The sequence below is a fragment of the Passer montanus genome, unplaced genomic scaffold, assembly GCF_014805655.1.
Source record: "Passer montanus isolate IOZ18808 unplaced genomic scaffold, ASM1480565v1 scaffold7, whole genome shotgun sequence".
Taxonomy (NCBI): domain Eukaryota; kingdom Metazoa; phylum Chordata; class Aves; order Passeriformes; family Passeridae; genus Passer; species Passer montanus.
The window spans coordinates 8,396,911-8,514,095 of record NW_024372147.1 but is presented as its reverse complement, the minus strand read 5'-3'; the positions used below and the strand labels follow the sequence as shown (position 1 = coordinate 8,514,095).

Below are 117,185 nucleotides of genomic sequence, written 5' to 3'. Positions count from 1 at the left end.
ATAAGGCATCAGGCAACTATAGGGATAAAAACAAAACAACACATACAAAATACTTTCCACCATTTCTGATAAATGCAGTTCATTTCAATACTACTCAGTGCACACATGACTGGAAAATAGCAGACAACCCCAAAGTCTAAGAAAAATTCAACAGAAATAAAGAAGACAAAATAATATAGAAAATAAATTACACAAATTCTCATGCACCTAATTACAGTGAATCTTCATCTTTCATGTTTATAACCTCATAAGAAAATATTTTTTTTCTGGAATTAAACAGGCACTATTGAAATCCTTTTAAAAGTCTAATTTCTACAATCCTCCAAAGTAACTGAAGTTACAGCCCAAAGAATAGGAAGTGATATTGATTTAATTAAATTTGAGAAGATCATAAGAATTCCAAGACAGTAAAGTGTCAACTCTAGTTTTTGTAAATTTTTAACGCCCTGACTAATTATTTGCCACAACCTTACAACCAACAGTGAAGTTTCCTGGAAGTGAATTTAAAAAAAAATCCCTGTATGTCTTTATTTTCTATGTTGTTGTTAATAGGTAAGTGTTCACTCCACTGTTTCTGGTAGAATGGCTTTCTGAGCAGCCTGTAACTGAATGCACATATCCACCCAGACTAAAACTTCACTGAAAAACAACTGGCAGTTCAGAAGTTCTGTAAAATTATTCACTTCCAAAAGTTAAATAAGACAGATCCACTCACTTCATCACATGTTTAAGACTAAAGATGAGTCTCACATACATGTAAAGTAAGATGATGTTGACTATGTCGTCTGGAATGCAAATTTTTACTCTAGTTTTCTAGGTATTTATCTGAAAGTCTTTCCATTTTGGTTTAAAATATTGAAACCATACCAGTATGAAGAAAATCTGACAGAAAATGTAGAATTCTAGCCAGTAGAAAAGGAATTAAATCCATGGTAGAAAATTCAGATAAGAAAATAATTAGAAATTTTAGTTTCAGACTAGGACCTGGCAAAGTGCTAAGAGGCAGTTAATGACTCTGACACATAGACCTGGTGGTTTACATTTCATGAGAATGCCACTAACTCTCTGCTCCATAATAGCAGGCTGAGGCATAGAAATATGGTGCAAAATAGCTTTAGTCACAGGCATTTTCTTACATGGCACTTCATAAGAAATTTTTAAATTAAACCCTGGGTAGTTTTGACTTTCTCCATTCCAGTGTGGATAGCTATCATTCAACAATGTCAAAGTTGAGAGATAGGTTCATCACCAGTTTGAAAATTATACTCATGCAGAGACATCTCCATCTTGGCTCTGCTACACCTGTTTCTGGTGCCTGCCCCATAAATCCCAGCATGGAATACAGCTGTAACACTTGGGTGCAGGCAGTAGTTTCTATGCTGCCCTTTCCTGCATCAAAAACAGAACAGAAAGTGTACAAGAGGAATCAGGAGCATTTTGATCAATTTCATGGTGGATGTATGAGACATTCTCTGCTACAAATTTGATCCTATTGTCACTGTGTATTACAATCTTGCTTTGACTACTTTAAGGTGCAGATAGAGCTCCTGTATCACTATGTGTTTGCCCCATATGTTGCAGCCACTGGCCTTTACTTGGATGCTGTAGGACTGTCTCCTGAGGTGGCCAAGTGAAGACTTTGGGAAGTACAACCTCACTTTCTCAATTAATTACACAATCATAGCAAGATGAATGGCAAGAGATTCTTTCAGCACATAATCACAATAAAAATGAGAATGTTTTGGGGTGAGTGTCAAGGTATTAACATCCTCCCTATCTGTGAAGAAGGTCACTGGTCCAATGAAATCAAGTGTGTGCTACATGGTATTTATACTGATTGACAGTGTTCTGCTCTTCAGCAGATATACAACTGCTAGTGATGCCACTGTCACATTTTGTGGCTGCTTTGAACTTCCTTACAATCTCCTTACTCCTCTGCCCTTAATATCACAGCTGAACCTGATTCTCCTCTGCTACTCATTGCCACATCTCCTGTGTCTCCAGAATGGACATACAAGTAAGGGACTGTTTAATTCCAAATGCACCAAAATATTTCAGATGTACTTAGTGGCCTAATGAAATAATGGTATTCACGAAAAACAGAGAAGGAAATTAATCTGTTTTCTCATCAACTTTCTAAGGGTCTGCCTATGTGCCAAAACAACTGAAACAACTGAACAACTCCAGGTGCACAAGCTCACAGAAAGCTACCAGCTTTGGTCCCAGAAGCAAAACAGTCATCTGAGTTCCATGATACATCATATAACTAGTTGTTATTCCTCAGAGGGGATGGAGCTTATGGTTTATGAGGAAGGGCTGACACAGCTGGATTTGTTCAGTCTGAAGAAGAGAATCCTTGTTGCTTATTTTTGGACTTCTAACAGAAGAGTGCCTGGAGCACAAGGAAGAGACATACAAACCACTAAAATAGCAAGGTTTATATAATAAACAACTGATCAAGGGCCAAGATGCTTGATGTAACTTTGAAGCCAAATTTGCCATGAAAGTAGCTTTTCCTGGAAAAACAGGTAGGCACAGTTACCTGCAGAATTCCTTTCCACCCTAAATCATGTGCTGACTCTAAGCTGAAAAGGCAGAGCCATCTGACTGCTAAGATCTAAATTAATAACCTGGTGTATTTTTGCAAAACACAGCGCTATACTCTGCCACCTGTCCAATAATTCCCCTGAGATCCAACATAAAGCCATACTGGTATAAAAAATGTGGCAACAAGCAAGGAGATCTCCTTTCCCATAATTAGAGGCAGTTGGCCAAGCCGGCTCTGAGATTTGGAAGCCTAGAAGATAAGTCCCAAAGATGAGCCCAAGGCATTGAACAAAGGGAGCTCCAAGGAGTGACTCCTCTGCTGGCAGCTCCTGCCCACTCAGCAGATGAGCCTGGGGGCAGGCAGAGGGAGAAGGGGCCTCTGAAGAGGCAGCGAATGTGAGTCTCTAGAGCTGACAGAGAGCTACCAAACCAGGGACAATGTAGAGCATGGTTTCTGTTAAAAATTGCCTCCAAGTGCCAGAACTGGTTTTCCCTCAGGGCTGCTGATGCACATGTGAGAAACGATGCAATGGTTAATTACAAACATAACAACTAGTGAGTCTGCCTGTGAGCAGAGCTACATGGGTGTAAGGAAAAGATTAATACAAATTATTTAGATAGGTATCTACCAACATAAAACAACTGAAAGTAAAATCTGAAACAGCACCAGTAAGTCTCAGCTTTAATAACTAAAACTTCACTAAAATAACTGTAATCACAAGTGACTTTGAATCATGTCTCAATGACACCCAACACCTTCATTGGGATTTGGATGAGACTTCAAGAGTTTATCTGTGTGTGACAAAATCTCTGGTTACTTGGGATATTTCCCTGAGCAGATGGCTCAAAATTGCCCTAAACTTTTGCAAAGCTGGAAGGGGATAATGGAGAATGATTGTTGTGGGTTGGAAGCTGGATTGATTTGTTTTAATGAATACCAGAAAAAGTTTGGAAGAAACAGAAAAAACATAAAAAAAAATTGAGGACAGATTTAAAGAAAACAAGTAAGGGCTTTCCATGATTTCTATGAAACAAGATGAATATTATTACAGAAATTAAAATCTAGCCCAGGGCAATGAAAGGATCATGAGCTATTAAATCAGGGGGTTGTAATTTCAGAATGTGGACCTGGATTGTTTGCTATTGGACACGTACCCCTTGGACTGTTTGCTATTTAGTGGTTTTGTTCCATGCACTACAAACAAGAATCACAGGTCACGAAGAAGCTAAGTATTTGGCAAGGTATTTGCTGAGTTAAGGAATGGCAGATAACACCCTGTAAGTAGTTACACTTTGGACCCATGCCAACAGCAGAGATGCATTTTGCCTAAGGTAATGTGCAATCCTGAGTTAGCTGAGATTATGACTAGTAGAGTTCTCTGACTAGAAAATATGTAACTTGAAAAATCCCCTTTTAATAATCATCTAAAGAAACAATGTATAATTATCTGCAGAATTTGTTGGAAAATCTCAGCAAACCATAGTAAAGCAACTTATTTTTAAAAGGTGATGATTCCAGACAAATACATAGAAATCAGCAGGAAATGTAAAACCTTTGCAAGCACACATGTGTTAAGGGACAACATAAACTTTTATGCATGCATATGACTAATAAACCTCTGCCTAGTTCAGTTGAATCAGCTCTCTGAATGAACATGAAAATGTAAAAATGCTGACAGATCCCTATTGCAAAATAAGTGCACAATTTTAAAATATGCATTTAAAAAATAAGTTATCCTAACTAAATGAAATATATCCTTTTTTAATGACTTACAAGTATCAAAAGTTTTCAGCATATGTTTCAGTGCTTTTTATCACATTTCTTCTAGTGTGTCTTATTAATAAGACAACTCTAAGCAAATAATTCTTTTTAGCTCTTCCAAGCTTTTAAAGCCACAAAGTTTTATTATATCTGATGAAAAAAAGCCAGCATAGTTGAGAAATTTATATCAACTTGAATATTAGGATAAAGTAAGCTGTTTGGAATCCAAACTTTCAAGTTAACTTCTACTGAACCACTGGCAAAACCCAGTGCCTGCTTTCCTCCAAGTTAGAACTGAGCATTCATCCATCTCCAGCTCAAAAATTACTGTCTGGCTGCTCTGCTGCAGCATTCAGCAGCAAACTGAACTCTGCAAGCTGTTAAGCACTACTACAACCACAAACACCACAGCATTTGTACAACAAACTTGAATAAGATACTTACAGGTAGCAGTGTTTCTGCTGGAGGCTGAACATGAGATCATACTAGAAAAAGAGGAAAAATGTATGTCACTGACCCAGTAATTTCTGTTTTAAAAGGCTGGCAGAGAAAGAAATCCAATGAGTGAGCGACAGAGAGAAAGCAGAGAGGGGGAGGGGAGAGAGATAGATGAAATTCCAGTCTTTCTGGTCAGCTTGGCTGTAGTTTTCTCTGCGCTGAAAATCCACAATAAACACTCCTTGCTTGCAAGACTGCTCCTGACTGTAGAGTCACAAATTACAAATACTTTCAGGCTCCGTATGATAAAAGCACTCAGAGATGCCTTGTAGTGTTTACATTCAGCAATGTTTCTGTGCTAGCCAGCCCCAGATCTTCTTTTCCCCTTCTGCTAGTTAAGTCTGTTGGGACCAGAAACTGAGCTGCTGTTACTAATGTTTGCTCTTTTTTTTTATTTTACCCTCTTTTTTTGTTGTTGTTTTCTTTGTTTTCTTCTTTTTTTTTTGGTCCCCACTTTTGCCAGTTTCTTTCCTTTGAAATGCACACAAGCACACCACCACAGTAGTATTTAAATTATAATTTTTTTTCCCATTCAGAACAGGAAGAAAGACAAAGAGTATACGCAAAATCATAGCAATTATTAAATATCTCATAGGATTCAAGATAACTCTCTAGCTTTCTGTCATGAGATTCACATCAGATTTAACTGGCTGATGAGATTCTAAGTAAAATTTGCTATCATACAGTGAGTCATAGATGCAACCTGAGGAGTAAACCTGACAGCCCTAATTTTCAGAGCACAGAGACTGTATTGCAAAGTCCCAATACACGGACAGGCTACCCTACATCCACCTCAGCACAGGGACCTAAGGAGTTTTTTAAGTATACAGGACAGAAACGTTTTCAGCCCAAGACAGGGCATTGTGGCAAGGGCAAGAGGGACACCACGGGGAAGAGCTACTGACTTCCAGGTTGTTTGTGCAAACAGGAGCCAAACCCAGCACAACTGTAGTGCAGTAACGTTGTCTCTCCTTGTCCTTTGAATAAGCACGCTGACTTTGGCCCTTATATGGAAACAAAACCACAACACAAAAATGCAAAACTGAAGTCAATAGGAAGAATAAAAAGAACCAGCAGATGTTCCTGTGGCATGACTTATGTACAGATCAAGAAAACAGATGACTGTTAAAAATTAAAACTAACTCAAAGCTACACAATGTGTAATGTGATACAATCTGGCCTATATTTCCCTAGGAAAAAAACACCATGCAAAAAAATTTTCCTCGAGGCACACAGCTTGTATTAGAGTAAAGTACTGTCCTGGATTTCAGACCACACGTTTTATCAGGTTTCAGAAAAACTTGCAATTAATATTTGTCTCCTCTGAGTTGTGTAGGTGGCTGTGGGTTAGCCTGTGTGTTTTTGGTTTTGCTTGCTGAAACTTAGCTTCTAATTCAGTGTGATGAATGGCCTGTCTGTATTGTACAGGGGTCTGATTAGGAGCATCAGCACAACTGTCCTCACAGGCTGATTAAAACAGTGGCAGCTTATTTTAAAGTCTGTGACACATTAATCAACAATATCATTGCAGAAGCTGTCTTCAAACAGGTTTTATTACTGCAGCAATTAGCATCCCATTTCTTATTGTAACAAGACAAAGTCAGGATCAACCACTTTTTTACAGGCTTTTATTTGAAAAATATATAAAAAGACCATACTTGAGGCACAAAGCAGGCAAGAGCACACACACACACAGACATCTCACACACAGCCCCACATCTGGTCTTTCATTTTGACTTACATTGATAAGCAAAGGCTGAAAGCATTGTCTGATATCTGCACATTCAGGCAACACTCCTGTAAGGAAGATGAAGTTCTCATAGGAACAAGAGAATTGTTGCTGTCCTAATCTGAAGGCTGTACAAGAAGATCTGCTGCATTGTGAGGGGAAAAATACTATTATTTTCCAGGTATTCACTACATGACATAAACTTTATTGTGTGAGCAACAATACCTGATAGCAGCAGAAGAACAACTTTTAAAGAAAATGTCTAATGAATCAATGTCTTACATGGAGCACAGCTGTCAAAAGATCAAATGTACTGGGTCATTGCAAGCTGCTTCACTGGCAAATACATGCAGAGAATAAATAATGGAAAAGTTCTTGACCAAAGACAAATTATTCAAAATTTTGACTGCAGAAGGGCATTAGGCATAGAGAAATGCATTATGGAAAATACAACAGGGCAGCACAAAAATATTTGGTTTGTGTTGAGCAGATCAAAATATCATAATGTTGCCTTTCTGAGACAAATATGAGTGGCATTTCCAGTATAATGAATAGCTTCTTTGAGAAATCCATATTTAGTTCTATTATCTCTAATTTTAAAGACTTTGATATTTTCCCAGAAGATTTTGCACCTTGGGCTAGACCCTCAGATGTTGCAGAGGACAGTGAAGGGACATCTTCAAAAACTTTGGCATCTTGGCAACCCCTGCAGGTCTTTGCCTGAATGTATCTGGAGCACATCACCACTAGTAAGGTTTCTTCAAATTATACATCCATAGGGATTAGCATGCATGCTGTCAATCATAAAAACACCTCTTCATGGCTATGGTGTTCTTTTCAGAGAAGTAAGAGGGGCGAGGCATAGCTGGATAGAAAGCAGCAAAATCTTCCCTCCAAGCCCTCCAGGCCAGCCTCACTGCAGCATGCATGGCCACTGAGGCTGTGGGACTGTGTGACCAGAGAGACATGTCCCACAGCGGACCAGGATAGTAGAGACACATCACAATTTCACAGGAAAAGAAACTCAGCTACCACCATTCTGCAGCACACTTTCTGCAGCATTAAAAGACATGTCTGTGTGTGTAAACTTCATCACAGAATTTCAATTCTAGAAATCATGAGTATTTCTAATTGTGATTCCAGTGCCTATAAAGATATTAATTCTTTGTCTTCAGAGCCACTGCCATATCCTTCTCATCTGCAGTAAAAAGGTTAAGGTTAGGCTTTTCAAACCTTCAGGTAACATGGTATGAAATAGGTGGCAGCAGCTAAGATGATCATCAGCATTTCTAGTTTTTGAGTGTGGTTGGGGTCTGGTCTGTCACACAAATGTGACACATGAGGTCACAATAAACCCTTTCTACCCCTTCCTGGTCACAGAGTTCGTAGACAGGTTGAGCACCACAAAAATATTTAATTTGGCACCATTGGAGAACAGCACTTAATGAAAAACTTGGAGGAACGGCAATGTCCCTGTGGTAGAGGAAATAATTATATTCCACTTGCAAAGAGCTGGCCTGTTCTTTAATGTACCTAACAAGGGATAGAAAAAGCAAATTTTCACACATCAAGAAGCATAGGAGGGAAAGGGTAAACACTATGTGTTCAGGCTCAAAAAAGGCTAAAAATAATTCCAAAATACATGAAGAACCGGCTCATGCTGGCAGTCTGCCCACTCCTTGCAACAGTGCTCAGAACTGGGCTTCAAAATGCATGTTAAAAATGTCCGTGTTTTCCCTCTTTTTCTTTTAAGTCTGTTGTTACATGTCCAATCATTCCACCAAAACCCACAGACCATGTGTCCTCATTAATGCAAAGGGGGAATTGTTTCAATTGCAATTTACTTCAAACTGAAAGACTTTTAGGAATATTACCTTATTGCCATTAAAGTAATTTGTGCTCAGGAAAGGTTCCTTAGTTATTTTAATTAAGATCAATCAAAGTGAATTTAATGAGACTCTGGAGATTTTTATCCAGTCTTTGAAAACTGAGCCTTTTGTGGGGCAGGGCCTTTATTTTGGCTTGAGATGACATATGGATTTAGACCACAGCTGGTACAAATGGATTTTCATCTCAGTTCATGTTTCTAAAGTTTCACTGACTTTCCTTATTTAGCTCACTCTACCACTGACTATGAAAGATCTGAGAAAAGGGTTTTTCAAACAATGTCACAAATTTTATTTTTGTATTCTATAGAAGGGTGTAAGTTCTGCAAAGGCAGAATACATCTCAGAAGCATAATATGGTAGGTGTAACACATAGCAGATACTGCCTCTGACCTTAAGCAGTAGTTCCAGAAAACCCATACTTTTTAGAATATTGAAATCATTCTATGCTTATCCTTGCACATCCTATGCAGAGCATGCAGGCTAAAAATCAGGAAAGCTGATCCTCCTAAAGAACCTCCCTCTGAAGTTTTTACCTCTTAGTGTGATAACATATTCCTGAAACCATTTCAATCCCCAAACATTCAGAACCGTTAGTGGTTTAAGCTGCTATAATCCTCTAAAAAGATTACTTCTGAAGAATTTTTTATTTCTTGGCAATCAGGTAAGGTATTATTAAAATGAAAGGTTAATTTAAAAAAAATTGAAGGAGCCTTCTGAGATAGTAAAAGAAGAAAAGAAACCACACTAGTTTGCACCTGCTGAGAACAACTTAGGGAATTCTAGGAAGTTGTGTTATTTTAATTCTAACAGCATCAGATCAGATTCTTGTTTGTAATGAATAAAACATAGCAATGGGGAAAATGGAGAGTCCTCCAGAATATCCCCACTGTACATGTGGGTATTCCTGTGATCTTTCTACTTTATTACCAAACCCAGCTGTGGCACAAGCAGTACCCGCTGTTATCTGGGCAGAGGCAGACCTAAGGAAGGTAGAACAGAATGGGCAACATGAGAGGTTTGAGAGACAAAGCCCAAAAGAAAAGAGGAGGGCAGAGCAAAGACTGGAAAGGAGGGCCTGAAACCCAGATGCCAGCTATGGCCAACAGCTTCAGCTCACGCAGCCCAAGGCACACCTTGGTTTCAACACTCTCAACAGCACATTAGTGTTAAGACATGATCCTTTGAGGCCAAAGAAACACTTCCCCATCCTGACATAGATCTGTGTCTTTATGCGTGCAGGCAGATACAGCTCAACAAAAATTTTATAAAAAATTATGCAAGTATTGCAATTAATTTGATCACTGGAAGCAACTAATCCTATTTTCCTTTTCTTTTCAAGAACTCAGGATTACAGTAGATTATACAAAGAAAAGGAGAAAATTCTTAAGTAAGAACCTTTAAATGTCTGAGAAAGAATCTTGAATAGCTGTTTTGATGCGTGTTAATTACATGAGCTTCCATATCTGAAAAAGGAAATGGCAAAAGACATCACAAAACACCTAGACATCCTATGAAGAACAGAGACTTTCTAAAAGTTCAGCACCTAGTGACTGTAGCCGGTAGATTCTTTTTTTTAAAAAAAAAAGTCAGTTCTACCTTCTCTTTTTCTTTCACTATTTGCATTATTTTTTTGCAGTCTTTCTTTTCTAAATCTTCAAATGACCAAATGTAGCTCCATTTCAGTTACAAAAAATAAACAAACAAACAAAAAAAGAAAAAAAAAAAAAAAAAAAAAAAAACAGGGGAAGTAAATATAGTTCATCTAAAACCTCTTTCCAACTGAGGTTCTTTCCAGAGTAACAGTGAATGATAATGTGAGGTGTCTTTTCCCTTGGTAGTTTGTCCAAACAGAATTTTAAATTAGCCAGCCTAGGTTTGAGTGAAAAAGCAAAAAGCCTCTTGAGGAGTGTAGGGTGTTGGCCAGAAAAACAGATGCTTGCAGAAAGAGCTGGGATATTGTGAAAGAATTGAAATATGAATGAGGGACAAAGAAAGTTGTGCTGTTTTCTGACTTTCCCAAGACAAAGGTACCTAAGGCTAGATACAGACTTTGAGAGCACTAAATCACATATACTCAATCAGAATTTCCAGGCCACCAACAAACCTCATGGAATTTCAGAATGACAGAATGTTCTGGTTTGGAAGGGACCTTAAAGATCATCTATCCTAACGCCCCTGCCATGGACAGAAGTGTCTTTTACAAGATCAGGTTTCTCAAAGTCTCGTTAAACCTCATCTCATAGGATAGATTGGGGCACATCTCAAGTGTTGTTAGACTGAAATATACAATAACTTTATTAGTGCAGACAGAAGAGAAAGTCTAAGAGAGCCTGGGCAGAGTGATTAGAAACCTACTCGGCCTTAACAGCATTACAGTGTACATGGCTGTAATTAGGAAAATAAGAGATAGATATTTGGATTGTGTGTCTCAGTTGCTCACAACTTTGGAAAATGGCATTTTCCAGACTGAATTAGATGCCACATTGAATGATCTGAAAAAAATAATCTACCTTAAATTCAAAAATGCAAAGTTCTTTGAAGACATGTGTGACTACAAGCCCAAAGGAAGCTTATCCTGTGGGATACCACCATGCTGAGCAAACACTGCCTGGCTGGTGCAGGAGGGGTTCACTTTACACCCACTGATTTGTGGCCACATCAACGTGGACCTTTGTCCTGGAGGATGTAGCAGTACTGAACTAAGGCACTACACTAACACTCAGGAGAGCTTCAGGGGCATCTGTTTGACCCCAGCTCCAGTAGATTGTAATTATATTTGTCCAGAGCTCACTGGCCCTGAAGCAGGGTCACCAGAGGACATGGCATCAGAGCTCCTCAGCAACTTCAGCACAAGAACTGAGAGAGCCACCAGACTGCTTTGAGCAACCATCTGAAACAGCTGAGGGTTTAGAACTGTAAACCAATAGGAATTAAGCTTTTATTCAAAGCAGGTAACTCTACTTGAATCTAAAAAACCCAGTGTTTTGATCTGACTCTGATTTAACCTCTACCAAAAAAAAAGTAGTATTTTGATTATATACAGAGTTTTTCAGTGAGTGAATCTTGATTCATTTTCCAGTGAGATGGAACTTCTGAACTGAATTTTTTTATAGCTTTTTAGGAGAGATAATCCTTTCCTCTGCAGATGTAAGAACTGACAGGATGTACTTCCTAGCAGTTTAGCCCATTGCTACCTGCGGCAATATTACTGCATACTTAATGAGACTTCAAAACCTGAAAAAGACATTTTTTAAAATACAACTCAGTTAAAAAAAGAAGTCACAAATGTATAGACTGCACTTCAAATTGCCTGGGACAATTACACAATTTTAAATTGTAAACAGACATATTTAAATGTGCATCATAAGGTCACCATTTAAAAGTGTACCAAACTCCTCTTCAGTAATGTTCACAGTTTGAACAAGGACAAGCCAAAAGACTCACCAGCACTTACTGAGCTTACTGCAAAACTGTAAGTTTTGCAGCAAATAGCTTTATTATAACAAGCCAGTACACACATCAACAAAAACCCTGTTAAGAACCTAGCCAAAAACTGCAGCTTGATCCTTTTAAGTTGTGTATTCAGGTCCCATCTGCAACCACACAGAAGGGAATTATACAAGCAGCATGAAAGGCCTCTTACCTGTGGAGACAGACATGATCTTTACTTATGGTCTTTACATTGTAATGAATTTCACGATGTTGAGGCTATTGAATTCTGCTAATTGCTCCTTCATCCTAAGAGAAGGTAGAAAGAATGGTTTCAAAAAGACTTATTGATGTAAAAGAGTTTGAAAGCATAACACCCTATTTTTAAAATAAACAAACATGCTCTTATCTCTCTTCCATGCATGTAACATGAGAAATTTGTGCCTTGTTGCTATGTTGAGGAGAAGAGCAAGATGTTCCTAAGTGAGGGGATTCCTCAGTTGAAGCCATTTGGATGGCCATGCAAACACTGTTAAAGTTTACAGGAAAAAGTCATGCAAACACCATTCAGGAATCCTTCTCCTGCTGACTGTTCAGACCACAGGTGTGCATCCATAGTGTATATCCTCCAACACTGACTTCACAGGGAAGTAGCACTGTTGGGTCCCACCACTGGAAGATATTTTGAGCAGTGTTTACATCCTGGGAAAGCCCAGAACATGGCTGCTAGGGCAACACTTCAAAGAAACCAGACAGAGCTACTCTTCCCACATGTGCTGCATTGGCTACAGACCAAAGTGGGAAAATCACAACCTCTGTGTTCACCAGCTTGGGCACAGAGAGAGCTGGAGCCATGTGGTGAATACAGACATGGTGCCAGCTAGGTAGGGCCTGGGGGAGCTCAAGATGGAGGAGAAGGATGCCAGCAGAAATCCCAGCTGTGGCAGACCTAGCTCCTGTGAATGACTGCAAACAGCATTCCTTCCTCAGGCACGGCTTGGGCTGCTCTGACTCCACAGCATGACAGGAAACCATTCTCTTGAGAACTGGCAGGTCCAACTGGGATGAGACTGGAGCATAAGGAAACAACTAAAAGTGCACATTTCTTCCCTTTTCCCAAGCCTATTCCCTCCATTCAGGAGGTGTCAGAGAGGGAATAGGCTTTTCCCAAGCCTATTCTGCCAGAATACAGCATGACAGGAAACCATTCTCTTGAGAACTGGCAGGTCCAACTGGGATGAGACTGGAGCATAAGGAAACAACTAAAAGTGCACATTTCTTCCCTTTTCCCAAGCCTATTCCCTCCATTCACAATACTGCCAGAAAACTGAGGTGTCAGAGAGACCTCATCCTACAGACATTTAGCTCAGATGTACAAGCCATGAAATGATATTTTGCTTGTGGCCAAAGGCAATGACTTACATATGCTGTTAACTAGCTTGTGCTATGGTCTGAAAAAAATATTGTAGAACAGTATGCCAAATACCAAAACTACTGGATGGAAAGAAGGGTCATTTGTACAACTGAGGGATGCATTGATAAACTGATAATTACTGTACATTAGCAAATTCTGGAGAATTTCCATATTTTTAACAAAATTTTATTCTTTCCACCTTTGACCTCTCTCTACTACTGCATCTTCCTAATATAGTTGAGTTCCTCCCCAAAAGAGGCACTTGCAGAAGCAGGGAATTGCTTAGTCAAGCTTTTCTAGCCTTCAGGGAAGTATAACCAATTACATTTATAAGCAATGTTTAAGAGCAGTTCTTGAAGTTTAAGGGCAAGTTCTTGACCAGACCTCAGTGTTTAATGTAAAATATATGTTGACTTCAATATTCAAAGTAAATTGGTGTTGGACAGCAGATACCCTTCACTTCACTCACATGCTTTTCCCTTTTTCCTGGCTTCCCTTTTCATTCCAGCACAATGCATGATACTGACCAACAAAACAACTGACAAAAGCCTGTCTGAGAGAAAACATTTATCTTGTCTCTAATACTGTGCCTTTATTCCCAAAGCTGACCTTATCAGGAGTGTTATAAACAGGGGTACAGAAAAGCTACAAAACCACAGAATTCTGGTCTGATTTGAGATGGAAGACCATCTCTGCTAAAATCAGTAAGACCTGTGACAATTATATGAGTTATTTTTACCTTTAGGATCAAGCTTTATGCCTTAGGATCCACATATTTTTACTGAACACTGAGAAGATAATCTTGCGAATAGAAAAAAACCTTTTAACCTTAACCAAGGTTTTTAAAGTCTCTATACAAGAAACAGTCTCAGCCAAAACACATTTCAGACCTCTATTTTTAAAGTATTTATTTAAGTAGACCAAACATGTTGTACCAATAAACGAAAGTCAGTGTGTTTCAAACCAAAAAGACAAGGGGAAGATCTTACTGAAGTTATAATTTTAAAAATTAAAAATTCTTAATCCAAATTAATGACCTGTTTCTTCTGTATTAATGTGTTCAGCACATGTTTTCTCCTTCCCAATCTTCATTCAAGTCATGGACGAAATCCTCTGGTGCCTCATTCCTCTCAATCCTGAACCTATGTCCTGACAATTTTTAACATCTTCCTCTTTGCGGGGTTCTGTCACAGTGAATCCCGCTCAGTTGTGTCAGTACCAGACAGGGCCAGGAAATTGCCATGTATATGGCAATTGGCTGCCCTGTGTTTGGATGTCCTCCTGCAATACACTGATCTGCAGAGGTGCTGAGCATCTGGCATCCTCCCCTTGCTGGTGCCAGCTGTTAAGGATTTCAGGTGACAACAGCACACCATCAGAGGCCAGACAGTAAGATCAGATGGAGCATTTTTAACAGTATATTAATTTCAACTATATTCTATCAATGTGCTTCAAAACCAGGAAACCAGGAAATTTCAGTTCTCTTGATTTTAAACACTAAGTTATAATTTTAAAAATTAAAAATTCTTAATCCAAATTAATGACCTGTTTCTTCTGTATTAATGTGTTCAGCACATGTTTTCTCCTTCCCAATCTTCATTCAAGTCATGGACTTGAATTTTTTTTGTCAAAAAGCTACTTACCCTGCAGGCCAAGTATCCAACCAGTAATCCTGCAATGAATTATCATTCTCTAGGTGGATCTTTGAGCTCCCATAGAGCCTCACTAAAATAAATCTTGTTCTCCCTATTCAAGAGTTTATCAGGGATCCAAATTCATAATTTATCAACAATTCAGTAGAAGTACTATTATCAAACAAAGCAGAAATACTGCCAGTGCCAAAACCCCTGACAAATGGATTGTTGATTGCATTTAAAAATTGGATGCAACAACACAGCACTGTAAAACAGAAATGTCTACTTTCATTTTCACAGAGTGTTGAAGGATCCCCTCTATCCTAGCTAGCACTCAGCCAGGTCCCAGCAATGCAACAGTGTATTCACTGCTCTCTCATTTTTCTAGGCTTAGCTCAGGCAGGCAGGAACTTGAAACTGGAAAGGTTATCCCTTTCTGAGTTTCTTTCACAACAGATGGCTACAATCAGCTTTTCCCAGTAAGCACAAATGAAGAATGATGTTTAAATTCTTAGTATCCTCTAGATAACATCTCATGTAAACAGAAGTAAATTGCATATAAGAAACGTCTTTAAATGTATTTAAAGGGACTACCGCTATTTCAGCATTCCTCTCCAAAACCAAGACCATGAGTTCTTGAATATCCACAGTCCAAGGGGCCCCAAGTTTTGTGTTCTGCTGTATTAGCCAAACCAGTTCTTGCTACAAACACTGCCAAATACTGGAGACAACAGGATATGGAGCAAATATATCACCCTTCACAAACAAAGTAAATGCCAGAGTTACTATTCATACTGGCTTTGCACTACAGAATTTCATTCTGTAATGAGAACACTCTCTCTTCACTACCTATACCAAATATTGTTTAAATCAGGAGGCCTGTGTTACCTCCATATGACTACTTAGCATGCCATTCTCAGCCTTGCTAAAACAGGATACAAGGATAATGAAAAGCATACTTCTGAAAGACAGGAGGTGGGAGGAGCTGGAAAGGAATGTTCTCAAAAATAACAGACTGTTAATAATGGCAAGAGTCAACATAGTTGACACCTGTTACATCATTTACAGTTTAACAGCAAAACTGTTTGTTTAGGAAATTAAACATAATGCTACTCACTGCAAACACATTTCTTTGCTAATGCTGCTTTATAACCTCCTGCTGGATACATTGCTGAAGCATTTGCTTACTTGGGAAGAAATTTGCTCCTTCCCCATGAGAAAAGTATTTCCTATAATTTTTGCCATGAGCAGAGGGAGCTCAGGGGTCAGGGGCCCAGCCAGAATATTTTTGTAGGAAAAGCCAAGTAGTATTTTGCCTGCTAGCTTACAACCTTATTTTCCCTGTTTCTTTGTTCTCGTCTTTTCGCTCAAATTTCCTTCAGGGGAATGTGGGAAAAAAAATAGGAAGTTAAAAAAAATGGAGTATTTGGATATCCTTTAACTAATACTGCAAAGATACAGTGTATGAGGGAGAAGTAAATCTGTTCCAGCAGAAACTCTTTTTTACTTAGGTCAGAACATTAAATCTTGGTCACTTCAAATAAAAGATATAGGGGAAACTGGGAAAATTGCTTTCTCACTGGTGTGAAGAAATGAAAGGCAAAAGGTATGGAGAGCCTAGGGAAATTCTAAGGCTGGGGTTTTCTAAGCTTTTTTTCACAGATTTTTATCCTGATTTTAATAATGGTTTGGCTAACATTTTGAAATGTCTTTCCATCCAAAGAACACACTCAGAAAACACATATGTGAGCCTTCTTCTGTGTTAGGACATCTTTCACCAGAACCAGCATTGAGCAGAGCAGCTATTTCTGGTGCTTATCAGGAAAGAAAACAAGAAAAGAGACTATTCTTAAAATCAGAGATTTTAAGGTTGAGTGGAAAAGACCAGCTATTTCTAACAGCCAGAAAAGTCAAAAAAGCAGATTTGAAAACTCTTTTATGGGTTATATTTTGGTCCACCACAAAATAATGTAATAATTGTAGTGTCAAATCTTTTGTTTCCTATTCAAACCACAAACTGTATTCTCATCTAGACATTAATCAGGTAGAATTAGTTTGAACCTTAATCCTATATTAATGAAGTACTGAAAGAAATAAAAAGCCAACAGTCAATAAAATAATTACAAATTAACATTTGTCAGACTTACAGAAGACAATTAGAGACATGTGTACACTAATATAGAACACATACCTGTGTAAACAATTATCTATAAAAAGTAATCCGCAGGTAACACAGAGACAATGCTGCAACCTTAAAGTTGCCAGAATCTTCCAATACAAGTACTCTTTAATACATGGTGTGGTCATATCAGTGCTTGACATGCTCAGCAAGAGGATCCTTCATGATCCTTCATTAGCCTACACGAGCAATTGTCTCTCTTCCCAAACCTCTCTTGTGGCTAAACACAAGTATGACACAATGGTTGGTGGCTGTTCTACAAAATTATTGCTGTTTTCTTTCTGAAACAGTAGAATTTTTAGTATGTTGGATCATTTTTGAGCTTGTAGGACTTTGCTTCCATGGAAGTGGCAGAGGCTACTGGAAATGGCAGGTTCAAATAAAGGAATTTGGATCTGAGTCTAGTCTTGGAACAGTGCAAAGCTCGTAGAGAGATACAAAGTTCCTGTGGTCTCCAGCAGTCTTTGACTTACAGGGCAGAACTTCAGAAAGGAATTTGAACAGGGAAGTAACTGTCTGCTGTTCTGTCTGTGAGAGCTTCATATCAGTTCCAGAAGAGACAGCTGCTTTCCATGCCAACAGAGAAATCTATTCACATGCAAAGATTTGCTATTTACCTCCATACATGACACTTTTAGTCCATTAAAGCTTTAAAGGGGAGGAAAGAAATACAACAGAAGCCACTTAGTGATCACTGGGGAATGTGTTTGAAAAATATGGCTACACCAGTACCTGAGCTGTGTTTTTAAGGAGCTGATATGTTCCTGCCCTGAGGAGATCACCACACAGGGACAAACACAAGGGCTATATTCTGCCACCAAAAGCTGGTAATCTACTATGCTCACATGGAATCTCAGTGTCTTCATTGGATCTCCCATTCAAGTGTTTTATGTAGTACTACATAGATTTCTTACTGAGTTTATGCTTGTACAGAAATTCAACTTTTCTTTAAAGAAATTAGATGGCATGTTGCCAGTTTTAGTAGCCCAGTTCATTATGACCCAAAATTACTTTCTTCTACAATGGATGAGAAGAAATACTATCCATTCTAATGCTAAAATGCAAAATGCAGCTCTGCTACCAAAAAAAAAAAAAAAAAAAGGGTTGACACAGGTTTCTCATTAATAACAAAAAATCCAGAGTAAGCGTCCTATGACATTCTATGTTTAATGATCCTGAAGGCCACTAAATAAATCCTGTGAACTGATGGATTTGCTTATCTTCTGCTCAAATTTACAATTAAAGAAACCCTTAGGAATACAAGAGTGAACCAAAGCTAATAGTCATAAATTGTCTATGGCAGTTATATTTTCATCCCCTTTCACATGAATCTACATACATACATGAGATTTTTAAAACATGGACTGTACAAAAGCATGTCAGGTTCTGCCCATAACTTGTCTGGTGCAGTGGTAAAGCAATTTGTTCTGTGTCAGTAACAGCATTCATGGCTGATAAGGGAGCCTAGGATGTGATTTATTCCTAGAGCAGCTGAAGATGAAACTCCAGCTGTGTTACATTCTCTTAGTTAAACCAGCTGTAAATTACAGCCAAATCCCTGCAAAAGGCAGAGAGGTACTGAAAAGATGAAAAAGGAAAGCATCTCCAGAGATAGTACCTCACAGGCTCCAGGGCACTTGGCAAAAGGTTTGGCCTGGTTAATGATCTTCTCTGTGATAAGGAACATATGGCTTTCACACTTAAAAAAACTTTTTTAAACAGCATCTCAGAGAAAGGAATATTGAACCTCAAGCAGCTACATTTGGTGGAGGGCAAAGGAAGAGAAGTGCAGTATCTTAGCTGGCAAGAGCTAAAACAACACCAAAAATGCTTACTAGATCTGGAAACTGAAAACTGCAGATAATGGAAATAAAATGTTATCGCAGTGGGCCATACGTTCCCACTCAGAGAAAAATTCTTCCAAGAGTCATAGAGTTGGCAGAAAAAAACCCTCTAACCCTGTGGTGGGTTTTCACACCTTCGCAACCTGATGAACCCAGGCATAAAATGATCATCTGTTTATCAAAAGTATATGGCCACACTGCCTTTGGGAGCTGCTAAATAGAAGACAGAATTTGAAGTTGTCAATTATCCATGGAAAGCTTGGACACAACAGAGGGCAGGAAGAGGAACAAAAAAGGCTGAAATGTATAATTGCCTCTCTTTTCTACCCTTTTTCCTCAGCACCCACTTTTGGCACTGTGGGAAGTACAGCTGAGGATGGAGCCCTTCACAGACCCAGTGCAGATTCATTGTATTTCTGCAATCTTTTGGAAAATACACATTTGAGATTAGAATGAGAATAAAAATAGCTCCCAATAACGGTGTTAATAACAACAATTCTGTTCCTTTTTTATTAGGGTCAGAGTTTGTCCTGTTGTAGAAAGAGGAACTTCAGCCTGTGTCTTTTCTGAATGAGTCTTGTCATTTTTATGGAGATATTTTACATCTGGAGATGTAGCTGCAAAGTCACATAAACTTTGTCCAGTTGCAGTAGTTATCCAATACAGAACTTCAGAAATTTTTTACTCTCTGAAACAAAAATAATTAAAACAAACAAACAAATTAAACAAAACAAAAGCCAACCAACAAACAAACAAGACCAAACAAACAAACAATTAAAAACCAAACAAAAAAACTGAAAAAACCAACACCACCAAAAAACCCCTCACAACTCAAGTAAAATTACAACTGATTATTTTAAACACTGCTCTTGGCAGTGTTTAACTGATTATGCCCATTTTAAAGATTCTTTTAGAAAAAAACCAACAATTTTTCTCTCGCTTTCTTGCTAATCTACTTGCCTCCATTCTCCAATCCCTATTTCATTTCAAAAATTATCTACTGAGGTTAATCACAAGCAAAATCAAACTGACAGAAAATTACTAAACTGGAACTACAGAAAGATGTGCTTTTATATGCAAACCTAGTACCATTTCTTGTCTCTCACAATTATCTGACCACTATCAGGACATGTACATTTGCCAGAGCTAGCTACATTTGACTAAAACTGCTCCTAAACATGAAGGATGCAGGAAGCAAATGCAAGAGAAGATTCTTGGAATCTTCTTGGAATCAATCCCACCCCACCACTCTTGTTCTCTGTTTTGTGGACACAGCCAGACACAGTGGTAAATAAATTCCAATATTGCTTAAGGGTAATATTTTTACTGTAATGGGTTCAAATAATCCCAATGTATGTTATAAAATTTAATGCTAATGCCTTAAATATTTCTCAGCTTTTCCATATGGGTATCATTGGCCAAGCCCTGAATAACAGGTACTATGCAAATACCTTGAAAACTCGAATCTCAAGCTTGCTCAGAGACAGCTAAGAAATTGCCACTGAAAACTCTTGTTGTCCTGAAAATTTCTACATGAAAACTCCAGTTGCCGCTTTATCTCCTGAAGTCATAAGTGAACAGTGAAATATCTGCCATTAAAAAAAGCAACCATCGGTGGCAGACCTTGGAATGAATGTGTTTTACTTGATACTATGAATTTTGGTAGGCCCAACAACAACTTCTGTAAAAGCACTCATTGGAGGGCTAAGCTCACTATATAGCAAAGATTTCATCAACTGCTGAACAGATCCAAACAAAATTACAGTGCAGTTGCAGCACTTCCTAGGGGCATGCAGTGAACAAAGCAAGAACTCCCACAGACAGGGCAGTGATTCCCACCTTACCCTGGAATTGGGAAAATGTGTGAGATAATAACACCTCCAGGTTGTAATGAAAGAACAATACCAAGACTTCCCCCTCCTCCACTCTAATTTAGCAGACCAGAAATTATCTAATCAGCAAGACCTCAGTGGGAGCTGAGGGAGTAAAAGCTGCAAAATTGCATTGCCAGTCTTCCTGGATGCCTGAGTTTGACTCCTTAATAGCAAATGGAATTCTGATTAAAAGGAATGAAAGACTTATGACTTATGGGTAAACAAGTTGAACCCTGGCAAACACAAGGCTTGTTGGCTATAAATTTTGTTTTCATATCTGTGTTAAGGCATACACAACAGCAGGAGGTCAGAAAACTATGAGCAGTCAAATCTTACAAAGTCATTATCCTGCATTTTACTATGGCAAACTGGGTGCGTGTTTTTCCTTCATAGCAAATATCAAGCAAAATATACTGGTAAAAATTGGAAGGATGAATAACACTGAAATGCTTTATCTCACTGAGGCGCACAGGTTAAAAGCTCAAAAAAAAGTGTTCATATATCAACTGCCAATTTGTGAAACTGTGATTGTGAAGTTATTTCTTGCAGTAACTTCCCAAACTGAAAATGCAGCTAGGCCAATCAAATTAATACCATAATGCACCAACACTAGTTTAGCATTTTGTCCCTAAAAAGCACCTGTACAAGCCTGCCTTTTGAGTAGTGATCCCTGATATACTTCACCTGATACACCTCTAGTTATAAATGTAACATTGACTCTATTCCCCAGGTCTTTCCATTCAAACCTGCATATATTTTAAATAATTATCAATTTAAATAGCTACTAATTATAATTTTTTAAATTTAATTTTCTAAATAATCTAGGAAGGGTCACAAGAACTGATGCAGAGAATTCACACAAAGGTTAACAGCAAAGAGTGCAACACATGGAGAACTATAGCTTTTTACAGAATGTGTGCTGAACAAAGCCATTCCAGAGAAATTAAGTTGCTAGAACTCCTCTTCCCAGTGAAGAAATTACTGGTATGCATGAAAAGACATTTAATTATGTTCTTTCTGAATTTATATGTACTTCCTAAATTCCTTTACAGATTTTCCACAAAGTGACTTTTTCTGGTCTTTGTATGAGCAAATGAAATAATTAAATCCCACAGGCAGCTAAGAATGTTGCTTACGAGTCTTCTATCTAATAAATGACCAGCCAGGTGCCTTGTGAATGGTTTCATTACTTGAATGATGCATCTTTTTCACTAATGGATGAAGAGCAGTCAGTTGAGCCATGGATAATAACTACAACTCACAGGAGAAAATACGACCAGACTAGCAATAAGTTACTTGCAATTGTGCTTTCATGCTTTAAATTCCAACACTGTAGCCAGATCAGATTTCCAAGTGGGAGAGGAAACAGGATCATGAAATCCCAAGAATGCCAGAGCAAAGAACAGGAGGCTTGCTTGATATTCACAGGGAAAATTTGCAATCAGTTACTTGCTGAATTTGCAGATACTGCACAGCTAATAGATAAACCGAAGGATGAGAATTATTTATTAAAAACAAACAAATAACACCAAACACAATAAGCCAGACAAAATATATCAGAACTTCTGAAAGTCATATAAATTAAAAATACTACTTTGAAATATATTTGAACAAACACTATAGATGGTAAAAGGCAGACACAGGTATATGAACTTATTCATTTCCACTGTTTCTCCCATACAGTAACACACAGAGTGTGGAAAAGAAGACTTAAATCCCTGGGATACCACTGCGACATACATGAAGAGACTATTTGCATCAGAGTCAACAGAGTCATTCAGCTGTGTGTGGCATTACACACTGTCAATCACATGGCCACAATAAGGCAGAAAAATTCCTCCCTGTGCTGCTAGTTGCATTTTCTGTGTTCAACCGCCATGGAGCCAGGGCTAGCACTCCCTTTCTCCAGCATGGACCCTGTCGGATGGCACAGGATGTCAGTAAACACCCATCAACATTTCGCAAACATTCTTTCCTTCAGTAAACACGGCTTCACCAGGACAGCATGCAGAAGAAGGAGACCCTGGCCTTTGGGAGCAGTGCATATTGCTTCAATTTCTTCCACCAACAGGCACAGGTTGAATGGGCAGGAACCACACTGTTGATGTCAGCTGTAACAATCAGCCCAAAGCCTGTACCAGGGTAAAGGGAGACCCAGTCAAGCCAGCCCTTTGTGAAGCTTTGGCTGTCTTGACCAGTAGAGCAGATCATGGTCAGTGTGACAGAAGATATACCTGGACTCTTGAAGCCTGGTATGGCTTCTCATACAGCAGGAAACATGGGACTTCAACTCTGGAGCAGTCTGGGTGGGCTGATGGCTCCTATACCCATCAGAACTATGCCATGAGGAGCTGGGGCTGCAGCCTTGGCACTGTGCACCTCCCTTGCTCCCACCACTGCCCCACAGCTGGCCTGTGTGCAGCTCAGTGTAGGCACATGTGGTGATGATGGCTGAGCTGGGGCAAACCTCTAGTCAGCCCAGCCCTCTGAGGGACCTTGGGCTGTGCCTGCAGGGACCAGAAAAGCAGAGAAACCAATTACTTTTGGTTGGATATCAATGGGCAGATAAGTATACTTCAGCTGAGTCCTCAGGAAAATGTTCTCTACCTCCAATGGTCACCATCATCTCCTTTCACCCTATAAATCATATTGTCTTGTCCCAAGACAATCCACATCTGGGCTTCCAGCTCTTCCAATCAGAGCTGAGGACATGGCTCTCTTCAGCATGAGCTCCACAACGGATGTGCCTTCTCACCACCATCCTTCTCAGCATTCAATTTGACACATGTACCTCAATATTCTTCCACCCTTCCCTGAAATTTACCCCAAATATTTTTCCAAATCTTTGGCTTTGATGTCCATTTGCCTCATCCTCTAAACATCCGCTTCGTTTTGTCTCACAAACTGACTGAATGTGCTAAATTGGAGCCAGGTGGCCCTCCTTTCTTCTTCTAGAGCTGGCTGCAAGGGATTGCTCTGAAAGGACACAGTCTCCCTTCTGGCTTGGTGTCCCAGAAGCTTGCGGATATGTCAAGCCTTGATATCCAGGCATCATCTCTGCTTTCCACTTTTTCCCCAGGTGGTGAGTTATAAAGTTCAAGCTTTCTCATTCTTATAACAACAGTCAGAGGCAGACCTTAAGGACCATGATTGCAGAACCTTACCCCATTTCTGTGCTTTGAGTCTCTCTAATTGATTAGGAGAGGAACATCTTCTTTGCAGTAGTATCCTGCACTTGTATTTCACACACAATACTGTTTATTCCTTATCAGAATGCATCTTAGTCTTCCATTTTAGCCCCAGTAGAGCTAGTGTGCAAGCACACCCCTGTGCCTCCTCAGGAAGGCTATGAACTTCTATTATTTTGCTTTGCTTTGTGAGGGGCTGGTTTTCCCCCAGGACATATAACTGCCTATATAACATCCTAAACTGAGGGCATAAGTGAAAATATGGGGAGTTGGTTGCATGCAGAAAGTACATGGGGAAAAAGAGGAAACAATAGGGCCAGAATATGGAGATAAAATCTTACCTTAAACCTTGGGAGATAACATGATTAAGATGAACACAAATTCAGACAGGACCAAGAGGTTTTATGGGGAATATGCATCATATAGAGAGAGCACAAATGAGGAGACAGAAAACAGGGTATTGTATTGTGAATATGATCACACCAGGTGATTATGTTAATAGATCTACTGAGCCTGCTGGTTAAAGGATGAAGAAATACATGGTGGTGGAGAAGGAGGGGGCAGACAAGGGCTGCAAAGGAGAGTAAAGACTTGATCCAAGGATGAGAAAAGTATTAACAGAGTTATCCCACAGCAAGCCAATATGCTTTCCTCAGTTTAAATGGATCCTGTAAGTTTGGGTCATCCAGTCCAAAAAGCAGATGTTAGGTTTTAAAACAACTCCCATCATTGCTTCAGGATCTCATGGTTGGAAACGCAAATAAATATGCACAGAGTAATGAAATTATCTGCCACTGGATGCATGGCTTGTCATCATTACCACTCAGAAGAGCAAATTCCAGCTCAGACCACAGTTCTTTTCCAATCTGACTGTTTCAGTTTTCCCCCCCCCAACACACTTCATTCTTGCTAATGAGGAAGCAATCTCTTTTCACAGACCCAGAAACATTCCCACAGAGGACTTGCTTGCAGTGGAATAGAGGGCCTTTGTTCTTTGTCTAAATTCAATGTCGTTAAAAACAAGCTGAACAGCTGCAACAACAGTTTCAACCAAACAGTCATCCCAGGGACAGAACCTCCCCGGCTCTTTTCAGATCTTCATTAAAATCTCTTTATTGCTTCTTGTTTCTTTCCACAGTTTTCTTCACTGCCTCTTCCTAGTGAAGAAACACCAGTTAAAAATTATCCACAGAAAAAGTATGTGCATTACATGCACAATGTCTTATACTGTGAATGTGATCACAAATATTTCCAGGGTGTTTGAAAAGAGCCAGGTCACAGCCCTTTATGCTTTCAGCTCTTTTATTGGTGTCCCTGTGCATCAGATATCCACTTTTTTCCTTCCAGCTGCTCCTGAGACGCAAGTTCCTCTGCAAAGCCCATAGATGGTCAGCAGAAATGTCACTGGTCCGTCCCAAGGCATACCCTGCTCTCTATTTCACCTTCCTACTTACTCTGTGTCACTGCTTAAATTGGATTCCAAGGTTCCTGAGACACAGGAGTCATTTTTGTTATATGCCAGAGGGACCTCTTAAGTTTCTTGAAGATTATCCTGGTTTCTGTAATATGAAGAATTTCATGTGCTCCCTCACACTTAATGATATTTTAAAAAAAATGGTAGCAACAGAAGATACTTATTATTTAAAAAAAAAAGGCAGCGCTTTTTTCTTATTTTAACTAATGCTTGATCTGTCATATCAACAAACCAACAAACCAGCCCTGTATTTCATATGGATATATTGTTTTTCCTTTTAAATAACAAAAAGGGGAAGTTTTTCCAGTTTCTTATTCACTAATCTCAAAAAGCAGTACAAAAAGAGAGTAAATATTCCATTTCAGCAGCTATACACTTTTTCACAGATCAGTTCAGAAAAGAAAGTGTTTGAATTAGGAGCAATAATGGCTCCTTTTTGGCAAGTGAAACAAGGCAAATATTATTTGGATGAAGTCCAAGCAAAGCTTTCCCAGTACATGTTATTTTATCTGAGGTTAAAGGCCTGGAAAAAAAAAATTCCACCCAGCTACAGCTTGTGAAGTTTGCCACCTACTGAGGAAAGCACAGCACAGCAATACCAGAAAAAACAAGGTGAAAAAAAAATTAAGCTGTTAGATATTATAGACATATTTGCTCTCATAGACTATTCATAAAGGCTTCATGATACCTCTATACAGATTCCAAAGGATCAAATAAACAACGGAAATACTTCTCCTCCTCTCCTCCTTGATACATAAAGTTTTAAAGGTAGTGTTTTACCCTGAATCAGCCCTAGATTTTGCCTTACAAACCTAGAAATTACTGAAAAAAATTACTCCCGGGTTCAGCAAGTAACATAATTTCTCAGCAATATGAGGTGCTGGCTTAGATGTCTTAAGTCACAAACTGCTAGGTAATAAAAAGTCATGCTGTAGCCATTTCTAGAACCACATTGGTAATTTATATTTACCTCACAGGCCTATTAGAAGTACTGTTAAGGAACTAAGAGCCTGCCTTTACAGGAGGAGCATTGAGAAATACTACCTGTTAACAAGTCCAGAAAGATCTGTTGTGGTTTGGAAAGATCTCTCAGTCTGCTTTAGTGTGAAGTGCATAGAATATAACAGAGCCCTGGAACAAGGCAGAGAGTGCTCATACAGGATGTGGACACATCACTGAGCATGACAGGGTTGCTTTCATTTCACATTCACTTAGGTAAAATATGTATAAACACAAAAATGCTATTAATAACCTTTACAGAGCCATGGAAAAAAATCAGAACGTAAAAGGTGCAGAAGACTCAAAGTCCCTCTTAGTTTTCCTTAGCACATGGTCATGAGGGTATAAACAAAGCCTCATCAAAATATTACTTCCCTGCTAACAGATGAGTTTGCTGCCTGGCCAGCAGAGAGCAAAATCTCCACAGCAGATTTCATCTGCCTCCTGTTGGCACAAATCATCAGCCCTGGCTGCTCACAGGTGGATGTTGTGGGTGAAGTGGGAGTTTTTGGCAAAGTCTATTAAAGAAGCCCTGCCACTGAGTCACAAGGTGCCAAGAAAACCCCCTTGCTTTCTTAACTCCACCTCAGAGAGAGGAGTCTTGAGGCACTGGATCTCATTTTAGCCTCAGACTGGCAACAGGGTTTTTTGTAACTATGTCTCCCAAGTTTTAAAGGTGGCAAATCAGATATATTTATAAAAGATGAATTATTTATTGACAGGAATTAACAGACAGAATATCAGAATTACTTACAGTACAAAAAGCTTGGCAACAGGGTTTTTTGTAACTATGTCTCCCAAGTTTTAAAGGTGGCAAATCAGATATATTTATAAAAGATGAATTATTTATTGACAGGAATTAACAGACAGAATATCTGTATCAGAATTACATACAGTACAAAAAGCTAAAAAAACTAGTACAAAAGCTAAAAAAACTAGTTATCTATGTCATAACATGGAAAAATGCACTATATTAAAGCAACTATTTATTAAAGCTAGCAAAAGAAACTTTAAGTAGAAGTTTTAATGTATCTCACCACAGCTCTTTTCATGGAATACTTCTTCCTCTTTATATAAATCTCTGGGAAGCAACCATGAAGAGGCATCCCAATCCATGGAAGAAACTTCATATACTTCACATGGAAGAATCTAAGTGAATGAAAGTATGCTGGACTTTTATAACATAAAGCATTTGGCTATGAGATATATGACTTCAGGTCAGTTTAGCATTTTATCTGCCAAAGCTTACTTCAAAGCATTTGAAGACAGTAAGCCAAGTAGGGTTTTTAGGACATCCAACACCAAAAATTACTGGCACCTCCAGTAGCTCACCACAAATAGTTTGCATTGTTTGTATCTTCTGACCAGATTCCAGGCCAAGAAGGAATCTTGGCTTTGTCAGGGTGAAGTATCCTGCCCCAGATGGGCACCTGTTTGAATCTAGAAATCAGAGCTACCAGGATCATCCTGCACCAGAAGCAATCACACCTCCTCTGTAGCAAATGAGTCCCTCTGCCTTAGCATGCGACAGTGACCCCACTGCCCTCTGAATGCAGGGAGTCAGCTGGGCTCACCTCCCACAATAAACCTCTCTGTGCTAGTGCCTGTGCTGCAGCTGCAGAGCAAGCATTAATGCAGGAGAAGGTTAAGGTTGACACTGCTATGTGAAACTATGTCTAAGTGGAATAATTATTAATTATTAATTAATTATTAATTAATTTAAAATGCATGTTTAAATAACACATATATTTATGCAAACATTTTCATATGTATGTATCTATCTGCAAGAATGCGTACATATACACCATGGCAACCAATGCCAAACAAATAAATTTTAATAGAGATGTACATGAAATACATGTACAATAAAACAAAGATGCTGAACAAAGTCCCAGGCTCTGGTAAATGCGTAACATCAATCAAAGCCTTCACCTCTGACAGAAATGATTCTGCAGAATAATATCGACATGGATAAATATGGAGATATATTTCATCATACACAGACAGAAAATCTGTGTTTGGCTGGTACAACTTAAAACCCAGAAATATTTCTTGACAAAAAAAGTGTTACTACTGCAAGGCTCCAGGAATGGCATATGCAACTCTACCAATTACTGTACACTCAGTGTGCTTCTAGCCCCACACAAAGGCTAGCTCACTGCACACTGAGCTGGTGTCCACTGCTGTCACCTCCTGTGTCAGCGCTCTCAGAGCCCTGCAGTCATCAGGGCACTCATCAGGGCTGCACAGAGCCTACGGGGCTCTGACACATGCATAGCAGGAGCACTCTGCTTGCCAGAAAAGGGTAATTGCTGGTCCTCCAGCATCTAGGGTTGAGAAAGTGACTGGTTGAGTGAATGCCTTACTTTTTCAGGAGGCAAACTGAATCCCCTGCTAAGATGTTCCTAGTCAATCAGATTGTAATGCCATAGCAAAGCTGACATACCCAGTTCTCTCATACTCATCTCTCACACTCATCTCTTCAGTGATGAAGAGAGCAGTGGTTTCTGGAAAACATGCTCCAAGAAAATCGTATAACATTGGTCCTTAATATAAAAGTAATTAATTTTAAAATTATTGTTGTCAGTGCAAGATTATGATATAGATTTGTACATGCTATATTTCTTTGGGTTTCTTTCTGGTGGGATAATTAAGTTAGTGGAGAATGTTTTGGTTTTCAAATGCATTAAACCTTTATGTACAATTGAAAGTAATTTACCACAGAACGTCTCATAAAATCAGCTACATGCCCATCTGGTTGTGGTGCTTTATTAACTAATATTTCTTGTAGGTCTTCTTTATTTCTTCAAAGTCATACAGCTTGGTTCTCATAGCAAGAGCAGCAAGGAGCAGTCAGGAGATACCACCTCTCTGGTTACTGCTATGCTGCCCTCCATGTTCACAGCACACACAGCTCTTTTCTCAGTAGCCCGTTTTACATTCCTTTCTCATTTTCAACATCTATGTGCAATGCCCTAGCAGGAAAATTGCGGATTTGAAACTTTGCAATACTTGCTTTCTCTTCAGTGGGTGAAGCAAGACATCAGTGCATCAGGAACCTTAAGCCCAGTGACAGCCCCAGGCTCAGTCTCTGTGTGTCCACCACAGTTGCACTCCTGCTTTTCTCCAAAATGGGAAGACCCCAGGTGTGAAGCATGAGATCCAAACAGGCAATGCACAAGATTCAGAGAGGCCTGATAACAATTAACATCCATCTGTCTCAACAGCCCCCTCCAGTGTTATTTCAGATACTGCTTTATCCTTCCACCCTAAATGTCCAAAGGATGTCCAGCCCCCCACAGCAGCTCCATGCTTTGGATTTGTCATGTACTGTACCTACGGACCTCCATTCCAAAGTGTCCTCTCAGCTGGTATTTTGGCTGTCTGTCATGCAGCCAAAAAGGCAACGATCAATTTACCAGTTTCTGGAACCCCAAAGCCATAACACCAGTTTTTAAAGAAATTTTACCTTGATGATACCAATAGCATGTTTTCAGCCTCCAAATCTTGCTTTCTGCCTTAAGACTACTGTTTCCTCTGTGAATAACCTTTCTCTATAACCTTCAGATGTCTGTATTCAGTCCTCCAACTGATTCTCCAGCAATTAGCAGTAACATTGCACACATTTCTCCGTTTCTGCTAATCTTATTACAGCTACAGCTATTTCTTTCATATCCTGGAAAATAACTCCCACGGCATTTTGTATTCCCAATTTCAATTAGCTCCTGTAAAGAACAAACCCTTTTTTTTTGGGTAATTTCAGAATCCTGTCTTGCTTGCGTTGTCATGAGCGAGGTTAGCTTCTGGCAGCCAATGCCCTCCCTGACAAATTGAGTCTGTCCCTTCCAAGAAGAGTAGATCTGCTCATTGAAGTTATTTTTCTGGAACAATATAAAGATTGTAGAGGGGAAGAAAAATCAAGAGGTTGAAAGATCCCGTTATTATTTATTCCAGAGTCCCTGCCCAGTCACTGCAATTCTGGAGCAGCACAATAAGCCTGCAGTTTTTGCTGTACTCATATTGAGCAGCATGTGAAGAGGTCTGGAACATCTTAAGCTCAAGGCTCTCTTTTTACACATATGAATGTGCTTATTACTATCACATAACCATCAGTAAATATTCTGGTTACAACCAGCTCCACCTGCAAATTGTGAGCAGGGATCAGCAAGGATCAATATTTTCTCATTGAGAATGCTGAAACTGGACTCTGCTGCTGTGTCTTACTGTCCTGGACACAGAGTTGGGGGACTATTACTAGGTTATTGTCACCAATGGTGGCTTGTCTCACATTCATCAGGAAAACTGGTTTTCTCTGCTGACCTGTGGTTCTGGCCATCCTGTATATCATGCTCTGCAGTTGAGCAAGCTCACAGTGTCATTTTTTGCTACTGCATTCTCATTTTAAATGCCGACTGTGAGAAATGGCTTATGTGATGCACCCCACCTCCAGGCAGCTGCCAAAGCAGCAGTCCAAGACTGGAGAGACCGCTAGCCTGGGGTGCTCTGATTAGAGGAAAGTTTCCCCATAGAAAGCACTTAGCCCAGTTCCCAAAGTGCACTTTCTAGCCAGCAGAGGTGACTGTGATCCTCCAGGTGCTAGAAGGTTCACTCCCTATTAAGGTTTACAGCAACCTCCCTGACAGATCAGCCTAAAGTCCAGTCTTGCACGTGTTGCTGCCAAAACCAGGTCTGTGATGGAGAATACAGGGTTCTGGTTTGTTGGTTTTTGTTTGTTTTGTTGTTTTTTTTTTCTTTTACAAGGACACCTTGCAGGGTTTGGCAACTTCTTTATCTGTCTACCTGCTCATTTTCACCATGTACGGCTGCCATTAACCAGGGTCACTTCCACACATAGCCAAGCCAGAGGCAATGTGGGCCAATAGCAGGCAAAGCCAGGTGCCCAGGACATGGGCTGCTCCCCTGGCTCTACATGGTACCCCTGGGGCACCTATCTTCAATACACAGCACCATTTCCCTGCTCAGCGAGCTCCTGGACTGTGCCGCTCTGTCTGCTCCCCACATTTACCTGGCAAAGAGGAGGGAGAGCTAGGTAGAAACCAGCTGATGAAGCCTTGAGTTTTCATGGAGTTGGGAGAAGAGAGTGAAGATAAACTAGGTCCTGCTAAGGGTGGGCAAAGACAGTGGAGGAGGGGAGCAGGAAATTGTCTTTGAGCAAGACCACCACCCCTCCCAGCTTCTCTTTTCCAGATCTGAACCCTGGAAGATCCATAAAAGGTCAAAAAAGGAGGGTGAAATCTACAAGCGATGAGGGGCCTGTTGTCTGCTACAGAAGATGGACAAGATACCTACAAAATAAGATTGAGTAAACAAAATTTTGTTCTATAACAATTATTTTCCTGCCAAATACTTGTATCCTCTGTGCAGTCTTGTTGGATTGAATTGCATAGTGCCCAAACTTCTGCCTCAAGTCTCAAAAAGAAGGATTTTATGTGGCATGTGTTCCTGGTCAGCTACCATTAAGGTAGTTTCACAGTATAAATAACAAGCAATGAACACTATTTCCACTGCTGTTTTATCCTACTTCATTTAGATCGTACGTGCCTTTCTCACATCTATGAGAGCCAATTTTAGTGGTTTTGAAGGAATCAAAATGCATATAGCTGAGACTTGAATTTGGTCCTTAAAACAGTCCTAATTTGGCCCCTAAAAAACTCAGACACAGTATCACGATAATTAATAAACAGCTGTTTCAACAAACACTGTTGGAATCAATCCAATATACACAAGCTTTTGCTGATGGTATACTGTTTCTAGGGCCTGACTGCCAGCAGGGTACTAAGGGAGGAGGAAAAAAATGCTACACCAAGAAACTGCTAAATGGCACATAAGGGCACTCTGGAACTCCATATGATGCCACCACTGCAATGGAAGCTCCTGGTTTCTTCACAAGACATTGCAATATGTCCCAGCCCTCTTTAGTAACCAGAACCACGTGTGTTTTGCAGTGGTATAGTACAGCTGACCACAGAAGACCAGTTAACAGGATCAGATAGTCAGGCTTCACCAAGCTCACTGTCCATACAGACACACTGGGTAGACAATGGTGGATTGTTTGGCACATACAGACTAGGAGTTACAACGCAAAGTCTTTTCTGTGAGATCTGACAGGGCTACTGACCCAGGTCACCACCATGTAATTTGGGCAGCAGCTGCCAATGTTTAGTTAGGAAAGTTTAAGTGTTCCCTAAAAGTTCCCTAAGAAATAGCTGGGAGACAGGAGACAGACCCTACAGCTACACTGATCTATTGTCTCATAAGCAATGCTTTTGACTATAATAGTTATCAATACAATTGCTATAAATTTTCATCTATTGTCAGAGCCATGCTACAAAAACAACATTGTAACTTAAGAACTTCCAGATGGAGGAGCTATTTCTGAAATTGTGTAACACCCCTGCAGGTTCTCCCTATTGCAAAGTGAGCAGTTTGGGGCTTTTTGGTTGGTTTGGTTTTCTTTTTGGTTTTTGTTTGCAGATTTTTGATTTTTGTTTGTTTAGGACACCACCACCTCTGGATTACAGTGCCTCCATTTAGTTAGCAAGTAAGTACTCTGCACTATAATTTCTCTTCCTAGACACCTTTCTGTCAATCCTTGTGATAGAAGTCATTATAATTTCATACTATTCTATTTGGTCCTACAGTCTAAGGTGACATCAACTGTTCATGTGCCACAGAAATTCCTACCCAACATATTCTTACTTATCCTTCACACATCCTTGCATTTTCTCCCTTTCCTAGAGGCTCTCCTCTTTCCCATGTGAGTGGGGGCAATTGCCACAGCCAGCAAAGACAAGCAGGTATGTCAGCTGCACATTATTGCAGGGAAGCATGGAGCTAGACACTCATGAAAAACAAAAGGTTTTTCTTTGAAGACTTTTACCAATTTCAGACAGTCTAGCAAAGAGGTGAGAATAGGAATCCAACTTTGCTGTCCTAGGAAGGCAGTAAAAAATTCAAGCAAAAAAAATTAAAGGAAAGTTCCCTTTTCAGCTGCAGAATTCTCCAGAAGGAAAAGAGATGCCGACAAATTCTCACTGGGGTTTCATACACCAGAAACACTGGGCATGTAACAGTTTCCAAAGTCCACCAAGACAAAATTTCCAGATGACACATTAGAGGATATTCAGATTGGTAGACCTAATCTCATTTAGCTGCATAGGTAAGATTCCCGAAGTTAAGGAAACTTGCTTGTTTCGGAAACCAGAATTCTGTTTTTTCTCCTGCCAATGTCAATCAGTAAAATTTTAATTCAATTCTGCAGTGAACTCAGTACCAAAACTGGTATCTTTATTGCAACATGTTCTTTGGGTAACATATCAAATACACAGAGAAGCTTTAATGAAAATTAACAACAAAAAGGAAAAAATATAGAAAACAGAACATTCATAATGTAAGGCCCACCAATTTACCAAGCAGCACTGAAAACCGGAAGTGTTTCGACAAGAAAATATGTAACTTGATTTTAAATAGATTGCTTGACTCCAAACTCCCAAAGGTATCAGTGGAGAGAGAGATCTCCTAGGGAGAAAGACGTGAGGGGATGGTTGACAATAACTTAGCATGAACTGGCATTGTGCACTTGTAGCCCAGAAAGCAAACCAACCCTGGGCTGCATCAAAAAAAGCTGCCTGGCCAGCAGGGCAAGGGAGGGGATTCAGGACCTGTAGTGACAGAACAAGGAGGAATGAGTACAAACTGAAGGAGGGGAAATTTAGGTTAGAGATTAGGAGAAATTCTTCACTGTGATGGTGGCGAGGTACTGGAACAGGTTGCCCAGAGAAGCTGTGCCCATCCCAGGCTGAAGGCCTGGCTAGACAAAGCTTTGAGCAACGCGGTTTAGGGTGAGGTGCCCCTGCCCGTGGCAGGGGGTGGGGCTGGGACCAGATGATCTTTAAGGTCCCTTCCAACATGTAACCTTCTACAAGTAACTTTTCATACACAGCACATATGCAACATCTTAAATTAGCTTATCTGGATCTTCCACAGATTTCCTTAAAAGACTGACTTGTTCAGTAAGAAGAACTGTTATTACTCAATGGCATACAGCATTTTGGGTTGCAGGTTTTGTTTTTCAGGCAAGCCTTATTTATTTTAGTTTTCTGCCTAAACTGTTAAAAGCTTAGCTTGTAGAAAAACAGCCTGTAATTTGATATTCATTGGATGTATTCTCATAGGCCTTTAGAGTACACTGCATTTAAAGTAACGTCTTGATGAAACTGTTCATCTTCTAAGGCCACTTTGAAATCCCCATAACACATTTCACTTTCACCTTTTTTCCTTTACTTTCAACTCACAAAAATCTTATTTAAAGCAGCTTCTACTCCAAAGATGCATTATGAAGCACAATGATTACAATACTATTATTGCTTGCCATAAATGAAGTAAATTGCTTCCACAGCATATGAATAGTCTAATAAAATTAATATAAACTACAGGAGGAGTACTTTCCATTTGGGATGTGAAAAGAAACCGATCTTGAATTTTATGCATATTATGGAAAAAAATCTAAATTTTCTTCAAAGTGTAAGAACAATTAATAGTAGGTGAAGGAACAGCTGACATTCTTTCATTGTCAACAACAAGTTTTCAAAGTTCCTATGTAAAAAGTAATACAGATGGATTCAAAGTGACTTTACTGGTATGACCAGAATTTGGAGATTTGAGCCATACATCTTTTCCAAGTAAAGCTTAAGCATCCATATTCTACAACACAAGAAATTTGTAACTACAGCTAGATCCCTCTGTAGAATACTGCTTACATAAATTCATCAATGCATGTAATACAGAACCTCTCTAAAAAGAGAAACAATCTAATCAATGTGGGTGGGGTGTTACAAATCAAAGATTGATATCTGTACCTGAATACATGTAGGCAATGTGTTTTGCCTAGATGCAAGTTCCATGATCTTGAGCAAATCTGTAATGAAAATAAATTCGTACTTAAATTCACATTGCTCTTTTCTACAACCAAGTTTAATTCTGAAGATCAACTAATGCTCTGGAACAAGTTAAGCCCAACATCAGCTATAAAAGTAGCATTAACCTACTTTTACATATCCTTCCACCCTGACTAAATACTGAGGTAATATGCCATTTAAGCATATCAATAAAATTATCCTAATATACTCTTATATCCACGGTACAGTAAGAATATTGAGTTTTGAGGTCCACATTTACCTGCTCAAGTAGGTAAGACCATTAACTTCTCAGGCAGAGAAGTTAATGGTCTTAACTTTTCCCAGAGTCAAATGACACATACACTAAGTATTTTCCATGCTTCAATGGCACAGATATTGAATCACAACCACTGTAATTTTCATGGAACAGAAGACCTGACAGAAAACAGAAACATCTCCTACAGCTTATGTGTTTGAAGAAGTTCTCTCTTTAGATAAGTTTCTAAATCCAGGAAAGTGTTCCTGCCTGGGATTACTAGTTGACATGTGCTTCTCTACAGACTGGAAGTACATGCTTAAATTATGACTAAAAAATGAAAGTATTTAATCTTGCCATCACTAAGCATTAAATTTGTTATGTTAACCATGAACTCTCAACTTTTTTTTTCCAGAAAGTACTCTCTACCAATTGCAAAGTTAAGAGCCACACTGTTTCTTTATGAAGCTGTCCTACAGCATTTATTACCAGATTACGGAAAAAAACCAAACCAAAACCCAAAACACAATATTTAAAAAGTCCCAAGACACAAGTAGCACCACAAAAACCCCACAGCTTATTTTATATTTGCTATCTACATTCAAAAGTCTCTTAATTCACTCAACAGACCTCAACAGCTTTGTACAACCTCTCAGTCTGGACAGGTTTATAAGAGCGCTACGCTTAAGGTAGGATTTATAAACTACAGATCAGGCCTTTTTTGATGATAATGCTTTGGAAAACCTCAGCTGGAGGTTCCTGATGTACAACTAGAACACAGTGCCAAATTCAGCACTTGGTAGCACAAGCACATGTGATTTATTCCTCTGAAGTGTAAATCCATTCCAGTCCATCATAATGAATATTTCTACATGCTCTTTAAATCAGAACATACTTCATTCCTCATTTTCTGTTTTTCTGCCCTCACTGTTTACTCATCAAGTACCAGATAAGAACATGTGCAAACCTCAGTAGATTAGAAACAGAGACCGCAGCACCAGGGCAAATACAAACATTCTTTGTTGCACTAAGCAGTGTAAGAATATACAGAAAAAAAAAGACATGAAACATTAGGATTAGTAATAAAATAACTGCAAAGTCTAAGTTGAATTTGTTACAAGAAATTACTTGTTTTACACATTACTTTGCAAGGTGTTTTAGAAACATAACAAGATCTGATTATTATACATTTTTCTGGCCATAAAGTGCTACATACAGCTGCTACCCCATGTGTATCAGAACAGATATATAACAATCTTGCATCAGCTTTCTTTTAACATATATTTGCTTTCAATTTCTGTTAAAAACAGAAATTTATTCTTTATTCTGATTAATAAAGACTTACAAACTGCAGTACAATGATCTTTCAACAGATTAAACATTTGATTGATATGCACAGACATGAGGTTTATTGTAATAGTTTCTAAGTAGGCAATTCTTAATCAAAAAGAAGCTTTGTCCTATAACCAGGCTAACTGATTATTGCTTACCTTAAAAAAATCCACATCTATTATCAGAAATAACTAAATGACCTTTTGTCACAATGTAACTGTAAGCTCAGCCTTTCTTGCTTAAACTAGTAAGTTAAATTTGTTCTTGTATATATTATAATTCCTACTATTATCAAGAGAGGCTATAGCATTATAGGTAAATGATCAGCTTTGCTTAGTGAAGTCTCAGCACAATATTCAAAATTCCCGTGGAGGATGAGCATGTGCAGTGAATATTATAAACAGCAGTTAAGACTAAATCAGAGCTGTATTTAAGGCCCAGTACAGAATACAGCAGATTTAAAAAAAAAAATTTAAAAAGCCACAGACCCTTTGTCTGAACTCTCAGACAGAAATGACTCAACTTGGGCATAATGTCCTAACTAATACCGCATCACAAATGCATTGTGTCACGGAGACATGCACTTTTCTGCACCATTTGGAAAACTAAGCATCTCTTGCAGCATTGTGGAGACCTTCCTTAACTGAAGAAGGGTTACAAATCACTCTCACACATTTATATGTCCACTGTTAACAACTTGGAAAAAAAATGTTCAGAATAAAGCTTAAAGTAAGAATTCTGATCAGTCAATCTTTCTAGCAAAGTCTGGCTAGCAGCACAGAAAAGAGGCAAGTTCTAAATAGCACTTAATATTGGGTCCTCAAAATACTACAGAGGGTGCTGGAAATTTGTGTGGATGAGCCTGTCCTCTGTAGGAGTGCAAAAAGGCTGACCCCAAAAGAAACACAGTATAACAACACAGGGAACTAATATTACCTTTGGAAGGCTGAACTGAAGAAAATATTTCTTTTTACTCTCTCTTCAGTCAGTAACATCACCCATGGAAAAAAGTACACTGCTTCTTGAAGCTTTGTACTAAACTTTGAAAAAATCAGTTTCTAAGGAACATCATTGTTCATTTTTTGTTAATTTTGATTTCTATCTCAAATCACCCCTAAAATATTAGCTGTAAGACACTCCCCACAAAAACAAGAGATCAGAGACTAGATCATGCTCTGCCCTGAGAGTCTGTAGCCCCAGTTGCAACTCTTCTAAAGAGACGTACTGCTTGGAACACAAATTACAGAAGCTTTACCGGCAGTTGTTCCCATCACCTTCTACAAAAAAAATGAAGCAGACCCCAGTCCAATAATCAGATTAAACCAAAATAATCCTAAACTGAACATATAATGCCCACAGAATGCATCAAAAGTATTTTCTGAAAATATATGAGTTTATGCTTATACAGTTTACAATCAGATATATATAAATGGGTAAATCCTTAGAGAAGTCATTTGACAGCATATGCCAATCTGTTTTGAGGTTTAGCTACAGTCAACTGAATATATTTGAAAATAAACATGCATATTTTATCAGTAATTCAGTGTCTCAGGTATTTAAGCTTCAAAGTTATGTGTGTATAATTTTACACAATAACTTAAGTTACACATTTACAACAGGCACAAATTCAAACCAACAAAGAAAGACTTTGGATCAGGTTTCCATTTTGGAAGACCCATTATGTTTATTTAGCTAATATTTTTAAACTCTTACTTCTCCTGTAAATATGCCACTCTATTACGGAATTATAGGCAATTAAATGACCCTGTTACTTATAAGTCATAGAAGAAAGCTGTGTTCTCAGTAACCTGAGAAGAACTGCTATAGCATTTAGATCATATTGGCTGTTTAATTAGAAACTTCAGTTACTCATTTACTAAGTAAATAAATAATTTTTCACCTATTTCTTTCATCCTGATTTTGCTTGGGTGGTAGTTAAGGGCAGTAAATCATATATATGAGCATAGGTACTATGAATTTACTGTGCAGAAGTAAACATACTGGACATGGATAAAATATTGAAATGGCAAGTTTTGCAATAGCTAGTGAAAGAAGAGTTATTGGGTGTATATCTAAATTAAAATAAAATATATTTTTATTTTTAGAACAGACAGCTAGAATCCGTGAATCTAAATAAATGCGAAACTCAATTTGATACTGCTGTTTGCACAGAAGCATGAAAAGAAAAATGCACTTGTAAGTATCTCAATTTTACTGCACATTTTTGGTAGAAATTAGACTAGAATACGCACATTTTCTTAACAGCAAGTTTAAAAGTGGATTCACTTTTTGATGCACAATCAACTTCTGTTAATACAAATTGTAATTGTAACTCATTATTAGGGAAATACATAAATCCATCAATATTTTATTTACTTTGTTTGGGATCCAAGAACAGAGAATACCAAATAGGGTGCTAGTCTACAAATGCTAAACGACCACTTAAAAAAGGGGAAAAACAATCTTTTCTCCAGATCCATGACAGGGAAGATGGGAAACAATCCATTTCAGTTGTGCCAAGAACTATTTGGGGTAGACATCAGGCAAAATTTCCCAGTCTTTTCTCCCTGGGAAAGACATCCTGTGTAAGTTCCAAAATTACTGTTCTTAGTGTTTTTTTTTTTTTTTTTTTTTTTTTTTTTTTTTTTTTGTTAAGCAGGTGAAATAAATCTGTCAGGATCAACTTAAGACTGCTGATTCTACTTTAGAACAACGACATAATGTCCTTTGTAGCTCTGCTTTTCTGTTTTTCTATTTTTTCTGTTTTTCAAGTGAAAAATATCCCCCATATGCACTTCTTTTTACTGAAGCAGTCCTGCAAAGACATTTTAATTGTAGCTCTGCTTAGCTTCATCTGAAGCCCTCCTTAGCTTTGTCTGACAGTAAAAATACTGCACTTCAGACAGGTTAATTTTGTTCCCAAAATTAAGTCAATAATTACTAATTCTTTACTCTGGAACACAAATTTCAGAAAATATGGTACGCCAAAAAATCTGGTAAGGTTATCTACAGATATTGCATTTTTGTTCCAGAGGGAAAAAAAGTCTCAAGTGCACTGCAGAAAATAAAACTTTCCAAAAACGCAAAAATTATTACCAGTTTCACTGCATAACCTCCATCTGTTCTTATATTAAAAAAAATAAAGTATTTTCATTAAACTTTATTGCACCATCACCTTTTTTTTAAAAATATCCCCCATTCAAGTCAAATATTAAATTATTTTTATCAACAAAATATAAGGTCTTCTTTAACAGCATGTAGATACAGTATAGGCGCTATACAGAAAAGTCTAGAAGAATGACATCAAATCAAAAGTGACAGATAACAATCATTATGTTCTCTTCTATGATTAAAAAAAGATTGAAAAAAGATTGTGTAGGCTATTTATTGTATGCATGAAAAGCATCCCTCCTCATTCAAGGTGTTGAAGCAGGTGACACCTTCAAGCTGTCAAGTGCTGCATGAATTCTGAAGTGCAACCTGGACTCCATAGAGTATTCCTTATAGTTGTTTCTGCAAAACAGACAACTTATTATAAGAAAAAGATGTTTGGATTGAATTGTTTATACTTCATATGTTTGTAAGTTAACAGTCTTTATTCCTTCAACAGGAAGTGGAGACTGACACACAGTTGAGTTATGAGACATTTAAAACTTCATCCACAAATTGAGTGAAGAAAACTAAACCAGTACTAAAATTAAATGTCCTGATAAAAATGAACCCATGTCTTAGCATTTCTTTCACCTATTTTGATCCTTTTAACAGCCCTCCCAGTTACCAAAATTTGCTGTGAAAAGACAAGCCAAAATACTACAGAAAAGGGTGTTGGTAGAAAATGTATGCTTCAACTCAGAACACAATTTAGCCAGAGTAATAATAAACATCATATGTACAGAAATCATTCTGTAAATCCCATCCCCCCAAACAAACAAGCAAAACCCCATGAGGGGACACTATTACAAGACTGGGCTACTTCTCTCTAAACACAAGGGACATTCTATCTTACACTACAATCTACAGATGATGCAAATATGCTGCTCTACAGTAAATTAAACTCTCAACTGGTCTTCTGCAACACCATGTGAAAAGAAAAAGGGGTGCAGTCAGACAGGTGCACTGGCTTTTGACCTCTTATGAACACCTTTAGTGGAACTGAATTAATTCCCACAGCTGCCCTGCGGGACAGAATGGTACAGATCCAGTCCCTGGACTCTCCAGCTTCATCCATGCATGCAGTGGACCCTCAGCACCTCTGAAGCCCATATAAAAAGGAAATATTTTCCCTTCATACTGTGTCTTATTTGAAGTTGAATTTTCCTTCATACTGTGTCTTATTTGAGTCTACTCCACTGCGTCTGAAGGACAGTTTCATGAAACTGCAAAATTCAACTATACTGGACAAGTCCTGCATATCAAGAACAGAGATTTAGAATTACTTGGATTTTGCAAGAAAGCTGTCAGGAAGTAAAAATAAGTGTCCTAAATGCTACAGAGTTATTCTTAATTTACAAGGTGATAAAAAAATCCACTTACTTTGCGATTTCTATGTATCTTATTGCTTTTTCTCTCTCATCCTGTTGTTTGTACAGAAGACCCATTTCATACAGCGTGAATGGCACCAAGTAACTGTCGTATTTTATTTGCTTCTCACTAGAAAACCAGAAAAATACAGAAATGGTTACTTAAAACCCTGTCCTGAGTGACCACTTAACTTTAAAAGCAATCACTGCCTGTAACAGCACATAGCCAGAAAAAAACATTCTGAAGCCTTTTTCACAGGTTAATTCTGTACACATTGAGAAAGAGTCTTTAAGCAGCATAGCAAACCTAACCATGTAGAAAATAAAGTTGAACAAAATGTATGTACTCCATGCACCAAAAAACTTTTAGTCTCATCCATGCAAAACATACACTTTATGAAGAACTGTTGTCTTTAGATTTTTTAAAATACCTCAGCTATAAAAGCCTGCTCGTTGCCAACTACCTTTGGAAAGAGATGTTCCAGAAATAATGTTCCTTTAACCTGCAATCCACCAAACCCCTCTGCCCTGTAACTTGCACTGTACTTGACTAAACTCACATAGGATCTTAGAAAGGTAAGGGAAAACAAGATGGCAAGAGAACTAAAGCACACATAATTCTCAGTAACAAATTCTATTACTTATTTTTCTAAACCACTTGTTAGAAACATTGCACATGTAAATATGCTTCATCAGCCCAAATAACTAAAAACTTTCAAGAAGTTTTCAACTACAACCAGTACCTGACTCATGTTTTATACCAAAAAGCTATTACAGCTGGTATGGAGCTGACACCTGAAAATCTGTTAACACAGGAGAAACCAGTCTTCAACTGAAACATGTAACAACAGCTTCTCATCTACACGGGGAAGCATTAACTACTGAAGTACTAAATACTGAATAAAAAAAATAAACCAAACAAACAGTAAACCTATCTGTATTGTCCTTACTTACAGGTAGCTCTGCAAATACAATTCCTAATGTATTTGGGTATGTTACCTGGCAGGTTGATTTATTTATCCTGAAACAACACGTATATAAAGCTACTGTAAGTGTTCAATTGCTACATAAAAATACGAGCAAAGTTTTCTGATTTTCTAACTACTTTCAGAGGTATTTGAAAACCCGGTCCTTAACATGATGTTTAATCATACAAAATTCTAACATGACAGCTGCAACAGGAGTATCAGAAATGTCACCAAAAGCTAGAAAATTTATTTGTTATTTTTTACCTTTGAATTACTTTACTGAAACATAATTCAGCTTGCATGAGTCTTCCCAAGTGCTTCAGACAGAGGCCTTTCAGTAGCTGCAACATGCACACATCATCCACGTAGTATTCACTGTGATCTAACAGTAAAAGTGAGATATGTCAAACAATTTGAAGACATCATGAAAAGGAAAATTGGATTTTCAATACGGAATATGTATTCAGATGCAGGATGCTGTTTCTCATGTTCTATACCTCAAAATGTACAAAAACCTTCAGCCATGATTTAAAATACTGTTTACTAAAGAAGAAGTGTCCACCCATACCTTTCTCTTAAAAGACAGGCAAAGAAATAAGAAATTGAAACATCCAACAAATAGGCATAAACTTCATTAACTGAAAATTAAACAGTCATTACTTAAATACATTACATTACATAAACAGTCATTAAAGATTTCTTACTTGCAAGAGCTTAAAGTACAGTGAGACGGAAACCATCATATTATCCTAACAACTTCCCCTGTTACAGAGCACTGGCAGACCTCCAGTACTATCAGTAGCAAAAAAAAAACTGTAAAACCACACCATGACTCTCTTACAGAACTCTTCAGAAGCATCATTTTGCAGTACAAATTCAAGAAACCATGTTTACTAGTATTTTTATAATCTCTAATGTTTGAGAAGCCTCAGTAGCAGTGTATAATATTTGAAAAATATTTGAAAATAAGTAATAGTGTATAATATTTGAAAAACTTCATTGAAAGTCTTAAGTTCAATATGACTAAAAATACCAGATGAAGGAGGGTGTTTGAATCAATTCAAAATTTACTTAACAAGCATGATCCTTTTTAGTTCCCTTAGTTTGTAGCATTTGCTGAGTACAAGGAAGGAAAAGAAAGGAAAGAAAACACATATGGATAGACAGATGGCACCACATACATTAACAATTCAGGAAGCAAAACACTCTCCCTTCAGATCATGTTGTTTACAACTAATTACCAGCTCTCTAAGGTCACATTAATTTTTTCCTTAATAGTCTGCCAAAGAAATCCTACATAAACAGTTCTGAAACATGCAAGACTAATGCATTTCAGGATTCTGCAAAGTGCTTCGCCACCATATTCAGTCTTATTTCTGTCTGTGTTTAAACCCAGAAAGTCTTGATAGATTGTAACTGACAGACTGCGCTTTTAGTGACAGTAGAAGTGTAGCGCATGAGTACTTTACAGTCTCTCTAGCCTGTTTAGCTAGGCTAAAGTGTTGGATTCTGTGACTGTCTCCTGAAGGACTCATTCATTGAAATTACTGGGGGCATGCACTGATGTCAGTAGGGGCTTGCCATACTCTTATTTCCCAAAAGAATAAAAGCTAAAACATTAAAACATTAACACTAAATGCACAAACAACAAATGCACAGGCCAATTTAACACAGATAACCTTGCAATAAATATCGGAGAACCATCTCTGCAGCTGCAGTGGTCTACATCAAAGGAAGTATCATTACCAGGACAAAAAAAAAAAAAGGCAAAAAATTATTTTTTTTCTTGACGTTAAATATTCTTTTTTAATATATTGGAAATGAAAAAAAAAGGATTCCCAGAGATTCTGTGGAAAAAAATAAAACCCCATCTCTAATGTCTTCCATTTGTTCCTTCTACCATCTCTATTTTCAGCTCTATACAACATAAAATTACTTTCAGTCCTTGAGAGATTCCATGCTGTGCCTGTTCATGTAAAGCAAATGAAGTAAAAACCATTCTACGAAGTCTCAATCCCGAAGTGACCTTTGTGTATAATCAACACCCTTTTTTCACAGCACCTTAGCAATCCTTTGATATTACTACCACTAAAAACTGTCTCTTAAAATTATACCATAACCCTGTCATACTCTGCTAGCAGCCTTAATCTCTTTTTTTTAGGGATTCAGCAGCAACTCTGGTAATCATAGTCTTTATTTGCACTGATTCTGTATCTTTAAAAGCAGATCAAGATCACATATGTGAAGTCCAGAATAAAATGACATCTAACTGAAGTTATTACTTAAAAAAACAACACAAAGTATATACACTTCCAGACTATATCCTATTTGCAAACAGTGAATTTACATAAGAAAAACACAGTGGTTTTACCTCCATTGCTTTAGTTCTGGTACCTTGTATGCTTTTACTCAGGGATTCAATAGGAAATTTACCTCACTGTTACAACTTATGAGCACTTCTAGTACAAATCTTGGCACAGATTTCCAACAGGTTCTGCCAGAACCCTCCATGTGGAGCTCATGGGATATCACTACACTTTTATTTTAATATTACAACAAGAAAAAAGGAAAACGCTTGACATTTAAGAAGCACACTACTGATTGTAGAGAAAAGTGAAGGGCAACACAGAAATAAAGGAACCCTATTCAAACATGGTCATGCAGTTACTCTCACTTGATTTATTATATCATCCAGATTTAACCATTATACATTTCTTGCACCTCCCTGTATGATTTCTTATGCATGACCTCAATTTACACTGTAAATCATACTTATATATATATTATGTTTCAGAATTGCTGTTTTAACCACTGCTAAATTGTTCATAAGTGTGACTAGAATCTGGGTTCAATACAAATTATTTTAGTGAATTATCATTTAAAAAGTTTCACACGCTAAATGGTAATATTTATTCCAGAAAAACTCAAGAGAATTCTCCCCAAAAATTCACATGACAGGTAAAAGAACCACCCTGATAAAATCTGAGAAAAATCAAGTACTTACGCAGTAAACCAGTTGTAATAAATGAATTTAAATTCTTTTAGGAGTAAATTATGGGCTGAGTCTCTAAACATTAATCCAAGATGTAAAATCATGGTGAAAGTTTATTTGTTAAGTAAGTTTCATTTACAACTGGCAAACGTGTTTTATTTTGCCAGAAAGTAAAACAAAAAACCAGACTCATTCATGCACAGCACTTCATTGTATCTTTTATACTTTCTTATATTCTATGCAGCATGTGTCCTATGTAATAAATTGTGATATAAATTGATTCAGAAAAATTATTTTTGAGACATTTAAGACATCAGCAGATTATGGTCCAAGAACACTTCTCAAAGACAAGAAAAAATAAGCTAGACCAGTCATGTTTTGTAACTAATAACCTCATGTCCCTGAGTTTTCTATATTTGTCTGCAGCATCAATCACTTATTGAAGAACCACACCTAACTTTAACCAGGCTCCAAAACCACCACACTAGGACTTAATTAGAAAATTGTCAAAGCCAACACTTCGCAGAATATCAGAAGACAAAAGCATAGAAAAATGCAAAAACACAGAAAAATGTCAGCATTTCTTATAAGATTATTAATTCCACCTTAATTGATCACTTACTAGTTTCATTTTGTAGAGCAGTTTCTTCTTTTTCAATTGTTACCAGTAAGTTTTCAGTGAGGTCTGCTCTTTTGCCCACAATTGCAAATCCATTCCAGACATACATCATTTCCTAATTAAAAAAAAAAACAAAACCAACCAACCAAAACAAAAAGGAGAGAAAAACTCATGAAATTGCATCAATATTTAACAAAAGAGTGCCTCTGAAAAGGCTGTTGGGGAACATTTTTGAGCACATAAAAATACTACCAAAGCTTGTTTTGGTACAACATATCTATGAATAGGAAAGGAAAAATTACACTGAACGTGTGTTGACAAAGTTAATGTGGGTTTATCAGACTTGAGTGCTTTGATGCCTTTTTAATGGATTCTACTATCATGTATTTTCACAGATCTTCAGAAATTAAACTGAACAGATTTTATCAGGACAGTTTACCATCATCCACATAACACATTGGCAAAACTGGATGCTTTAGGTTCAACTTGTGGCCCCTGCTGCCTAAACTAAAAAAGGAGCTAAAAGTAGTTTCTTTCTAAAGGATGACAGGTAAATTTGGAGTGCATTTGAGTGTGTGCTTATATATACAGTATACTTATGTACGTAGGCACCCAAAACATTTACATATATATACACACATATATACACACATATATATATGCTCTAATCAACAGACAATTACCTTCCATTCAGAGCAAAACTGGAGGTAGATACAACTTTCTGGATAAAAATGTGATTCCAGTAGGCAGATCCAACATATGATTTTACTAAAATTTCTACAAAATTTTGTTGGAAAAAAAACAAAAGCAAATCCTGGAAACATATCTTCCCAGAGCCTCAGTACAACAGTAAGCAATAAGCTTGTTTTGATGCACTATCACATTGTAAAACTTGAGAAGAATGCTAACCAACAATGAGCTTTGCCAAGATCCTTACTCAGTCATTACAACTAGAGTATCATTTGTTCTACCGTAAATTACACCTCTGAAATATGAAACCTAATGTCATTCTGAAGCTGATACAATACATTGGTGAAATATTTCCACTTGCATTTGTACTCTAAACATTTACATTTTCAGACAGAGAAAATATCTGGTTGTATCAAAGTCTGAAATAGTGTTATTGACATAATCAACTACATCATGCCAGATTTGTTTCAATTCTGTAGTCCTGTCAACTTACACTAACTGAAATAAACCATACGCTATGTTTGGTTATGCTTAGTCCTTGATGAAAAAATTCCTAAATTAGAACAGAAGATACTGGATTTGCCAGAAAGACCAAACATATATACTCACAACATACAAGCACTCTGCTGTATAAGCCCAAGACAAATTTTACTTAGTCCTCTACATGTAATTTAATATAGAATGAATTTTAGAACCAGTGGATTAATTTTCTTTGGACTCCTCTTTCTATATCAATGAGCTTTAACATCAGAAATTTCTTCTTGAATTAGGTTTTACACGTACAGTTGGTAAATTATGCATGTACAAGGATTTTAGCATACACATATGAAAAGTATCACCGCTGTGCACATAGAAACAGACTGTGCAATACTAACGACTCTGATGTTAAAATATCGGAAATTAGAATAGCATTCATAAAGTTACTTTAACTTCTGTTTGTTTTAATCCGGCTCAATACAAGGGGAATAAAATAACCACAATAAAAACCACCACCACTCTTCATTTTTATCAGGAAAACAAAGTACCAAAGTACTCTTTAACTTCCTAGTGAGTCAAAAAGACAAGGATTAAAATCCTGTCAACCTAAAGAACATGAATGCAATTTCCTGTATGGTGAACTTTTCACTTGAAAAATATGGTGCTTGTTTCAGACTGCTGCTTTGCTGGTAGCATGATCCAGTCCCTAACACTTTTCACGAAAATCACATTGCATTAATGCAGTACTTCTTTAAAAAATTTAAAATGCAGACATATAATACCTGACAATATTCTTCCTTCCCTGCATAATGAACTATTCTGATTTATTTTCTCTTTGAAAACGATGAAAACAAAGCAAGAACAAATACCAAGGCAGGTAATATCAGCTTCACTGGTTGAGGACATGCATAGCGTCGAGCTTTCCTTACTGCAAACTTCTCAGTCGGGATAGATTTTCCTGCAATTCTCTGTTTTAGACCATCCACTTGTCTACGAGAAGGGAAAATGGAAAAAAAAAAAGTGGTTTATTGGAATTTGTTTTCATGTCATTTCAGTTAGAAAGATTTACTGTTTTCCTCTGAAATATAACATCTTGAAATTGTTTTGCACCATGGAGACCAGAGCTGTAGGATGTATCTTTGCTGATAAAAGCAATTCTAATGCTAAAGGCAAAGAGAAAAAATGGAAAGTTTATGGTTATAAGAAGCAATTCCCACAAGATAAGGACATGGGGGGAGAAAGAGTGCACATTCAGCTGCTTTATAAAAGTTTACCTGAATAAAGACACTATGTCCTCACCAGTCTTCTTCAAATCATCCTCTGGAAGCATACACAGAATTGCTGCCTTCTGGAATACATATATTGCCTATTTCAAAAAGAAACAGCAACAGATTACCACATCTAAGTTTCTGTGTTTAATCAATACATTAAAGACTCAAATCTCTCACCCAACTGCTGTAGCAAAGTATTCCCATAATTCTCATGCAGATATAACTATAAAACTTTAGTATTCCCTTTGTCACACAGTCTATGCTGTAACTTTATTTTTCATGTATTTGTATTTTTATATTAGTCAGAAAGTTCAAGGTATCTCCTGCAAAGAACAGGAGAATTTATTATGCAAACCACTGTCAAAGAGATGAGGTTAAATGTTCTAAAGTCCATTACTGTTATTATATGATCTATTACATGTAGAGACATGCTTGGAAAAAATAGAAGGAAATATTTGAGTACTGATTCAAGGAATGTTTAATAACTTGGTTTTGCAGGAAAAAAAATCCACAATTCTATTAAAGACACTTGTACTTCATGTTGAATATACTATTCTCTTCCTCTTTTGCCAAGAATTAGATGTATACCCTTTTTCATTAAGATTATAAAACAGTAATCTATAGAGGAACAGATGATAACAATAATAATGCATAAAAGGTTACTGGCACATTGCACTTGGTTCATACTCTGAAAACGTTTTTACAAGGAAAAGGTTATCTGATAGCCCAGCTTTTATTGTGAGATCCTGTCCCCAGCAACCTTTCTCATTCTGTGCCACAAAGCATCTGTTGAGTAGGTGTGTGTGTTTATAAACACCAAACATAGCTTCTGCAGCCAAGTTTTACTAGTGAATGTTAGAACTTGACTTGAGAGACAAGTTTACAATTTTACTATCCTTCTTTCTCCCAACCCAGATAAGTACCTCCATTTTTGGAGGGGCCAAAGCATTGCTGCTTACAGTTCTGCTGCTTCAAAACATGAAATAAAATGTCATCCTTAAGCACCCAGTTAAAATATTTTGGTTCCATTGTGTCTTTGTTTATGAATTTCTCAGGAAGGCAAATATTACACTTATTGTGCAAAATGAAAAGTAACTTCAACTGTAGAGACCACTGGTATGTCACAACAACGTCCACCTGCCCATTTACCTTAGACCACCTGCTCTCTTTGCTGAGCAGGTCTGCATACCGATATGCTTGAAGCCAGTCCTGCTGGAAGGTGTAGCACCACATCAGTTCCCAGTAACAGAGATGATGAATCTGTTTCCACTCTTGCTGGGCTGCTATGCAGTCTTGGAACCTCAATTGTGCCTATGAATGAGTAGTCAAGGAAGAATGATGAGAACTGGCTAAATTACAGCTCCATGTAGAGCAGTGTCTAATTACAGGACAAGCTCTTAGCTAGCACCCAGGTGGAAAACACCTGACAAGTAAAATGATATAAACTTTCCTTTCAGTCTCACTTAGAGAGGGCTGGAGTGACAGTGAATGTGAACATGGATAACAGCATACTTATCAGTCCAACTGATATGTAGATGAATTAATTATTTTTCCTTCTCAGGCTAAACACTAAACAAAAATCTTAAAAAGAAAACATGATTTACCTTTTCAAAATTTCCTTTCAGTATATCTATTCTGGCAGCATAAAACAGAATAATGGAACCCTTGAAAAGAGATTAGAAAAATAACAGTTACAAGATTGAGCATAAGAAAATACATTTCTGTTACAAAATTTACTAGAAATACGCACATTTGGAAATTTCTGGAGGTAGGGTTCAAGGAGACTGTCTGCTTCCTGAAGGTTGGCTTCCCCTGTACCTAGAAAACATAACAAACCAACCTCAATGTACTTAAAAGAATCCAAGTTTCATAGACTAAGACTTTGTTTTCACATCATTTTTGATAGATCTACAAATGACTGCTTTATGTGAAAGCAGAATTATTTAATCATATTGTGTTTTTATAAAATTTAATTCTTGTCCCAAAGATACTAAGTGATTTAATAATACTAAATGTCTCTAAGTAGAAATAAATTGGAATTATAGGAATATTTTTAGACTGTTCCATTACTGACCCTAGTTATATTTTTAAATCCCTTTAATTGCTTTAGTAAGATAGGAAAACATTCCTCAGCTGCCTCTTCTTATTTTGAACTCGGTAATGAAATACAAGTGATACTGGAAAAATGAAGTTCTCCTTAATTTCCTGATGAGCCTGAGGGACAAGTACTAAAATACTTAAATATTAAAGAATGTGAAAATATATGGTAAAGAAGAATATAGAATTAATTATGACTTCCAACTCTAAATGGCAAAAGCAATTAATTCTGATTGTATAGGTTTTTTCTGGAGATAGTTTTCACAACATCTGATGTTAATTTACAGATAATGACTTTCTGAACTTAATAATGTTTTGCAATATTTTGCTGTTGAGACAGCCCTGCAAATGGAGCAAGATGTTGGTATAATGCTATCTACCCTCACTGTTTCTGCAGACACAGCTTTGTCATTGATGTTAATTTTAGATCATAACTAAGTATACAGCAAAGTCCTACTTGGCCACAATTTTGAAACTCAGTTATAAAAATAAATCACAGTATCTATTAGAAGGTGTAGCATGACTGAAAAGCTACACAGTGGGTCTCACCAAGGATTAAGGAGACGTAAGTATGATAAACCAACAGGGTGAAAGTACACAGAATGGCCCTCAAACTGCTGCCAGATGCGCCTTCCCGTAGTTGGCAGAGGCCCAACTCCTAAGAAATATCACAAACACATGCAGGATTAACTATGAGTATACAGAGTTACTACCAATTTCTTCTGGCTAACGAAAATTCAGTTTTCCTTTCGGATGTAAGTATTTCACAATTCAGTACTTATCTCAAATCCAACACAAACCTCTACCAAAACATTTCTGCCACAGCTAATAGCACTCAGGAAGGAGAAGACTAATCTAACCCGTAATAAAATCACGCTTTTCAGTGCTCTGGTGAAATGGGAACACCACATGAACCATGCAGACACACAGGTCTACAAGCCTTCCCCATTATGTTCTGACTATGAACCTTTCAGAATAACATCCTTCAACCTACGTTCAGTGGGCAACTCTCCCAGTTCTCCCAGTGCTACTTGTTGGTGTGAGTCTTCCTTCACAAAATACCCTGGTTTATCCTCAACTCTCTTCCATCAAGTCAGCCACTACTTTGAGGCTCTGACCAAAGAGCCTGCTGATACATCAATGTCTAAAGACAGATACAGATTCATGGAGCCTTACACAGATCTTAATGCAAGGCTTCCCTTATGTTTCTGTTTAGCCCCATTACATAACAGCTCAACTCTTTGAGGGGTATTGAGCTCACAGCTTCCCTGATCAAAAGCAGTGACTCCCCAGAAACATAATTCTGCCTCAAAATAAATATTAACAGATTGGTTTTATTGCATAGGAACTTGGTGAATTATAGGAGAATTCAAGCACCACACAAAAAAATTGTGATGATACTTCAAAACAGTTCTTTTTCTTTCAGCCTTTACTGCATTTTTAGTCAGGGAAAAATGTGTGTTTTGGAAGAGCTTCAGGAAGAACCAGGTTTTTCAAAGGAAGAAACGGAATGAAGAGGTCTCTACGGAAGGCTAATTTTACAGCATGAGAACCATATTGTGGACAATCTAACAGCAATAAGAACATATGGTGACTGCAGCAGTAATAATTTGAAGTTCAATCGTGTACAGTTCTGTGGGTTACTTTATTACAATTTTTTGCTTGAGTTTTGTTTGGATTTTTCATTTCTTATGGGCATCAAAAAGAGTTTTGAAGAGCTGTAAAATACTTACAAAACAAGTTACAAATATTTTTCTCATCCATGAGAGAAAGATCTAGATTCCAGAGTGACACATGATATTCAGAATTATTTTTTTCCAAAGAAATGGGCTAGGATTTTGGGTGGAAAAATGTAGAAATATGATTCTTCCCTCAGTTACTGGTGAAGAACGTCAATTTCTAACTACTTCAACTAGAAAAGAAAGCTGATATCCTCTACATAAGGATCAGCAAAAGGAAAGGAAATTGCATTGACTAAATATCCACTTAAATAAACTGGTCATTTCCCATGGATGTTAAAGAGTGGAGTACCACCATATGTGCTTTTATGCCTGTATCATCTAACCCATTTATCTTTTTAACAACACTAAAATTCTGACAAACATCAATATTATACTTCTAGTGTGGAATATATGGCAATAAATCCATCCAGTCTTTTATCTGAGAAAAAATTAATTTGAAAACGCAAGTATCAAATCGAATACCCTATTGCCAGAAAATCCAATAAATTCTAAAAGTCGGAGGATCCTTCCTGGCAAAAGTGACAGCATCTGAAATACATTTAAAAATAAAAAGATAATTAAAAACATGTACACTTAAAAAAAAGTTACAGTGTTATAAATGTAAATCAAAAAGGCCAGCTACTATGTTAAATGACATTACACATTAGGAAAAAATTAAACCATGAAAGAACTTGAAAGTATACATGCATGTTCAGAATTCTGATGACCATCCAGCATGAAAACAGAGTCCAGCTGTACTTCTTTAGATAATGACAGATGGTCATATTTTCAGCTGGTCAGAATTACTTGAAAATTGTGAGTCTTTTGGAATGAAAGTCTTATCTATTTTAGTATTACTTACAACCTACAACTCTCATTTTCCTATACCATTATTCCATTTTATTGGGAGTCTCACAGAGGCTCTACTTGTTCCTCCTGTGGGAGCACTGAATCAGCAGATCAGTGAGAATAATGAGAAATACTAGCTGTTGCTATCATCCTTTAGCCCTCTATTACAGGCGTTTTTGTTCCCTCTGTAACTGCATCCTCCATATCCTACACAACAGAAAATGTACAAACATCATAACCACCTTTTCAATGAGCATTAAGAAGCAGGTCAAGTTGAGGGTCAGTTTTTAGATTTTGCCCATTAGACACTTTTCCTGTTAAACCTCCTACTGAGAAGACTCCATGAAGAATAGGAGAGGCAAGAACACTTATGAACACAGTTGCTTGAATTTTAAAGGCTGGTGCAGATAAACCTGAGTTCTGACCATTCTTAAAATTGGCCATTTCCAATCTAGAATGATACAGAAATTAACATACTGGCAGATATCAACTTTCACCATTGCATGACAGATGTGAAAAGGTAATTGTAGCAAACTGTAGTAAACTGTAGTCTTCTTTATTGTAGTAAAGAAAAGGCAATTTTCTTTTGCACAAACTCAGTATACTGTTTATTCTTCTAACTATAATTATCTATGTAAATCTAGAGTATGTCACTGAAGCAAAAGAATGTGATACACAGAGGAGTTCAAATTAAGTCACTCCAGGCATTCTGTAACCACAGCGTAAGCATCTTTAAAAATTCTGCTACACACAGGTAGATGCAGCTGCTTTTTCACTTCAGAAATGCATGTATTAGTTATTCCTACAGAATGAAACAGTTCACAATAAACTAATAGAAACATCCCAGAAAGCCTGCATGCCAGAAGTTAATGCTGGTTTTGCATTGCATAAATCCTCTAAACCCTATATCTCTATTTTACAAATGTGTAAATATTAAATCACTTACAGTACCATATATACAAAGAAAGACAGTCCTACAGAATAACTCAATGACCTTCCTGTAGAGGAAGAAGTCATACCAAGTTGAATGCTCCAATTCCAAGTTTTACTCCTCCTTCAAACTGGTAGTACGTTTCATTTCTGCTTTTGTTCCCCTGAGTCGTCTGTAGCACCTGATGACATTCCCTTGTGACGGAGAAAATAGGAGGGAAGGGGAAACACAACACAGAAATTACTGTGATTGATGACTATGATAGATCCAAAAAATATTCCTTTGTATTTGGGGGCGTTAAATGCCACTCCAACTGCTTATATTCATGTTGAAGTGTTTTCTAATCACTTACTTGTATATTTGGTAACTTGTCCTAATTTTCAGGCCACCTTTGATAAAGTTGATCATATTTTCATCCTGGAAGAAAAAGACCTAACTGTAAAATATTGTGCATTCATATTACACATAACACATTCATAAAAATCCTCCAGCTACATTTACATTTATTTACATGTTAATGTCATAGGAAACACTGAAAATGCTTTTCAGTCACTAGATATGTCTCCAAGACTTGTTGTTAACACTTGCTCTAAGTTGTCAGGGAAACATTTATTTGGTGCACATTACAAACTTTAAAACTGAAGAGAGAGGCGAAAAAGAAAGTCAAAGTGTTACTTATAGCAGAATTTGCAATGTAGCTAAATGAACCAAGAAAGCTCTCCACCAGATGGTGCTGCAGGAACTGTTTCAAATATTTGGAAATGGCGATTCTGACATACAAAACGAAACCTACAGAAACTGGCAAAAGACAAATTGAAGAATCCCCTGAACAGATGAAATTCCATTGCTGATCAAAAGTAACTAACTGTATTCCTCAATTTATATGCTTACTAACCTCTAGAAAAACCAAAATAAAGCCACAATGTACTTGCTATCAAATCTAAATTCCTGAAAAGCAAGACATCACTTCAACAGGATGAATTTTTTTCTCCTAGAATTCACATATAAGGGGAACACGCTGGCATTTCAGAAATGCAAATTTAAATACTTAGGAACAGTATATACAACGTGGAAAATGAAAAAGCAACCAAAAATGGCCTCAGAACAATCAACCAAAGGCTTCCATAAAAAGATTACCATTTTAAAAGACCTCATTTCTCTTGTGCGCAAGTTTGAACACCCAAATGCAAGTTTTTCAGTACAAGAATTCTATTTCCCTCTGAGTGTTTACATTTTTGTTATCATCATCATCCTAACATGAATCATCGTCAGCCAAAGATGAAAACTATGGGGCAGCACAGCAATCAGTAGAGTGGGGTATTACAGCCATAAGTAATACAGATGGTGGTGTTTCAGAGAAAATAAACATCTACAGGGTTTTTTATTATTTTATACAGTCTTAATTCACCTCCTTCAACAACTGTTTCAAAATTCATTTCATGGTTAAAACAGATCCCACCCACCTAATAAAGAGGGTTGCTTCTACACAGTTAGTAAAGAAGCAAGCCATTTACAGGAAAGACTAGCATTCCATTAATAGTACTTCCTGACACCTCTAGCCAAATCAAGTAATTCATAAGTATTTGCCAAAGGAACTTAATCCGACCTTAGTATCCTATGTGCCTCACTTCTTTCTCATAATTCATACTGGAAGAGATTATCTAAAATATATTCAATAAACACTTGTTTATTGAATAAAAGTATGATGAACAACACCTGTTTTCAAGAATCAAACTTCAAATTAAATTTGAAAACTCTGTAGCATGAAATGCCTGAACCACAACCTAAATCACTAGCACCACACACTATGAAAGTCCAGATCTTTCTGTGAGCTGAATGGTTACCTCAGCAATGCTAAGCATGCTCATTTTATAAGCATTCATTACTGTATTATTCCTAACACCGTGTGCATAGAGAGCAAGGCTGAATTGGAAATTACATATGTGTATCAGCTGAAGTTTTGTTAGTTGGAAAACCATTCTACCTATTCATGCAAAAAATCACTTTCACTTTCAAACAACATACTTCCTCATACTTGCAAATATTTTTATGCAGGCACTGGACACTGTCCAATGTGATGCAAATTATTTAAACATACCACCTTGTATAATACAGGAGGTATGTTTAAAAGGTGGTATGTTTATACCTTAGGGTAATACTTTGGTATCTGAATATCATCTTCGGTTATTCATACAAAGAAAGAGAGAACTTTGCTGAGCAGCACAAGATTTACCATACTTTCAATCACTGCCATGAAATAACATTCACTAGCAAAAAATTTTGGTTTAAACATCACATCTATTGTTGGAATGATGTTTTCTAAGTACTAATATCTTTCCATTACACTGTCACACAAAATGAGAAATTGATTTTACCTGTACGAAGGTGAGAGCTGCTTTCTGTAATAAGCATTCAGCATAGCAGATTTCAGCATGCATTTCCTCTATAGAAGAAAGAAAAGTTATTTACTATCAGCAAAGCCATTGTCAATACTGTCTTCTTGGGGTCAATGGAACAAAGAAAATGTTGCCAATACAAGAAAGAAAAAGAAAGAAAAAAAAAAAAAAAAAGCAAAAATCTACTGTTGCCATTTCAATAACTGCTGAGTAATAGCTGTAACACACAAATCCCAAGAGAATTCTTCTATTTCCCTTCTTCTCAGACAAAATATTGTCAGAGCTGACCTCAGTCTGTGGCAAAAGCTACCTGACATTCTGGTAGATGGTCTCCTGCACTTTTCATTGATTCTAAGCTTAACAGCCCACAGCACCCTTTCAGGCCTCCTTCCATGTCTTACAAGAAATTTCTGTAAATTAACCTCTGGAGGTTCAGGCTCTTCCTACATCTACTGAGACATTATGAACAGGTTTTCACCAAGTCATGCTTAACAAACTGAAAGCCCCAGGCAGACTTTCTGTCTTCATGCAGCACTAAAATACATTTGATTTAACACACATGACACAAGTTGCTCTGCACCCATGCTGCAAGACCAGCCACATGCACAAGGCTGCCGTATGTACAGTGCATACGTGGTGAGTTTGATGTGTCCAAGTATTAAAGAGGATTCTTGTGCCAGGTTAGAAAAAAATGCATACTTGACTCTGCCTGAATCAGAAATAGGAGATCAGCATTTTCAGAGCCATGAACAATGTACTGATACCATTTCCCAAAACACCTTAAGGCAAAACAGACAAGCACAAAACTTGTTAATATATTCAGATTCCAATGCAACTAATGACAAGGGTGTACTCCTCCACATCAATGGTTCTTAAACTTTTGGGAACTCTCTTAAGTCAAAAAAAGGAAATTTCCCTTCAGTCCTATAATGTGTTGTGAAAGGCATTCCTTTCTTAATTCATGCATGCTTAGAGACAAAAAAAAATTAGACTGAAGTCTCCACTGAAGCTCAGCATTCAAATTAGAAAATATTACATATATGGTGTGTATGTTTATTTACTGTAAGACACTAGTAAAGTCACAGAGTTAAGCATATTTATACACATTGGTAGGGGTAGTTTTGTGCTTTTTTCACTTTTTCATTTTAACTGTATTATTTAACTACTTACCTTCACTCAACGGATCCACTGCCTGTTTAGAAACTAGATTGGACAAGGATTCCACCACTGTGCTTCTTTTCCTGAATCTAAATAGATTATGCATGGAAGAAAAGAAAGCCATAGATTTCAACACAAACCTGAATTTAATAACTGGAATTCTTAAAAATTTCCAACCAAAATTTACAGAGATTCTTAGCAAAATGATCATTTATCAACAGTTTCAATTCCTTCAGTAGTCTAAAGACTTGTATGCCTCTATGCTAAAGAGCCTATCCAACATTAAATGCATGCTTGCAACTTAAATTAATCTACATTAAATGCATGACAGCTTCAACCCCACGCCACTCACCAGCTACAGAGCTGTCTCTGATACTGGGCAAAACACTTCAACTGGACTTCGAAATTTTTTCTGTTTCTTAAACTTGCTTTTTTCTGTTTTTTAAACTTGCACTTAGAATTAGAATGAAAAAATGAAAAGGAGCTCTGTTTTCAACAAGATTACTTGAGTATTTTATGGTGGTTTATGTCAGATGAAATACCAAAACAAGCACATACTTTACTTCCAAGATATCTCAACTGCACATTTTAATTCCAAAAATTAGTTTTTGACCAAAACTTACAAACAACTCAGCTTTATGAAGAAGCTAGAGAAACAATTCTATATTCAGAAAATGAAGGCACTCTGTAAGCCAGGGAGTCACTGATTATAATACCAAGCATTACCTTATCATTTTTGTTTACACTACACATTGACAACTGTGGGATCCTGAGAACAAGATTATGACACTATATATTACCATAATGCATACAAGAAAATAGTTAATTAAGATACATGTAGTTATGGTAATTCTTCAACTTTGAACATTTAATTGCCTTTCTCTTGCATTTTTATGAGTTTTGCGACACACTAGACCAGAGTACTCATGAATTAAAGTTTATATTCTGCAGAGATTAAATCCTGTATTGCAGCTGTCTAGACTAGAGGAACATCTAATCTTCAGACATACTAAACAATGAAATTGCAGATTGACAGCACACCCAAAAATGATGCAGAACCTGCTGACCCCTTCTCTTCTTCAGATAGCATCTCATAATGTTTTCTCATTTCTTTTCTTTTCTGCCATGGCTAAGATGATGATGTTAAATGTCTAAACTAATATCTGGCAGTCATTTCTTGGGATATCATTGTGATAAAATACAGAATAACCAATATGATAAAGAACCAGCAAAGCAGAAGTAACTTCTATTTTTGTCAGAGGTTTGTTAAAACTTTGGCTTTCACAACCCATTTTCTAAGGTTTTTTTTGCTGTTCAAAGAAAGAGCAGAAGCAAAATGTTCAGTCCAGATAATTTCTAATGTAAGCAACAGAAATTGCTCTTTAAATTTTAAGGTAAGGTAAATGCATTTGTAACAACAACAACAACAAAAACTTATTTGGTTTTCAGTAGAAACCTTAGTACAAGCTTAATTGTATTAGACTTGCTTCAACCTTTGGAAACAACTTTTTAAAGAAGACTGTTTTCATGCTGAGAGGGAAAAATTCAAAATATATGCCTTTAAACTTTTGGAAAAACAAGAAGTCACAGCTGTCAATCGCTCAGACAGTTCAATCGTGTAATGTCAGTTTCACACAGTGAAACAACCATTTAACTAACTGTAGTGGCTATTAACACCCACACAGGACAAGTCTGTTGTTACCATAATACCATGTAGAAAAATATCCTCACCATCAATAATCGTGCAGTGGGACTTACTCCACTTTTACAAATTTAGGTAACTCTCATACAGACAAGAGTCTGCTTTAAAAGCATCCAGAGAAGTGGGGTATTTCACAATGAATGCTTTTTGGATTTAGTATCTCATAACAGTTGGGCTTGCTTAGGCTTACCTTTGGCAGGTTTGCAAAGCATCCTTCATTGTAGAAATTCCCATTTGTATATCCTGCTGTTCAAATGTCATTGCAGCTTGCATAACTAGAATAGTGCTGTATCCAAGTGCATGGTACATACTATCTTTGGACCTAGTGAAAACATGAATCTTGTGCATTTAAGCAACACTTTACATTGCAATACAAAATTAAATGCAGAGGCACTTGTATTAACTTGTGAAAAGCTAGAAGGATTAAGCAGGAAAGTAGCAGATCTGAGAATATAACCTATAGCTGTTTATTGGATAATTGGGACTTAAATAGCCTTGAATAGACACCATTTTACCTCACTTTCTCTACTTGTTAGAGAGAGCTGATCTCGTGTGTCTGTAATAGATAAGGATAATAAACTTCAGAGTGAGACTTCAAAAACAATGTCTCCTGAGTTTTATTCACCGTACCCTTGCAGCAAGAAAGATCCTGGTATTCCAACAGTAATATCATCTTCCAATGAGCCTAACTACAACTAATTCTAAGAGATAATATCCCTGGCCTACTGCCTTCCTCACATGAGCTCTCCAGAGCACTAAAGGCAAACACCTGACAGCTGTGTCATCCTTCTGATGTTTCATTTAAAGCTGTCCTTGAACTTGTTCATACAACATCAACCAACATATCACTCCTAATCCCTTCTTACTAGCACTAAACTGCAGAGCAAGAACATTACTCCACTCTATTCATATGGGCTACATATCCCTCTTGCCAACACATCCCTCAATACCACATGCTCCTTTCAGACACAGACAAGAGAAGAATGGTGGATGGGATTCAGATCCCAGTCCTAAAGATCAGCCACTCGGACTGCCTCCCCAGGAAGTCACAGATAAGACAGGTTTCGCCTGTGAACTTCTCCATATTCTTTAATTCCCTAGATCTGCACTGCCATGCTTTTCTTCTCAGTGAGGAAAAGGCAGGAAAATAGTCAGAACATAGCAAGATGAGCTTAAAGATAAGCAAAGACTCAAACATAATATAAAACATAACAAAAAGACTATTCTGGAGCTTTGTTCCAGCTTTTCTGTATTGTCAAAAGCAGTTTCATTGTACAAATTATTTGATCAAAGATGCATTGAATAAGGTCTTGCTCCCCAGCCTCTCCCCTCTGCATGAGGAAAGACACCTTGAGTGATCAATTCTAACATAACAATTCAGTGCTTCATTAACAGTTTTTGAGATGGTTTTAATGACCCCCAAAAAAAATTAAAAAACACAAATACAGAAAAATGCTTTCAGAAAAAAAGAGAATAAATTAAAACTACTATCTTCAGAGGCTTTAAATTAATCTTCAGGTACTAAATACTATCTGTTTACAACAATTTCAGGAAATAACAGAATCTCACCATGGACGAAGTAGTTCCAGCGCTTCAGAAAACTTATTGTTTAGAAATAAGTTCAGTGCCATTGAACATTCTTCCAGAGCACACTTGAGATCCATCTTGGATGCCCTAAAAAACAGATTCTTAGTTTATTCAAATGGTAAATATAAACAAAAATTTTTGAAATGTATTTTCCTTATGTAACACAGAAGGTCTTTTGCAGCGATTTTGTTTTCAAAATTTAACTTTTCAAAACCAAAGCATATGCTTAACACTTTATCTAGGTTACACAGGTGCACCCTCTGCTTATTTAGGCAATGTTTATAGCTTTGTCCTCCTAATCTTACCAGAGAAAATCTCAAAATTTATCATCATGTCCAAGCTCTCAATTTTTCCCATCAGTACAAATGCTGTTTCAGACTCCGTGTTCCTATCAGAATCTCAAAAGAGGTCACAAGATAATATTTCATCAAAAAAGCAGTAAACAGACTCTTATTCAGCAAACAGGTATACTACAAATAGTCCTGTCAGAAACCTGTAACTATGCCAATAGCTTTTGTTTGTCCTAATTCACTTCAAGTAAAAGCACTTGCACTTGCTTAAGCAGAAGCCATCTCAGCAAAGCCATTCTTTGGCCAGTTCTGCCTGAAATACTCAGGAGCTCTCACGAATTATTCATCCAAACAATTCATGCAAATTATTGGACAAATTGACAATCATGGTAGTGACATACAGCTAGAGGCTATACAGCCATCAATGTGCACAGATGGATCTGGGAAAGATAATCTCTCTACAGCTTTAAAACAACAGGTTTAAACTAGATAATGGGCTTTCTCCAAGTACGGTTAAGCAGTGGTAAGCAACAGATCATGTCAACGAGATAAATATTTAAGTACTGACCAGAAGTGAAGAACTCTAAAGGAGGAATTTAAAAAGAGAACAACAGAGGAGTACAGCTGTTCTAAATCTAACAGTAACACACACACAAAACAAACAAAGAGTGGGTGGACATGAAAATATGACTGGACAGGGGGCTTTTTTGCCCTCCAAAGAACAGTGTTAAAACGGCTTACAAAGACTGCTATTTTTGCTTATAAAGATCAAAAATTTTTTTAAACAATTCAACTTTATTAACTAATTCCAGGAATACCATCTGCTAGCAAAAACATTCCAAACAAGTATTTTTGGCTAGATTTAAAGGCTGATTTTTTTTCCTAGTACACAAGCAAGGACGTGAGTTAGTCCCTTAATAACATATCATCCTTACCGCCTGTGTGTTACCATGCTTTTATATCTTCTTTTGATATTTGTGTCTAAGGAAACTCTTTCACTTGGTCCATGCCTTTTGCTCTGCCTTTCCTGATAGGAAGAATGGGTTAGTTGCTTTCAAAAGTTTTTCAAGAAGGTAAAAAAAAAAACAGGTGGGAGGAGAGTGGGGGAGGGAATTTTTCCTTCCTTTAAATACCAAATTGGCACTAGCTGTCTCTAGTGGCAAAATAAAAAAAAAACACCACCACATCAGTAACTGAAGTTCACATCTACTAGACACCAAGAATGAGGTTGTATTTTTTTCATACTTGCACACTACAATTGTTTTGTGACTAGCACTGAAGCAGTGGCCTCTTCCAGGTCTCCTCCCAAACAAATGCCAGGGTCAGTACTAAGGTGTGTAGAATCTTCAAAATTACAGAGGACAAATGGCCCTTTTGGTTCTCTCCCCCTTGCAGACATGGTTACTAACTTTGTGGTGGGCCAAAAGCTCTCAACTATGGGAACAGAAAAACCCCATGAGAGGCAATTTTCTGCTTCACAGACTATGGAGAATATGAACAGTGATATGTAGTCAAGAGAGGGAAGAGAACGGCAAGCAAGACATGTATAACCGTACAGTTATAAAACAATCTGAGGAAAGGCAGACCACTGGTAACTACAGGTAATTTAACAACTGATGACTGTCTTAAACATTGAATTTCAAAATATTGGTGTTTGGCTTCAGTATGCTTCTCACATGAGAAGCAATAACAGCAAAATAACATCACAGTACTCCGCCACTGCAGCACTTCTCTGAAGGCAAGGACCAAGGTGTAAGGGCAATGTTTTGTTTTCAACTGCTATAATAAGCCTCATCTCAGTGAACAGAAATATGTTTTCTGTACTTGTATGCTGCAAACCTGCACACTTCCAACTCTGCAATCAGAAACTGCTAGAACTTCCCCTGGACAGAAAATCTAATCTTTATTTCATTTAACACACCCATGGACATGACAGCATTTTAGCTGCAGGTGTGGATGGTTTGCCATCAGGCTCCCAAATCCCATCACACTACCAGCTCAAGCATCACCACAATATATATCAGTATTTGCACACTGATCCCATAAACCAGGGTCCTTACACAACCTGGCATCATGACAAAACTGTATTTTCCCAGTTAAATGGGTAAGTAGCATGTCTCTCCAGCACCTGACTATCATGTTTTTCCCTCTGTTACAGACTAGTTCCCCTGATGCTGTCTATATGTGACTAAAGTCTGCAGACAATGCAAACAGTATTCCTTAAATTGATGTATTTACTGTTCTCTGCACCAAGCATGCTTATGAAGTTACTCTGCCACTTCAGACTTAAAACTTGGGAAGCCAGTTTTCTCAAACTGTTATTTCTGGTAAATGAATCATATTTTCTACCAGAAAATTCCTCATTCCTATTTCATTACTCTTGACATATATTTCCTATTGTTTTCCTACATCCTACAGCAGAAGAACATAACCAGAAGGATTTGTTTCAACTCATATTCATAACTTGATAGCAGAATACTCAGAAGAAAGGAGCACACTGACTCAGAAGCAACTTGGTTATCTTTGCTGGTATTTCTATGCAGAGGCTCAGAATAAGCACATTTCCTCTTCTACTCTCAAAACATCACAAACCAATTTCTAAGCAAGTTACCAGACTGGTGAACACTCTGGTGAACAGTTCAGTCAGTAATGCTGACTCACACTCTCTTTCTGACTCACGCTGTTTTCCTTCAATCTTATTTTTTTCCCTATCTCCACATAGTTTTTCTGTAATGGACAGGAACTTTATACATTTTAGCACATTAGATGAACATATTCTTTACTTTAGCCCAGAGCAGATTAAGTTAACACTACTTCAGTGATATTGTTATGAATTTCACACCTGGTGCCATGATTTAACTCCAGCTGACAGCCAAGCCCCGTGCAGCAGCTCACTCACTCCCCCACCAGTGGGATCAGGGAGAGAACTGGAAGGGTAAAAGCTAGAAAACTCATGGGCTGATATAAAGACAGTTTAATAGGGAAAGCAAAAGCCACACACACAAGCAAAGCAAAACAAGGAACTAATTCACTGCTTTCCACGGGCAGGCAGGTGTTCAGCCATCTCCAGGACAGCAGGGGGCCTTATCACAGGAAACAGTGACTTGAGAAGACAAACACCATGACTACAAATGTCCACCCTTTCCTTCTTCCCCCGACTTTATATACTGACCATAATGTCATATGGTACAGAATATCCCTTTGGGGCCCTGTTTGGGTCACCTGCCCCTGTTGTGTCTCTTTCCAATCTCCCACATACATGCAGCCTCCTTGCCAGTGTGACTACATGAAAATCAGAAAATGCCTCAGCTGTGGGTAAGCCCTGATCAGCAATAACCAAAACAATTCCGTATTATCAACCCCACGTTCAGCACAAATCCAAACCACAGGCCCATACCAGCCACTGTGAAAAAGGTTAACTCTACCCTAGCCAAAACTGACACTTATCCACCCCTTATTCCACAACCCTTTATGCCACATGAAGTGTCACGCTTCCCAATATCCCATAACCTTCCCTACTTATTTGTTTTGATAGATATACAGACAGACATCATTCCCCTAGTCTGTGGAACACCTTTGTCAAATGTTCTTTAAATGTCCACAAAAAAAAATTCTGTTGAATCCATGCAAAGTCTATGACTTTGTCCTTCACCCTTGGCAATAGCTTTTGTCTTAAGTTGCAAATACCAGATGTGGCCGGGAGTGTGTACTCTATTACCACCTGTTAAGAGGTGGAGCAGTTATCTCCTGTTAATTGGGCCACTTGCTAAAACTAGGTGGGGCAGTTTTCTTTATCTCTTCCACAACTCATCCTCTCTCCAGGAAGTTATCTCCTGTTAATGGACCATTGATTCTCACTGCATGACTGATAAAATTACATCATCCCACTGTGAGATGCTCTGCCCAAGGGGAGGAGTCAAGCATTCCTACCTGGATATAATGTGAGATTTGGAACACAACAGGCAGCCTTTTCCCACTGGATTCCTAGAGGAAGACCAGGCCATCTGGTCTGCCACTGGACCTTCAGAGGAAACCTACACCCTTCTACAGGATCATAGTTTCAACAGAACCACATCTGTCACTCCAGGAAGACTGCAGCCACCATTTAATCAGACTGCTACCAACACCCTGACTCTGTCAGTGTTGTTTTATATTACTGCATTTTTATTTTTGTGGTTTTTTTTATTTTTCCTAATGTTATTTTATTTTTCCAACTGTTATTCCTATTCCCATATCTTCACCTGAGAGCCCCTTAATTTCAAAATGATAAAAATTCAGAAGGAGGAGGTTTACATTTTCCATTTCAAGAGAGGCTCCTGCCTTCCTTAGCAGACATCTGTCTTTTCAAACCAAGACACCTTTCAATCAGGCAGCAATGTTTTGCCACAACTTAGCAGCCCAGATGGATTTACTCCTAGATTGCCAGTTACTCTTATTCTGCTTCCATTGCTGCCACCACCCCATAGGGCTACCATCAATGAATCAGTGGAGGTAAAAAAACAAAACAAACAAACAAAAAAAAAAAAAAAACCAAAAAAAACAACAGACAAACAAACAAAAAAACAAACCAAAACCAAAGGAAAAAACCCACCAATGGCCACAAACAAACAAAAAAAAAAAAAAAACCAAAACAAAAACCCACAAAAAACAAACAAACAAAAAAAAAACCAAACCAAAACCAAAGGAAAAAAACCCACCAATGGCTATTTCTCTCCTTCAGCAATGTCTAAGGCCAGCTGCATGGCTTTCATCTCTGTTTATTTACTCAATTCATGTTCTTGTTCTCCTCCAGCAATCTCTGTGACTTGTCATAGGGGACTCCACACAGCTGCTTTCCCACAAGACAGAAGGATTCATCAGTAAACAAGGCATATTGCTTCTCAGTTTCTGGGAATTTATTATATACTGGGGCCTCTTCAGCACAAGCCTGGTGACATTCCAAAAATCTTTGCCTTCTAGCCAGTCCATGATTAATTCCAAGTTTCCTGGATGACAAGGGTTTCCTATCCAAACTCTTCAGGTGATTAATGCAACTCCCTTTACTCCTCTTGAGCATCCAACTCAACACAGGTAACTGTGGTGTCAGAAGCTGTGTGTCAGCACCAATCATCTTTGAAAGCTGCCAGTATCTCCTTTTCAGTTAGAGTATAGTGGGCTTCAGATCCTCTGTATGCTCAGCTCCATAAACCTAGAGGTCAGACTCAAAACTCCCCTGGAACTTTCTGCCAGAGGCTCCAGGTAGGTCTGGAAGTAGCCTTTATTCTCTCCTGCTGTAATAAAAAGCATATTTTTTACATCCTCCCATGTTCAGACTGACCTGAGGATGAACTATTTCCTACTTAATTTGTTCAGTGGCTTTTTGCTGCTCAGAGGGTTATTTGAAATCATTGTTCTTCAAGGTCACTTGATACAGAGGGCTACAATGAGACTGCAAGTTGGAATGTGCATTCTCTAAAATCCCTCAACACCTAAAAAGTCTTGTGTCTTTTTCTTGCTAGTTGCTGGAGACAACACTGTTACCTTAATAAAAACCACTGGGATCTGACACTGTCCATCTTGACATTTGATTCCTAAAAGGTGGATCTCTGTGTAGGTCCCTTTACCTTATTCTGTTTTACAGCAAAACCAGCTTTTAAAAGAACTGGATTATTTGCTTCCTTTTCTCAAAAACTTGTTCTGCTGTATTTTCTCACAAAACAGTATCACTAATACACTGCAGGTGTTCCAGAGCTTCACCTTGTTCCAGTATTCATCAGCCTGTGGCAGCTGTGTTTCCTTCTGACCGGCAGCCAATTCCAGGTACTATCAACACAGCTCCAAACAAAAGCAAACAGTGGCCTGCACTCTACCCCCAAAGGGATTGAGAAAACCACAATAGCAGTATCAATTGTGGCACCACATGGCTTCCTCTGACTTCAGCTCGTATGGAAGTTCCAATATATCCAGTACATCAGGACTCAGAGGCGGTACCACTCCATTCAAGCCACAGTTTACTGTCAGCCTCCACTCTCCATTGGACTTTTATACTGGCATACAGGGCTGTTAAAGGTAAGCAGGTCTTGCTGATCACTCCTTGGCTCTCCAGATGACAAACCAGTTTATAAATGGGAATTACAGAGTCTAGACTGTGAGACACTGCTTCTGGCAGTGGCAACTGGTACCTGCAGCTCTTCAACCCCTGAACAAAAGGGATGTCTGAAATTTCCTCAATCTGTTGATGGGCAAGTATACCAAAAGCCCATCAACAGCCTTTTGAATCCTTGACATATCCTCTCCTGAGATAGTCTATGCCAAGGATGAATGGAGCCTCTGCTCCTGTCAAGACAGGGTACTTCTGCCACTCATGCCAGTCAGGCTAGTCTCAGCTTCCAACACAGTCAGCTGTTTGGATCCCTCTGTCACCCCAGAAATCCAAATTAATTCCATCCCTATGCAGCTTGATGATATTAGGGTACATTGGGCACCAGTGTCTACTGAAGCCTTGTACTCCTGTGGGGCTCCTGTGCCAGGCCATCTAACCCACAAGGTCCAATAAACCTGGTTATTTCTCTCCTCCCCTCAGGTGGAGGCAGGGCACCTCCAATACTGGTCACCATGTTCCCCACTAACATCTTGCAGAAATGGACTTGTACTTCTCTCCATATGTCGTACTGCATTAAATAGTTTATTTAGTTGTTTTGCACTGGGTTTGGTATTTTGCACTGAATAGTATGTTTGTATCACATGGTTTGTTCTGTTTTACCCCTCTCCCTCAAAGCCCCTGTGGTGGTGGTCTCTCCCCAGGTTATTCCTCCCTTCACCCCTCCCATCACTCGTATCCCATTGGCTGTGGCCCCTCTCCTCCACCCTGCTTTCCCTGGGTTTAAAGTCTCCTGCAACAAGACCCTTGATCTCTTTTTCTCTCTCCTGGACCTCCTGGAATGGTTCCACAATAAATATGGAACCTTCATCCTGAGGAGAAAGAGCGCCTCCATTCTTTTACTTTTGTCCTTGTGAGATTGTGAAGGGCCCAAGGGTCCAGAGCTAGCTGGAGTGGACCCCCCAAAGGCCCTGGGTCAAGCTTACATCCACAGAGTCAGTAGTATGATTGGACCTTTCAATCTGCCTGAAAAACTGTTCACTGTGGACTGGAGCAGCAACTTCCAAGTTATGGTGATTTTCCCTGCAATTCCCACACCAGTGCATCTACAATCAAGGTATTCCCATCCATCCCACTTCCTTGTATCATCTCCATGATTCTGCAGGTAAAACCATAGGGTACCCCATGGTGTCTATCTTCTCTCAAAGGAAGAAGATCAATTATGAAATACAGGCTCACTCACATAGGGAGTATGACATATTCCCTCTGAATCGCTGGAGCTCCAGAATCAGTTCATTGGTTAGCTTCTCCACAGACGCTATGATGGAGGAAGGAATACTGTCTTCATATTACCCGAGTTGCCAAATTGCATCAATTGCTGTTGGTGGTGCATCATCTTTCCAAACTACTGTTGTCAAGGGGTTTCATTTGCTGCACTCCGTAAAAATTTCTGCAACATGGGTAATTGACACAAGATGTGGTCTGGCTTTGTGGGGACCTGGACATTGTCCACATCAAAATACTTAATTTCTTGTATAGCTAATTCCCTTAGGAAGTGAGTCACTTTCTGTACTGCAGTCCATCTGCCTAAATTACATGGAATATCATCTTTCCCCCTCATACTTTATAAGAATCGACCCCAGAGGGCAAAAACTTGTCTTTTCCCCATTGCTTTGTCAATGTCTCAGTCCTTAGCAAGTGATCTCAGCCTGGCTCCTTACTCTCTCATTCCACACTGTTGGCTCTATTGTGCCACCAGCAGACTAGCCAGGCAGCAATACACTCATGGATGAGTGCTGAAATCATTTTGTGTCTCCCATAGCTCACTCAGGGATAGGGATCAAGCCATGTCTCTTCTGTCTCCTCTTCTGGTTACTGTAATGGCCTTGAAAATGGCTCTGAAAAATCTCCCCTGTGATGTCTCTGCTTCATCATCTTCACTCTCCTTGTCACTGACTGGTTTTTGCTAGAGCTTTTTGACTGGGTGATTTTCACATACATTTCTTCTGTTTCTGTGCAGGGTCCACTGACACCAGCCCAAGCTGATTCTCTGTTTCAGTGGTTTCAGGGGCATTGCCACAGTCGGTGGGAGTGGAGTAGTCACAGTTTCAGGTGGCTGAAGCAGCTGCAGGGCCTGTTGTCATCTCACTGTCATATTTAGAGACCTTCTTTTCCTCCTGCAGGTACTAAGAAGTGTTGAACATTGTGAAAGAACAACTTTTTTCAGTATTTTACTAGTTTTTCTGGATTCTGCACTTGTTCGGGAGTAAGGTGCAAGCACACTGAAGGTGCTCACTGCTCTAGGTACTGGCCCATACAGCCCCAAACACCCTGCCATTCTGAATTATCCACCTTTTGGGCAGATCTCATGTTATTATTCTGACCTTACACAAGACCTGAACCATATGCAACAACATGCCGGCTCCTAGCAAAAAAACCCAGGCTGTTTTCAAGGTCAGTCAAAGCATATTCAAAAACATCTTTAAAATCTTGACTAGCAGCCTGGAAGACAAGGAAGGAAAAAAAATGGAGGAGAAAAATATATAGGAAGATGTCTCCCTCATAGGCTGTTCCTCTGAGGAACAAAAAAAAAGATGATGTGATTATTAATTGCTCCCAGTAGGTGACTCCCAAAGCACAAAGGTGCCTGCAATCTTGAATAGAGACATACCAGATTGGTGACCAGCAACACTACTATGTGATAAGCCCTTAAAATACACCACACAGAACATATACTGCAAGTAAGGAATTATTTCTATAATACAGACAAAATACTACAAGTATGAGAGCAAATAAATCCACATTGTAACCAGCAACTATTAAACCAATACAATGAATATTTATAATAATTTTATTTTAACACACTCTAGTCAGGTATCTCCTGATCTCAACCTTTTGAGCCCCACACTGGGTACCAAAAGAGACTCTTGTGGTTTAACCCCAGCTGACAGCCAAGCCCCATGCAGCCGCTCACCCACTCTCACACTGGCAGGACCAGGGAAGGAATTGGAAGGGTAAAAGCTAGAAAATTTGTAGGTTGATATAAAGGGAATTCAATTGGGAAAACAAAAGCTGTACGAACAAGGAATCAGCTCACTGCTTCCCATGGGCAGGCAGGGATTCAGCCATCTCCAGGAAAGGAGGGCCCCATCACACATAATGGTAACATGGAAAAACAAATGCTGTCACTCCGAATGTCCTCCCCTTCTTCCTTCTTCTCCCCCACTTTATATACTGAGCATGATGTCATATGGTCTGGAATACCCCTTTGGTCAGTTTGGGTAACCTGAACTGCACAATCACACAGAATTAATAACTAGGTTGGAAAAGGCCTTTGAGATCAAGTCCAAACACCACTGTGTCAGCTAGACCATGGCACCAAATGCCACACCCAGTCTTGATTCATAAACACCTCCAGGGTTGGTGACTCCACCATCTTCCTGGGCAGCCCACTCCAATGCCGAGTAACTCTTTCTGTGAAGAAATTCTTCCTAATGTCCAGCCTGGCCCTCCGCTGGTGCAGCTTAAGACTATGTCCTCTTGTCAAGTTGCTGGCTGCCTCTGAAAAGAGACTGATCCCTACCTTGTTACACCCTCCTTTCAGGCAGTTGTAGAGAATGATAAGGTCACCCTTGAGCCTTCTCTTTTTCAGCTAAAAAACCCTCAGCCACGCCTGACAGCATTTGTGCTCCAGACTCTTCATCAACTCCACTGCCCTGCTCCTAACACACTCCAGCATTTCAACATTCTTTATAAATTGAGGGCACCAGCACTGCACACAGAACTCAAGGTGTGGCCTCACCAGTGCCTAGTACAAGGGGACAATCTCTGCCCTGCTCCTGCTGGCCACACTATTGCTGGTACAGGCCAGGATGCCATTGGCCTTCTCAGCCACCTGGACACTGCTGACTCATGTTCAGCTGCTGTCAGTCACTACCCAAGGTCCATTTCTGCCTGGCCACTGTCCAGCCACTCTGTCCCAGCCTGTAGGGCTGCATGGGGCACTGGCTATTGAGGCCAAAGTAGAGGACCTGACACTTGACCTTGTTAAACCTCATTTTGTTGCACTCGGCCCATCAATCCAGCCCGTCCAGGTCCCTCTGCAGAGCTCTCCTATCCTCCCTACAGCTGATTGATACTTGCACCCAATTTGGTAGCATCTGTGAATTTACTGCAGACATACTCAATCTCCCCATCCAGACCATCAATGAAGATATTTAACGGGACTGGGCCCAACACTGGTGCCTGCGGGACACCACTAGTGAGCAGCCACCAGCTGGATGCAGCACCATTCCCCTCCACTCTCTGGGCCTGACATCCAGCCAGTTCTCAACCCAGTGAAGCGTGCTCCTGTCCAAGCTGTGGGCTGCCAGCTTTTCCAGGAGAGTGCTGTGGGAGACAGTGCCAAAGGCCTTGCTGAAGTACAGGTACACAACATCCACAGCCTTTCCTGCATTCACCAGTCAGTTCACCTGGTGATAAAAGAGACCAGGTTGGTCAGGCAGGACCTGCACCTCTGAAATACATGCTGGCTGTCCCTCTTGTGTGCCCTCCCAACATCCTATGCACTCCCAGCCTCCTCACCAATGTAGCATTACAGAAAGTGGAAAAGGCCTTGGCAGTGTGTAAACCCTGCTCACCAGCTACAAAAGCATTCCTGTATTATCAATCCCATGTTCAGCACAAACCCAAAACACAGCCCCATACCAGTGACTGTGAAGAAAGTTAATGCTACCCCAGAGAAAACCAGTAAAATCAAATTCACTTCAAAATGAAATAAAGAACAGAAAAATGTGCTATACTGAATGTTACACCAAGATAATAATGTTACATTACAGGGAGAATAAAATGCCACTATGTGACAATCCTGACATTTTAGGGATATTTTTCCCCAACACATAGCATTTTTTCAGTTTTCCTCTCATTACTATTTCAAACTTCTTTTAGGAAAAAGAGGAAATGTTGTGAATTCCAGCAACAGTTTGTGTACCTTGAGCTTGGTGCTAAACTAATGAAATTATTCCAATTCAGTGGGGATATACAGTCCATAAGCAAGTTAATTATTAGCCATTTTAAGGAGGTTCATCAACAAACAACTTGGAACCACAACAGAAACAAGGCATAAGAATACAATCTGAAAACCCCCATACATATTGGAATACTCACTTATTAGGATGACAGTCCTCAAGATGTACACAGAACAAGAATATTATTAATTTAAAACGTCAAAACAGTTTATAGCTGAAGTTCCTTTCCTTTTTCCCCCTCTATAGATTAAAATAAAAAGGTAGCATAACTACCAGCCTAAAACAAAGGAAAAGTCACTGTGGTAGTATTTAAAAATTAGGTAAACACAAGTAATGAGTTAGACAATGACGTCTATCTCTCTACATCAGGGCTTAGTGTAAGAATATTTCTGAAAACCCATTATATAGCTAAAGTTAAATATTAATTTGATATATGTGGCTGTCTTTGTATTTGCAGAAGATTTAGTAAGCTTTAAACAATCACACGAGATCAGTGATTTATCAACTGTTCTCTTGGAAGGGGATTCAGGAACTAGTAATGGGAAAACTGCAGAAAAAAAATTACCTGTAATCTATCAATGCTTTCCACCTTTTATATTAAATATTTAGGACTGAGTCACCTTATTAATCATCACCTTATTAATATCAGCTAGACTCAAATGTTCAAGCAACACTTAGTGTGAATAGGGATTGAAGAATTTAGTTCTTAAACTTCTAAAACATTTTGTTGGCTCTTTTTACAACCCAGCCAAAATAATTAGTGTTATCTGATAAACAACATTGAATTGCCAGCAAATTGGTTTCGTTCAGCTGTTCTTATCAAAGGAAGTCTCACTACAGTTACTGAAAATGTTTGTAATGATTAGTTGGAATAAAGCAAAATTTTAAGTAATAAAAACCACACAAAAGTGAAACTAGCAATAACTGTTTTAAGATAATCATACTGAGAGGCAAGTCTGACACAAACTAAAGGAGGAAAAATAAGGCCTTCTAAAAATGCAGGGAATAAGGATAAAGTGCTCTCTTGAGTACAAGTATCAAGAAAACAAGATATATTACAATTAAGAAAAATATTCCCAGAACATAAATGCTTTAGCAAGTAAGTGACCCTTAACATTTAGAGAAGCTTAATCAGAAGGAAACTATTTTAGAGGCATTTACTTCCATAAACTTAAATAAATATCACCTCATATGTGAACTACATAGTTCACATGTGAGCTACAGTATCGACAGGTAAGGCAGCAAGAAGCTACCATATGCAGTACTCTTCTTGAACAACACTTATGCAAGCATCTGCTGGAGTATTTACTGCCAGTCTAACGATGACAAAACAGCTTTAAAATGGATTGCTCTCAGTTGGTTCTTGTCTTCTGCAGGAAGATTGTTAAGTCAAATAGTCCTAATATGCTGTCAAAATCTGATACTGTCACTATACAGAATGTTTATATGCTTCCTGAAGTAGATCCTTCTCTTTGCAGCAATGAATTGGTTCAAGAAAATTCAATATTGAACAGTTTATGTTTTACCGTATCAAAAAGTGTAACTATCTCATCAGTCTTAAACAGCCACAACATGACTTAATGGGAAATAGCAGTTGATCCTTGATAGAATCTATCCCATAGTTCCATTTTCCTGGCTAGAAGGCTCTGATTATTTTTGTACACTGCTCTACTTCAACTTTACTGATCCCTTGGAATGTCCAAGAACAGTGGTCATTTTATAGCTTTTTACTTGACAGGATCCCTCTTCCCTTTTCTCCACATACCAAGGGAAATATGTGCAGACCACACGGTGTTTTTACCACACACCTGACCCTGTGCTGTGTACTTCTGTGCCTACTTAGCATAAAATAAACTAAAATCCAGCCCTCCCATGTAGAGGTCCAAGGCCCACTAGGGCTGTAATGTCTCAGCCCTAGAGAGGCCGAAGAAGGCAAGGAGAAACACCCCTCTAGTTTTAGGGTGAGAAGTGCTTCCCTCCCCTAGGCCTTTGTAGGCACGTGTTAACTTCTTAAGTTCTATTGGTTTGTGCAGTTGTTCCTTCCATCCCAGTTCAGCCCTTGTTCACCATACTAGTATATTCCCAAGAATGTTCTCCCCTCTCCTGATCCCCACTGGTCCCAGTCTGCAGCAGTGTTCCACTCCTGTTACCCTTTTGATTCCCCTGGTTGATTGTCCCTCCTCTGCACCACTTTCACCTGTTCCCACTGGTCCTTGACCCTCAGATCTACCTCTTTTTCCCCCGTATAAAACTCTGTGCCCAAGTTCGTCTTTATCCCTGGACCACCTTCAAAACAATAAACAGCTTTTGGATCTCCAAACAAAGACCTATCCTTTAACTCTTTTGTCAGCCATTGTAGAAAGCGTGCTCTGGACCCTGAAAGCGCTGGTCACTCTCAGAAGAATCCGCTGAGGCGCACCGCTTCACTCCCAGTCTCCTTGAAAGACCTCCCCCAGACAACATCAAAAGCTGTACTAGAACTACAGTATCAAAGGTCACAGTTTACATATCACAGATATATTAAATCATCACTTCATGTTAATGTCTTCCATAACTTTACATTGCCAAAATGCACTTGATGTCTTCTCGCCTGGTTTTACTATATAACAAGGATCTAAAACATTTGAAAAACTGTCACCACCATATTGCTACTCTTTTTTTAGACTGAAATGACCCAAACACCTTGTATTACAGCAGTGAAAGTCTGTTCCCGACATAATTCTTTTTGCTGTGTTTTAATTTTAAACTATGCTTCAGATTACCTGTGTGTCACTAGGACAAGAATACTAACATCCTTAATTCTGCAACATTTAAAAATCATTCATTAAGCAAAAAGGAAATTGTTAATGAGCAGGTCCTTTGTTGTTGATTTCTCTTAGTCCTCAAGCATTCAAACACTGGAGGTCCTGTCATAGTCTACTGTTGCTTCAGTCTCAGTGAAGTGGAAAGAGTCATCTTTTACTGTGGCAGAGACACTTTCTGCCTAGCTCTGTAAAATACCAGTACAAACCCCATACCTTTTATTTTCTTTGACTATTTTATCTTTCACTAACATGTGTCAATTCCTCTTATGATTCAACACCTTTCCTCTGTAAGGTTTCATATTCTTTCAACAAACTGTAAGTAGAAAATGCAAACTATGTGTCTATGAGTAAGAGGAAACATCTCTACCATGTTTATTTAAAGAAACACCAGTGAAGTATGGTTCTAAGTACCTATTTAATGTCCATCCAAATACAGGACAGTCTCCTATGTCTGAAACGTTTGCAGGATTGCTTATCTCCTTGTGAACATTTTTCCTGATGTTTTGTCCTTGAAATAACTATTTTAAGGCTGCATTAGATGTTTTTATATGCACAGCTAGCAACTGCAAAGATTTCAAAGGATTTTCACATAAAGACTAGCACACATTTATGTGTATTCACTGTATCTGACCAATCATACAGACAACTCAAATATTACTTCTGCTATATGGAAATATTTCTTCAAATAACTTTCTTCATGTTTTGAAAGCATTGGACTTCTCACCACTAAGGTCGTAATTTGAAAAGAAAAATGGCTTTTGCGCCTTATCCCTCTTATGCATCACTCATATACAAGACAACAGTAATATTGCAGTTTTCTGTCTAGTGCTGTGCCAAAATTTAGTTTCAATCCTTTCTTAAAGGACAGTATTAGCTGCTATCACTTTTATTAGTCAACTGCATAGCTATAAAGTTGCAACACAAGTAACCAAACAGAAGGTGAGATACTTGTAGGAGTAATAGCTACCTACCACAGAGCAGTGGGCTGCACTAGTTCTCATGGCAAATGCCCACCAAGAGCATCATGAAATGAAGCAAAATAACCTGTTGCAAAATCCTACTGAGATATTCTGTTAGCTCTACATTTTATGTTCTAGATTGTTTAGTAAAGGATGGCTGAAAGTAATGCAATCCACTGACACATACAGGAAATGTTCAAAAAAAGCAAACAGCTTTTTAGTTGTGTTGGATTTTCTTATACAAGGGATTACTCTTGCATCTCACAAGTGAGAGACTTCCATATGACTTGGTTTTAAACAAATACAAGCATGCACAAACTTTAGGAACAATTCCTGTATCAAGTCTCAAACTAAGGAATTCTCATGAACATGCATTATTCTGAGGGACTACTGACATGTGGAAGAAACTGCACACATACCTCAATCCCACACTATGCTAGAGCTGGCATATATCTTTCAGTATCTTGTTGGGACAGGTACAGGACTCAGCCTCTGAAGGGGCCATTAGGCAAAACTCATGAAGGTGAAATTCTATTATTTTGCCTATAGGCATACCTTTCACCCGGAGAATAATTCAGAAATGCAGAACCAAATTGAGTAACCTGTCTCACAGTTAAACATTTCTTGCTGGAAAGATATTAAAGCATATTACATCCTTGACATTAAAGGGATCACAATATTTTTAAATGGTCAATCGCATCCAGTTTACGAACAAAAAGGATTCTTAAACCTTTCGCATTAGTTTAAAATAATCCTGGAGAAATATAAGATCACGTGATCAATATTTTTTTTAACAAAACCAGAAAAATTGTTGCAAACTTTTACCATTTAATCTAAAACTCAGTGTTCAACACCACTTATGATCACACAATGAAAAAATGTCTAAATGCCATAAGAAAATGGCCTTAAGGCACACCGCTAGGCATATGAAATTATTTGCAACTTATATAAAGCATTTCCTGTCCTAGGCTATTACTATTAATACAGAAAATCTGAAAACTTCAGTCAACTGGTCAGCATAATAAATAGTAACTTATTTTACCCAGGTATTAAATCTACTAGTCACACCTCCACAGCAAATTCTGCATTCATGATGCATATACCCCTTCTTATGAGAAGCATGAATTTTAGGTAAATAAAATAGTTATGGCAAGCACTGAAAAATAATTTCTTGCCGATGCAAGGCAGACTTTATTCCTTTGAAGGCTCACTGTCTTCACTGTTCCAGAACTTCACCAATGCGTGCAATATTGTGTATGCTGAACATTCATTTAAAAAACCCAACTGGCAAGCAAAACTATGCAAAACTCTGCTAGCCAAATTTGCAAACAGGCAGAAATAACTTTAAAAGCTCACCATAATAAAATGTATCCAACATCACGCAAATTCAAAAATAAAGAAACAAACAAACAAATAAAAGCCCTACCAGAAAACACACAACTGACAAACAAAACACCCCCCAAACGGTCATTTAGTTTAAATTACATTAGGTTATGTAGCTTGGTGTTCAGGCAAAATCATCAGGGTAACACACATATTTTCACTTATTCCTCCCTTAGGACTTCCTTACACTGTATTTGAAATCTTATTCTGTAGCAGCGAGAGACAAACAGCATTGTTATTACCCAAGCCCTTCCTTGGTACTATCTTCCATTTGAAATTTTGCGGACAACTATCTACCCACTGAGCTGGTAATATGCACATGATGCAAACACCATGGTAGAAAGCAATTCAGATCAGTGTTGTTGCACCTCCCTCCTAAACACTACCTGCCTATGAGATAGCAGCACTTAGCCAGCTAGTTGTATCTTCTCAGTGAACTTCTGGATCATTGCCGCAATACCAATGGACTTGCCTATAAAATCCTTTGAATGATCAAGCCAACTAACCACTAGGGCATTTACCTTTCCTTTAATAGCACTGGGGGTTTTGTTTCATTGTTTTGGGGTTTTGTTTATTGTTGGGTTAGGATTTGTAAAATGATTTCTTCTCCCTCACCTTACAGCTGTGGCAGAAAAGATGATTCAGAGCAAAATGAAACAGTAGCTAGCTGATATTACACATTTGTATACATTAAAAGACAGCATCAAAAACTATTTTTCAAAACAAAGAGCTGTGGAAAAGGAGTTGGAGCTCTCAGAAAAACAGATAAGGGAAAAGGTAACTGAGGGAGAAAAAAGGAGATAGCTGCTCCTATTAAAAACCCACTGTTATTAAAATAATATGCTCAGCTGAGAATGACTTAACGATTTTTATGTATACCTTAGCATTGTCAAAAAAAGGTGAGGCTGATAGCTTTCCATAGAGTACTGGAATTTCACTAGAGAAGACTTGAATTGATCCATTGCTATACATTAACAGGTATAATGTTACATGTAATGTAACAACAAGACAAGGGCAAGGATGGCAGATACAGCTCTGTCTTACAGACAAGAAGCTCGGTCTAGGGGAAACCTGCTAGTATTTTAGGAAGAGAGGGCAAACACTTTTTCTTTTTAGAACTATAAGTCTCAGTCTTAACTCTTCTAAACTAAACAGATTTACCTACAAGTGACAATGTTCTATTTTAGGAATTATTACTGCTCACAGCAGCAGTAATGCTGCTGCATTTGTAATGCTGTCTTACAAATGAAATGCATTAAAAGACCACCAAACAAACAAAACCTTTCTATACAAACAAAAATTCCTTCCTAGATGTCTCATCTGACCTTGAAATTTAAATGTTAGATCCCCATGTGTCAGGAGATGAATGTTTATTTGCTTTACATTCTGCAAGTAAGATTTGTTTGCAATCTCCAGCTTTAAGAGGGCATGTACTGGACTGCCTTCCAGTCAGAAAGCAGCCCAGCACCCACAGTGCTGCCTCATGAGAATCTAACAATTGACTACAAGAAAGTGATCAAGAGGTTTAGCTGCCAAATATTTCAGTGACTGAGGGGGCGGGGATGGATGATGAGACAAGGAAATTTCCTGGTCGTCTGTCTTATTAAAAACACATTTTTTTAATTTGCTTATCTACGTATCTCTACCCAGCATCTGAACGCCACAAGAAAATACTGATTGGTGTATCCTCACATATTACTCTACGGGTGCAACAAAGCAACAGAATAAGCACAAAGGAGGAAAATCTAGGCAAAGTTGACCATCTGCTTGAATCTCAGGTGTCACAGGATATAGCGCCAAGACAAAGCTCATCTTGCTGGCTCACCATTGCCAACAGAGTCTACTACTCTGAAAATAACAGAGGCTACATTTCAAGCCACTTTATTATCTTATTTGTATTTTTAAAAAGAAACATGAGCATAGCCAAATGTTCCAGTTTTTGACTGATCATTATCCAGATTCAGTAAGCCAATAATCAATTTATTTCAAGTCAGGTGGTTTTTTATCATCTAAGAAACATCAGCAGCTTTATATGACAAGTTCTTAAGTTCAACAGCAAGACTGCACTGCAGAAGGACAAAAAGCAAAACCCAAATTTCCAATAAGCCATATTGTGAATGCAAGACATGTCAACTCCTTAGGTTACTATTTTCCCACCTGAATAGGTATACACAGTTCATCTGATCACTAAAATGATTAAAAAAGAATCCTATTTAAGTCTATCAAGCCACTCCAGCAAGAATTTAACCCTAAATATATGTAAACTTAAAAACTGCCAACAAAACAACCAGATCACAGGCATTTAGAATTGACCACAGTCTGCCTGAGAAGGCAGAAAAATCAAGTAAGTTTCAGTATTGGTTTGTAGGTAGAAGGAAAATCCAATTTACTATTTCTATTCTAAATTCCTATTCTGTTTAACACTAATGGGAATACACAGCAGTGTAAAAGATTATCAGATTTATTTATTGGAACTCAGTGGTTAGGCAATATTTTTAGATGTAAGTTTTAACATGAGATCTTTGCAGGTAAACTGACAATTTGCTATGTTGCATACTCCTTATCAGATTAATTAGTATCACATAATCAAGCTGAGGTCAATGCATGCAATACTGTGTACAAAAATATGAATATAGCAGAGAGTTATACTGCCAAAACTTAATATATAGCATGTAGATACCGACAAGTAGATGTTCACCATAAAAAATATATAATTTTGATTTGTTCAACATTTCTGCTAGAAAGTAGGTCCAGATAAGGCATGCTGACAAGAAAATAGGTTGAGAAAGAACCTCCTTGAAGAGCTAGCATATATGAATAATAATAACAGCTCACCAGCAGTTTTACATTAAATGAAGAAAAATATCACTTATCTTGCTATGGGAAAAAAATAAAGATCGTGCTGCAAGTAGGACACCAGATCAGGCCAGATGTTTATGGGACTAACACTGCGTCACACAAATACTGGCCCAGATCCAAAGAGACAATTAGGACACCATGATCCTAGCAAGACACTCGTCCTAAACTTCAAACCAAATTATTTGAATTTATTACATAGTGAACTTACAGCCTATGCTGGAAGTATTCTGAAATAACTAAAGTCTCGAAAATCACACTGCATTATACTTAACATGCAATACTTTGAAAGCACTGCACTGCATCCCATGGAATAAATTATTTATGTTTAAGTAAAAATTATATAACCTCAAATGGTTAAACGAGCACAGCGACCAGGAGCAGAAGACATAGTCTATAAATGGGAAAAAGTAGCTTTAAGTCTGATACCGTCCTTAAATTACCACATTTTAAAGAATGGTATCCCAAAATACACACCTTGCAGTGTTCTACAACCTACAGTATCTGAGCTGATTAAGCACTGACATCAGCAGAGAAGCTTCTGCTCTCTAAAAGCATTGTTCACCACTGCAAAGTGCAGAGGAGAAACAATTATTTCATAATCACACTGTGAATATATACTTTTTCCTTCATCTTCAAGAAAATCTATATTAAAAAAACAATGTTGTATTTTGACATACATTCTAAAGCAAATTTTCACACACAAAATACCATAAATCTTACTACCACATAAATGATTTCAAGAACTATTAGGCAGAGATAATATACTTACAGGATTAATTCAGTTAACCTCAGGTATATAAATACAGTCCTTGTGTGAAAATAAGTGCTGCTTCTTTCACTCTTTTCTACCGTGTGCACACACACACAAAAAAAAAAAGGCAAAAAGACAAAGAAAAGCATAAAGAGAAAAGTGATTCTGTTTTATTTCTCAATATCCATGAGGTTTCATTAACGAGTTATCAAGCAAAAAGAATAAAAGTTTCCATGCCAGCACCTGGCAACAGAGGCACTCTCCATAGCCGAATTCAAAAGAAATGTCAGTGAGAGTGGCAGCAGCTACAGTCAATGCTGGAAGCTGATGCCTCTGCAGGAAGTGGATGCTGGGAGATTCTACCAATCTGTGCTGCAGCCTAATTCTAATCCATCACTCCTAACTGCAACGGGAAAATGGAGACATAAGGAAAGCAAAGTAATTTATATTTAAAGACAAAAAAGGAGTCACCTTTGTATTTCTTGAGCACAAAAAAAAAAAAAAAGACACAATCAAAGTCAGACAGAAAAGGAAAAGTATGCTAATGAAACTGCAGTAAAGTATGTTAAAGCAACTGCAGGAAAACCAGATCAAATATATGAGAGTTCATAGCAAGGAACACTGAAGAAAACTAATTAGCTCATGCTTGATTTTCTTTATTTGACAGTACTCAAACATCACTTTTTTTAAAAATTAACCCTTCAACATTCTTTCCCCCAGAAATCCAAATTTTTATCTAGAGTTCTATAACCAAAACAAATCACTAACACAGAGAGCTGTTAAAAAACAGTTCTCTTCATGAATATCATCTGCAACAGAGGAAAGCAGGAGTTCAAAAGCAAAAAGCTACAACACAGATAGTTTTATCCCCTTCAGTCTAATCTCTCGAGATGAGATATGATGCAAGCTAAGAACATGGGAGCTAAGAAGTAGAAAATTAAACTATGTCCTCCACTATTACCTTCAAAAGGTATTCTCTAAAGCTGTATTAACTGAACTAATAGTACCTAGTTCTAGCTGTGTTTAGTTATGAACTGAGATTTACTACAAAAATGGCTCAAACAAATCTTCTAAAGCAAAACGCAGGAAACCACAGGTTTCCATTTACTTATTTCAGGTGCATGTGAAATAAGTATCAGCAGTAATACTTCAAACCAATTTATTTAAACAATTTACTTTTGTTAAAACATTCTTATGTGTAACATACTAGGAAAGAATTGCACAGTATTTTCTACAACACGTATGGGAACCCAGGGCTATGAGCAGGGTGAAAAAGGCTTCATAAACCTTTCAAAGAGATGAGATTGACATCTGTAATTTACGGACAACAGCATCTTTAAAATCAGGACATTCTACCTTTTCCATAAAGCTTGACCCAGCAGTGTTAAAGACCAAGGAGTTCAGAGATACATCTCCAAGTTCTCCACTATTTGAAGAAGTGCTTATGCATATTGTCAGTTAATATGCTAACAATACTAGGGGCAGGGAAAGTAAAATGCCAGGATTTCTGTGACCATGCCTACACATGAAGAATAGACAAATTTCAGTCAAGACTGCCCAATCACAAAGAAGACAACTCAATTTCCCCATAAAACATACAGTGTTCTGTTTTTAACACAGCATAAGGTTCAGACAGTCCACATTTGATGGCTCAGAAACTTTCTAGAAAAAGCTGAGTGAGTCAGGAGAACATTTCCACAAAGCTGACAGAAACAAACTTTCTGTCTGCAAATATCAGCCCATGCTCAAACGTTTTCCCCTGGACTGACTTAAAGGAAAATGAACTAATACACATACACTAAACCTTCCACAAAGATTGATTCCCAAAACACTCTGTGACAGCATTTAATCATTAGGGAAGGGGAAGGGAAGGAAGGGGTGGACATGATGTAACCAAATCAAACAACCAGAGCAACACTATTAAAAAACATGACTTTTTTTTTGATACCTTAAAATAAAGAAACAGGAAAATCTGGGTTTCAATCTGTTGTCCTTAAAAACAATCCTCCTTCTCAACAAATTCTGACCAATTTATTCTTTTTCTTCATTGACGAGTTAAAACTCATCTTTCCATTTCCTTATCTAAAGCACTTACATCTTAATGGTTGTACCACAAATCCAAAAGTCTACATCACTTTCCAAGTTTCAGAAGTTACTCAGAGAAGGCAATTCCTGAGCTTCAGGGCTACAAATAGTGTTGTATTGTTATGCAATCTTTAATTATTATGCAATCTTTATTAAAGAACAGAACAAACAATACTTTCCTGAAAGACCTTTAAAGAAAGAAAACACAGTTCTGATCATGTATTCCAGTATAATATCAAGATTCCAACACAACACTTAAATAAATACCAGAAGTCTCCAGAAAGTCCCACCCTAAAGATAAGTGAATTTAAAGCCACAGTGTTAATTAATTTGTAATGAAAGAACAAGCCACAGAACAGCAAGGAAATATTTATGCTCAATTAAGACAGATTACTTTTGGTGAACATGGGATAACAGAAAAACATGCTGCGGTATCTTTTTTGTGCACCAGCCTTTCAGCAAAGGCTTGCAAAAAGAATAACAGTGTGGAAAATATGCAGAGTTTTGGGCACTTCTTGTACAATGTCTCTGAAATGGTTTGTTTGACTCTGGGGTTTTGTCTACCTCCCCTCCTCACTTTCTAAAGAGCTACGAACACAAGTGGAAATGCACATTTCAAAGTGAACAGAAGGTACCAATACAAACAATAGCACAATGTGGCCTGAAGTCTTCTACTGAAATACAAGCATATTGAAAAAAAGAAATCTTACAGCACAGGCAAAAGGTGTAGTGGGAATAAACAGGTGTTTACACATGAAAATGTGTAACCACAAAAATGTGTAACCAATGGAAACTTCTCCATATTTAAAAATCTATAATCTTAGAACTGTTTGGGGTCCGGAAAAATTAGAGAGATAAGGCTGCTGTACCATTACTGCTCTTTCAGATCTTGAAACTCACAATACAGAGTAGCTAGTGCATCATACTTTTATATTTATGCAGCTATGAAAATATTATCTTCTAGACACAAAAACTGCCTTTACTGGAACTTTTTTCCACTAACCTTGAGGGACAAACATAAGAAAATAAAATTTTGATCATTTAAATTGTCACAGCTATTTGTCACCACCTCAAGACAATGCAAAAATGTGATGTTGAAGTTATGAAGACAGGAACTGTTCCTAAAAGTTACTGGCTCCCTGAATTAAAATTTGAATTTAGAGGCATTTCCTTAACTGTTCAATTTCATTCACTGACAAAACACTCACATGTGCAGGTGTAACTGAAATCTTAACTACACATCTAAGATTACAAGGATAACCTGCTCTAACTTCCTTAAACACTTCTGCCCCTTAATCTATCACCCCAGTAATACCACACAGAGCTGCTTTGGCAGGATCAAGGATTAACAGTAAACAGCTTCGGGTAGCCAAAGAAAATGCAAAAGAGAATCGATGAAGCATGTTTCTTTTTGCTGAAAAAAGATAATTTTGTCTTGATAAAGACAAAAAACCCCAGGAGTTCCATTCTTGATCAAAAATCATCTGTCTGCTTTGCTTATGAATGCAAGCTCCCACATTTCCAATACTTAATGTTTTAAACATGTTTAAATGAGATCTCTCTATCTTTCCACTGATGACATAACACAGGGTCTGGTGTCTGAAATTCTATAAAAATAGCACAACATGAAGACTTCCTCTGCACGTGAGCTGCTTGCAGCAGTCAGGCAGACTATTGTGTTTCTTCCCAAAGACAACTACAGAGCATCTTCATACCCACACAGCTATCATAATACATATCATAATCATTGCTCTAAATGCTGCTATTCATTTACATAAGCCTCTGATATTGGGTTAGTAAATAATGGCACTATATTTGCCTTTCTCTTTGAGATAAAGACTGCATGGCAATCTAAGGAAGATTGCATGGACAAACAAAACTTGATGGCTACTTATTCCTTTCACATAGAGATGACATTTTAAGGAAGAGTAAGTAAAATAGGATGGATAGAATATTTCATACATGTTCTAAACAAATTGACAACTTCAGAGGATAAAATACATACAGAAATCAAAATAGCAATGGCAAGGTCAGTACATGCTAAGCATAATACAGTGATGGTTAAAAACTGTTGACAACTCAAACCACTTTCAATCTAGTTGTAAAGCTGAAAACAATATAATTTAGAAAATTACACTCTGACAACAGAAAACATGAATATCAGCATTCTACAAAGAGATTTTCAGAATTATTTGAGTAAAAATTAAGATAGCAGAAATATTTTGAAAAAATCAAAGGAAGTAGAGAATTATCTTGTTCGGTCAGACTGAAATTAAAGTTGTAGTTTTTCCACAGTAAGATTTAGGTATTGATGAGACATTTTTAGTAAGCATTAAATAAAAGAATAAACTACACAAAAATCTGTTCCATCTACATACATTTGTACCTGTAGATGCTTGGCAGGAATTAGGTTACTTAGTCAAACACATCCACCCAGCCCAAAACTTGGAAGCAGACACTCCAGTGCAAAAATGGTAAAAAGCAGGCTACCAACATAAAACTTCTTGTCAGAGGCTTCAGTTTCCACAACAGAAATCACAGTTTGTCTCTAGTTAGTCAGTTCCCTTTACAACAGAATATGCCAATCAAGCTATCTCTGAGTTAACACAAACGGGTAATGGTGAATTTACTTTGACATATACTCCACCTACTATCTTTGGAAGGTTGAAAATGGTCTATCAAGTGTTACTATCAAACCAGTACTTTGAAAACTCAGTTACTTTTGTTGGCAGAGAAGATATTAAATGCTAGTGCTTGCCCTAAGTAAAATAGGAGAGTGACCTACTGTAATAGTCAGCTTTAGTACCAATGAACAAAATTTACAGTAAATAACTCTATTTAAAGGTTTCTTCATGTTTCTACAAAGCAAGTATTTTGTGATCATTACATGTTTTGGAGTGACTGTTTACATCTACATATAACTACATGTAACTACCATGAGTAGGAGGTGACAAAAGTAAGTCTAGACATTTAAACCACTGGAGCAACGACTGATTTCCTCCTGGGCCTGCCCTCAGACATGACAGCCAGCACACGAGATTTAAGGAAGGATTTTACCATGCTAAAGTAACTTACTGCCCTTTCAACATCTAACCTACATAATCTGATATCTATCAATAAGCAGTAATATTTAAAGAATAAAGGTAGTTTAAGTCAAGTTGGATTGGCAAAACCATTCACTAGCATCTATTGGTGCAAAATACAGAGCCATGTTACTCTATATATATTTTACACTAAGAATTGCAAAGTGGTGTGTGAAATACTATGAAGACCTGGTTATTATACATGCTTTTCCAGTCCTCTAAAACAACAGGATGATCTGACAGAATCTGAACCCAAACTGATCTCAAAAGTAAACGTGAGTCTCTGTTGACCAAACTCCCTATAAAAAGGTTCCTTTTAGTTAAATTAAGTAGGATATAACTAACTGCAACAAAGCACTCAAACCAATGCCAGGCATATCACCACAGAGCTCTAACAATGCCACCTTCCTATCCAAAATAAGGGAGAATGAAACACTGACACAGAAAAATTATGAAAGTGAACATTAACAAGAGCAAAATAAAAAAAAATAGAGACAACTTCCCAGAAGCTTAAACCTCTGGCCATTCATTATTTCAATATAGTAATGAAAAAACTACAATTCTTGGTTCACAGACAGGGAAAGGTCAGGAACAACCAGTATGGCATTAGATTTACAAAAGGCTTTCCCTCAGGCAAACTACTAACATAATTTGAAAACTACAATCAAAGCATTTCAAGAAAGATTCCAAGAATTTGTTCAGTTCCTTAGGAACATTTTTTTTAAATAGCCATATCTTTGAAAAAATTTGAGAACGGGGTGTCTAATCCAGTGAAGAATCCTGCCCAGATAGAACATACACATTCTCTATGTTCAATGTCATGTTAAGTAACAACACAATTTTTTGTCCCATTAATATTCTCTCTATCATCTTTCATTGACACTTCTATACAATGCTTATTGCAGATGGAAGCAATATCAGCCAGAATAAACTGACATCCTGACTTCTGTTATAAAAAGCGTATCTGTAAGACAGCTATGAACACAGAAGAGACACTCAGGAAGAACAAACCAAAACTCTGCATGCCAAAAATAAATAACCATGCCCAGCTCAGACATCAACAGAAAACAACAAAACCACTTTCTCATAGAACAAATGAACATGGGATAAATATTCTCATACAGTATTTCGAAGTTACTCTTTGAAGAAAGAAAAAAAAAAACCAGCAGCCAAAGAGATAAGTTACCCAATCACAGACAAACTTAAATATTCTCATACAGTATTTCGAAGTTACTCTTTGAAGAAAGAAAAAAAAAAAGCAGCCAAAGAGATAAGTTACCAATCACAGACAAACAGCAAGGCAGTCAAGGAAGAATAAGCAATCTTCATCATAAAGAATTCTCAACTTGAACATACCAGGTCCTTGCTTCCTTCTGAGCATCAAGAAACAAACTTTAATTTTTCTCAGTTCTACACAGATCAGACCTTACTATTCTAAGTTAGATACAAACAGAAGGTCTGGCAATGTGTAAAATACAATTTGCCAAAACCATGCATGTTTTGGCGATGAAGCTCAGTCCAAACCTACTGCTGGGTCTAGAAGTGTTTTGGCAACCTAACAATATCAACAGAAGTCCCTTCCTCATGTGCTTCATGGCATAAAAATGCTCTAAAATTCTGGAGAAAAACTAAAACCACTTACAAACAGTATAATGTGTTTTCATCACAATTTAAGAAAGGTGTTGCTTTGGCATGAAATCTTACACCAGAGAAGTGACAATCTCACTTCATTAGGGGAAAACATCTGTGCAGCAGTATATTATAAGACACAGCACCTTCCATTTGAAAATCTTGCTTAGATGGTCTTGCATAACATATGATCCAAATTTTTTCTAATAATGTTAAGTGACTATATTTTTACCACACAAAAGTGTCTAGAGTTGTCAGGAGTTGTCAGTATGCAACTCAGATACTAGATTTCCTGGTTTAATTCCTTACAATTTTCACATTTGTTGACAAATATTTCATCACATATATCAACCTAATCATACTTCTGTTTCTCAACTCTTGAAGATTTTAACTGTTCTGAAAAATGTGAATGTAGTCAGTGCATATAAAATTAGGTTTCCCTGGAATGGTGTGCACACAGTATTCTATTTCTGTATAAGGAGTTTCAACAAACACACATTTAAAAAAAATTCTACTTACACAGGGATGTTTTCATAGGCATCTTCAAAGTTTTCCTGCAGAAGGAAAAAAGAAGGTTCAATTTAATGTGAATGTGTTTTGTAACACAGCAGAAATGTACCATTACCAGATAGCACTTACTTCTGCAACAGACAGTAATCATCAGAATAGTCACAGTCCACTGACAGTTTGCTAAGCTTTCACTGCAAATCATTATACAGAGATTCCTATGGGCCTACTACATCAGACTATAGCTGAATTAAACCAAAGATCTTTTCCTTTTTAGATTCTAAACTTCCACCATGTAAATCACAGAAGGCAATTCAGGCTTATGCCTCAGGAGTCTGTGCAGCACATGTGACATATTCAGGATGCACTAGTATGATCTACACATGAAACAAAAGGTGTTCTGTGTATATATCTGTTATGCAGGCTGGCCAGAGTACATACAAGAGGTCTGGAAAGCACAACAGATAACATGCACATACATCCAGCTCCCACATTAAAAGCTGTTATGTGAACAACTTAGTTCAGAAATCTAGAAGTTGTTTCTTTCCACATAGATTCAAAGCTCTTTCAACTTAGGTTCAAATTTCAAATTGAAATAAAGGAAGAAATCCACAAATGTAAAAATGAGCAGAACAGCTTAGCTCCAAAATTGGGCTCTAGAAGTGTGTAGCAATGGCAAATGGGCTACAGTACTCCCTCACATATCCCTCTCCACCTCACACTTTCCAGCTTCTGGCAACTCCCGGTATTCAAGGCCTAAATAGAGTCTGACCATCTTATGAGTTTCAGTAGATCTCTGTTTCAAATACCAGTCCAATTTCCTCAATCCCATATACAGACTTTGTTTTATTCATGAGTTATAACATTAGTAAGGAATTCTATAAGCCTGACACCCATTTTGTGCAAAGTAAGAATTTCTGCTTGAACCTGGCTCCAGCTACCTTTCTTTAACAATTCCTAGTTTTATTTATTCAAAACCAGTAAAGAATCAATTCCTACTTTCTCTTTCCTTGACACTAAAATTTTGAAAGCTTTTGTTGTATCATCCAACTCACCTCTCTTCTGAGCCAAAGACTGCTTGTTATCTTACTCAGTCACTTTTCAATCAGAAACTATTTCCTACTTGTAAGTGGGCTTTCTGCTCCTTCCTTAAGAAAAACTGGAAGCATGATGGAACAGATTTTTAACATATCCCAGGAAGATAACTGGAGGAGACTAACCCCCATTTCCATACAACCCTTTTCAGTTAGCTGTAGAGAGTCATAAGAACTCTCTGGAATATTTTCTAAAACCAGGCTAAACACCTTCAGCCCCTCCCCACAGGATTTGTGCTCCAGACACTTCACCATTTCAGTGTCCTTCTTTATACATGCCACAGCATCTCACTGCCTGTCTTGGAATGAGGGGACTAAACCAGAACACAGAATTTCAAGAGTGGCCTCATCAGCACCAAGTACAGGGGAAGCTTAAAGGAACTCAGAAAAAGTAAATTTAAAAAACTCAGAAAAAGCCAGTTAAATGATCCTCCTGATCTGTGGAGAACTGGAATTTCAAAAAGCTGAATAGAAACCAACAGGAACATCCTGAACAGAAATTCTGTTACCCTTGTCTCACCCCAGACACTGATAGAAGTCACCAGTCTTGTAATAAACTCCTTCACTAAAGATTAGTTACCTCCTTTAGACACTTCTGGAAACAAGAGAAGAAATTCAGCAGAATAAACAAGCAAAACACACATGGCTTTTTGAGCATAAATCCATTTCTCCTAAGAGAACAAACCTGAAAAGCAAAAGTTAATGTGCTTTAAACTGTCAAGTACTTAATAAAGAATAGTAATGGCTGGAAATTCACATAAAAAATCTGTGATGAGAACCTTTTGCAGGCTCTTTCAAACCTTCATTCAAGGGCAGCACCTACATACAGGAAGAAACAGAGCGAGAATTTGCATTCTGTCTAGCTAAACTCCTCCTTTGCCTGGTGGCTTCTGAGTTTTGATTCCTGTCATTCACACTATTCAAATGGCTGTCCAAACATTTAAAAGGATGAAGTACAACCTTAGTGTTTTTCCCCAAACACCAAGGCATAGTCACAGCCTTTCAAGGGACTTCTCAAGGGTGTCAAAAACAACATAAATGAAGGCAGCTTCTATGTTAAAAAAAACCCCAACAAAAAACCAAAAACCCAATCTATAGTTTTTTTCTGAAGTTTTCCATGTCTTCCTATTCCCACTGCAGGCAAAATGGGTATTAGAAAGTATTCAAATTGTATCTTGGTCCCATTTCCACAGACTTACACAAGTTTGCAGTTGACTCTACAGACTCTCAGAAAAAAGCTGGGGACAGTAGAAGAGAAGCCCAGCCATTTTCTACTCCATTCCATGTCCACTACAACAAAAAAGTGACATCATCCGAAGGTGTAAAGAAAAGGACTGAAGCAGAGGTAACCAGAAGAGCTTCTCCCTGATCCCTGAGTTCTAGGAGCAATCACATTCCTACCAAGAAACAAATTATTTAAAATGTACTCAGAACATATTCACTTTTTTCCAGTACTCTGTTAAAATCTACTTGTAAATGAAGCCCATTCATCAAAAAAAAATTGACTGAAGTGTTACATAAGATACACTGCATCTTAAAGGCCTAAGGCTGTATTTAATATATAAATGTGTACATGTATGTATATGTCAATACAAAAAATAAAATCAAGTAATTGATAAAGTCTATCTACTCCTCAACATATGGAAGGAGACCAAAAACATGGACAGACACCTTCTTGTGCATTCAATTAAAGCCTAGTAAAGTTTCTATTTTGAGAGCTCATTCCAGGACTGCAAGTTGCAGCTGACACAGCTGAGAAGACACAACAGTTTCCAGAGGTGCTTGTTTATTTCAGTCTACAGCAAAGCAGGCTATTTAATGCAAGAGAAGAGTTTTTACTTAGCACAAAGGGCATTTTCAGGCATTGGCCAGAGCAAGTTCCTTCAAGACTGAGTGTGACCTCCACACTTTAGCACAGAACATCATTTCCATTATTTACATGGCTGAGGTGGATGCATTCCTTTATTAATTTCCTTCACCTGATCCAGGTTTGTCCTGCAGCAGGTCCCAAAGTTCCTGCTCCAATATGTCCTTATTATAATGGTATCCTGTCCATAGGACATATACAGAGCAGAAATCTTCAGGAAATATGAAATGTAGTTAAATACACAAAAAGGACAACAAAGCCTTTTTTCAGACATTCTACTCAGAAAAAGAAATACATGAGCATGTAAACTAGCACCAAGAGAAACAGTCTGACAACTGTCTTGCTCAATACAATGCTGGTTAATGTGGCAATCCACAGATTTTTAGTGCACTTTTTTCCAGAGTACATGTCCATCCAAGAATTTTAAACATATAAATATATGTAAAACTGCCACTAGATGGCATGACTCAGACTTTTCCACAGATCTCCAAAAATGATTAGCACAAGATTTAGCAAAATTAAGTTGTTGCAAAATTATGTTCCTTGAATCGCACAGTTTTTGTTTTGTTTGATAATTGCATTATTTTTTTAAATCTTTATGATGTATCATTTCAAGATGCCAGCAGGCTTAAAAACAATTAAGTTTACATAACTTAGAGATAAAGTAATATGTTTTGTGAAGCAAAGAAAATGAAAATCAGAGACATAAATAAACACAGTGTACTAATGCAGAAAAACAGAAGAGTTCCTGCACTGTAGCAATGAGAGCAGAAACTCACAGCAGACACTCAACTCTCAAGCTTCTGAAAAGCAGCAAATAAGGGAGATTCTTCAACAAATATAACAATATCTATCAGTACCTACACTTTTGTTCTAATGCACTGGAAGAAAGAAGAAGCAACTTCTTGCCTTGCTTATTAGAAATGCTTGCATCAAATGTGAACTCTACTTTTTTCCACATTCATCATAAATCAACTCTAAGGAAATTTCAGACTATATCCCGTGACTCCTAAACTGTTGTTTTAAGTTCACTAAATGTTTTATCAAGCTAAGTGTTTGAACACTGCTCTTCTCCAAGTGAAGCAAGCCAGTTTAATCAATCTAAACTATTCCTTTAAAATTCAGATTTATGATATGACTACCAAGTAGTAGGGTATGAAGCATCTAGGTTCTCCCCACTGAAAACATTATTTAAATAAACTAAATTCAATAGTATACAGATAACACCAGCCACAACTTGGGAGTCCATACTGATTGGACAAAGGAAACAAAGCCCCACCAAAAGCGTTATCTCAAAAATATAAACATAACATGAGTAAGGGTCCTTACTAATTTAACAGATAAATGAGACCACATAAAATAATAATTAATTCCTACCCAGCATTTAATACTATTGCTCTATCACATTACTTGTCCTTGTCACAACTCTATTTTGTCAGTATTACATAAACAATAGTTTTAAAGTGATTTGAAAAACCATAAATTTATCTGTAAAACCCTCCTTGGGAAAGCCACATATTAAGATATTGCAAAACAAGGGAATCTATGAAGATAGTTGCATATTTAGCAACCACATGAACTTCAAGATGCTTTTCTCAAAACTTCTGTTCAAGTATGGGTACATCTAACTACTTTTTTACTCTTTTGTCTTTCGTAATTCAGTCTCACACCATCCTTCTTCTCAAAAAAGCAGTCAATGCTAAGTGAAAGTGATGCACAGGAAACCCAGTCTCTGGCCTCAGGCATACTGCCTTACATATTCACTGCCTGCAGCTGCCCATGGAAAGCTCAGTTACCAGTCTGGAACTCTGTGACTGAATTCTACATGAAGAGAAAAAGGCTTCTCTGAGAGGTCTAAATTTTCTCAACCAAAAAGAAAGGGTAACATGCCTTTCACTGTGTTCACGTTAAAGTTACCATGATGTACGTGGATTCATCCCACAGGATTTAAGGGATTTTAAATAAAACTTAGCTGACAAGCTCAGAAGCAGCTTTCTAAAATTACAGGAAAGGCTTCCTATTGACCCTGGCTAAAAGTTGGCAGACTCAGCCGAAATAGCACTAGCATATACATTGCATGTGGGAGTATGCATTAAACCTCTTTTCCCTAGGTAATACTGAACACAGGAAGAACATGCAACCATGGGAAGAGACAATGAGTGAGTAGAAGAAACTGACCTACAATGCTTATAATATGAACGGAGACTACAGAAGACCTTCCATATGGTCTTCATTGTGTTATAGATAGAGTAATGTAATAGCTGGCTGTCACAATTAAGAGGTAGATATTATTATGTGGATGTTAAAATGTACCGTGATGTTATTGTAATATGTCCTCCCACAGCCCTCTTTTCCCTCCCCCTTGTAATAACCTTAGTAGTCAGGACATTTGGAGAAGGCCTGCTTGTTACCAGGAGGCACAGCGTAACAACACCTGACCTCCAACCAAGATGTAAGAAAGTGATCTCCACCAATGGATGGCAGAGAAGGAGTTGACTGACAAAACTTTGGGAGGCAGCTAAGGATATAAAAGGCAGAGCATCCATTTTGTAGAGGAGCGTGTGGCTGACAGGGACTCCCAGTGTTGCAATTTTTTCTTACTCAGTCCTTTGCTGTAATTTTTAAGGTTTAGTAAACCTTTTAAAGTATTAAAAGTGAGGGTCATTTCTCACAATTTCAACAAGGAAACCGGTTTCCAAACAGCTTCTCTAAGCCAGCAGTCACCACACACTCTTATTATCTAATGGAACAGAATTTTAAGTATATACACTTTCCCCCCACCCCTCTCTGTTATGAAATTTTGTGACTATTTTTTTCTCCTTAGCCTTAGCCAGGACTACGTTAAAAATAAATCAAAGAAACTGGTGGCTAAGAATTTTACATTTCAGGTCCACAGAAGTGATAACTTAAAATCACTGCGCATTTAAAAGTTACCAAACATTACTGCAATATGAAAGCTCTTACAGTATTACTCCAGAATTATAACCAAACAACAGCATGCTATCTCTCCACTTAGCCAACTTGACTGAACTCAGAACTACTAAGAGAAGCTAGAAAATAACATAGAACAGCAACAGAATTGGCGAAACTCCCAGATGTACGAATCAAGAAGACCCTTGCTCAGGTGAAGACCCATCCCTAATGATTATGTAACTTGTATGAAAATCACTAACTAAACAGAGGGGTTGTACTTGGGAGGTTGCTAACACTGAACACTCTATCTAAATAACAGCTTGGAAAGCCTGGAAGGACACGCTTGACTTGTAGAATGCCACCGAGCACCCAGGCTTGTGCAACTCTGAAATAAATAACTAATCAATGTGTCTCTTGTGCAATTTTTAGCCTATTGCACATCAGTTAACAAATCAGATTTTTGTGGACAACACTCTGAAGCATCAAATATCAGAAATTACTACTTCACAAAAAAGAATGATGAAGGTAAACAACAGAGCAACTCATCAGTCTTAAATAACGAAAATTTAGCTTGTAAGACTGCTCAGTCCAAAATAAATACATTCAGCCATGAAAATTTGGTTTGATCCATCTGCAGTTAAGAGAAGTACGGTAACACAGCTACATGAACTAAAAAAAAGTAGTTCTAAGAACTTGACTTACGAAACATAATCTATTAATATGCAGGAAAGGTGTCCGTAACAATCGGAGGGCAGTGGACAGAACAATTGTTGCTTAAATGGGCAGTTGTGTGAGAAAACCCAACTCAGGACTGCATATGTCAGGAAACAAAATACCCAGCATTACAGCAGGATCCAAAAGCTAATTTGTCACATATCTTCAGCTAATTAATAAAGTATTGATGTAAAGAATATGTATTTTGATAAGCCAAATAAAATTTAAGTTTCATTTCAAAAATTTAAGATGCTTTTCCCTTCCTAATTTTTCTGTAGAACTGACAATACTCTACATTGTAAAGTGCTTAAAAATCCTAACTTTTTAGCTACTGCTTCATTAGACTTCGTAGCAATTTCTTACAGAAAAGAGCAGTCTAGTCTACAAACCAGCAGAAAATCTTTATGTTTACAGGCAAAAAAAACCTCCAAACATAGGAGAGAAACATCATTTCAATGCTGTCTTGACAGAGAAACAACTTGGGGGAGCAGAGGAAGGAAAAGATATCTCCAGCTTTTCATCTCTGTCACCTACACATGCTTTGTTTGACACTTCAACACCAGATCCTGGTATCAACAATTAACAGCCTAGGAACAGAAACAAATGATTAACGCTCAGTTCAAAGGGGAAGGAGATGATGAAGCTGTTACAAAACAGGAAAATTGTTTCCCCTTTCCAGAGACAGAAATAGCCTTGAAGCAGCAAGAATGGAATGAAAATGCACAAGTTCTGCTCTACACAGTACAACCAATTTTCACATGAAAAGTAAAAAGTGAAATTAATTTCTCTGAAAGAAAAAATGCACATATTTTTGTGCATACGTGGTTACATATTATTTCAGATTTAATTGGTTTGAACTATAAACATAACTCATCTGCTTTTTTAAAACTCTCAAGATTATTTGCCTAAAATAAAGAGTGTTTTTCCAGAGAGCTGAGTGGACAGACAATGGTGGCTGTTTTGGAAAAGCTGTGTTTTCCACTGTAGATAAAAAACTTCAGTAGTCAGAAGCCAAAGATCACACTTGGTAATTCAGACATACTTATTCACTCTCATCTAAATAGAACATGCCATATTCAAGACCTGGTTGGGAGTCATGCTTCAACACAAAAATAAAATAAGAACAACAACAACAAACAAACAAAAAAAAAACCAAACAAGCAAAACAAACAAAAAAAAAACTCACCAAACTAAAAACAAAACAAGACACCAAATATCACAACGCCAGAAACACACATCCACACACCAAGAAGAAATGAGGAACTGCTAAGGTAAAACTCACTTTTGCTAGAAGTTAGGTTAACTAAAGAGCTGATAAACAATTAGAAATTAAAACAAATTTCAGTGTCATTTACCTCAAAAACTAGATGTCAGTAACCACAAGAACAAATGTTTCTCCATTACAATCTGGAAAGCAGTGGCCTTTTGAGGCTGCTGGTCACCCAAAAATTTCCAGAAGATACAAGAAAACAGAGTCTTAAAAAAAAATCTACCCTCCATTTTTTACACAAAACATTTACAATGGAAACAACTGTTATAATTAAGACCAGCTAATCAACATGTTACAGAAAGTTGACAGTTCCTACTCTGCCTTCAGCTGCATGCAGCCAGATGATTTTTAGACGACCATACTGTATAAACCAGGGCAGGACCAAGAACAAACCTCAGCCAAAGGAACTGCAGTCATTTGTGTCAGTCAGGCCGGCTGCATATCAGAGGCAGCCTAAAGATGAAGATTTTTCTAAACCTACTTGTAAAGATGGGTTACCAGGCAGTCACATTTTAATAAGCTGATACCACTCTCACCTGCTGTGAACAATTGAATGAGTTTGTACTGTTTTAAACAGCACCCTTCCCTCATGACTGAAAAGTGGAAATCAGCGGGTTCAGTTACACACTCACCAAGTAAAGCATTATGACTACTTTAGATTAATTGACATACAAATGGCTGCTATCAACAGTTGTCCATGATCAGATTCATATCCAACATGCTGCACAAGAAAGCAGGATAGAGTTTCAGTTAAAAGTTGGCTAAACACCAAGACAACTTTACTTACTGTTTGCAGTGCCACCTTCTTGCTAGTCAACCTTCTGTTGTTTCTACACAGGAAGCATTGCTAAGAGGCAGAAGAACAGGGTAGTAGCATAGAAATTCACTGTTGCAATAAAGCTTTGATCTTCCTAGCTGATCACCTTTTCTGCCTGTCTCACACAAACCTCCTTGGGCACCTCCAAGACCAAGGGAGTGTCATGTAGCTTCTATCTGTTTGGAAGTGCTAACAGAAAAAAAACCAAACAAAAAACCCAACCAACCAACAAAAAAAAAAAGAAAGAAAGAAAAAAAACACAACCAAAAAAACAGAACAAACAAGCCACATACTCAATCAGGAGTTCAACATTCAGTACATTTTCATCAAAGTGCACTCCTCGTAGAAAATCTCTACAAATATTGCACATGATTCTAGTCTTTAGTTTAATTTCATTACATAAAACTGATGCCCAAGTAATCCTAAACTGAAAGGCAAATAGAAACAACCACCTTGTCTGGATACATCTTCTTCTTCTTCCTTTTGTAGGAAGAGAGATTTCAGAAGAATGCAAAGGCAACTAAGGAGCCTGAGAAGACAGAAAGAATATACAAGCATTCTTCTCAAAACAGATACTACACAAGGGAAAACATTAAGCTTGTCCATTCTAGCCACAGGAAAGATTATTCAATCAAATTAATTACTCTGGCAGGAGACAAGCCTCTAAGTATTGAAAGAACTTTGTGTCAAGCTCATTAGTTTTTGTAAAATTTTGTACCATCATTCAGTCATTCCACAGAAATTGCATAAAACACTACTGAAATCAAAAACAATTTTAGGATGCTATTTATTATGGTTATAAAGTTAGCGAGAGTTCTACTACACCTTTCTAGTCCTATTAATTCTAACACAGTAAGTTAGTAAGTAACCAGTAAGTACTAGTTACAGCTGTACTTTCCAGGACACTGGACACAAACATGGATGAGATACCACTGCTGAAAGACCAATCTCATAAAGCTTTTCCTACTTTCAGCCACAGGCTTAACAATAAACATTCAGTAAACTTCTGTTGGCTTCCAAATAAGAGTATTCAGTTATTATTTTTCATTCAATAAGAGGCAGACACAATGTAATTTCAGAGGCACAAACAGAGAGTACTTTCAGACGCTAATTGAAGGTAGAGCAGCAGAAACAGAGGAAGTGTTAACTCTCTTAACATAGGCAGTCAAGGCATAAGCAACTTGAAAGTCACTAGCCACACTGCAACTAAAACCAAAAACCTTGGTCCTTCCCAATCTGGCAAGTTTAGTATTTCCCAGCCAGTGACTTATCTATTCTAGTTCAGAACTGGCTCTCTGTCATCAAGTTTAACTTTCCATGACTCAGTAACACTCACAGAAACTTCAGCTCAGTTTAGTCAAAGGATCACTAGACAGTTTGCTGATAAAAAACGTTATCACTTCAACATATAGGGTATCAGTAGATAAGAAACCAAGATACTTTTTGCCCTCATTTGAGTCAGCACAACCTACCAAATAAAATAAAAATTATGTGAAGAGGAAAGAAAAATATGATTGGAAGATCCATTTAACAAACAACAGAAAACAGAGCTCTTCTTGGAGATGGAGTATCATGCTTTCTGTCTCACAAGGGTAGGTCAATTTAGCGGTCTCATCTAACCTTTCGACCTTCATTCCCATACTTCAGTGTTTGTGTTGTGACTGATGAGGCAGCACCTGACAGTTTTTACTTACACATAACTCACACATATCAGGATGGATTAAACACAAAGACATAGTGAAAGTAAAGCTGCAATTACTATTAAGAGACAGTCTTGACTCAACATAAAAAAACAGACACAGTGGAGTCTACTTCCCACCAAAGTGAAATAAAGATAGCTAGAGGAGGAACATTGTGTTGTCCTGGACTTTACTAAGCAATTTCATAAAGATGTTTGAACTTACCACTTCCAACAGATGTCTAAAGCTACCTGGAAAAACCCTAATTATGGTTCACCATGCACTTAATATAGACTATGCAAGACAAAAATCAAATTACTGCTTCCTAAGAGGGCAATTTTGACACTGTTCCGGAATGCTTATAAACTACAATGTAATCAACAATCCTATATTAAATCTCATTAAAGACACATTACCTTGCCACTGGTGATTTTAATACATTCCAGAGATGACCCCAAGCTGGGGAACAGAACAGGTTTACCTCATATTAAAAACAGTCTCCCTACAACTAATAAAGGCTAGCTTTGCCAATAACTAATAAAAAATATGAAACAAGCATTAAAATTAGTGTCTTAGGTTTTAACCTTCTCCTGTCTTCCTCAGGTTAAGTATCAGCTTCACTATACAGCTGATCATTCATTTGTAAAGAATGTGAATTGTAACAGCAGTTGCTGCATATTTAGCACTGCAAGGTTCTATTTTATAGTGAAAAGCAATTTAAGTTATTTTTCTTAACTGATTAATTTCCTTTAAAAGAAGATCTTGGTGTAGTAACGGTAATTCCAACGACCCTATTTTTTATTAAGTTGTTCTTACTTCAGAACTTCAAAGTCTCTTTATTTTCTGATCCAATATCTTCTGCAATAACAGAAGAGACCTTTAGAAATCAACATTATCTAGAGTTAAAAGTGGCTGTAATACAAGATGAAAGCAGCGACTTTTGTCCAGAGCACAGCTTGTTCTCTCTGTGCAAGATCAGCTTCCATCTCTTCTGAAAACTACTTTATATATTTTCATTAACAGAAAAGCATTGTGTAAAGGTTGTGGCAATTTAACTTCATTACTAGTATAAAATTAACTAATTATTAACTGCTTTTTATGCATTCTAGGGAGTTCATTCTTTCCACCAGAAAAAAAACCAGACACCTAACAAAGAAACACAGTGTCACATTCAGACCAAATGTCACATTAAATTACACTAAGCAGAATCAGATCTTGACTTAACCAGCCAGTAAGCTAAAGAGTTAGTTCTTCCTGGGCTACTTACAGGCAAACACAAGAAGAATACATTCTCATTTGAAGTTACAGTAATTCTTACAAGAAAATAAAACAGAAAAACCCTACAAGTAACACAATCTCATTAATGTAAGTAATAGCCTATTAATGCCCCCCTAAATTTTGGTAATGTGCCACGTGTCCATGTAAATTTACAGCTTTACTTCTTCTGCCATAACTCCCTCAATGTCAATTCTTCATCCAGTCCATCCCCAAGTAGAGCATGGCATTTCTTCAGGTATTGCAGGACAGCTGCATGATCCAGAACAGACACCAAGGGGACTACACAGGTGCACTGAAAGCAGCATGTGTTTCCCAGCTGGAAATTTTAACATTTGACTGACAGTTGTAGTTCCAGCCTCCAGCATGCACACCCCCCATTACAGCTTACTGACGTCATGGGGAATTTATAGCCTTTGAAAATTCTAGCTGGCATGTAATAACAAGGACAGGATTAATGGACAGTTGTTACCAGATTTGTCACTCCTTCTACCCAAAGGGTCACTTTAGCACAAATATAAGTTTATGTCAGGGTATGTCAGTGCCTCTAGGCAGCTGTTCATGCACACACACTCCCTCCTCCTCCCACTCCGGGTACTCATGGGCAATCAGAGCACCGGCTCCTCTGCAGCAAGCCCACACTGCAGCAAGAGTCTCTGGCTCCTGTGACTCATACACTGCCAAAGGAAATCCTGCACACCACACGATGGTTCAATCCAAAGCACTCAACCTCCCATTGCACCCTTCTTCCTTCCACCAGCACTCAGAGACACAGAACAGAAAAAAGCCAGAATTGTTGCATGAGGTGTAAAGAACTTAAATTACGGAAAGGGAAGTAGCAGACAATTTTTCCAGGCTGCCAGGAAACTACTTGTGTCATAGCTGATTTCTATTTATTGGTTGTATCCTTATCCATTTTCACTTCAGCCCACAGTCATTATATACTAGAAAGTTTTTATCAATTTGTGGATGCTGTTACAGAAGTTTTTGAAATTTCACATGGATTGTTTAATTACTTATTCACACCACACAAAACACTTAAGGGTGAGTATTTTTTAATGTTAGAAAGATACCATTTAGGCCAAATTCTGCAACTATTAAAATCTAAGGTCAGTAGCTACCAGACCTCACATACATAAACTAAAGAGACCAAGTGCTATGGTATGATCTACAAAAATACAAACCACAAAACTGATATAGAGTTACGTTCCCAGCATAAAACTGCCTTATCTCACCGATAGCAAAGACCAGACCTAAAACAAAGAAAAACGATCAGACACAAAACTTTCAGACAAGGACAAGAGGAGCATGTTTCAGAGACAACTGCGAAGGCAAGCCCGATATCCTTGGCTGCCATCACAAGATGTAACCTCAGCTTCCTCATCTTGCACTCCACATGTCCTTCTAACACCAGAGGACTTCCACAAACGTCAAACACAAAGCAACATGTTATGTGGGTTTAAAAAATAAAAAGAAACTAAGCCAAAATATTAACCACACTGGATGTCAGCTCTTTCAGGAATGTCAGGTGACTTCCTTTCTCTACTCCACCAGAAGAACACACTCACACAGAAACACAGGAATTCAAGGCAGCTGTACAAATCCCATCGGCCAACACAAGCTGCTTTTTGTAGAGAAACTACGTAACACAGGACCACAAACTATGTTCCATGTTGCAACTCAAACTATTCAGAGAAAGCACATAAGCCACTTCTACCATGTAATCTCTAGTTTTAGTCCCCATGATGTTTTCTTTACAATTCCTTCAGTTGTGCCCATGCCACAGCTACCTGTGATGACACACCCCTAAGATGAACATCCTGGCTGATTCAGCATGAACCAATGACTTCAACATGTATCCAGTAACTTCTTGTCTACTTCCCCTTACAGACCTGAACATCCTCCTCTCTTCACTCACACACATTACTATTTAAAATTACAAGCACTTTTTCAGTACTCCAGTCTATAAATTCACAACAAGCACTAACTGAGAAAGCAGTTAGGAGGAGTCTTTCACAGTGGAACTCTGAACTGCAGAAGAGAATAAATACAGAGCATGATTTCCAGAAACAGCCTCCTATGTGGGACCTGATTTGTGACACTGACATGACCCTATATTCCTGTTTCCAGTTCACAAAAAAGAACAAAGCTGGGAAAACCTGCATTTAGTTTGCACTTCCAGTCCCAACGTAACTTAATGAACTCAGTAGCTAAAAATCCTACCATTCAAATAAGTAAAATGGACTTTTAAACAACCTACCTTTTTTTTAACTTGGATTTTAAGACTCCTTTGGTGTCACTTGCTGAGAAATATGTTCAGTGTTAAACTTAACTATACAACTTCAGCCATCCCTTCATCTCAGCATGACTTGAAATTACATAGTTCACATTTTGCAGAAGAAACAGCACTTTGGCAAAGCATCAAACCAAGTATGCCATCTTCTAGAAGTGAATGGCCATGAGCTACCCCCTATTTTCCAGAGCTGTAACCATGTGTGGCACTTTAATCCAAATGACATTAAAAAACAGACACTGAGCTGCTATTGAAAGTCTCTTTCTCAAGGTTTTAAGAAAACTTTGCTCAAGCTCAGTAGACCACCCCTTAACAAAGCCAGCTACTTCAGTGGTGTCACATGAGACTATATAGGCAGATATGTTTAACTGGATTTCTCAGAGCTGCATACATTTTTTCTGCTAAGATTCTCCATTTAACAAAGCCAGCTACTTCAGTGGTGTCACATGAGACTATATAGGCAGATAAGTCTCAGAGCTGCACACATTTTTTCTGCTAAGATTCTCCATCTTGGACATGGCATAGATTTAAATATTCTTCAGCAATATGCTTACACCACCAGGTCTTACCTTAAAATTCTCTCTCTGGTCCAAACCACACACTTAAATTTAGGCAGACTGCTTTGTCTCCAAAGTTTAGTTCCTACACTTTTCACACTTCTCTTGAAAAAGAACATAATAATTAATATCTTCATCACCTATTAAAAATAATATAATGTTTAGATGAAAATGGCTCAAACACTGTCATTCTCCCTCAATGCAGTTAACAGAATTACTTTTCAAAATACTTTTCTTACTGGGAAGAGCCAAAAAAGCTGTACTTCATGAAGTACATTCAAGTTATGCTACAGTTTATCAAAAAAGTCAAAAAGTACCTAAGTTTCACATCCTATATTATATATTACTTTTCTCAAAGTCATTCTTTTAAATTGTTTTTGTTAGAAATTACTGATTCCCCATATTAAGGTGGGAGAGTTTTGTCAAAAACAAGGATTACTGCAATTTTTGCATGTTTCTTCAGCTCCTTCTAGCCAGCTGAGCTAGAAGAACCTTGAACATCTGTATAAGATGCCTCCCACTGTTTTTTTTGTCTGGGGTAGAGTTAATTTTCTTCACAGTAGCTAGTATAGGGATGTGGTTTAGATTTGTGCTGAACACAAGAGGTGATATGATAGAGATATTTCTGTTATTGCTGAGAGGAACTTACCCACAGGCTTTTTGTTTTCTGCTTTGTTTTCTGCTTTTTGTACTCCAGTTTGGGGAGGAAGCTGGGGGTGCATGGAAGGCTGGGAGAGGACACAGCAGGGACAGGTGACCCAAACTGACTACTCTCCTGTCGATGGCTGAACACCTGCCTACCCACGGGACGCCGTGAATTAACTCCTTGTTTCGCTCTGCTTTCGTGCACTGCTTTTGCTTTCCCTGTTAAACTGCCTTTATCTCAACCCATGAGTTCTCTACCTTCTACCCTTCTGATTCTTTCCCCAATTCCACTGTCTGGGTAGTGAGCAAATGGCTGCGTGAGCCATCAGCTGGGCTTAAACCATAATACACACCTAAAAAGAGATGGATTTACCAAATCCACAACTGGTAGTCCTTCCTCTCCACCATATTTCCAATGGTAAGCTCAGGTTTTGCCACAGGACCTTAGAGTAGCTGTTTAACCATAACTAAATTACTATACATGCTAAAGAGAGGGGGAAAAAAAAAAAAAAGAAAAATATTAAATATTCTCCAGCTCAAGAAACAGTAAGTTTGCAGAAAAGGGGGAAAAAAAAAAAAAACCAAAAAAAACCCAAACAAAAAAAAATCCCCAAAATCAACAACAACAACAAAACCACCATCAAACCAAAAACACAAACAACCAACCACCAAACCTGAAAACCAAAAACCAAAATGACACAGCCACAAAGCCATTAAGTTTAACCAACTGCCTCACTGGACTTGGTAACAACAGTCCTATGGGAGATGATCCAGATAAAACACCATGATCTTAATCCATTATTTCTTAGTGAAAATAAAAGCCAGTGTGATATACTCCACCATCACTATAATCCCACTTTGCTCAACTTAAACTAATAGAAATACTTTTTCTTTCCTATGGCCTACTACTAGTTACAGACAAGTATTCTTACTCACCTACCCAAAACCACGCTTTTTAGAAGAATCAGTGCTGCCAAGAGTTGACAGACACACCATTATTTTCAGAAACAGGTTTTCCACTAACCTCCTCTCTGTTTGGATGACAGACTGTCCTCGTACACCCTCCAATAAGAGGATTTCTGGAGAGCAAGAGTGCATGTGAGGTTGACTTCTGGGGATGACAAGAAATCAAAGGAGTACTGCACACCCCAAAATGGCTTGTAGAAATTTATATATCACTCTATTGCAAAGTGAATGTGTAAGAGAGCTGGAATAAAAGCATGATACATTCACTGCATCACAACAAAAAATACCATTGCTACTAATAAAATACATTATCTTGCCTTAGTATGGGTAACAGCATTACCTCCTTACTCCTGAATAAGATGACAAGCAAGTCTTTACTCACTTAATAAGAAAACTTTACCATTAGCACTTGGTGTTTGGGCATAAATCCACATGTCTGTGATATTTACGTACTGTTGACTGAGCAGAAACCTTTATTTTGAACCTGAGAGGCTTAGAAAAGCAGGAGAAATTTTCAGCTCTCACAAATTCTCACATTTCTGACTATTTAAGCAGACACTTGACTAACTGTGGCACACAGGTCTTGGACATGTCCAGGCTCTAATCAGAACACATACTAACAGCAATGTTAGTCCAACTCTCAGACTACTTCTCAAGTCTCTAGCTGCACAGTTTTGGTCTCTTTTCAAAATGAGATCCACCATTTTTCAAAATGGTGATCCACCATTTCTGTTCCTTCTAATAAAATAGTGTTTCTATTAATCCAGAAGAAACAGCATTTGTTAAAATTACTGCCCACCAGATGGGCATAGTGTGCTGTATTCCTGTCAGCCTGTCACCAACAACTGTGATCTTATCTCTGCCTCCTGTGCTGGTGTCACACAGGAAAAGAAAGACGCACTAGTTGCAATAGCAAGGAATAGCAAGGAAGGTTTCAAGAAAGCCAGACTAGTTGCAATAGCACGGAAAGTTTCAAATATGTCCTTATGGTCAGGCAAGTTATGGGAGATTTACTTAAGACAGGAGGCACAAGATCAGACATGTCTATCACCTACTCCTATGTTGAGTCATTCTGGTCCATGCTGCTAAGTCAAGAATAGTCTGCCAAGAAGCAACTAAGATCCTTTTCTCTTTCAACACACAACTACTTTGCCAAGAGAGGGGCCTAGCAAGAACCTTTATCCAAGCCAAGGCATCAACTTCTGGCAGTTTCAACAAGCTCATCAGGTCCAGAAGTTTTTCCAAGCACACTGACACCACTATGTCAGCAAAAAAAGAACAAACATTCACAGAACCAAACGTGTTTCCACAAAGTCATAGCTCTCACACAGATTGACTGGAACTGCAAGAAGAAAACCATACCCCTTTAAGCTTATATATGAAACAGAACTGTCTTTCCATGTGGGCTGTGGAAGCGACAGTTCAGAACTGTCTTTTTTGTGTTGTGAATGGCTCAACCCTGGCGGTCTTCAAGGCTACGATGGACAATGCCTTGAGCAACCTACTCTAGTGGGACGTGTCTCTGCCCTGGGAGGGTCGGGTCTAGATGAACTTTCATGTCCATTCAATCCCTTAACATTATGTGACTCTACAGTGGTTGGCAAAATTTTAGCTACAATTACCAAGGCAACTGCACAATTTACAGTTGTAATGACAGTAACTTCCACTGCTCCAAGAAAAGGCTACATTAAAATATATTGGATGCTAATTCCGACACCAGAATAGCACCAATATACAATCTTCAATATACAAGAGTACCCAAAACCTTAAGAAAAAAGCTAACTCTTCCTTTTGGTTATACTGCTTTCCATTCATATACAAGTAAGCATTTAAATATCACAACCTCATACCCCTCCTCCAAGGAAAAAAAACCAAACTAAAAACAAAAAACCCCAAACAAACAAAAACAACCAAAAACTAAACCAAACCTCAGAAAAGAAGCAAAAGCAAAATTTACTTCCCTTTTAAAATTCACTTCATAGGTACATAGTTTTCCCCACTTACATCAGCTCTGCTTCCCTAAGAGGCACATGGTGCTTTCTACAGTGACCCCACCTCTTCCCATATCTTCTGTACCTTTTATCTCTTGCTCTGAGGAGAAACAGCTCACATGTTAATAATGATCAATATAGAAGAAGAAAATTTAATTGGAATATTGTATACTCTTTTTTCCCCCTCCACTAAATCAATAAAGACTCAGGGTTTTTTTTACCTAATCAGCTTTCAAATTTGGTTGCAGTCAACCAAGGAACGCAAATGCATGACTCTAGGAAGCAAGTAAGAAATGGAAAAACTCAAAAAATAAAAGCAAGACACCTCAGGACAACATAGGTAGTATAAATTTGGAGTACACGTCCTTATTTTGAATAGTAGTCACAAGGAAACACAGCATCTCTCAAGGAAACAAAATCATACAAGTCAGATGAGGATGTTTAAAAAAAATTATCCTTCAAGAGAGAAAGCACCCCTACTACTTCTTCCCAATTCCGTATTTCTAACACAATCTTAAAAACACAAAGTTTTTAAGGCACCACAATAGCTTGCTTCCAGTTTCTCAAAGTCTCTGTGGAAATGAAGCTACCACCAGCTCTCACCACAGAGACTGCTGAAGAACCCTCAGCATAAACATGAGCAAGAAAATAGCCAGTGCTGCACATTCTATAATTTATTCTAAAGTGCATTATTATATTAAGCTACTGATGTAAAGAAGCCTACCACTAGGAAGTTCTTTAATCATAAGTGCAGCAGCTGCTGCAGCAGTGGATGAAACTCTTGAGTACTTAAACCAAGTACTAACCGGCTTTTGAATTAAAGACGATGCTGGTTTCATTTGAAATTAGCTCTGAAGATAAACTGTCCAGGCTGGTAAAGCCAGCCTATACAGTGTTTATCCCTGCTTGGGCAGTTCAAGAGAGTACAACATGCATCATAAGACCTTCATTACCTAAATTTTCCTTAATAGCTTAGTTTAGAGATGAGGCACAGATTAGCTGAATTGGCCAAGCTGTCCTTAATACAAGCCTGTCATGGCTTGTACCTACAACTAAGCCAGCAACTAAATGCCATGCAGATGCCCTCTCACCCCATCACACCTCGCATTCCCCACCCCATCCCCCAGGCAGGGCTGTGCTTCAACCCTGAGGCAGTCAGTTCCAGGTGTACTTGACACCTCTCCAAGTGAAAGTGAAGTGTGGCCTACACTCTGCTGCCAAAGGCATTGAGAAAAATGCACTAACAATATCAGTTGTGGCACCACTAGGCTGCCTTTGATTCCAGCTGTTATTGAAGTCCCAGCATGTCCAGTACAGCAGCACTCAGAGATGGCAGGACTTCATCAGGCCACAAGAGTCTACTGTCAGATGCCACTCTCCCTTTGACTTGACTGCTTATATGGTACTATCTGATGGTAAGTGGGTCATGCTGATCACTCCTTGGCTCTGGAGTTGACTCATCAGCTTCTGGGTGAGAATCATGGTCTCTGCTGGTGCTAGACAGAGACACCAAAAGGCCACTGTTACCCTTTAGGCCCTTGAAATGTACTCTCCTGAGGTAGCCTGTGCCAAGGATGCACAGGGCCATCAAAGTAAGTTGCTTTTGCCACTCATTCCCTGTCAGGCACACTTCTGCCTCCAACAGTCAGCTACTGGGATGCCCTTGTGACTCCGAAAGTACAAATGGGTTTGTTATAGCTTGACTCTGCACTGCTGTCTGTTAGAGCCTTATATACACCCATGGATCTGACATGATAGGTCATCAGATCCACAGAGTCTAATAAACATGACTGTCCCTCTCCTCTACCTAGCTGGAGCAGGGCCCTTCCACTCCTGGTCACTGGACTGTCCACTTACTTCATATAAAGAAAATGAGATTAGAATTTCTTTCCAAAAAATCAGGAGTAAGAGAAGACCTTCCACTCTGGTAAACCGCCCACTGGAGACTGCAAGAACAACTTTCCTGGTAAAAAAAACATTTGGGATTGTTTTTCTCTACAACTCAGGTACCAATGTCTCTAGGGTTGAAGGCAGGTTGTCTATCCCACTTTCTCATGTCTGCTCTGTGATCCCTCAGATAAAAACACAGAGGAACCCACAGTGTCTACCCTCTACATCCTCCCTCTTGAGCAAAGAACACTTACTCTTAATAGCAGATACTGGGCGATACAGATGGGAAGTAGGATCTGTCTTTTTTATTTGTTGCTGGAACTTCTGAAACAGTTTTTCCCATTTCTCAGTGTTTCTACAGCAAAGTCCATAGGAACTCAGTATTGCCATATCTGACAAGCCACTTTGCCCACCACCACTGCCTCTTTGTCTCTTCAGCTACCCAGCTTTGTCTCATTACCATCAATAAACTGGCACACAACAATGGTGCGTGGTGTGCTCCACTCATATTACCACCCCTGTGGGTCATGCACACTGGATTTCACCTGGATCTGCGAGCAACTGCACATTGTTTTGGTCACAGTAAATTACCTCTATCATGGCTGATTCCCTTGGGTACTGGACATGGTGGGTCCACTAGTCTGGGTGGCATGTAACATTTCCCTTGATACCTCTCCTTCACACTTGACAGGAGTCACCTCCAGAGGCTGATGACTTGTATTCTTTTCTTAACTGCCTTGATAATGCCCCCTTCTGCAGAAAGAAATCCCAACTGCTTCTTTACTCTAAAATTCCAGGCTACTTGCCCTGTTACTGCAGCACCAAAGCAGGCAGGTAACAATGTGCTCATCTAGAGGATGGGTGAAGTCTCTTCACACGTTCCAGTTCCACAGTTCACTCAGAGATAAGGTATTGAATTGTTGTCTCTTTTCTGTCGTTTTCCCCTGCTCTTGCAATAGCCCTGCTTCACCCTACTTTACTATAAGCTGACTTCTGTGTCCATTTCTTCTTGCTTATATGAATGACTGATACCTGTAAGGGTTGCTCCAGCTGCAGTGCCCATCAATGGAGTTAGAGCCTGTCACCTTCTTGACACATTTAAAGACCTCCTCTTCCTCTGATGGTACTGAGTAAGACTTTCCCTTCATGAAGCCATACTTGCTCTGACTGATACATGCATTGTATTTGGATGTTTTTCAGTAATTCCCAGAATAATCTTTTCCACACTTTTACTGGTCACTGAAGTGAGACTGAGTAGTTTCCAGGAACACAATTGAGAGTCCCTTCTCTTCAGAATATGCTAGCCAGATTGTAATTGACTGGGTCCTCTCCAGATTCCCAAGACCATTCAAAAATCATTGAAAGAGATCTTGTGATGAATGACATCATCCAACTCTTTTGAGTACTCTTGGATGAATCCCATCAGGCTCCACAGACTTCTGGGGATCCAGCTACTTTTTCATCCTCATAGCCATGGTTCTCCAGCTTAGGGTGCTGGGACACGCTTAGCCCATTTTCAGTGTTGACAAGAGAGGCAAAGAAAGCGTTACACATCTCTGCCTTGTCTATGTCCCTGCTTGTGAAGTGATCATCCTCATCCTGTAATGGGCCAATGTTATTTCTGCACTGCCTTTTGCTACTGATGTATCAAAGGACAAAACCTTTGTTCTGACAGTCCTGGCCATCTTCAACTCTAGCTGAGCTTTGAAGACACAGATTTACTCCTTACAATGGGGAGCAGCATCTCTGTATTCTTTCTATGTCACTAATACAACAAATGCTTTTAACAATTTTTTCTAACATGTTCTAGTCAGATTTGTTATTACCTGAACTCATTATGCCTCCTATTTGACACAAGAAAAAGACTGTCCTGGTTTAACACCAGTCAGCAACCAAGTATCACATAGCCACTCATTTGTTCTCCTCTCTTGCCAGTGAGACTGGAATAAGATTGGGCAGAAAAGGTAAAATCCATGGGTTGAGACAAAGTTTAATAACAGAAATAAAGTAAAATTAATAATAATAACAACAGTATAGAAAGGGGGAAAGAGAAGGGAATAAAAACCCAAGAGGAAGAAGTAATCCACAATACAATTTCTCCCTGCTGCTGACTGATACCCAGACAGTCCCCAGACAGTGACTGGCCCCTCCCAGCCAATTCCCCCCAGCTTATATATTGGGCATGATGTTCAAGGGTATGGAATATACAGGCCACCCACGCTGGCCATGGTCCCTCACAGATTCTTGTGCACCTGGTTGCTGGCAGCGCATGAGACATTGAGAAAGTTTTTGGTTTAGGGTAAGCACTACTTCACAGCACAGAAATCAGTTATTCAAAGGATGCTCATACTAAATCCAAAACACAGCATTGCACCAATTAACTCTATCCCAGCCAAAGTCAGGACAAAACCTCAGAGTCTACCACAGCAAGGGCACCAAATCACCTTCAGATCCATAAATAATCCTTAGTCCAGCTCCCTTCAGCCAAGCAAGGAATTATTTTATCATCTAAATGCTTCTTGATCATAAACCCTTCTGTCTAGCCACAACGTTCAGATGCACAAGGACCTCAATTGGGTTTGTGGGTTAATTTTTTTTAATTGATAGGGAATCCCCAAGTAACCAACTAAGCTGGCTTTAAGACTTTGAAAAACCAGGGCAGCAAAGAGTGAACTTAATGGGAAGAAGATCTGGACCGCTATTTTAAGTAATCTTTTGACAGTTGGGGGGGGTAATGGGAAAAGGGAGAATGTGGAGAAGAATTAAAGTTTTGCTTGAAGACTGTCCAGTGGCTGGGAATGCTGCTTTGCCCTTAACATCTAGGACATATATCTATATATCTGTCCTAGATTTCCAACTCATTCCAAAGGAATACCAGTGTGAATTATTTTAGGGGGTGAATTCAGTGTCATACAACGGTTTAAGTGTTGATGGTATATCAGGTTTGAGTTTCAGGTTTTCACAACGGGCCACACCACAGGTGAACACTTTGATCACATAGTAATCAGGAAACTGCTTCCTAGTAGAGAATGACCACAAACACACTTCAACACCACAGAAGCAACACTGTACTCAGGAAAATCCTGGGTTTAACAGCTATTTGTTTTCCCACATGGCATACCCATAACACTGTCTTATTTATACAGCCTCTTAGTCTTAGGTCTCTGGTTTCTCTTGGTGGGTTTCTTTTCTTTTAAATAAAAAAATATCAATGGACTAATACACTTATGGTAGTAAAAATAAAAAAAAAAAAATCCAAAGCTTTATTTACACTTCATGCCGTTTTCTCACTGTTCCCTCCAAAAAGCCACAGCTGCAGCCAATGAGACAAAAATTAGGGGGGGGGGGGGTAGGAAATGAAAAAAAGAAAAAGGAAAAAAACAAACAAAAAACAACCCCCAAATGAACAAAAACTTCATGGTATCTGGCACTTCCTTGAGCTGCAGGAAGCATCAGGAAAAGTACAAATTCTATTCACGGACAGACTACAGCAGGGGCAGCTACCTGGTACCTTATGCTTGGACTTTAGAAGAAGGTTTCTGGCTGGTCTATGTCCTGGTCTATGTTTAAGTAGGAAACAACTTCAAGGTTTAGCTTAACATATTCCTCTTCAAAACTTCAGGGGAGAAGAAGCATTCAAAAGTCCCTGCAAAGCAAAATTCTATGCTAAAAGCTATGTTCATATAGTACTAAGCATGCACACTTAAATCAGGAAGCAGAGCTCCCATCTGCCATGTTCTATGTAAACAATACTATTTAGATGCATGTAGCTCATAAAAAAAAGTCTTATAGAGGTGTTCTGCTACCTCTATCACAGCCAGTGCAAAGACCAAAAACAAAGCTAAGGCACTTAAAAAAAATACCACGTGCACAAAATCACAACAAGCTTATTAGTAAAGAGACTATACTGAACATATACTGTCTACACTGACTGGGCAAAGACAGTCTACAGTGATCTAGATAATTTTTATTACAAAAGCAGTGACCATCCCCAAGATAACCATGTGCCCTCTCCTCCTGAACTCTGGAATCTGACCAGGAAAAATCGAAGTACTTTCTACATTACCACTACAGGTCTGTTTCAGACTCCAAAGAATCAAGCACTAAGCAAATCAGACATGCAAAAAGCATGGGGTCTTTAAGGGTTATACTGAGAAAACTAGACTTTTTGCAAGGTATTGCTCAAATAACACCTCTTTCATGGGCTTTTATGCCTACCTTTTCATTTTTTATTTTTTGCATGGCAGCTTCTGTTCCTCAAAAAAAAGCATTAACATTTAACACTAAACTCACTGAAGTATATTCTTTCCTACTGTTCATACAGAACAGCTGGGCTACAACAAAGTTGCTGAATAATACCTGTTTCAACAGCTGTGCATTCCGACTATTTGCTGAGAGAGCTGCAAGAACTAGTTAATACCTTTTTTCTCCCTACTCTGAAAAAAAAAAAATCTCAGCTTCACAGAGATGACTTTATCATTTTGCTGTGATTCACTCTGGTATACAATGGAATTCAAGCATTTCACATTCTGTTCACTGCTGTCACATATAACCTTAGGAAGTAAAAACCTTCACAGCATGCTCTGAAACACAGGCTAATATATATTCCCATTCCCTAACCAAGAACAAGCTAGTTCCACTGAACTACATAGCATATCAAATCCCACGTAGACATTAGTCACTTGCCACATCGTACAAAACACTGCCACACCTCAAACACTGGGCACGGAAAAAAGACCAAACGTATTAAGTACTCATTCATAAAGCGTCTTGAGCAAAATTTGGGCAGACTTGCCTTGCCAACCTTCCGGAAGAAGCTACTGGATGCATGCAACGCTGAAATCGTTCAGTCTAGACTGTGCAGTCAAAAATCAAGTCTATAGTCCCACAAGCACCTGCCAGACTGCATGTATCTGTGTATCTGGGTATCTGCACGCTCCAGTTAAAACTGCCTCAGTTTGGCTGTACCATTGTCAAAAGCTCATCTAGGACAACACTTTCCAATCACCAGTTTCTGAGAGGTGTTGTCAAGGAATCCTGCTACCGTGTTCTCTTACACTGACGGTGTAACAAGGAAAATCTTCAAGTTCAAGGGATCGTTTGAAGGGATTTCTGTCTGGGCTGTTTGAAGGACCTTTAATAAAACAACGCCGAAATTATAAACGCATCTTACACAAACTACAGTTCTGACCAACTGCATCTCCCAGGTAGAGAAAGTGCCCATGGAAGACCCCAAGGACCCGGGGCCCCCTCGGACGCCCCGAGAGCGCGGCCTCGGCCAGTGTGCCCAGCGGGGCTGCCCGCACACCTGGCCCCGGGCGCGCCGGGAGGGACGCACACCGCAGCGGCGGCGCGGCACGCTCGCACAGAGCGGAGCAGGAGCTGGGGTTAAAGAAAAAAATAAAGATTAAAAAAAAAAAAAAAACAGGAAAGAAAGAAAAAAATATAAGGGAAAAAGAAAAAAAAAGCAAATGAGGGGGATGCGGCGAGGAGCCGCTTGCGGCCCCGCTGCCGGGACAACTCTCCCCAACTCCAGGCGACAGACTCGCCCCTAGACCGGCGGTCAGGCCTGCCCCTGTCCTGTCCGGCCGCCCGCCCATCAGCCCCCATCGCGGAGCAGGTGGGCGACCGGGACGGCCGGCGCAGAGAAGCCCCTGCCCACATCACCCCGCCGCCACCGCGCCGGCGGGGACGGCCGCTCGCTGCCCGCACGCCCGGAGCCCCTCGGCAGTAGCCCTCCGTCTACCTCCTCGCCGCCGCCGCCGCTCTCCTCCGTGCCGTTTCCTACGCTCGCCATGTTCCCTCTCCGCTGCCCGCCGCGAGAGATCTCTGCGGCCGCCGCGCGCCGTCCACTGCTCACAGCCCAGCGGCGGTGCCGCCCCACGCCCTTCCCGGCCGCCCCCGCTCGATCCGGCCCGGTCTGCAGGCCGCCCCCGCCACAGCCCGCGCTGCCTCTGGGCCGGGGCGGCCTGGGATGGGCCGGGGTTGCCGGACTCGGGGGCGGTCGGAGAGTGCAGCTGGACAGGTCGGAGGAAGCGGAGCGTCGTCCCAAACTCGTGCCGAAGCCCCCGTCCTTCCCCCGTCCTGCAGCCCCACCTCCAGCCACGCTGCGGCTTCGCGCCACCGTGACCGGCTTCACTGACCGAGGTGCGGCAAAGCTGCTCGCAGTCGTTCCCGCAGTGTCCCCTCCGGTGCATGGGTTACCTGAGCGGCAGCCCGGGCCGGTTCAGCACACCTGAAGCAACGGTGGCGGACTGGCGGTCTGTGCCGGGCGCCAGCAGCATCCTCCGGGATCTGCCGCGCCGCCCGGCCAGCTGCTCCAGGGAAGGGCAGCACGGGCTGTGCTCGTGTGCGGAGGGATCTCGGGGAGCACTGCGTGCAGACCCTGCCACTGCGGTGTTGTCAGTGACCTACGGGTATTCAGTATCTGATGTCTGGGAGAAACTTGCTCGTACAGTCCTTCAGCTACCAGTGGCCCGGCTCTGAGGAAGAACGGCTTCATCAGCATGCTGGCTATCACTCGCAAAGAAAGTTCACAAAGCAGCCACCTTACTGAGAACTCTAGAGTCCCCCACCTCACCTTGTCCTGTCTTTAGTTCACAGTATCATAATGCTCCGTGCTCAAAATGTACCAATTTCTGCTTTTCTGTATTCTGCCAGCTGAAGTCAATGCCAGCTAAAAGGCAGGTAAGGTAGCATGATGCCCACTTCATAGGTTAGTTCTCTGTCACAGCCCTTGTTAAAAATACATATAGTTTTGATAGTCCAGCTTCCATTAGAACCAGAGAGAGATTAACAGAGAAAGGGAATTGAACAGATTCAGCTAACCAGGGGGAAAATACAGGCTAAGAGCTTTTTGCAATATTTGGGAATATAGTCTAGATAGGTCCTTAAGTCTAAGAACAGGGAGAAGTACAGACTTTCAATGTAGACTGACAACTGAAGTGTCTCTACTAATCTTTCATAGACTGCTCTGCAATATCTGCTATTTTTACCTAGCTCAGCTAAGTGGAAAGGGGAGGGGAACCTAGCATAAATACGTTCATCTTTCCTGCAAAATTCAGTTAGGGTACCACAGACACACTGTTCTCCCATTCTCATATTGCACTTGAAAGAGTTTCTTTACTGGCAACTTGTTGGAAGATACTTCAGTGATATTAATATTTTCCAGGATTGAACTGAAGCACATGAAATATACCAGTCTTGCAAAAGCAGAAGACAGGCTCATACATGCTTTGTATTTGACTCACAGCACAGTCATGTCTGCCCACATGTCAGCTCCACCTGAAACCTTTTTTATGCTGTACACAAGAATTATTCTGCAAGTTATCATTCTTTTGAAGACATGATTCTCTTTCTGTTTTTCAACTTCAAAGGTAATCCCTTTGAGGTATCCTTTAGGCTAGAGCAGCATACTACCTCCATTTCAAACCCAGTTTTTAGCCACTATTATTATTTAACAGAATACTGTGGGATATGTATTATATGTGGAGAATAACAATTAATACATATGTTCTGGATGAGAAGTAGTTATGCCATTGAGTGGAAGCCACACTTCTAAGCAGTTATGCACTAGCAACAGAGAATAAAAACTTAGCATGAGCATGATCACTTAAGTTCTTGTAGAAACTGTTAATGTACCGTAGCACCAAAACTTCTAAAGTTAGGCTGGGTAAATCCCATTAATGTGCAGAGATTTAAGTCATGGGTGGTTACTCTCTGTGTGGAAAACGTAGCTCCAGGAGTCAGAGGTATAGTTAATGTACTCAGCAAGCTCAAGATCAAGGACTAGTTCACTACAATTTTGTCAAAATTAGCTCTTGGTGGGTTTAATTTATATTACTATTTATTCATTTATATTACTATTATTCATTTATATTACTATTTCTATTCTCTCTCCCCCCCCAAGTCCTTTAGTTCACTTATACTCTTGGGCAGATTGAGGGTGATATGTATCAATGGCCTTTCTCCAGTCAGAACAAAGATGTGTACTAAAATAATTGTGGAGAAGATGACTGCATCAAATCATGTCTGATCGAGGTAGCTAGGGCATGAAAATTGCTGCTGAAGTCTGAATGCAAGCCCTGGGAATGGTAGAGCCATTACTGAGTTTTGCTTGGTCTTTTCCACAGGCTTGCTTTCACTAAAGGCACAGGCAACAGGCAAGCTTCCACAGTGCTTGATTTCACTGAAGTAATTTAATAATGTAATAATAATCAAAAAGTCAAAAATGACATCTCACAACCACACCCCAGTTGGCTTTAATCAAGTTTAATAATTCCTCCGCTTCTCACTTGAAATGTAAGTGTTAAATAGAATCCTTGTAAATTCCTCTTACGGTTTTCCATTTGTAAAAACAAAACAAAACCCTCCATTTCTGAAGGAATATGAACAAGGATAATAGGTCTTAATCCTCTGAGAAGCCTGCAGCAGTTCTCAGCCAGCTCTAGTTTCTATCCATTTGACTATAGGTGTCTTGCAGCAAGAATTAAGAAGATTATGAGTTGATTACTAATCTTTCAAAGAGTATTCAGGGAACATTCCAGTGGATGTGTTGAAAGCATTTTGCTGTGATCTGACAGAGGAGGCAAGACCTTGAGAGTCTGTTCTCCTCTGTCAGGTATAGCTGGATATAATTCCCACACAGAAAAAAGCCTGCCTACATCTTCCCCATTTTCACAGCCATAACTTGCCTGCTTTTGTGTGTCAACACTGTTTGGACATTTGATAACTCTTCTAGTGTATCCCTTCACAGTATAGCTTTTCACTGTGAATTTACCTCATTATGAGAATTCATGGGACAATTTGGAAAAA

General features: G+C 38.5%; 1 protein-coding gene across 2 annotated transcripts; it reads right to left on the bottom strand.

Moving 5' to 3' along the window:
• Positions 1–36,089: 36,089 nt before the first annotated feature.
• Positions 36,090–114,312, bottom strand: TTC39B (tetratricopeptide repeat domain 39B). 2 transcript variants are annotated; one of them, XM_039729805.1, is made up of 19 exons: positions 114,118–114,312; positions 88,413–88,447; positions 60,927–61,031; positions 59,548–59,679; positions 57,668–57,744; positions 56,477–56,544; positions 54,454–54,518; positions 54,190–54,295; positions 52,805–52,870; positions 51,150–51,258; positions 50,254–50,321; positions 50,108–50,167; positions 49,653–49,814; positions 48,507–48,598; positions 48,102–48,222; positions 46,069–46,180; positions 42,719–42,836; positions 41,500–41,616; positions 39,161–40,479 (listed from the first exon to the last, which is right to left on the bottom strand). In XM_039729805.1, exons 1-19 carry the CDS (start codon positions 114,166–114,168, stop codon positions 40,383–40,385), a joined length of 1,761 nt encoding a protein of 586 aa, XP_039585739.1. In that variant the 5' UTR covers positions 114,169–114,312; the 3' UTR covers positions 39,161–40,382. The 2 variants fall into 2 exon arrangements, with proteins under 2 accessions (XP_039585738.1, XP_039585739.1); XM_039729804.1 differs by lacking the exons at positions 88,413–88,447; positions 114,118–114,312 and adding an exon at positions 81,115–81,378 and having other exon boundaries at positions 36,090–40,479.
• Between the last annotated feature and the right edge of the window lie 2,873 nt (positions 114,313–117,185).

Coding starts and splice junctions, on each gene's coding strand:
- TTC39B (XM_039729804.1), bottom strand. CDS start 81,245: ATGCTTTTCTTTGTCTTTTTGCCTTTTTTTTTTTGTGTGTGTGTGCAC. Junction 61,032..81,114: donor AGGTTAACTGAATTAATCCT/GTAAGTATATTA, acceptor TCTGTTTTTTAG/GGCATCCAAGATGGATCTCA. Junction 54,519..56,476: donor CAGCTCTCACCTTCGTACAG/GTAAAATCAATT, acceptor TTTTTCTTCCAG/GATGAAAATATGATCAACTT.